Consider the following 144179-nt stretch of genomic DNA (forward strand, 5'->3'; position numbering starts at 1 on the left):
TAAAATATTTATAAATATTTTTCACCATCTATCAATATAACGTTTTGTTTACGGTAACTCATTATTTTTTAAATGTTTTACATTCTTAAACTGTACAAATAATAAATAGTCGGTTGAAGCTTTGTGGTTTTAATGCCTATGTTTTTAGATTAAACTTCAAATGGATTATTTCTAAAGTTTTTAGTTTTTTAATACTGTTTTAATTTAGATTACTTTACGTTTGATAAAGTTTTCTTAAACTTTTATCAAGTTTAGGCATTTTAACTAAATTAATCTGGTCGTAAATCTTTATAATCGCTTTCATTACCTATTACGAAATAAAACTTGATAAAAATAAGAAATTTGATATCGAAACAAAAGGTTTTTGTATTTGCTTCAAAAACTAAATGTTTAATGCAAATCGAGCTCTCTAAAAAGTACAAAGCGGTTTTTTAGATAAGATATACTAATAAATTAGATAATTTATCTTAAAACCTGATAACTTTTCAGTGAGCTTTCTTATATTTCTATGACTGCTAAAGTTCAAAATTTTTGTTTATCTTCAAACAATATAACTATAAAGTGTTTATTACATTAAACATACTTATCTAATCTACAACATGTAAAATAAATTTTAATACTTCAAATATACAAGTAAAAATTGTTTTTAATTTTAAGTTTCTACAGCACAACATTGAAGGCAGCTTTTAGTAGCTTTTTAGTTGTTTTAGAGAAGTTTTAAGAATTAGTATAGATTTTAAGTAAATAAACTCGATTTAAATTATTTAATTAATAAGCGATAACATTTTTAACATTTTAAGATTCATCTTTTTATTGGAAAAGTTTTGCTTAATGTAAAAATTCCAACGGTTGTTTAAGTTCAACCAAAAATTGCAACAAACTCAAAAACCACCTAAAATTTGCATTTTGTTTTGTTCACTTTATTTTACTGCAATTTGTTATGTATACTCAATTTAATTGCCGTCAAACAATTACTATCGCACGAAGTTGACCTATCGTGAGCTCGTTTTGTTCTCGGAAAACAGTCGTTACTGTGTGATCTTACGTGAGTCAAATGTTAAAAAGACAGTTTTAACTTTTAAAACTTAAAATCAAAATTTTAAAAGAATGAATTGACTTTGAATAGCTTTTTGCTGTTGCATGAACTAATTTCGAAGACAAAGCTCATTCGGGAAAATTATTCATTATGAAGCGCTACGTAGCCGTTTAAAATTTACGACAATTAATCATTATTTTATATAATTACTATAACAAAATAAGAAATAAAATAAGAAATTAAAAGAAGATACCTACAACACTAAAAAAATATCATATAAACAGGTATATAACGTAAATGTATAAACTTTGATATAAGACTTCAGTTTATGATTTAAGTCACAGCTTTTTATATAAATATAACTTTTATGCACTTTGATTGTTGAAAAACAAATAAAAAGATCTCAACTTCCAGAGGAGAAATAGTACATTTATTTTTTCAAACTTTATTGTGCAAACTAAGTTTCGGTCAACGACCTCGTCAGTGTCAAAGACAAAAGTAATTGAAAAGATAAAAGTCTTGAAAGAAAAAAAATATAAATGCATTACTTGAGTTTTTATCTAAAATATGAAGAAGTGAATTTCGACATAAAATAAATTTTGACTTTTATTTAAAAATAGTACTTTATGTTGGAGTATAACTCTTATTTTTGTTCGTTATAACTTTTATCAAGCTGAGTTTTTAATCTTGACTGCTACTAAAACTGTTCATTGAAAACTTGAACTATGTTTTATGGTTAAAGCAACATTGTTTAGTTTAACACCACTGCTCAAGTTTTGTTGACTCTTAATTTAGGGTTCAAAACGTTTAGTAAACTAGTTTTATGGTATTTTGATTTTTTAATAGGTCGCAGCTTATACGCTTGGTAAAATGTTTTATATTTTTCAAAACATCAAGTTTTACATTCTTGCTTTTTGTTTATAAATTTCCATTCTAACTCCCTATCGTAAATTTGGTTTTATCAAACATCATATCGCCTCGTGTTTATGAAAATGGTGCATAATCATGATAATTTTGATAATTTTGATTAAACAATCTACAAACCATGTTCTGCACTGGTTGCACAACATTTGCCCAGGCAGAAAAATTAAATTGTTGATTACAGAAAATGAGTAAAATTTAATTGGTTTGTGCCATGTTTTTAATTGTAAATATCGAAAATCACACTGTTTTGTAAATTTGTAACAATGGTGTGATTGCTACTGTATGGTATAAAAAAGTGTTGAAAAACTGCTTTCTCAGTTGCTTAATTTTGTTTACTGTAAGTAAGCTGTAACTGTTTGAAATTAAAAAATCGGTATCGAAAAAAAGTTATTATAAATGCAGTCATATAAATAACAACTATAGTTATGAAACTTTAAAGACCATAATGTTTGAAACCTTGTTTTACTATTTAAAGTACACCATTAAACACAAGTGCCAAAACCGAAAACCATAGATAATCTTTTTTATAAATGATTTAACTTCAAAGAATAAAAAAAAAGGTCTTTTATTTTTTGAAAAGTTTTATTGACAAAGAGGTGTTGTTTGAAAAAACAAAAAGTACATTTGTTCTCCTTTTACAGAGTAGAGACCTCTTTTTGTTTTACAACAATAAAATATATAAGAAAAACATTTCCTTAGTTTTATATGACAAACTAATAATTCAAAAAATAAGTACTTGTCAATTAAAATTAAATTATCATGTAATGTTTGTTGTTTGTTTGAATTGTTGAAATTTTATAAAAATAGCCTTAAAAACTAAAAAATTCTTTATCTAAAAAATTCAAAGTTTGTTATAATGTTATTAACAGTTATGTAAGTACGCAAAACATTATAAAAAAAAGTTTTAAAGTGGATAGTTTATATCTTACAAAAGTAAGTTAACAAACTTACAAAAAAACAGTATTATACACTTAAGTTAAATAGCCTTAATTTTTTTCGTCTTTTAATGTTTCATTGTTTGTATTTACAGAAATATCAAAACATAAACATCCTGTATATTTAAATTTGTTAAGTAAGCAGTTAAATAAAACAGCAAAAAAACAGCTGTTTGTCTATAAAGGTTATAAATATACATTTTCTGAAAAAATACTCCTTTTAAATAATAATAACAGCAAGTTGTTTTGCTTATATTAACTTTTAAACAAATTAAAAGTCAGTTTTATTTTGAAAAGCGTTATTTTTAACTCTTGTTTATTTTCGCATAAGCAATATTTAAAAGTTCAAAGTTGTAGCGACAAAAGCAAAATAAAACTTATAAGCTTGTCCTGTTTTAGGAGGAAAACAAATAGTTGAATTAATAAATATAAAAAAATTCAAACTAACTTAGATATTAAAAAAAAGTTCACTTATTGAATTTTGATATATCAAGTGTTCTTATTTTGTGTACGAAGCTTTACAAAAAAACTATTGATACTGGTATGTTAAACATAACATACATAATATGTTTTTCATACAATTCCAGTTAATACTTTCAAAAATGTTTTATTAAAGTATTAGGATTATGCAACTACTTCTAACAATTATGTACATAACATTTTTAACAAACAGGTTAATTTTTTATAATGTATATAAGATATTCTTATTAGCTTTGTGGCTCAATTATTTAGTGTTTTTACTTTCAAATGTAAAATTAACTCATATAACTTTTAGTTAGGTCAGTTAAATAATTACATATTCAAAACTTTGTAGTTATAGATATAACTTTTAAAAACTTATACATGAAAATTTTATGCATATCAAAACAGTCTGCTCTTTAAAAACTGCTATAATTGTTTAGTTTTTCAGTTTTTACATTTAAGGTGTATAAAAATGCTTGTAAAATAATTTATAATAGAATACTCTTTTTAAGTTTAACACGTTTTATGATTTTCGGTGTCGGCTAATACTCTGTTGTAATATTCTAATTTGTTTGTATTTGCGAACAATAAATATAGTTTTAAATCAGTTGTACATGAAATACGTCCAAATAAGCGTGATAACCTGTTTTACAAAGGCTTTCACTATCGATCTGAAGAAATATTGTTTATAATTTAAAATAAAAATGTCATTTTAAATAACTTTATAATAAAATTACTCAACAATGTGACTAAAAAAAGTAAAAAGTATTTAAGTTAAACGCTACAGCACCATAATAACAATTTTTAGTCTAGCTTTCTAGTTTGGATAAAAAACTTAAAAAAAAATCTATTATTTTTTTTTTAGTTTGACCGTGCATTGAACGGTTTTAAGGAGTTTTATCCGGGTTTTGTTTGACATAGTTGTTTTTTGTTTATAAATTTCCATTCTAGCTCGTAATCGTAATTTTTTTTTAATATAAGTCCATACAAACTCATTTCAACAAAAACGGCTTATAATCTTGATAATTCCGGCTAAAAAATCCAACAAACTTTTAATTATTCGCCCAGGCAGAAAAAAAGATTATTACAGAGAATTATGTAATAGTTAGTTTTCTTCTTTTTTGAAATCATATAATAAAAACTGTCTACAAAAACTTTGTATGTTAATAAATTGCTATCTTTCGATATAAAAAGATAAGAACAGTATGATTAAAGTAAAGTGTTATAAGAAATGTAAAATAACAAAAGTAGTAGTGAAAACTTATATTACTAATTTTTGTACATAAAACTTATCTCAGTACTTTAAAGATAACATTAAATGATTACGTCTAAAATTTAAAATACATAAATTTAATACATGATTTAGCTATGAGTACTTTTATAGAAATAACTTTTACATTTAAATATCACAAATTATTACAAACAACACAATGTTTCACACTTATATCAAGTTATAGAAACTCATCTGTTGTTAAAATAAATTATATTCGAATAGAATAGTTTATAGCTCAATTTGATGTAAATTAGTTTTTGTAGATTTGTTTATACCAAAAATATTTCGCTTAGTTTTAAATTACAAACAAACTCAATATTTTATTAAAAATTAAGAAACTGTAAAATTTCTATTTTTTTAAATTAAATTACGACTAATTATCATAAAAATTTTGTAATTTCGAAAATACAGATTTCTTTGTTTTTTAATAAAAAATTAAAACAACTTGATGATTAATCTCGAATTCAAAATTTTCGACCCGCGAAGTAAGTCAGCACAAACTTTTCATAACAATAAAAAAAAAGTTTTCACGTTAAAATTAAAACTAGGCTCTTAATTTAATAGTTAATCTTCACTGGTGCTTTTTTATTGCGTGTTTTATGGTACTTTCGGCTTATGATAGTATTTTTATACTGATTATTACAACTATTTTAGAATAGCTGCGGCCCTCGAAGGCTTTTTTCTATAAAGTGCGGCCCGCGAGCAGCTTTTTCCGAATAAATTAGCCCGCGACTTATAAAAGGCTACCGGTATCTTATTTAATACTTGGTTTCAATTAAAAAAAGCTTTTGTGTACTTCTAAAATTTTCCTAATATGGAAAACATTCACCCCTTTTTAGCTTGTTTGAGAATTTTATTTAAGGTAAGCCAAAAGATAATTATTTTTTCAAATGGTTTCAAAATGCATTTTAGAAGGCTTATCACAAAAACTTATTTTTATATAGAACAATATGTTCTGTTTATTTTATAAACAATCAAACATCAATAGTCAATGGAAAACTTTTTTAGTACATATACTTAACTTACTTTTTTTGCTAAATTGGAATTGCTGTATTGTTAAAGAAGGTTCGAATGAACTGGTTTTGCTTTTATACAAAATAATTAATTCAAAAATTTACAGTTTAATTCAAGTTTTAAAAGAATTTGCGTCATAAACAAGTAAATTAATTTATTCAAAAATAGTTTACATACTTACTTAAATGGTGTAAAATCGTCATTTTTTGTTTGTAAAAGTCGTTTTTTTTTCTTCGTGTTTTAAATGTAAATTTGGAATGGAACTTAGACGACTAATTTGAAAGTAAACAAGACTAAAGTAAGTAGTTTTCGGTTTAAATAGCTTCAAGTAAAAACGAACTTTTTTTTCTAAATATTAAAACTTTATTTTACAAAACAACGGTGCGAGAAAGCAGTATAAAAACTACCTTTCCAGTTTAACATCTTGAAACTTAATGTTTCATTGGAAAATCAAACAAAAGACAAACAATTAAAGTTTATTAACAATAATAGACTAGATACTTTACAACTTTCAGGTAATAGTTTATACTTAAAATTTGTTTTTTAATTAGTGTACTTTTTCGCTAAAAAGCAAGTTAATTTGCCTTTAGTGAGCATGGTTTCGGGCGCTTAAATGTCAAAAACTTCGTTTTAAACTTTAAAACTTTTTCTGTGACAAGAATAAGTTCTATTTATTAAATAAATTAAACAAATTTTTTTTTACAGATGATAGGAACAGAGCACCTGCAAGAGATTTCTCGTCAACTGCAAAGTGTTTGTTTCTAGTTAAAACTACATAAAAGTCTATAAAACTTTGTAAAATAAACTTTTTTATAAAATCTTTATAAAAGAGTAATAGTAATTAATAATCTTTTCAAAACGTTCTGCATTCAGGATAAAACATTGGCGAATTTTTAAATGCATTTGTTTAAATTGATTAAAGTTTGAGTAGATTATTGTTTTTTTAAGTTTCAATCATAACATTGTTTTAGTACTAAAAAATATTGTAATGTAACTTTTTCAGACTTAGTGATTAAAAGCGCTTAATTTTTTTATAAAACTAGTTCAATTTTCTCAACAGTCGAATATATTCGAAGAGGTTGATCCTGAAAAGCTAAAAGTTGTCGTCAGATACCCAAAAGTAATAACTTCGATAAATTTATTTCAATATATTTTATTTTTTTCATTCATTTTATTAAAATGAGCTCCGTTACAATTTTTATACTCATAATGATAGTTTTTTTACGCATTCTTAAACTAAGTTCAAAGTACCTTTTTTATACATAACCTTATAAATAAATATAAAGAAAACCTGAATTCAGTATACTTTACAAATTTAGAAATACACGTAAAAACAAGATCTAATGTATAAAACAGACAAAAAAGTAGACAAAGCTTTGGTTTTTGTTTTCTCGTTTTACCAAAACTTGTAAAATATTAATTAAAGTCATTTTTTCAGAATCACAACGGTTTGGGAGATCCGCACGACATTTTAAATGAGGACCAACAATGGGAAAGGAAAAACTACAAAGTCGTTCTCTCGCAGGTCAGTAATAAAAGTTTTTAAATTTGGTTTTTATAGGTCAGTTTGAATTTTTTTTGGTCTTTACAATTAAATTGCTGTCAAATGTTCTATAAAATCTTTGATAACTTGCGAATAGTTCTCATTTATAAAATAACAAGTATAATGCGAGCCTAACATGCTTATGAAAAGTTAGATTTTAAAAAAAATTATTTTGCTGTAATACTAAGTAATATATCTATTAACAAAAACAAAGCTAGCTAGTCTTTAAAGACCTTTTACTTCAACAGGCACATTTTTACGTAGCTTTTTTAGTACAAGTCGAATTATATTTTTGCAAAAAAACCTACTTAAGTTTTTAATATTGTATACAAGTTTATAATTTCTATATTATTGAGAAATTACTTATTTTTTAAGAACATTATTTTGATGGTTGAAAATTTATGCATATATTTAAGTTTAAATTCAATTAAATTAAACAAAACAATACATAAACTAAAGACTTGCAAAAATTAAAGTAGCATTCTTGTCAAAATTATTTTACAAAGATATACATATTTTTTGTTACTCTTACGTTTTTAAAACGTTTTATTTTTGCTTTTTGTCTTTCTGGTAGAATGTTTAACATTTTTAAACTAGAATTGTGTTTAGTCTTCTAGCAAAGAAATACATAAAAATATAGCTACCTACTATGAGTTCAACAGTAATTAATTACACTATACAAGGCAAGTAACAAAAATATCAAGTCTTCTCAACTTTAACTTCTTTGAAAATAGCTTTACTAAATTGCTAGCGTATACAAGACAAAGTTTATATTTTTAATTTAAAAAAATAGACAAAGCTTTGGTTATTGATATTTTTCAAGAGTAAATGTCTCTTTAACTTCTTTTTATCCGAAAACTAATTTCAGAGCAACCAGTTTTTTAACATTTTTTATCCGAATATTTTTTCAGATAAGCATTTTTTTTTAAAGCCATTTTTTAATTCGAATAATCATTTCAGAGAAATTTTTTTTCTAAACTTCATTTATCCAAATATTTTATTCCAGAGAAACTGCTCGCTGGAGGGCCGAAAGTCCTGCATTTCGATGAAGTCCCGGAGATCCGGATACTCGACGAGATCAAAGAAGTCCTGCCACTCCATGAGGTCCCGCTTCGATTCCAGCATTTCGATCGTTTCAAGGCAGAAGTGCTATAACGAGTTTGAGGAAGAATTGGTCGTTAGTTTGTTAAAATTTGTAAAACAAATTTGTAGCTTAAAAATAAGAAAATTTTAAGTTTAGCCTAGTTTTTCTGATTAACGTTTATTATTGAATATTAATAATAATTTAAAACTTTTAATATGAACTTTTATAGTTTTTTAAACATACTTTTCTTATATTTAATTTCAACTAATAGTACTTTCTAAATAAAATATTAACGATTTGTTTATAAACCTGTTATGAAAAATTTAGTTATTAGCTTTTGAGCTGTAAAACGTAAAGTTTTCATGAATCAACTACTTAAGGTATTAAAATTACTTTAGATATTAAGCCTCATGATTATATAAATGGAAAGATCTTTTATCCAATTTTTACTGCAAGTAACTTTTCAGGATATAGTTTCCAGAAGTTTCAATTCTTTGTTCGGCGGTGTTAGCAATTTTTTCTATTGTATTAAGGTTTGTTTGTTTTATGTGTGAAGTTTTGAGTAAATTATAATTAACTATGGACAAATAATAATTTTTGTAGGCTGAAAGCTGCTGCATTATTCATGACTTAAAGGTTAGCATTAAAAAAGATATTAGATCTTAAATGTAACTTACGTTATTAAGGTTTTTTGAATTGAAACTTATTTATAGACTCGTTAATTACACTTTAAATACTGTGGTCAATATAAACTTCCTATATACATAAGCTCTTGTTAACATGTAGGTGTTTAGTATAAAAAGAAATTACACATTTACTGCTATTATAAAGGCTATAAACCAGGGTTTCCCAAAGTGGGTCAAGTGACCCTCTTGGGGGCCATGACATATACTCAGGGGGCCATTAGCAGCAAAGGGGTAAGAAGGGGGGGGGGCATGAGCAGTGAAGGAGTCACAGGGGGCCATGAGGTCATAATCTGAAACTTACACTAGATATTCTTGAGTTGCAGATGAAGAGCAAAAACAATAAAAAATAAAAAAGGTCTTTGGTGTTTTTTATCGTAGTTTATGAGTAATCTTGTTGAGGGGGCCATGGCTTTTTTCTATTTCTTTAAAGAGGGGGCTATTTGCAAAAAAGTTTAGGAAACCCTGCTATACACTGTGTGTTGTATGCACTTATACTATTTTATTTTGTTAATATTATATTCAAACCAGATACTGAGCATTTGCGACGACAGAAGAGCACTGAGCAGCTTGACATCATATACTGTGTATATAAGCTGGTTTTTCCTGGTGAGTTTGTAAAACACTGACTATTAGATCAAAAACAACTCTTTATAATGTACAAAATAATAAATATGTTTATTGAACGACAAAAAAAGTCTTACAAATTTTTGCTTTTTAGACCTGTCTAAAAACCTTTAAGTTATCGAGCCATAGTTTAACTGGTTTATATTTAAATCAGAACGTGTATAAATACTGTGTACAGCAAACTTTGTTTCCAAATTAATTTTTTCAAAAACTAAACTAGTACAGTTTATTTTTTGTTTTTTGAAATTTTTTTTCTAGACTACGATAGAGGATTTCTGTGCATTCGTTATTCAAGCTGCAAAAGTAAGTTTTATTAACAATAATTTTTCAAAAAAAAAGCATTTACCAATATTTCAAACAATTACCTATACTAATTCAATGATATTGTAGAATATTTTAAAGATATAATATTTAAATTGTGAGACAAATTGGTTTGTTTTTTTATTTTTAGTTCAGTTAAAATGTTTGAGAACAAAATAGTAAATAAATACAGTTCTTTGAAGAAATCGCTAAAATGTACAGAAAGTATTATTAAGCAATGTAAAAGTAAAAATCTTAACAGTATTTATTGGGGAAACCTTTAGAAGTAGAAGTGAAAGAACCATCTCTGGACGGTTGCATACCATTAAACACACCGATTAGCACTTTGAAAAATTGGCAACAAACCATTTTGAAACATCAGGTTGGTAATAAAACGAACTAAAAGTAAATAAACAGCAAACAGTTTTTGTCAAAACATCGTCAAATGTTTAAGAAATGCTTATAACAAACTTAATAGCAATGAATCACTTATTTATCAAATCCAAAACTACATAGTAGCATATTAAAGAAGAAACAAGAACTGTGTGTTATAAAGTGCAAAACTAAAATTAAACGAAACTTTCAGGATTTTTTGATTGATAATAATTAATAACAAATAAAGCATATTACTTATAGATATATTTTTTAAACAACGTAATAACTTTTTATAACTTGGTTTTAATAATCAGTACAGTAAAATAACTATAAAAGTATATAAATCAAAATCAAAAGTATATGTATCATTTAAAGCTAATTTGATTTTTTTTTCTTTAACTAAACTAATTTCAATCTAAGCATTAAATTTTTTTTTTCCAATTGCGCAGGTCAAACTTCTCAAGAACCAGATAAACATCCAAGAAATAGTTTCGAGCAGGGGAATAACCCTTGATAGAAACCTGATGCAGGGACTGAAGGACCAGATGTTTGTCATCCGCCATCAGATGGCGCTGCAGGAGAGAGTTCAGTTGTTGCGTGGCAACTGTGGTAACAAGAAGGGGGAAAACCCCCACAACGAGACTGCCCTGTGACAGAGAAAAATTAATAAAAAACAAAAAATTATGATTTATTTTTTTATTTTACAACAACTAATTAGTGTGAATAAAATTAGAGTCATATAACTTGTATAGTTATAAAATAAAACAAAATACTTTTTAAGAAATATAGAAATGTTTAATAAAAAAGTTAGGTTAAAAATATAAAGTTTTTATACAGCTAAATTTAAACTTATAAAGTTTTACATAATCCTAAGTAAAATATCAAAAATGAAGCTTAAAAATTTGCAACGTACTCTTTATTTACTGTTCTGTACTTGTTGCCGTGTAGCTTTGCAAGTTTGGAAGCCCTAAAAATAATTGCATTAAGAAGAAGAACAACTGCTAGTTTTTATTATATACTTTAACAAAACTTAATCGAAAAACAACTGTAAAAAGAGCTTGGTTAGTAATTTCAGTGTAGTAACACGTACTACAACACAAAGCTTATATTAGTAAGCATATAGTTAATAATATATATGTTAAGGTAAATATACTGATTTGGATAAATTTTTACCTAAACGAGAAGTCGAGGGACTGCTCTAAACAAACAAAATACAAAGGTGTATACGAAAATGAGACTGAGCTTTCAAAGTATGTTTGCGGCCTAAAGCGCAAAAACATTGATTTTAAATAACTTGGGAGGTGATTAAAAGAGCACAGCCAATAGCAGTTGGTAATAACCCTGTTTGTAGGCTGTGCTTAAAAGAATCAACATCCGTTGTGTATGCGTTGAAAAAGGAAGGTTGTTTAAATAAGAGGAGTGATTCATATCGTTTTGTCAAAATATTAAAAAGCTCCTCTTAACTACAATAAATCTTAAAGTATTTTATGGTCACTTTATTGTGGTTTTTGTGAATTTTGGTTGTTTGTTTAGTTGGAAGATCAATTTTTTCACCGAAAATTTGTACTGTACAATATTCAATAGTTACGTCATATCTTTGTTTTGAATCTGATGCACTTTAGTTTAATGTAAATTATTTTTAAATTATGATTTATGTTTAACTTTTGTAAAAACGTATACTGCATAGTCAAACAACTTTTATTTTATAGCAAACTGTATTACCTTTTGTTTTCGACTCGTTTTTAGGTTTCTTCATTGCTACGTCGTAATCTATGGAGAAAGTCTTTTGAAAATTCGTGATTTTACGAAGACTTTTAGGAGAATCTTTAAATGTCACTGTTTGTTTAGGATTGACAGCAGACACTAAAAAAATTGAGTGAAATTATAAAACTTAGTTTTGCTATCCCAGTGAAGTTTCACTAAAAAAGAGGCAACATTTATAAATAAATTTCCAAAAAAACCTTTAGGCCATAACATGTTCTAAAATAGAAAAAGTAAATATCTGAAAACAGGTTTGAGTTAAAACATTATCTTATCCTTAAATTTTTTTTTCTTAAAGTGTGCAAAAGTCGCTATCAATAAAACCAAGACATACTAATCTAATTGAATCCAAGAGCTTTGAAAACTTTAATTGACTCCAACTAACCCGTGTTGTTTTTAACTTTAATCTTGTAGCAGGTGCAAGCCCCTCCGATCACAAACACCAACGCGATAACCGCCCCGATCAGCCCAAACACCACCTTCAGCACCTGCAACGACGCATGGTTGTTCCGCACCAATATGGCCTTTTTCTCTTCCGCCGCAACGGTCGAGCAGGGCCTCATAATTTCGGTTGTTACGAAACTTGAATGTGGTGTTTTTTGGCGGGTTATTTTTTGCAGCAGCACGTGTTTTGTTCGGTTCGGGTTGGACACAGTTGAATGAATTTTTATTGGTTGTTTGTTTTTTGTTGTTTGTTGATTGGTTGTTGCTCCGTTGGTGGTCGTTTCAGCTTTTGTGGTGGCACCTTGAAAATTTTACTGAAGTAACAATATTTACATCAAAGGCAAAGCACGTGAGGTAGTTCGACTCTTTTAAAATGTGAGACTGTGTTTAAAATTTTTCTGGTAACTTATTAAAAAAAATTTACTGGCGTTGTCCAGTTGTTACTTAAAAAGTTTTCGATTTTAAACACTAAACTTTAATTATTAAGGCATATATTTTTAGTATTATCATAGCTGCTTGGGAATATTTTGGTACATAAAAAAATATTTTGTGAGATAAAACACTCACCAACTAATAGAAAGCCTTTGCGTAAATAATTGATCACTAAATTTTTTTAGACCTAAAACAATCTACTATATCTATACCAAAACTGTTTAGGCTGTTTATGTTCGTTTTAATAAAAAGTTAACAAACCTGTCCCGCACCGCATAAGCTGGTCGTTTTCCCACTTGCCGTCCAGGCTGCAGTAAGTGGACGGGCCGATGAAGGGGACGGCGGAGGTCAGGTTGTGGTCGTCGGGGCAGGTGAAGTTGCCGAGCGACTCGTAAATTGAAAATAAACTGTCCACTAGGAGGGGCGGCCGAGTCGAGCACTCTGTAAAGCAAATTAATCTGATGCTTGCTGTTTTGAATGTTTTGTATATTTTGTTAAGGAAACCTGATATAAATGGCTTAGATATATTCGTTTCAAATATGAAAAGCTTAAGCTTTAATAGTATTAAAACTCTTTTAAAAGTTTTAGAATTAGTTAAAAAAAATTTAAGGAGCTTTTTGTAGAAGTTTCTATTCAATTTAACTAAATGAAACTGAAATAAAGCTAAATTTATCAAAGCAAACTAATAATTTTTTATTGAAAATTTCTGTATATTTGAAAAACATGCTTATATTTTATTTCTATTTAATTTATACTGAAACTTATTTTTTGTTCATGAAAACACACATAAACCTAGTTTAATTTCTTTTTGTTCTAAAGAAATATTTTTACAGGTTTTTATTTAGTTAAAGATAACATTAATATAGCTTATATTGTTTTCTTAACAAAAATTAAAGACCTATAAAGTCCGTTTGACCTGTCCTATTTTCATATGTTAATAAAACAACATGATTCTCTATTAAATTTTCATGCGGCAAACTATAAATAAATTTACGGTGTAAACTACAAAGCTTAATGTTTTTTACTGCTTTACGACTAAGATCTTATATAACTTTTTCACAGCGAGCTGTTTTATCGTTATTATTTGTATAAATTGTACAACATATTGCAATATAATAAACAGAAAACAGTTATTTGCACTAAAACTCATTTATTGAAAACCATTACATTGTAGACAAAGAATTGTTTTACAATAAATAACTTATTTTCTAAAACAACAATAACCTTTCACGGTGATATCGACGCTGGCGTCCACAATAACATCTGTCTCGTTCGAGGTTCTGACGTTGGCCAGGAACCTTATGACGCCACCGTCGTCATCCAATGAGAGCGGCTCGTTCAGGTGCAGGTACACTCGCGTTTCAGAACCCTCGAAAATGCACCCGTATCCGCCGTCGAAACGCGGCTGGTTCGCGCCTGTGTTGTCACGTCACAAACGATAAAGCTTTGAAAGTTTTGTTTTGAAAAGTCAGAGGTTTCAAAATATAGTTTAAATTAATAAATACTAGGAGTTTAGTTATAAATAATATAGTAAGATTGTCATAAAATAGAAGACTGTTTTTGGAAACTAATAAACCATAACAATAAAGTTTAAAAATTTAGTTTTAAAAGTAATAAGGTTAAAAATAAAGTTTGTTTTGATAAATAAAAAGAATTTAGCTAAAAAAATAGTAAGTTTATCGTCACATAGGAGATAACATTTTGAAAAGTTTGAAATGGTCAACAATTGGGTTATTTTTATATTCAAAGTACATTTCAAAGTTTTTAGAAGGATAAACTTACTTATGCTATAAAATTAAATTTAAAATTAACTTTCTTTTCCATTTAGCAAAAATAAAATTGCAAAACAGTTGTTCAAAATTATTGTATTAAACATTTTAAAACTTGACCACAAATATTCATACAGCAACATGGCCTGACCTACAATTTGCAGTTAGTTTTAAACTAAGTCTGTCCTACGGTTAGAACAGTATTTTTTTGCAAAAAATTATAGTGTTTATGTGTCGAAAAGTTATAAATTGATGAATGTTGGAAAAATTTAAATGTATTTTTTAGTAAAAAATCATAAAAATTATACAATCTAAATTTGTGGGAAGTGCTTTAAACAAATAAACAACTCTGGAACTAAATAAACATTCTACAAAACCAAAATTATTTAAACATTAATTTTACAAGCTTAACCTAAATCTACTACAGAAAAAAAAAACTTACCAATAAGCTCACACGTTTCGTTTTTGACCCTGAAATTTTCAACTATTCCGTCCAAGTTCCAGATGAAACGATCTACATTCGAACTGTAGACTATGACGTAATAGAAGTAGCCGCTGTAGCCCACCGTCCAGTCGTTGCCATGGTCACCAACCCACCTCGACAGCTTAATGTCCACGGTCGATGCTACAAAAAAATTGTGATAATACTTTTTAGCCTTCTTGTTTTTTGATTTTTTAAGTTTTTGTTTATTTTATGTTTTAAAAAACTTTAAGTTTTTAACTTTCCATGTTTTTGAATTTTCGTGTATACCATTGAAAAAGGCAAAACATAACATTTATTACTTAAAAAATTATGTTTTAAAGAGTTTTTCATTACTTTTTTGTTAGTTTATTTTGAATAGTCTGTAAAAAGTCAAGTAACTAAAAGTTCATGAATTTTAAAACGAGGTAAAACTAAAAAATTTCTGTGTTTGTTTAGTATGCGTTACTACCATAAAACACTTATCGCCATCAGGTTTAAAACCACATGAACAATAAGAAAATGAAAAGTTTAAGTTACAGGTATTTAAATAAACAAACTTAAAATAACTTAACAACAACGCTACATTTTAAAACTTTAAGTTTAGTAACGATTAGACGTAACTACCTTATTTAGATTTTGATAAAATGTAAAACAATAAAAAATGGTATAAAAACAACCTAAAAAATGATATAGTACTTAACTCACAATCAAACAACAATAAAAACACTAAAAGCATAAATTGTAGCTATAAAAATAAAACTTGTTGGCATTTTACCACAAAAACTTACCTTTTACAGTCATGGAGAGACTAAAAACAATTAAAACTGCAAAACCAATAAATATTTTTGTCATTTGCTATCAATAGATACCATCTTAAGGTAGCGCAAAGTTTAAAAAACCTAATTGTTTTTTGACTCTATTCGAATTTAGCCTTCGATTTGAGCTTCAAAGACTACTAATGATAAAATATCAACAAAGCATCTAACTTATAATCTACCAAACTCAAGCAAAAGCTCTCTTTCTTAAGAACCTCCTTACAAATGTAAACATAAGCAACTCTTAAGGCTATCTGGTGTCAATCTAAATTCCGAATAACAAGCAAATGACCTATTTATCTAAGCGCTCGTAAACGCCTTTTAAATTAAATGCTGGTCGATGAATAATTGATAAAATGATGCGAAGGCATGTGACGCCTCGCATCCGCAAATCTTTTGTTCTTTAATTTCCCGCTGAATTTGCGCGAATTCGCGCGAAGGCCAGTGACGTGTTTGTGCAGGGGATTCACCGAGAATGTTTTTGTTTTAGTTGATGTTATTGTGCTTGGTGTAGGTGAGTATATTCACGTAAAGTGTGAATAGTCTCAAGTTGACATTGCCGGTTAAGTTTGAGCAGTTTTAGCAAAAAAGAGAATTTTTTTTAACGCTTCGTAAAATTATTATCAAACCGTTAATAGAATAAAGTGTAACTTAAATACTCTATTTTTAAGAAATAATTTTACTATTAGATGAGTAATTGTTTTTATCAAACTTGAAAGTTGTATATATTTTTTAAATTTAATAGTTATAAAAATCAAAATAAATCAACTAAATTGATTGCCCTTTCGGATTTTGAAAAAATTAAAATCGTTATCAAAAGCTTTTTAAAATATTAATACAAGTTTGTAACTATTAATAATTTACTAATCAATAGTTTATAGATCGTAACTAAGTAGACTGAGCAATAATACATTTAACACAAATTTTCATACAGATCCTAACGAAACAAGTTTGTTGGAAAATATAATAACAAAAGTTTTCACAATACTTTTCTTTATTCAACTTATGTAACTTTACATAGTACTGCGTGCTTGTTGATTTACTATATTTCACAATGTATAGCAGTCGACTTTATAACATATATTTTGTAAATTATTAGTTATTAATTTATAATGATTATGGCTTAAACTTTAGTAAATACACACATTCATCTTCTTTTGCTTCTATTCTTTTCTTGCATTACTCAACTTTAAAAGAACTCCATATAGATGTGTTAGTTTGTTTAACACAGAGAAAAATCGCTAGTTGAATAAAGAAAACTGCTTTGCAAATTGTTGCTATTCTTATAAATTTTTGAGCATATAAAAAATATTTATTTCCATATATTTGTAACTACTGCAAAAGCTTGTAAAACACTAAATTTAAGAATTCAGAATCAAAAATTAATTAAAATCTTTTTTTTATGGAAAAACCCAACACTTTCATAAAAGTTATTTTTTATGTGAACAGTGTGAACTTTTATAAAAATTATGTATTTTAATATTTCATTTTACTTAAATAGATATTTTTGTTGACCAATTAAAAAAGAATACTTTATATTGTTTATGTTTTTGAATGGTTAACCTAAAAAATGTTAAATTATTACAAAAAAATATTTGAATTACTGAAATTAAACAAAAAGTCAAGTCATGGATTTAAAAGCTGTGAAAAAATAATTATTTGTTTGTTTTATTTTTACAAAGTTTTTAAAGTGTTTTAAAATTTATTGTTAGAAAAACATTTACTTAAAATAATCAAATTTGTTTACGCATCTAAATTACTTAAAGTCTTATCATATTTTAGCCTTGATGTTGGTCATAGTTCGGCCGCGGACTTCAGTTCACATTCGTTGTTTTTCTAAATAATAAGTCAATTTAATAAATTTCTAGAAAAAATAAAATAAATAGTGATTGTTTATCATGAGAAATGTTTTTTCATACGAACTAGAAAACTAACCAAATAACTACGAAGGTTTTATTTATTATTTTTTTAATCATTTTTTTATGTTTTTTGTAATCACTTAATTTGTAATCAAGTCAAACAACGTAGTATACCAGATTTTGCAATAGTTTAAATTTAACAAAAGTTTTTGAATTTATGCATTTTGTTTAAAAATACGTCTTAATTTTTAGTTTAAAAAGCTTTTTTTTTTTTAATCAAAAACACAAACAAAACGCTTTTAAATAAGAAAGTTTAATCTTCGCTTTGTAACCACTTATTTGTAGCTTTGAAAAGTTTAGATAATTAGTTTTGCTAACATAAATTTTAAGAACTTACATTTTACAATTTATATAAAATAAAAAAAACACTGTACCACCCTTTGAAATCATGATTATTAAATATGTATCGACTGACAATAAATAGTAATGAAGCATTAACTTACCAAATGTACTTGATATAGGTTTAATATTTTTATAGAATGCACTTAAAAATATAACTAATTTGTTATGGCATTTTAAACATAGTTTAAAATCTAATAATTGTACAAAGTTGTTTAAACAAGTTAAATGACAATTTTAGAAACTTACCAATAATTTATAAGTGTGTATATTTCGCTTCCTATACTAAATTACCTTAAGAATTCACAAAAAAAAGTTAATTGCGAAAAAAATATATATTAACAAGTTGCTATTTCGACAACTTTAACAAAAAAGTTAAAAAACATAAGCTGACTTAAAAAACACAAACAAGTAAATTTTGATAAATTTATATTAGATTTGTAACTTTAACTTGGACTAAAAATAGAGTTTAAAGGCTTCAAATAAACATTTAAGGTTTTTGTAACAGATCAGCTTAATAATTAATTGAGATTATGTTTTTGGCTACTGTTATGACAATCAAATTAAGCTTTTTGTTGGTTTAAGTCAAGTTTAAGTGGCATATCAATCAAAAGTTGCATTACAGTGTTAACTGTGAACAGTTAATAAATCATCAAGTTATTTTTTTAGTAAGCAAAAACAAAACAAACTGTATAGAAAATTAATACAGCTTTACGTTGATATCGACTTTATTTAAATAACGCGTTAAAAAAAACAATAAATATTTTAGCGAAGTAAAACAAACTTTTATTTTCGTCTTTGTGCTTGTATTTATACTTTAATAGTTTAACATTCTAATCTAGTACATACAACTTACCAACTTATGTGATTGAATGGCGACATTTTGATCGCAATTTTAACTGTGTATCGATTGGTTTGAAATTTAAGATTTAGTCTCTAAAGTCTTAAAGAACATTTTTATGTTTATTATAATTCATTTTCAATGTTTTTTTAAATTTTTAGTTAGTAATAAACATTGAGTCTTATTAAAAGATAAGATACTATACGATTTTTTTTAGTGTTTTTTGCTTGATTAGTATTAAAGTTCAAAATTAACTTTACAACATATTCTAAAAGTGTACCCAAGTTTTTAAGGCATAGTTTACTAGTTCTTTTAAATAATCAAAAATAAGAATTAAAAAAAGACTTAGTATTCAGTTTAAAACCTGTTGTAGAAAGTTTAGAACATTTAAATTTTAAATATCTTTACTAAAACATTTAAGTAAACAGTATACATGTGCGAAAGATTATTGACTAAAATCAATTTATTTTTTGTTATTTGATTTATTAAATTGCCCAAAAACTATTTTGTAAAAAAAGTGTTCCTAAATCTCATACAGACTAAAATAAAAATTAAAGTTCGGTTAGTAACTCTGATTTAATTACGCTTTCATTACCTATTAAAACAAACTGATTTAATATATAAAGTTTAATTTAAATAACTAAATTTTCATGTCGTTTAAAAACGTACAGTTAAACATATTCTTGTGGTGTTATACTTAAGCTAATAAAGTTGTTAGTTATATGAAATTACACCCTTGAAGAGTTGTTTTTAAAAATTATTTTAGAAAATAAAATAGAGCAATAAAAGATATTTTTTTACTTTTGATTTCCAACGTACCTTGCTTCTTTGTTTTTTTTTGTAACTTAGAGTTTCTAATTTCTCTTCAATTTTTTAAATTTGCAAAAATTTAAATTTTTAATCTAACTACTTACGTTCTACGTTAACTATTTACGGTATAAGCTTAAACTTTGTTTTTAAAAAGTGAGTGTAAAAAAAAAACAACGAAATTCAGTTTAGTTGTTTTATTTCACAAATTAAAACATATGTCCTTCAAAACGTTTAGCAATCTTTGATGGCAGCGAGGAATTCTTCCTTTGAAACTTTGCAGAACTCCATTGCTGAAATGATTAAATAAGTTAGACAACAATAACTAAGGGTTGTGTCATGTGTCTTACAACATTTAAAAAACATTAAAACGCTTGTTTTTTTAAAATCTAAAACCGAAATTTAAGGTTTCAGCTAAAAGCATGAAAAATTAATACTTAATATTTTATTTTGTAAGTTTTAACACAAAAAACTCTTTCTTAAATACTTTTAATTTCAACTTATTTGTAGTTAGTATCAGTAAAGACAAGTATAACATACATATAAAAAAGCAAAGTAGTTTTTATTTATTTTGAAACAACCTTCCTAATTCAAAATAAAAACTCAAAATTCTGTCTTAACAGCAGCAAATGTTGACAAACTTAAACTGCAAATAAGTTGTTTTATTTTATTATTTTAATAAAACTAACGCTTAGTTGGCTTTTTGAATGAGTGGTTAGCCTCGAAGGACTTCTTGATACCGTCGATCTCTGAAACAGTCAGTTGAAATTATAAAAAGTCTGATGCGTTTAAAAATAGTTATTTTAGTTGGTAAGAAACAGCGGTCTAAAGCTTTTTACTGATATATAAATTAGTTAGTTCTTTTCTAAAACTACACGTGTATGAACTAGACATATAATCAGTTTTAGCGTGTTAGTTCAACATAAGCTTTATTTCATTAAGGTGTTATTTTTTTACAATTTTTATACTTATTACCATAAGAAATTATATACTCAATTTTTTTCATACTAAGGACAAACGAAAATATTACAACCGGTTAAAAAACTTAAGAGTTATGCAAAAACTTTTGTGTCTAGTTTCAGCTACTCAGATTGGTAGCTTTCATGGTGTGTTCCTTTTTCAATGGTGAACAAAAATGTAATTTTACTGAACAAAAAAACTAAAAAAGGTATAATCAAATAATTTCCAAAATACGTTTGTTTTGCCAGTTTCTATTTGAAAAAATATTTCATAATAAGCCAAAATTTTTAAATGCTCAATTTATATGTTAAGACAAAAGATAAGAAAAAAAGCGTCTTTGAATAAGTGCTTGTATTTTTCTTGTCTACCGTGCCGAGATTTTCAGGTATTCGACTGTGCGTAGCTTTAAAAATGGGGAAAGTCAAATTATTTAGATTAATAAAAACAGATAAAACATGCAACGTTCTAAAAAGCTGAAGAGCTCTAAAAACGCCTTTTCCAGTTGAAAACAATTTAAGTACAAACTTAGTTTTAGTTTTAAGTTAATAATTTAAGTTAGTAAGTTTTAAAAACAAACAAAACGTACTGATTGGGTCGGCGGGGCAGTCATCACCGCCAAAAGTGATAACTTTCTTTGCTGGAAGGACCGCTGACATGGCGGCAGCAATGAGCATGAGGAAGACGAGTCCGAATTTCATATTGATAAGTCCGCGTTGAAATATTCTTGGATGCCGACCATCGGTCGGGTCGAGCTTATATAGTGCATGTTAAATTTGCTGAAACAACAAAAATGCATCAAAATAGCTGTAAAGCACTTAGCAGCGTAAGCTCTTGAATTGTTTTCCAACTTGTTGACAGTGGATTGTGCTAAAATAAAAGAGCTGAAGCTATGCTGCTGAATAAACTGACTATTAGAACAAACAGGGTTTACTATTTAAGTGGCTCTTTTTAACACGCAGTTTTGATTGACATCAATAGGTTTATTGCATAATTTGTTGTGATAAGTTATACGTGTGGTTGATGCGTGTACTGAATGTTATGAACTGATGTTACGTTGCTGTTGGTTACCGGGCAAACATGAACTAGAAACGAGTTGAGTTTGTTGTAATGAACTAGCTTCAATGAATGTAGGTTAGAAATCTAGCATGCGACTCAAGTTGTAACGAGTATTAAATGCAAGTTTGTAACTGTATATTTTTGTTTTTAAAACTGTTCGTTTCCTTACAAAAGCTATTTGTTTCATTGTCTATAAATGTAGATAATGTTTATAAATTGTTACAAATATAAAAGTTTAACTGTTTTTAACATCAAAATTTTTGTAGTAATCAGATCTTAAGCTGTTTTAATATGGTTATTTATTAATTGATATCTGTATTTGACTGTTTAGTCTTGAAACTTGAAGTTTATTTTACTACTTTTCAATTTTTTTTTATTACAGTATGTTGTAAATTGTTTAAAATTTATTATAATGAATGTTTCAAGTAAAGTTTGGCTTCAAATAGTGCCTTTTATATCAAAACTTTTTATTCTTTTTCAATAACATATTCCATTTCAATTTTTTATGAGTTAAATGCACAAATTCTCTGAAATATTTTGTTTAGATATTTTTTCAAGATGTACAGCAGCATGGCAAGCGCAAACACTTTAAGTTGTTTGTTTAAATTTGAATGTTTTGTTGAATTTTAATATAAGTTTGTAATTTATGTTATCTTCGTTTATAGCTTTTAATAAAAACTAAATAAAACTTACAATAGATGCAAGTTTTGTGGATTGATACTTTTTAAATAAATTTTCATGTTTCTGTCTTATGAAGAGTTTTCAAGCGGTTTTGTTTATAAATTACAAGCTAAACCATTTCGTTCCAAAGTGTGCTTTTAAGCACGCTAGTGTGCATTGAAGCTAGTTTACAATATATTATTGTAAGCCGTTGAAGTACTTTTATTCATGAATTAGTATATCATGTTTAATTTCAAAAGCTGTTTTAGTACATCTTAAGAAAATGCAAAACTCCATGGTAGCGATTACAGTGAAACTGTGTAAGTAGTACTGTAGAAGCGCACATGCTTTCTTAGTTTTGTTATTTACCACACAACTTATTGGTGGTAGAAGTCTTACATACACTGGAGATCATAATTTGTTACAGGTAAAGGATTTTAGTCAAAAGTTTTTAAGTATGGTGGATATAGTAAATTTATGTGTCCTGGACAAGACGTTATAAGATACCCAAGTGGTGACTCGATAATCGAAAGGTTTTTCGTGCATCAGGTTCTAGGATTAAATAATTGGAGTGCATTGTTATTGTTGACCAACAAACAAAATATACTACATCTCAGTCATCTTATTTGAAAAAAGATTAATAGTTTTCTGGAGGTATATTGATTTTTTTTTATTCCTACGCAGAACTATTTAAAAAACACAAGATTTTAGAAAATTAAACCACGTAAATATTTTTGCCATAAACAATTTCATTTTATAAGCTTAGGAAGTTCTAGAGATTTATTAGTTTTAATCACAATATTTAGTATTGAAAAAGTGGGTCATTAAACAAAAATACTTTCTCTATTCTTAGTTAGTTAACATTATATGTTTTAGTGTTTTAGAACTTGATGGAATTTTTATCTAAAAATACTTTTTATTTTTCTAAAATCTTATTTGAAAACTTGAACTTTAGATTATTGAAGTAGCAAACTACTTAAAATCAACTTATTATAAAACTAAACCATCATCTAGATTCTAGAACCTAGATTACTTAAAAAATAGTAATTTTCCTGAACATGATTTGATTAATTTACATTTTAAACCATAATAACAAGCTATTTCAAGACAGAAAGATAATTTTATTTTACCTATTATTGTTTTTCTAATTTAAACCAATTCATTATGCTTTTTGTTATTGTATTTAAACACAGAATAATACTTTTAATCTAAAAAATTTTCTTATTGTCAGTTGTTCATAATAATAACATTTATGCAAAACAAAAGAAAACCACAGCTAGGCGCTAAATACAACAAAACAAAACAATAAATTACAAATTAACTTAAGACAATGTAAAAAATAAAATAGACCTTATAATACTGAAATATACCTTTCTTTTTTACTTATAACAATGTCTGTATCATTTCAAACAAATGAAGTTGATTTCCATACACCTTAAAATTGCTAATATCAATTATTTTAAAGTCAATTCTTTTCATGTTCAATTTTAATTTTCTCATCTTTAACTCTATCAGTAATTTCAGTGGTAAACAAAATAACTTTCTCACTTTCAAGCAGCAAAAGTGACATTTCTCCTTCTCTGTCGTGAATTTGTCGTTTCAGCAGCTCAAATTTCTGTCTTTTCCTTTTAATTAAGTTTTCCTGAGTAATACTGGTAGCTTCTGATAATGTATTTTTTAATTGTAAACTAATTTTTATCACTGTAAAGTTTAAAAACTAAAAATGTCTTGTTAGACCAAAAGTTTGGTTTTTACTAAAGTTAAATTTTTAACATACTAATTTTGAACTTAATAAATATACTAATTTGTAAAACCAGATCATTATGTCATTGTAATACAAAAAAATCTTTTTATACTATTTAATATATACTAATTATCCAAATAACAAAAATTTTACAACAATCATTTCTTACTTGAACCTATTGACGAGATGAATTTTTCAACGTCCTTGAGTTCGCTTTTGTACTGTGAACTTTCTTTGGACAACAAAGAAACTTGATTATTAAGATCAGTAAGTTTATCAAACACGGATCTTGAACCTTCGCCGAAACAATTATCAAGAAACAATTTGACTTCTTCGGAACTACTTTTCAAAGACTTGATTTCTTCTGAATTGTCATCAACCGAATTAGTTTCCACAGACTGATCATAAAGTGAAATATATTCTTCTGAACTTTCGATTAACGAAATGATTTCTACAGATTTTTCGTCAGACATATTTCAACGTAAATTTACAAAAAAAATAAAAACTTTTCTTGAAATGGAAAACTTAGATGTTAATTAAAAAAAATATTTCAAATAATTGAGTATAAAAAATTTCAGTTTTTTTTTTTATAATTTATTGTCACTTACAATTTATATAACCATGTTTTTTTTAATACTATGACTTTTTTAATTATCGTTATCATTAATTTATGTACTACATATTTTACTTAGTTATAAGTTTTGTTGCTAAGTGTCCATGAGCACTAAGAATTAAGATATAAGTAACTATTTAATATAATGTAAAATTAAATTATGATGTAAGTGAAATTGTAGAATACATTTGTGTCATTAATTTCGAAATTTTTATAATTTTTTATTCTGTTAAAAAATACTTTTGTTTCTTATTGTTAATTCATAAAACACTCCATTTAAATTCATTAGAAGACTTGAAATGTTAAAGAACTTTTTTTATTTAATATTGAGATTAAGTTCATCATATCAACTAGTTAAGTGGTGTATAACGCTATGAAATTCTTTTTGATTGTAATCTTAACCGTGATAAGTTTATTGTCAATCAATGTATTAAAAATAAACTTATAAATAACACTTTCTAATCTGCATTTTATTGTAGGAAGAAACACAAGCATAATAAACGATTGTTTAATTTATAATGGGGATTATTTAACGTAAACTACGAATATACATTTTATATTTTACGTAAATTGTTAAGAAAAATTGGATTCAATTATTACAATTCACTATATAATAAACTTTTATTATTATTTTTGTTTCTACTTTAATTTAACTTACGCAAAGACCTTAACAAAATGTATACTACTGTTACACGGTTGAATTTTAGCTAATGCAAGAACTTTTTTCAAAATCAGTACTTTTTTAGTTGTATATACTAAAGAAGGTGTAGCAAAGCGTGCTATTAATCTTTAAATTTGTAAACATCTAAAAATCAAGAAAAGTTTAAAAGTAAAGTTTAGATTTGCAGATATTTCATAACAATTTGCGGCTGTTCAAGTTTATTTGATTTGGTATTTCTTATAAAAACTAGATAGTTTGAATTTTTATTCATTTTCTAGTTAAAATATGTTATGAATACTATGAAGTGAATTTTTATTCATAATTTAACCTGATATATTTTTTATAAAAAATTTTCAATTCCTATCGTATTAAATTCCAACATTTGCTATTTTTTAATTTAAGTAGATTAAACAAAGTCTATTGTTTGTTATAACTAAAAAAATGCGTTTTATGATAGGTTTATTACAAGTAAAAGTTTTCTAAAAAAGAATAAGCTAAAAACATTGAAGCTATCTTTCAGAAGTTTAAAACTTAATATAGTTTAATTTCAATAACCCTAAAACTAAATAAAAATACATCTTTGTAGTAATTACCTAACACAAGTTTAACTTTAAATTTTATCGATTCATAAACGTAATGTAACTAGAATATAAGAATAAACACGAAGTTAAATATGTAACCCAATTAAATAGTTTTACAAAAGTTTAAAATAATAATTTAGGCAATATACTGGTAAAATGTTAATAAGTGTGTTTTAACTAGCTTGGCCTTAACATTAATACTAAATGAGTAATTTCAACAAAAATTTGTTTTTTCAAAAATTTAAAGTAAAATTTCTTTCTAGTTAACAAGTTAAACTAAAATGTAGCTATCATATGCAGTTTATCGCAAAATTTATTTAGCTCGAAAGTTACGTGTATTTTTACTTAAGTCTTAGTACTTAAAAATATGCAGTACTCATCATGATATAGATTTAATAACCTTTAATTTTTAAGTTATTAGATAGCACATAGACTTGTAATTTTTTAACGAAAGTTTAATCATAACAAAATCATATACAACTTAAATTACTTTTGTGGTTTTAAAGCGATAGTTAAAAAAGGTTTTTATAGGTTTTAGAAAGATAAAAGCCTAAAAGTACATTAAGTCACAACTTTTTGGTAAAAGTTACAAACACATAAGTTTAACCTTTTTATAATTTATTTTTTATTTTTTTCGACGCTTTTATTGTATAGAAACATGTTGCTTGAAATAAGCATACTTTGCATGAACTGGTTTTGTAAAACTATTGGTGTATTTGATAACAGTATTGGTATAAACCAGCAAATAATTAGTAAATAAATAACTTTGTTTTTAAAGTTGTGTAAACTATTAAATAGTATAAAATTAGTTTTTTATTTTTAAAAATTGTTTGATAAATTTACATTCTAAATTTTTACAACTGTTTCAGAACAATTTAGAAAGTTTTATCTAACTTAAAATAGTAATACTTTTTAAATTAAAAAAACTATTTTTGTTAATTTATTTAAACCCATAAAAACAGTTTATAATAAATATTATACAAAACAAATTAAAAATTCAGTCATTAAGTATCACAATAAAAAAATCGACAACCAATTAACTGATGGCTATATAAAAAACTAAATAAATCTTATAACATTTAATACACAATCTATTAAAAATCTCAATACTTTTTGGCTAATAATAGTTATGTTTTAACTCATAAAACATGTACTAGCTGACTTCATATCAAAATCAATCAAGTAGCTTTTCGTATACCTTGAAATTGCAAATATCAATTTTTTTAAGTCCATTGTATTCGTGTTCAGTTTAATTTTTTTAATCTTTAAGTTTGTCAGTAAGTTCAGTGGAAGACATAATTGCTTTCTCAATTTCAAGCAGCGAAAGTGCCATTTCTCCTTCTCTGTCGGAAACATGTCTTTTCAGCAGCTCAAACTTCTGTCTTTTCCTTTCAATTAAAATTTTCTGAGTTGTTCTGAATTTTTCTTTTTTTTTAAAGATGTTTTGTTTTGTTAAATCTTAAAACTAAAAAAGAAATTTTCCAAGAGTTTGAGTTAGTATTTAGTTTTTCAGCTAGTTTTCAATTTTTTAAGTAAATTTATTTGAAAAATCAAAACTTTTCTTTAGACAACAAAGATACTTGATTGTTAAGATCAGTAAGTTTGTCAAATACGGAGCTTAAACTTTCGTCAAAACAATTACCAAGAAACAATACTATTTCTTCAGAATTTCCTGTAAAAGATTTGATTTTTTCTGAATTGTCATCAACCGAATTAGTATCCACAGAGTCATCTACAAGTAAAATATATAAAACAGTTTTTAAGTATGTTTATGTATAGCAAATTTCAGTTTACTTTTTTATAAACTATTGTTATTTACAATTTACATAATTATGTTACTTAATACCATATTTTAATTAATATTATTAATACCTGTACTATTTGCAGTACTTGGTTAATATTTTTGTTTCTTAATGTCTTTTAGAACTAAGAATTGAGGTATAAGTGATTATTTAATATCAGATGCAAAAAACAAAGATGTAAATGATGTTGTAGTTAATACCTAAATCTCTAATTTCGACATTTCTATAATTTTTTATTTTTTTAAATAGTGTTTTAATTTTTTCTTGTAAACTCACATTTTTTTATCTAAATTCAACAAAAGCTGTGAAATTTTAAAGATCTTTTGTTTTTCTTGAATATTAAGTTAAAATTTGTAATACCAAACAGTGACCTAGTGTGTAACGCTATGAAAATACTTCAAATTGTCCACTAAACCTTAATTTCATGTTAACAATAATAAATTCTTACTAATGTTTCAAAACCACACTACTATGCAACACTTATTAAACTGTATTTTATTGTTAGTTGAAACACAAGCATAACTAATTATCGTTTAACTTATAATGAGGATTCTGTCACACTAATTTCGAACTTTCATTTTAAACTTTACGCTAATTGTTGAAAAATAGGAATCCGTTATTACAGATCACGATCAATTAGACACTTTTTATTAAAAAAATTTCTACTTTAGTTTAATTTACGCAAAGACCTAAATAAAATGCATAATACTGTTACACGGTTGAATTTCAGTTATTGCAAGAACTTATTTCAAAATGTCTAAACTTCCATCTTTTTTTTATTTATGAAAAAAAGTTGTACTGTAAATTTATAAATATTGTAAAAAAAAAAGCAAACATTTTTGTTTAGAGTTTAATTTGTTAGTATACGAAAAATATCTTTAAATATTCAGTGTATGTTTTTAGTAGTTGTATATACTAAAGAAGGTGTAGCAAAGCGTGCTATTAACTTTTAAATTTGTAAACATTTAAAAATCATAGAAAAATTTAAAAAGTATAGATTAGATTTGTAGATACTTTAAAACAATTTGCGGCTGTTTTAGTTTATTTATGATTTAGTAATTCTTATAAAACTTATTTAGTAATTTTTTATCCAGTCCTTATTCAAAATATGTAATGTGGAGTATCAAGTATTTTCTACACATAACTTTAACTTAATATTTTTTACTTATAGATAAATTTAATTTGTCTTCTCGTTTAATCTCAACAGCTGTTATTTTTTATTTAAATAGACCTTGTAAAGTGCATTGTTTGTATTAACTAAATAAAAAACTACTATTTATAATAGCTTTATTAAAAAAACATGCATTTTATAATAGGTTTGTTTGTTAAAAGAAAAAAATATCCTAAAAGAGAGAGCAAAAAATACTTGAGCTATCTTTTAGAAACTTAAATTTTATATTATAGTAGTTCAATAACTCTAAATCTAAAATAAAAAATAATTTTGTATAACTTACTAAATAGTATTTTGACTTAAATGTTTTATAATGTAACTTATCTCTTTATTCTTTAACATTGTCTATCTAGAATATAAAATTAAACATGAAGCTAATTATAGTAACACATTTAAATTGTTTCACATAAAAAAGTAGGCAAAAACACTAGATAATAAAAATAATATTTTAAACTTGTTTGACTCAAACATTAAAATTATGAGAAACTTAAATAAAACATATTTTTACATTTATTTAGAATAATACTTCTCTCCAGTTAATAACTTGAATTAAAACGTAGCTGTAAAGCTGTTTATCGCGAAATTTATTTACCACAGAAGTTATAAATATTTTCTGAATTAAAATTATTCTGAAATTTATTTAAAGTAATAATTTTTCAAGTTGATAAATTTTATCAAAATGTATCTATAATATGCTGAGTATAGAGAAATTTATTTAGCTTAAAAATTAAGTATATTTTTATTAGCATTTTAATACTTAAAAACTTGAATAACTCCAAACTATATAGATTTAATAAATTTAGTTTTTTAATGTGCACATAGGACTTAAAATTGTGATTTATCAACTGAAGTTTAATCAAAACTTGATAAGAAATAACTAAATTTACCTCTATAGTTTTAAAGCGATATTTAAAAAAAGGTTTTTATAGGTTTTAGAAAGATAAAAGCCTAAAAAGTACATTAAAGTCACAACTTTTTTCTAAAAGTAACAAACACATAATTCTAACCTTTTTCTTATATATAAAAATAGCATGAAAACGTGGTTTTATAATTTTTAACTATATTAACATTAAAAAAATATCGTACAATAAAAAGCAAAATGTTTTTAAGCAATATTTAGAATTTCAAACAACTTTAATTATATTTAACTTTAAAGTAATTTTTGACAATTGAATCTAAAGTAAAAATAAAAGATAAAGTTTCTTTCATTAGTTCATATATGAAAATATATTCCAAGATAAATCAGCATCTAAAGACTAAAAACATAATATTTTGTAATAATCTATTCTAATAGTTTTAAAGCATTAGAATAAAAGCTTAAAACCTTTCAATTTAAATAAATTAAGAGTTTTATTTAGTAACTAAAATCAAACTTAAAGTTTATTTTTAATTTATTTAAAAACTTTAAAAACGAAAAAACGTTAAGAAAAAATGTCAGTTTATAATATTTTGTGATAAAAAAGCGAAAGAAAATGAAAAATCAGCAACATCAAATACAATAATACGGCTTATTTGCTTATTCTAATATAAAATTCCTTTTTTTGACAATTTTCGTAATTATTTCTAACAAGACATTTAACTATGTGAGACGAAAAGCATTTAATAGTTTTCAACATTAAAATAAAAAGAAATGCTTGCGATATGTGTACTAGTTTTATCAGTTGTTAACATTTAAAGCAGTCAAAATGAAATATTAGTTAAATTAAAAAAAACTATAATGACAACTTTTTTATACTGTTTCAAATACATAGCAGGGTTTCTTGGAGTGAGCTACATGACTACCTTAGGGGCCAATACAAAAATTTAGGGGGCCGTAAGCAGCAAAGGGACCAAAGGGGGTAGTGTGATTAGTAAAGGGGCCTCAGAGGGCTTTTAGGCCATAATTTGAAAGTTTCATTAGGTATCCAGAAGATGATGATGTAGATCAAAAAAAAAACTAGGCGTACTTAATGGTAGTTTACTAAAATTTCCTGTCGGAGTTTACTAAAACATCCTGCCATACTTTTTTTATTTCTTTAAAGGGGACCCAATGAATATAAAAGTTTAGGAAACCCTGATCTGGCGTTTAAGAATATAAACAGACAAACAAAAAACTACAAATGTGTACTAAAACATTTTGTTTTGTGGTTTTTTTTTAAACTATTGAAGTTATCTTTGGTTTCTGTTATTTATAAGTAAACAAAAGCATACAAGTTTATAAACAGTATATTAAAATCAAACGGGTATAAAATATAAGCTCATTTTATAAAATTAAAAATAAAAATAAAAACACTTTTATAGACAATGTTTAAAATTAATTAAGTTTTAAAAAACGTTTTAGTAAATAGAAGCTAATCAAAAAAAAATCTTTGCGGCGAATTAGTTATTTTTTACAAAAAGTTCTGACAGTATAGCACTAACAACAGTAAAACACTGTAACAGAATGTACATGAATAGTTTCAATTAATCAAACACGTTATGTTAAGCAGAACAAAGTGTAAAACTTTCTTAGGTGGTGAAGGAACAAACGTAAAGTAGTTAAAGGCAAGTTCTGTTTTTTGTTTTTGAAACATTCTTCTGTTTACTGCAGATTAAAAAAAGCTTTTTAACAAAACATAAGTGAATATTACCAGCTTTATTAACAATAGTTTATAAATAAACCAGATTAAAATTCAAAGGTAAGCTTATTAATTTCAAGAAAAGGCGAAGTAACCGTATATATGATTTTTTTTTAATTTGATTTGTTTTTAAGCGATTTTACTCTTTTAAATCAGAACTATTTTGAAATTAACCCATGAGTTATGTCCCACTGTCCCAAAATTATTCAGTTATAACAGTAGGAACAGGTCACAAAAAGCATGGAGTCACTTTTGCAACAGCGTCACTTTGGAACGAAGCATCACTTTTTCACTACCTTAAATGTTCTAAGAATTAAGAATACTTTATTTAAAACGTTTTTATACTTCAATAATTTAATAAACGGCTTGCTAATGTATTTTGAAACTTGACTTTTATAATTAAGCAAGTGAAGTTTCGTGCAAACACGTTTGTTTTTCAAAACGTGTCGCTCTCGTTCGTAGATTAGTGATGCTCCGCGCAAAAGCGACGCTTTAATATTTCTGACATTTACCCTTTCATAGCACATCTGCACATACTTTTTTATTAGTTCATAGAACACTGTATCTATTCTTGAATATAAAAATGGGTTAATAATACTGTTAATTGGCAAGAGGACAATAGAAGACAAGGGGTGTACAATATTAGGAATATTCCATCCAAAATAACTAGCGTAAGTAAATGCAATTATTGGTAGCCAACATACTATATCTGTAGCCACAATCAAAAACACTCTGATCCTAAATTTTCTTTCATTTTTTGATTTGTTCCTAGAACGATTTTTAACTTTTGATGATCTTATTTTTAAAAATATTAACAAATATCCTATTGATATTAAAATTATCAAAAGCAAGTTGAAACTCATTAAAATGAAAGAAAATATTCTAGCTAATAAAGACTTCGAATAAAAATCAGGCAGGCAAACTGATGATGAACTGTAAAAACCGAAAGTATTTTTTACAACAAAACTTGTGTTTGGGTACTCTCTTTTCATTTCATCTATATTTTTAAACCAAATTATAATATTTTTAGGTAAACTTTCGTTTTCTAACAGTGGAATACTTACATTAAGATTATTTTTCATTTCACTACTGACTGTCCTGTCTGCAAAACTCACTATTGTATCGATGCTTTTATTTTTTAGAAACATGTTGCTTGAAATAAGCGCGCTTTGCATGAACTGGTTTCGTAAAACTATTGGTGTAATTGATAAAAGTATAGGTATTAACCAGCAAATAAGTAGAAAATAAATAAGTTTGATTTTAAAATTGTGTAAATTGTTAAATGGTTCATAAATAGTATATAGTCGAAACCCAGTAATTATTGTCAGTAAATTTAAGGATGTTTGAGATGAAATTATAGTGAGAATTCCAATAACCTTACAAGGTAAACTCGAACGCCATCCTAGGTCATTTAAACAATATTTACCTGAAAATTTGCTTGAATAAAATGCTAACGTAGCCAAAACAAAGCCAAAAATTATATCGGAAAATGATAAATTGATTACAAATATAAGATTGTAAAAACTAACCAAACGCATTTTGTCAAGGTTTTTTATTTCTGTATAGCACTTTTTTAATGCAAGGGTATTCAGAATAAATATTGCCACAGTAGAAAACCATATATACTTTCTTAATGTTGGGTCTTTGATTATTTCTTCTGCTGAACTTATTGGATTATTGTTACATTCATCTGACCTATCAGAACAGTCTATTTGGTTATCATTAACTTTAAAGCTACTAACTGAAACGGGAAATCCTGTGATGCAGTTAAAGTGTGTCTTACTTGAACAGTACTTTTCGTCAGACTGATCTTTGCAATCGAAGTTGAAATCGCACACTTTTTCAATTTCAATGATTTCACCTTGGTTATAGTCGCACATAAAATACCAAGAGCACTTTAGCACGCTATTCTTGCACACTGTATAAAACTTATTGTTTAAATAAGAATTTTTTTTATACGTTTCATCAATACGTTGAAAAGGGTCGTAGTTATTAGAACTTCGAATACGTATATAGTTAAGTAAATTAGAATTGTTAAAGTAAATAAGATCCTTTTCCACATTAAAAACTTCTGTTAAAGTAATTTTATCAAATAATAAAAAGTTAAAGAATTTGATAACTTTACAAAACTGATCAACTCTACTTGTTTTCAAACTTAAACTTTTTTCTTCTTTAGCAGGGCATTCAAAATGTTCATTACAATGAGCAGCTGAGTATGTTTTCAAGCTGTATGGAGTTTTTATTACTTTTTGTAAAATATCCTTTCTGAATTTGTTTCCCCCAACAACAATACTTAAATAACTTCCACTTGAAGTATACTGTCCAAGTTGAGAAGTTTTTCTCTTAATGTTAACATCTGTTATGTCTCTGAAACATCTGACATATTTCAACGTCTGTAAAGGATGCGAAACAATTTCTACTCTGCATTGATCACGACCTACCTTAACTTCTATCATCCATTGATACCGGATAAAAAGATATGCGAAGAGATAATAAAGTGGGTCTCCAAATGGGTTTAGTTTAAACACAAACATCGTCTGAAAACAAAGTTTATAGTCTTTAGCTCACTTTAGTATTTTAAAACAATTTTAACTTGTTTACATAGTAAAACCATTTACAATATAGAAATGCTTCTAAAAGTACTAATGATAGAGTTCTTAGCTTATCTTAGTGTAAACTTAAGTTTTATTTAATATAACTAACTAGTTTTTCTATTCGAAGTTTAGTTTTTAGAAATATTTAAAGACTTTTTATTATACTTATGGCTAACGCAAACAAAGCTTTTAGTATCACGTTAGAGTTTTTAGTTAAATATTTTTTATTCAACAGTGTAAATAATTTTATAAAAACAATGTGTTTTGACTTACTGAATTTTTCGCTGAAAAACCAACTGGTAATGGCAAATAGTATGATGCATGTCTATAATGATAGCCCGAAAAATATTTAGGATAAATATTAATTTCAATACCTTTTATACCTTTTACTTCGATCCCTTAAAGTCAAAACTAAGTTAAAAATAGTTTGAAAATATATTGCTATTGCACAAAAAAGGAACATCATAAAAACAATGATTTAGACTATTTTAATTTAAGAGCTTTTCTATGTAATGATAACAATCTATTATCTATGTGAATTAATCTTAGCTTAACTAAAATATTCTGAAGTTTAAGTGATGTAAACTTTACTTGTATAACGTTTGAAACTGGCCGTATTTTGACTACTGTTTAAGTGTAGTTTGAATTGAAAATATCAATTGTTAAAAATTCATAAAAACAAAAACTAGATAAGTAGTAAGTTATTTTGTTTGTTGTTTATATCCCTAAAAATAAATTGAACTAACCAACAGTGTACGAAAGTAAAATGTAATCAACAATTTTTTCCTTTTCAACAGTTGTTATTATTTCAGCACCACAATGATCTGTGTTAGTACTTGTTATGCCTGTATCTGAAAATAAGTATATAATTAAAAAAATATTAAAATGATAATGAAGTTTCTGTTAAGGTTCTTTTACGAACTATTAGGTTTTGTTTACTACTAACTTTGTTAATTACTTACCAGGAAAATAAGATTGTCTTACATTTCTATTTTTTTGTATTAAACAGCCCGCGAAGTTTGTATAATTTCTCTTTGTGTATTCTGTAAATTTCTCATTGCAGAATATGACACGTTTTTTCACATTTTGACAAATTGTAAAGTTGTTTGCCAGAACAATTAATATACATGTTAATAGCAGCTTCATCTGTTAATTTAGATAAAAACTATTTTCAAAAAACAATTAAACTATTTATTACACAAGTAAAGAATTGTACATTAAGTTAGTAATACAATGTACACTATTGCAAAATTAAGTTGCAAACAAAAATACTACTTTAAGAAATTAGAAATACTTATAATATTTTCATTTGTCAGAATTTAATATACTCAATGAAAATTTCAAACATATACAAATGACTACTAAAAAGCAGTTTTGACGTTTGTAACTGTTGAAACTTATTTCTATTCTAATATCAAACAGAAAGTTGTGTTTTAAAGTTCACATAATTAAAGTTATTCAAAAATGGATTAGCTTTAATAAAACATTCATTTGTTTTTTTGTTGTTTTAAAATATACTTTCATTGATATGAATAAATTAAGCAATATAGCATAAAAAACTATGTAATTCAATAATAAATTTACAAAAAATAAAAGCAAATATATATATTTTTTTTTTAAACTTAGTTTATGCAGTTTTATTCTAAAAATTTGTTATAAGTACGAAATTATTTTTACTAAAAAACCAAAATACTTAATTTAGTTAAAGTATTTAAAAATAGTTTAAAATGAACGACACAACTCAATTAATTTTTTTAAATGTTTATCGTTATTCTTTTTACTAATATGAAAACAAAAATAAACTAAGTTAAACATTTATAATTGTTATAAAGTTAAATGTTTTTTTACTTTATTATTCAGATAGCTTCAACATATCAACATTTAAAATTTTATTCAAGTTGTTAAAAAATTAGGACAAACAACGAAGTTCTAAAAAAGTACAAATAAAAATAGGCTTACACTTCGACAAAATAAGAGAATTACAAAGAAGTTTAGTTAGCTACAATACTTGTTTTTTTTTTTTTTTTGTTTATGATAATTCTTAAACTTTAAACAAAAGTTTCAACTTTTTGCTTAACATTTACATTTGAATTTAAAACTCGACAACAAAGTAAAGTTTTAATTTTGATCTTTTTTCAAGATGTGGCTTGACATTATATATTTATATTTTTAATTTAAAAATTATTTAAAATTACTTAAAATAAAAGGTATAAACTTTGAAATTTTTTGAAGAGTGATTTCAAAGCTGTAACTTAGCATTACAAAAAAATGAATTATTTTCAAACTATTTCACCACTTTAAAAGTTCACTGAAGTTGTGAAAACTTATTTGAACAAAAAAAAAACTTTGTTCATACTATTTGATATAAAATTTAGTTACTATTTAATCATTTTAAACGTAATAAAAGTTGTTTTAGTTAATACAGCTATAGTAGTAATAAAACTGAATGAAAAACTTTAAAAACTATATTAAAAACGTTTTATATAAAACTTTAAGGATTTAAGAATTAAAATAAAAGCTAAAATAACTTCAAAAAATAAGGATTTTAATAACTTTAGCACTTAAAACAAACATAATTGTTTTTTAAATTGTAACAGTTTTTTAGAATATTGGTCACTTATATTATTAAATTATATTATGTACTAACACTGTAATATTTTATATGTTTTCAATAAACAATGTCATAAATTTTCGTTGTATAATTATTTTATTTGTCTAAAAAAAAATATATAATACTGATAAATCTTTCTGTTTCAGAAATTAGTTTTTTGTTCATAATTAGTTAACTACCCTTCATTTTAATGTTTTAATTATTTGATAAAAATTTTTTTTATTGTACCTTATCATCTTATTATTTTTCTTAGAGCATAACTTGGCTAACTTTTGTTTTATATATAAAAGTAGCATTCTATTTAGAAGTTATCTAATTTGGAGTTTTTAAATTGTTAACCAGCATCTAAATTCTAGAATTGTAGTTTAAAATTTGTAATTCAAAAATTTGTTTGATAAAATTACATTTTAAATTTTTAAAACAAGCTGTTTCGAAACAATTTAGTAAATTTTACTTAACTTTAAATGGTAACACTTTATAAAGTTCAAAAAGTTATTTTTTGTTGGTTTATTCAAATCCATAACAATAAAACTCAATCGTTAAATATCACAATAAAAACAATCTACAACCATTTATTTGTTGACTATACGAATAACAAAACAAGTGTTATAATGTTTAAATACTTAAACTATTTGAAATCTAAATAATTTTTTAATGATAATAGTTTATGTTTCAACTTATCAACTTATGACTATATGAAAAAAAAAACAAATTATATAATATTTAAGTACTTAAACTATTTAAAATCTAAATACTTATAAAATACAAAACATGTACTTGCTGTTTTCAATTGAAATCATTCAAGTTGTATTTTGTATACCTTACAATTGCTAATATTAAATTTTTTTAAGTCCATTCTTTTCGTATGCTGTTTCATTTTTTATATTTTTAACTTTACCTGTAAGTTCATTGGAAGACATAATAGCTTCCTCAATTTCAAACAGCAAACGTTCCATTTCTCCTTCGATGTCGGAAATATGTCGTTTCAGCAGCTCAAACTTTTGTCTTTTCCTTTTAATTAAATTTTTCTGAGTTGTTCGGATTTTTTATATTTCAAAAAATTTTTATTTTGTTAACTTTTAAAACTAAAAAAAAATCTCCCAAGTTTAAGTTAATGTTTAATTTTAACAGCTAGTTTTTAACTTTAGAAGTAAATCAGCTTGAAAAATTAGATCATTAACTTAATTAAAGAAATTTTAAGTGTAATTTATAAATTTACCTCACATATACATAATTACTAAGAAAATTGTTCAACAACAAGCATTTCTAACCTAAATATATTGAGGAGTTAAATGTTTCAACATTAAAGTTCGCTTTTGTACTGTGGATTTTCTTGTGGATGATTATTTTTTTGAATTTTTTTATTGGTACTTTTGTCAAATACGGAGCTTAAACCTTCGCCACATAACCAAACTGAACTAATCTTACACAGATTTATCAAGAAGCGAAATTACTTTATCAGAGCTTTCATCAACGAAATGATTTCTACGGATTTTTCTACAGACATATTTCAGTGTAAATTCACAGAAACAAAACAAACTTTCTTTCAAATATGCAAGAAGGATAATTGCATGTTGTAAGTAAATTACGTCATAATTAAATTGCACGATGATATTTTATGAGTAAATTGAATTTTAGTTAGGTTTAACATAAAAGGAGTAATTTAAAGTTAATCATATTTTTATTGTAGAATATTATAGTTTTAAGTATCTCGAATCTTCCCTTGGTTGTGTGTTGATCTTCGTGTTTTTTTTTGGCTTTATCAAAATCGTTATAAAAAAAAAATTGTTTTAAATATAAGGAATACTAATAAATTTGTAGATTTTTTTGTTAAATAAAATAATTTCTTTTATTTGAAACGATTTTGATAAAGACAAAAAAATCACGAAGAGCAACACACAACCAAGGGAAGATTTGAGATACTTAAAATTATAATATGAGTTCTAATTGCCAACTGAAGAAGAATTTAAAAGTACTTTAGGCAATATAACGAATACTAATAAATTTGTAGATTTTTTTGTTAGATAAATTTTTTTTTTTTTTAAACGATTTTTGTTGTAGAAAATAGTTCAACAATTAAATAACTAATATTACTTTATGTTCGTATCACACATATTTATCTTAATAATAAATTTCTTGTTGTTTATAAAATTAAATATTTTCATTGCTTTTTGAAGTAGGACATGCTTATACATGTGCTTCATTATTTAAAGTAATTGTTTTAATACTAGTACTTTTAACTAACTTGCTAAAACATAAAAAAAATAGTAATTATAGAAACTTTTCATAGTATGTATTATTCCTGAGTTCTTTAATTTATAACGAGTTAATAACTTAAGCTGAACTATAATAACTATTTTTTCAACTTACATCAAAAACAAGAGTAAACATACTTCATAGTACTTTTCCCTAAAGTCGATATGTAACTGTTTACGTTTGTTAAACACATATAACATGTATCTTAAAATATGTAAAAAGTGTGAATAAACAAAACATACTTACTAAATCTTACAAAAAAGGTCTAGTTAAATTCAAGTAAAATACCAATACGTTTAAGTTACAAAAAAAAATTCTACTCAACTAAATAAAGCTAAATTTGCTAAAGTTTAGCCTTAAAAGATTTTTAAATTGAGCTTATTTCTAGATTATTACCATACTGACATAAAACTAAAAGTCACAGAAATAGCACGTGAAATTTTAGTTAATAAATTTATTCTTTCAAAAAATATACATAAGACTCAAACTTTCAGAACAATATATAATTCATGATTATTTCATCAGTTGTATACTGAGCAACAAAAATAGATCTCAAAACTAGCATATATAGTGAAAATGTAATCAACGTAAAAGTAATAATAATAAAGCAAATGATAATTAACAATACATAAGTACTGCTAATTACAAAGCAACTAAAAAAATTAATACAATATAATAAAAACTTAAAAAATAATTTAAGAAAATGACGAAAAAGTATAATCAAAATCTTTATTTTTGCACAATTTAGGTCTGCTTAACAAAATACAAATAGCCTCAAGTTTAGTTGAATCAAAATTTGAAAACAATTTTTAGTAATTTTAAGTCTTTTCAAGTTATAATTACTTGCACAATCAAGGTTATTTACTAGTAGTTCTGCAATAGCAGATCTTTTTGTAGCATTTACGACTCTAATAAATACACTTTTCTTATTACTCATACAAAATTCATCGGTACTTTTTTAAATATGCTCCTTTATCCTTTTGCTAAATTGTCTTGAGGTCATTCCGACATAACTAGCTTAACAGATGCAGTTAAACTGGTAAACTACTATACTTTTTTTTTAAATTGTGCTATCGGATCTTTGACCCAAGGTCTAATCTTTGGTTTGGACACAAAAATAACGTTCGGCTTTGCCGAATGATAAGTCCCACTTAGTAGTTGACAGATATTTTTTTCTAAAATTCTTGAGTTCTTATTGACATAAGGCAGTACTAAAGGAATTAAGCATTTCTCCGGCCCTGCTGGCTTTATACTGTTTAAAACTTTAAGATGTAAGTTAATTATTTTATTAACAAGTTCTTGTGGATAGCCATTTTTATTTATATCAGTTTTATCTGTTTTATTTCATCAGCAAATAATTTTCTTGAACAGATTTTATGTGCTCGATGGCAAAGCGTTCTTATCAAATTTGTCTTTCTCTTCATACTACAAAATAAATGAAAGTTTAAATAGTTCCCAGTAAAAGTTTTCTTTCTATAAACAGATGTCAAAAATTGGTTCTTGTGTCGTTTAACTAAAACGTCAAGAAAAGTCAATTCATCGTTATTTTTATTTTCTGGTGTAAATGTTATTGATGAATGTGTTTTGTTCAACACACTTAAGAGTTCATCAATTTCTTCCTCATCTTTTCCTAACACAAAACAGTTGTCGACATATCTATAATAAGTCACCTTGTACTTAGAGATCACCTTTCTATAAAGCCCATGTATACATTTGTCAAAGTTGGCCCTAATGAAAAGCCCATGGCTATTCCATCATGTTGGGAATACATTTGTGAGTTAAACGTAAATTGCACACCACTTGTTGATAACTTTAAAAGTTTACGAAAATTGTTTTTACTTATACTAATTGTCTCAAGTCTGTACAAAGTGTCAACACATATACTTAATACTTTGTCTAGCGGTACATTTATGAATAAACTCTTGACACCAAAGGATGCCATAAATGTATTATTTGAATTTAAAATTGTTATTTGATCAGCAAAAGAAAATGAGGCTTTTAACATAGAAGAAGATAAATGTTTCTTCTATAAATGTGGTAAGTTTGATAATGTTAACAAAGTTGAGGATGAAATTGTAAAAATCCTTAAAAGTTTACTTTTTACAAAAAAAATTATGAAGACATTTATAGTTTAATCAAACACATTGACTCACAATTTTTTCCTGAACATAACGTTAAAATGTATCCAATAGGTTTATGATTCGATTACTAAAAGGTTTTTATCGTACACCAGTTCCTTGGATCAAAACTTTAGCGTTTTATTTTATCATTCAATAAGCAAACATTAAACCTTGATAAATTTTAAAAGAAATTTAGTATTTTGATAATTCAAAACCATTAGTAGCTTTTTGTAAAAGCTTTAAACAGAAATAAAGTATTTTGTAACGTAATTTAATCTTTAGTTAAGTTTTTTTTTGTATCAAAAACTGTTAGTATTATTATTATAAAATGAATTATTTAAATTACACACTTTTTTTCTGACGTCCGTTATAGCTTAAACTTTGTTTATGATATTTAATTAATCGGAATATTTTATTTGTAAATTATGCTTTTTTTTTCCATTATACATTAAGCTGCCACCGTATCAATATTTTTAGCAATTTTGTTAGCGAGTTAATGTATATATTTAAAATTAACAATCAATTGAACACCTTAACTATTTTAATTAGATGTTAAGAGACAGTATTTAATAGTTTATAATAATTTTAGTTGAGTTTTTAGACAAATTTTTTACCATTGGCTTTTATTTTTATAGATTACCTTTGCGATGAATTTATTTAGGAGTTAATTTATTAAGTTTTAATGGTTTAGTATTAGTTCATTAATGAACAGTTAATACTTTTTTAATTTTAAGTTAATATTTATCATTCAAAACAGTATAAAAAGTGTTCCAAAATATTTAAACTTATAGTACAATAAATGAAATTTTTAAAATATTATTTTATAGGTTGTTATTTTTAATAAAATTAAAACATATATTTTCTATACAAAACAATGTGCTTTGTTGTGCTAACAGCTAACTGGTTAACTTATTTTTATAAAATTGTCGCTATAGAACAAGCCTTAATTTTAAGTGAAAGCGAGTAAACGTTTTTTCAGTAGTAAATTTCTTAACTTCTTGAGTTCTTAAAACTCCGTTATGTGTTTAATAAATTACTTAAACATATGTTTAAAAAAGAGTTTGTCATAAAAAGTTTTATTTAAACAACTAACCTAAGTTTTTAATTTGTTCTGCTATCGATTTAAAGAACTATGCTAACAATTTTTTAGTAAAAACTGACTGAAAGTTTAAACTTTTTAATTTTAATTAAAGTCTGACATTTTTTGTCTGTGTTGTATTTAAATTGTATATATGTTTTTAACTTTAACGTTTTAATCCAGAATGTTAACAGTCTTATTTTGTGCCACTCGCTATATGGCGCTCTACTTACAAACTTTTTGTTTGGGTCGTTGGGGAAAAAGAACAGAAAATCAAAGAGAAAGAAAACAATTGATGTTTGAGGGCGAATTTGTACATGCTTCATAACTGGTGCAAAAATCTTCTAACTTTGTATTAAAATGGGTCAAATATGTAATTTTATATTAATTTACAGATGCAATTGTTAAAAGACTTTACAATTTCATATCGCATCATAAAAAAGTACGAGCATAAAGTTAATTTTATAGACAAATTTATAAATTTTTCAAAAAACATAAAACTTTAATGTCAATTATTTTCCTTATCTTAAAAGCTATCTAAAATTTTTTTTTTTATTTTAGAGAACGCACCTTTGTCTTTAATTTAAGAAAAAAAAAATTTGGTTTAGGGTTTGAATTATTTCATGGGGTCCCTCCAAAAATAAAGGGTTTTTTTTTCTTTTTTTCATTCAAATTGCATTACAACCAAAAATATTTTTTTTTTTTTAATATTTTTTTTTTTGATTTCCCTTAGTTTGCATGTTATTTAAACTCTTAAATAGTTATTTTATAAATAATGTTAATATCTTTTACGATTTGGCCCCAAAACAAAATGATGTATATTACACTATAATTTGCCTTGGCCGTTTCCAAGATAAAAAATTGATAAAAGGAAAAAAACAATTAATAAGAATGTGAATTACAACAAATTTAATTAAATTATTATAGTTTATTTAAATTTGTTTTAATTTACATTCTTATTAATCGTTTTTTTCCTTTTATCAATTTTTTATCTAGGAAACGGCCAAGGCAAATGATAGTGTAATATACATCATTTTGTTTTGGGGCCAAATCGTAAAAGATATTAATATTTTTTATAAAATAACTATTTAAGAGTTTAAATAACATTCAAACTAAGGGAAATCAAAAAAAAAATATTTAAAAAAAAAATTTATTTTTGGTTATAATGCAATTTGAATGAAAAAAAGAAAAAAAACCCTTTATTTTTGGAGGGACCCCATGAAATAATTCAAACCCTAAACCAAATTTTTTTTTTCTTAATTTAAAGACAAAGGTGCCTTCTCTAAAATAAAAAAAAAAATTTTTAGATAGCTTTTAAGATAAGGAAAATAATTGACATTAAAGTTTTATGTTTTTTGAAAAATTTATAAATTTGTCTATAAAATTAACTTTATGCTCGTTAAAAAAGTTCCATTAATCATAATATTATGTTGTGTTTAATTCAAAATAGTTGCATTGTTGGACTATTATGATAAATTAGCAGTGCTGGTTTGAAAAAAGGTACTGTTTGTCTATTGAACAACAGAAAAACACTTCAAAAGTTCGATCTAACCTTGTACAATTTTTTTTTTAATTATTGTGTTATACTGTTGATCATTTATTGTTTGTATTATTTATTGTGAGTTTACATTAAACTGAAGCATATAATTATGCTGCTTAAAATTAGTTTTTTTTTTTTTTTTTTTTTTTTATGGTAAAAAAACATCAGTCTCAAACTCTACCCCTTGCAACGATAAACGTTTTCTGGGGAAAAGTGAGTGTGTTACATCATATGTAATTTTACCTGCCCCATTAATATTTAACTTTAACTATCCAAAAATAAAATAAACAAAAAACTATCTTTTAAACAAATAAAAAGCCCTTGGTGACACGCCATTTGGAGAACACTCACAAGGCTAAAATCTCAACACTAAAAACCACAAAGTGTGGGAAAATCATGAAGCTCAAATCCCCAAGTAAGTGTTCACCGGCGCTACAACAAAAAAATCACACCAACAATCCAATCATGTGATCACCGCCACCAAAGTGAACTCACAATCAGCTGTTGAGCAAATGCATAAAACTAGTATTATAATGAATACATTAGCATTAAATAACTATCTTAAAGCTTGATAATTAACTAATTTACTGAAATGGTACTCAGAAAAAAAAATCTAAAAATTAAGCTAAATTAGAAAAAATAAATAAATAAAAATAAATAAATAAAAATTAAACAAAAACTATTAAGAAGAATGTAGTTTCTGAAACTTGTATTGGTGGAATTAATTTTAGTCTAATAAAAGTAAGAAAAAAAAAATTATATTTATGCAATAATAATTAATATATACAGCTAACAAATAAATATAACAAAAATATAATAAAAACTGGATAGTAGCAAAAAAAAAAAAAAAAAAAAACAATCACGCACAACCATACAATACCCATCAACAGACCAAAACCAGCCAATCATGATCAGAGTAGACACAATCAAAATTGACCATACATATAATAAGAGAAACAGATAAAAATAACAAACAAAAGCAATTAATCAAAATCTGCATGCAACACAAAATATTCAACCACAGCACTCTAAACCTACTCAGTATACTGGCTCAACAAGAATTTTTTGTAACTATATTTAAACTGATCTTTTTTTAGGTTTTTAAAAATTTCTGGAACACTAGACCACAACTTAGGGCCCAAATACTTGAAGGAGTTTAGGCCAAGTTGTGTTCTAGATCTTTCAATAACAAAATTATTATTTTTTGAATGTCTTGTATAGTGTGTATGAACCATACTTACTGGAGTAAAACAACTGTGGTCAACCTCAAATCCTCTCAAAGTATTCAGCATCAACTTACAAACTTGCAAATTAAACACCTCATTAAATTTCAGTATACCAGTTTTTAAAAACAATGAATTTGTAGGAGTCAGTGCAGGTACGCGACAAACATATCTTACAATTCTTTTTTGCATACAAACAATTGGTTTCAAATGACAACTAGCAGCACCACCCCAAACAGATATACAATACAGGATATGAGGATAAAACAAACTATAATACACCATTTTCAAAGTACTCGTGTCCAAATAATATCTTAATTTTGACATCATAAAACAACTTCTTGAAAGCTTAGACTTAAGGTACTTTAAATGTGCCTTCCAATTTAAATTATCGTCTAATACCACACCTAAGTATTTAATATTTTCACTCTGCTCAATCACAAAACCATTTACCTTAACACTGAATTCATTCTTTTTTGCAGTTCTATTAAACAGCAAAAACTTAGTCTTTGAATAATTAATAAACAATCTATTTTTACACAGCCATTCATCAATTTTCTTCAACTCCATATTTATAACAACATTAACATGGTCAATATCACAATGTTGATAACTCAGACAAGCATCGTCTGCAAACAATCTCAATTTAATATTTGTAGCTGAAAATATGTCATTTATATATACAAGAAACAACAATGGACCAAAACAAGAACCCTGAGGTATCCCAACATTCAAAATTTCACGCTCAGAAACAACATTAGTTTTATTTCACACAAGTGAATTACTATATGAGTATTTGTAATCTAAGAAAGCTATATTGTCAATTTTTACAAAGTAAACAGTGTTAAGCTAAATTATCAAAAGATCTTCTCCACACCATTCCATTGACCATTTTATTTTTTGTTTCATGCTTTAGTTTTTTTTAGGCTTATAATATTAGTTTTAATGTTGTTACAGAATAAATATTTCTGAAGTAATTATATACTTAAAATTCTTAATACTAATATTTACTGATTTAATTGATTGCAGATAAATTTTTACTTCATTTAGTAAGATATATTTAACATTTTTTTTAACCACTATAAATTGAATTAATTTTAATATGGTTTATAAATAAAACATTAAGTACATACAATATCTAATGTAATTAGAAATACAGTGTTATATTGAATTAGTAAGTGTTGAAAATCTAATTCAATATCATAATGGTCATCTCTGAAACAAGTTCAAATAATTAGTTGTGTTTTTTGACTTTTTCATACAAATTTAAATTAAAAAAAGTGGTTGTGCACTCAAATTAAAAACTATGACTTTTCTTGAGCATATTATTTTATGTATTTTTATTTACTTATATTCTTTTATCAACAAATTTTTAGTTTAATTTTGCTGTGTAGTCATTTTTGTAAAATGTTTTTAATATAAGCATATAGACTGCATTTTTTCATTGCAAACTATCTTGAAGATTTAAAAACTTAATAAACGTCTATCTACTTATTTTGATCAAAAATATTTCCAGAAACTTTCTATAGTTTTAAATAAATGATAAAACGATGTTTGTAAATATTGAAAACAGGTTTGCCTCACACTCAGGCTAGTTAGAATTTTCAGAAATCTTGTTTGATTTTGGTTAATTTTTACTTACTTAAGACTTTATTAATACTCAGGCTAACTCAGGATAGTTAAATTTGTTTTTAGGAAACTCAGGCTAGTATTTTGTTAGATATTGAGTGAGTTTGGGTATTGATAGTTTTAAGTATTTGGTATTTTGTAACCAGTTTAAGTTCTATATTTGTATTGTTTATGTTACATTTTTGATTTTAATTGTTAAATATTTTTTTGTGCGTTAGCTCTACTTAAGTGTATTAAAGATAGTTTTATAGTCATTTATAAACATTATGTATGAAAGGATATATACACAGTCCTCTAATATATTTAAAAATAAATTATGAATATATGTTATATAAACAAAGTGCAGTGGTTCTCAAAATCTTAAAAACCTGTGTAGCTAGCTTATCACTTATAACTTTTTAATGCATAGTAGTAGATAATCAAATTTAAGCTTTTTCTCCACTTGAAATTGCTTTAAGGGCATAGGGGGGTAAACACCCTTTTTTGGTTTTTGAAAGGCGAAAAAGACTATTTCACTAAAAATCTATATTCTCTACGTTTTTTGAGATAACTACCTCAAATTTTCAGGAAATGTTCCTTGATATATTTAGAAAATTCTGTTGGAAAGAATTAAAAAAAAAATAAATAAAAAATAAACAAAAAAAACAGTTTATTTTATTGCTTTTGTTATAATTTTTTTAAATTTTTAAATATTTTTAAATTCTGTTTTGACAGAATTTTTAAAATATTGCAAGGAAAATTTCATGAAAATTTGAGGTAGTTATCTCAAAAAACATAGGAGAAGATAGATTTTTAGTGAAATAGTCTATTTTTGCCGTTTAAGTTTGCGCCTTCCATAAGGATCCTGTTGTTGCCTCCAACTTTGACAGGCTATATCTCAAAAATTATTTTGAAGTTTTTAAGTCTGTAAAAATAATTTTGTAGCTTGGTAAAAACTATATAAAATAAGATCAAAAAAAGGTGTTAACCCTCATATGCCCTTAATAAAATCTTATTTTTAAACATAATCAAACTTATAACAATAAAGAATAGGTAGAATAATATAACTTGACTGATTAAGTATATTAAAGAAAAATTTTCTACTTAAAGTTTTTCCTTTGCTCACTAACATAAATTGCATGCAGACTGGTGTAAAGGACACAAACAAGCATTTTTTTGAGGTTTTAAGATAAACTCAGGCTAGTTTATAGTCACACTTTCTAGTTTTTTTGGCAACCATGCAAAAAATAAAATTTTTAGAAAGAATAAAAACAAACAAAGGTGGTTTTAAAATAAAAGTTACAGCTTTTTATAAAATAATTCTTTCAGTTGAATTAGTAGTTGTTATATTTGTTCAAATATTGTTAATAAAATAAATGTAAAAATATGAAGAATATTAATTATTGACCTAAGAAGAATATAAGTTTTTAGAGTAATAATTATAGGCTTTTTTAATTTTTATAAGGATCTTATTAAGTTCACTAACTTTAGTTTCCTATATCTTAAAGTTGTTTAAAAACTTTTAAGTGGGAAAACTTACAAGATAGCTAAGTTTAAACTATACAAGTCAATATCTAATTGTAAAAAACAAGGTTGAGCTTCTATGATGTTGAAAATTTAGCTGTTAAATGCTTAAGATTTTAAACATGGTGTTGTTAAGGTTTAAAAAGTATTGATAAAAGTGAAATTTATTTTACTACTTGATTTAAGTTACAAGGTTTCTTTTTTTTGTATATAGATTCAAAGCTGACTGCAATTTAATAATAAAAGCAACTAATGCTTACTAGTTTTTTGTTAAAGTTTCATTTATATTTTTGAAATACAAATTTAACTTTATAAAGACTTGCTTTGAATTATTTACTTGTTTTTATATGTTTATTAAGCATTTTCTAGTTTTTTTTTGTTTTTTGTTGAAAGGTTTTTAACAAATTTTCAGTTACTAAGTGGTCAATTTCGCAGTGCAAGTATTGTGTTCATTATACATACATTTACAAATTAAATTTACAATTCTTTATGATAATATTTATCTGTTTTGTATTAAAGTATACTAATATTAAAATTATGAGTTTAACAGCAAACCTACTAGGGTTCTACGTTTGAACAAATTTAAAGAGATGTGTGTAAGGTTTTTTTTTAAACAGTTTAATATAGTACCAAATTTCATTAAAATGGCTTATCAGTAATAAAATTTTGAAATTTAATTTTATTTATAAATGTAAAGATGAACAAATAGTTTATTAACTTTTTTTATAAACATTTTTTAACTAATTACAGTAGTTTTAACTCTTAATGCTGAACTTTTGAATAATTAGAAATAAGATACTTTCTAAAGTATTCAAGAAGGTTTTTGAATATTTTCCAGTGATATTGAAATACTATAATTGAAAGTTGCTCCTGCACTAAGTTAAACAATGTTTGTAGCAAATACTTTTCATGGTGTTATTTATAGATACCATACTGTATAAAATGTTTACAACTAACTTTAGAAACAAACTTTATTTTATAAAATAAAACATTGATTCTATGATAAAGAAAGTACAAAATATCAATATAAAAAGTAAGTGGGAGACGATAATAAACTGTTGCTGAGCCAATGGTTCTTGATTAATATTCATAGTTTAGGTCAAAGTCTTGCACACACCTAAAGTCTTCTTTAAAGTAAATACATCAGAAATTTTATTTATGGTAAGTATTACACGTTAAGGGGTCCGAATTTTTTACTAAATATACTATTTGCTATTCTATGAAACCTTAAAGTATAAGCAAGAAATCATTTTTAAAGAATATAAAAATTTCATTTAACTTTAGAGTCATCTTTATAAAAAGTTTCCAATATAAATTTGAAACCAGTTTTTGTGTCAGTTTCTTAAAGTCTTAAAAAATCATTAAAAGCCTCTTTATCTTCTTTTTTGATTTTTGCTAGAAACCTTATCTTTTTAGGAAATGTTCCTTCAATACATATTTAAATAAATCTGTAAGAACAAGTTTCTAAAAAGTTAAAAATAAAAGTTTTATGTTTAAAAAAAATGTTTTTAGTGTACTTTATAAATAAATAAGTTTGTTTTTAAAGTAAATAAAAAAATCATTCTGATACTTTTTTGAATTTTATAAGGATCAGACTGAAAAAGTTTAAAAACTATCGCTCAAAAATTGTAGTAGACATATTTTGTGTTAAATGAACTGTTCTTGTCTTTTTTGTAGGGGGAACTGCTCAAAATTGCACAAAGACAATTTTGCACAAAGGGTTAATTTTGCACAAGTTACAATTTTTGATCAAAACATTGTAATTAAAATTGATAAAATTTGTCTTTGTGCAATTTTTTCTTTGTGCAATATTGTCCGCTTGTGCAAAATTGACATCTACCCGCCATAAGGAGCCTATGAAACTTATAAAGTTTGATTGATTATGTTATAAAAGTTACATTAATTGAAAAGTTTTTGAAAAGGAATTGGTAGCATAGTTTCTATTAAAAAATATAAGACTTAGATGCAAAAAAAAAAACCCTGTGACCTTGAATTAAATTTAAAAGTTTACCAGAAAATAAGAAATTAGTAGTAAAAATAATCTGAACAGAATAAGTTATTTAAAGAAAATAATTTCCCTTGATTTTGTTTTTGGAGGTTTACTGGTATCCCTGCTAATAGGTAATATGAGATCAAAAACTTTTACTTTGTAGTAGCTGTTAGTTTTTAATTTTAATTGTTTTTTAAATTCACTTATTTTGAAAAGAAATAACAGTTTTAAATATATTTTTCATAAGTCCATAGCTCTGTACATGCATTTTATGAACAGAACATCTTAAACGGAATATATTTTTGTGATATACAGTTTTTATATAGTATAGTTATATAGTTTGTTGATTATAAGATTTTTTTAAATTGAAATTAATATTATTTAACTAGTAAATTAGTACTCTAGTTGATAGTTTAATACTTATTTTACTTTGTTATGTAATTATTAAAATATGTTTTAGTTGTTTAATACTATAAAAGTTAGAACACATGGTAAATGTGTTTCTAATTTCAAGTAAGTATTCTAAAATATAGTTTTTATTTATATTTTACTTAACTAGGCAAATACAACTATAACTTAGCTAACTTATTTATAGGGTTGTTTAAAAATATAAAAGAAAAAATACTGATTGAATAGAAATTTAATATTTGTTTAGTCAAGTATCTGATAATATTGTTTGATATACTGGATGCATTAATAGCTTTTACATAAAATAATTGCTTGACTTACTTAACATTTACAAGTTGTTTAAAACTGTGAAAATGTGAAAATGTAAAATTGTGAAAAAATAAGAATTACATTTAATGTCCTCACTAGTGCCAAAACCAAACAATACTTTTACACAGCTTTAACTTTTAAACTAAACGCCAGCAAAAATGTCAAAGAGAGTTTTTCAGAAGACCATTGAGCATTTGGCGAACAAGTACACCAACTATGACGACCAAATGGACTGTGTTATCAGCACCAAACACGGAAAAGTTGTGGGCAGGGGCAGGCATAAGTGGCTCAACAAAGTCATACAGGTGCGTTTTTGTAGTTAGAAAAAAAGTGCTGCAGCATATTGTTCTAACTTTCAATGTTATGTAATAAGTGCAGGTTTCTATTTTCTATTCTTAATTCAAATATTTTCAATGGCTAAAAAAATATATATTTCACTTATGAAAGTTTTATACCTTAATACTATTATATAAATATTTAAATTTTTGTTAAATTTAGATATGCTATTTTAAAAAGCTAGCTATAAAAGTTATTTATTTTCATTGTAAAAGTTCGAGTACCTAAATATGTTTTTCAATGTACAGCTTGACAAAGACGTTTTGGAGGAAATAGACTGCACGTTGGACGAGATACAGTCAGTGACGGGGTCAGACTCCCACCAGAAAGAAGCTTACGACTCCGCTTGCCTTGACCTCTCCCAACATCTATTTTCAGAAGATGAATTCGAAGAAGGAGGCTCTGTGAGGCAGATTTTAGAGCCCAAGACAAGTTTGAAGAAAAGAAGCCGCCCAAAAAAGCAAGTGTTTGAAACCAAAAATTTGAAAACTGCTCCAAGAAAAAGAGGTTGTCCAAGAAAGCCAATGTTTGAAAACAAAACTGCTCCAAGACTGCTTTTTCCGGATAGTAAAGGTCGTACCATAAAGAAAAGCAAAGTTGTTTCGCAGGACCTTTTCAATGATAAAAAGAATTTTAAGCAAGGAGAGTCAGACAATGAAGAGGATTTTGACTCTTTGCTTAATGAAGTGTTAGACAGTTCTTACTTGGAATATCTTAGTGACTAAACAATTTGTCAGGATTGCGTGAACAAAATTTGTATTTTCTCAAGTAGGGGCGTTTGAGTTTTAAAGTGTGTTGGCAGTTTTAAAAAAATGTTAATAATGTAGTTAATGGTTGAATTTTTCAGATCTTTAAAAATAAAATGTTAAGTTTGGAATGATTTTGTAGTTTTTATTCATTTATATTTTAATTTTTATGAAGTTTTCTTTGCTTATTTTAATTCTATGGTTAGGTAATACATTAGGATATATTTCTGAGAAAAGAAAAACAAAAAATATCTTTGAAATATTAGTGTATACATTTTTTATTAACTTTAACAATGTGCTTATATAAAGTTGCTTTTTTTTTTTGCTTTTGTACAAGATAGTTTTTACTGTGAAAATTAAGCAAAAACATTTCGTTAATGATTTATAAGGTTAACTGCATCATGATAAATAATATTTTTACTTTATAATAGTTTTTGAAACAATTCCAGTTTTTTAAATGAAATTTATAATAAACCTAAAGTATGCTGTTATTTGTATTTAATGTTTTGTACATTTACTTGGACTTGTTGAATTTTAGTTAAAACTGAAATCTATTCTAACTCTTATTGTAAGTTTTTTTGAAAATTATATTGTTAGTTTAATGTACATAAGTTTGGTTCACATAAAAACAGGGTGCTAATAGTTAAAACTAGACGGATCGAAAAGGTTAAATTGGTACTGAAAGGAAGAAAAATGACTGAAATGGACCAGGAAACTGCCCTGATTATAGTTCAGTATGAGGTTGGTGTTTTAAAGTGGTGTATTTTTAACTGTAACCAACACTTGTAATTTGGCAGAATAAAGTATGGTAATAAAAAGGTATGAAATATAAAAGTTGTAAAGTTAAAAATTTAAACATCAGGATTTATATCCACAAGTTGAAACAAAAATTTGTTATTTTAGATAACATGATATATTAAAATCATATCATTTGTATAAATTAAGCACGTTTGAAATTTTTATATATTTTAGTTGAATGATATATGCTATAATATAACAAAAAAATATTTAAGAATCAATTACCTTTTTACCTTTTTATAAAATTTAGAATCATGAAAAAAATTATAATAGTTTTAAGTATTTTTTAGTTAGAATACATTCATCAAAATAATTATTTTCATCAGTAATCTACTTAGTAAATTAAAAAAAAGCTTGAAACCTTTATTAAGTCTAAAGAACGAAGTTAAATGTTTAATTTTGCGTAAAACAGTTCTCACATTAAAACAATTGTAATTTAGAACATGAAGGACAAGCTGGAAGGAGGGGACAAAATAATAAAGTTTTTATCAGACAAGGGCCAGCAGTTGAAGTGGAATAATGTGGACAAAATTATCGACTCACTGGCCAAAAAGTGGGTCGCCTCCAGCAACTTCAAGGTAAATATTAGTTTTTGTGTTTTTTCCAAAACTTGGTTTGTTTGCGATAATGTATGATTAGCATCTGGCAATCCCAAGGTTTTCTTATCGTTTTTTTACATTTGTCACATTTGTTACATAGCTTTTTACATAGCTGTTATAACGATCAAATATTCTTTGGATATCTTCAGAGGTTTTTTAAAATTAAGAGTCTATATTTTTTTCCTTGCATTCCTTTAGTTTCAATTTTCTTTGTTATTTATTAAGGCGATTATTTTTTTATTCAAATAAATTTATTAAAAAAAAGGTTAAAGACCGGAAACTAAAGTAGTTTAAGTCTTACATTTTTTACCATGGAAATTTTAACAAACAGGTCGCGCTGAAAGGATTGGATATATTAAACCTGCTTTTGGGATGCATTCAAAAAGAATTTAGTCATTATTATCATTTGAGTAAGTTAAAATGTCTTTACTATTACTTGATTGAGTTATAATGTCATTACTACCACTTGAGTGAGTTAAAATGTCATTAGCAATATTTTAAATTATGAACAATTGTTGAGCGAATGTAGTTTGTAGGTTTCTATATGGTAATATTTTACAGAAAAAAGCACATTATCTTTTATTAAAAATGATTAAGAATAAAAAAATGTAATGTTGCGAATGCAATACATTTACTAACACATATTACAAGCCTTTTGTTTCATATGATGTTTATTGTGCATGTTAGCTAAGTTTTTTCACACATGTAAAAATTATAAACATTAAAATGTGTTTAGAATAAAAAAAATATATATTTTAGAGTAACAATTTTTAACAAAGTTATCAAAAAAAGTAGTTTTTACAAGGTGGTTAAATGTTTGAGTTTATAAATATTGTTTAAGAATCTTTATAACTTAAGTGACTGTACTATAGGTTTCAAATAACCTTTTTGAGTAAACTTAGTAGTTTAGTTGAAACTTGTTAAAAAAAAATTTATTGTTTAAAATAAACCATTTTATTTGTTAAATAATTTAGCTTAAAAATTGTTTGAACTGAAATGTAATTGTATAAAACAAAACTAATTATTTAGTTACTGTAACAGTCGATCACAGCATTAAACATATCTATTTATTTTTATATTAAACGTTTTTCGTTATTGTGTTAATTAAACCACTAATTTCTATTTTACTTGAATAGAATACTTGTAGAAAGTAAAAGTTATAAATGCAATTAAAAGGAAAAATAATTAAACTTTTATTTATAAAATTAAGCTTACACTTTTGAAAACTAACTATGATTTTATTGAATTAGTTGTTTCATGAAACATTACTTAATATTTTGTTTGAATAAAATTATTATCTTTTAAATGTTAAACCTTTTTAATTGAATTTTATTAACTAAGTTAAAATTTTTGATGCAATTTATGATATTCCTGGTTTAATTTTTTTAACGAAAATCTTGTTTGTAAATATTATTTATGAATATTTTTTAAAAATAATTTACAAGTCATTTGTTTGTAAAAATGTGATTTAGTCGTTTTTGATTTGTTGTTGCTGGTGTTTTAAATTAATAAAACAAATTATTTGTAACAGATCCTTTTCTATTCTATTTTTGGATGTATCTGTTAAAAAACGTTTAGTTATATAAGGCATAAATTGTTAAGAAAAATAGTTTTTTAAAACAGTTAAGTAATTTAAAAGTTTTTTGGAGCTACAAAATTTTCTTTTATTACAAGTTGAATCAACAATAAATTTGTGCAAGTACTATATAATTATAACTTGAATATTTTTATTTTAAATATTTTGCTCGAATTTAGTTTTTTATTTATTTTATAACATTAACACACTTTTTAGCAATACTTTTTAAATTTAAATTTAATAGTTTATTTAACTTTTTAGCCTCTCTTTGGTGAAACTTTAGTTAATAAATTTTGTTTGTAACACTTTTAAGATGCTTTTGTTCCAGATTTTTAATACCAAAAAATTCACATATATTTTTATTATTTTGTCTGTTATGTATTTAATTTTGATTATGTTTAAAGTTGATTAAGGTTAACATTTTTTTTGTTAAATTCTAAACATACTTTTTAATGATACCTTTTTAAATGTTTTAAGTATAATGATAATAAATGATCTGTTTAGCTGTTTATTTAACTTAGCCTTATAAATAAATATAGAAATATAATATTTAAGGATATTTAATTTTCATATTAAGTTTTGTTGTGAAATTTAAATAAGCAATAGATTAGAAATCATAAACGTTGGTTATATGTTATTAGTTAGAAAAACAAGTAATGAAACAGAAAAAAAGTTTACAATTAGTGAATAAGCTACTACATTCAACTCTCACAATACTAAACAGTAGCAATTAAACAATTAAAAAAATATTTTTTATATAAAATTTTTATTCTTAATATTTAAAATTTAGTTTTCTAAATATTTTTAAATATTTCAAGGAACATTTCCTGAAAGTTTGAAAAAGTTATCTCAAAAAACGTAGGAGGAGATATATTTATAGTGAAATGGTCTTTTTCGCCTTTTTAGTTAGCGCCTCCCATAAGAAACTTATTGTAGTCTCCGTCTTTGACTGGCTATATCTCAAAAATTATTTTGATATTTAAAATTTTTTATTAGAAACTTGTAGATTAGTTAATACTCAACGAAATAAGATCAAATTGTGATATGCCCTTAACTTTATCTTTTATATATTTAGTTATTTACATACTAGTTTTTTTTGGGTGCAGAACCAGTCAAGTTCTAGAAATTCAAATTCCGACAATTCAAATTTTGATATTTCAGAAATATTTTTAATTGTTTTTCTTAATAAATATTAAAAAACATTTAACACCATAATCTTATTACTGAGACCTACTTGAGCTTTTTTTCAAATATACATTCTTTTATGAGATGTGTTTCTTTGAACATTGTTTTTTTTTTTAATTGTCTTAAAACCACTTTTATCAGGACCGCAGCACAAAAAGTGGTTAAAAGTTCGTTTCTTGCTGCCAATGAACGCGCTTCTTTTCCCTGATACTTTCGGATTCTTCAAAAAAGAAGCGCTCGCATTGGCAAAACAACAAAAAACAATGTTTAACTACAATAATGTACATACAATATTTTACAGTCCAGTTGCAACTGGTGGACAGACTCGGCGACCAGAAGGAACAGGTCAGGGACGCGTCCATAACGCTGCTGGCGAATATAATGGAGGCCAGCTCCACCCCGCAGGTAATTCTGTTTGTTTGAACTATGCAACAACTTGCATTGTCAGCTATATTTCTCAAGCATTTTTTTTTGTAAATTTGAATTCATAAAAGAAAATTTTCTCAAGGTAATACTTACAAAGTGAGTTATCCTATCACAGCTTTCAAACATGTGTAACTAAAATGTTAATCAAAACTTTTGTATAGTTTACCTTAAAATGATTCTTGAACTCTTACTATATTATTGTTCAGTCATAAATATAGTCATTCAAGTTTATTTTAAGTAAATCTATATTCAGACTTTATCCATGAAGTTTAACCAGAAATATACTGTTAGGGTGCACGACTATTCAAATTCGGACAATTCAAATTCCGACAATTCAAATTCTTAAAAAAAATTGAAAGGGCCACAACTAAAAAAGTATTGTATATTTGTCAAATATAAAAAATACATATGTAAGTCCTATTAATATCTTCAAGCAATTTTTTTCTTTTTGCAAAACATTGAATACTTTTTGGTATATGGTTTAAATAAAGTAAAAAACAAAGTTATTTTTAGTAGTTTTAAAATATCTTAAAAAGTATTTAAGATTTTGCAAAAAATAAAAAGTGGCTTGTAGATATTAATAAGGTCTACATAAGCATTTTTCATTTTTCTCAAATTTCAATTATTTTTTGAGATATAGTCTTCTAATTATTTTTTTAAGAATTTGAGTTGTCGGAATTTGAATTGTCCGAATTTGAATTGTCATGTAACCATACTGTTATAAAATTTATATAAATCATTTTTAGTACTATAATTTTCTTTAGTAATGCACTTAGGCAAGCTTGTCTTAACTAAAGCTTTACTTTATGGTTGATGGTTTGTTTAAAATATAACTTCATGCAAAGTTTCGTTCAAAATTTAAAAATTAGTTGTAAATTCGTACTAACTTGTTTATATCACATGTGTTTATACACAAACAAAATACTCAAGTTTGTGCAAGTTTTTATTATTCATTTACAACAATACATAAGTAACTTGATCTTACTTGAAATTATATATAGAACAAAATTTCACAAAAAAGCATTTTTAAGAAAAGTTATTTACACTAGAATAAAAGTATTATTGAAGTAATTTTTGTACCAACAATACATAATACCGTATAATTTTAAGATGTGACTATATAAAAAAATATAACCAAATTATGTTCGAGCATTAATGAAGCGATAACTGAAGCTTATAAATGCATGAGTAAATGTAAACAGCGGGATTAGCAGCTAATGCGAATAGCGTTGTGGCCAAATTGCATGTGTGTAAAATTTCAAGTGCTTTTACAGCGCCATTGTGTATTCGCATGCTATCTTTGTGTATTTTCACATTTTTGAATGTGACATTTTGTACTTCGATGTGCTTTGGATTTAAATAGTTCTTTAGATATTTTCTTAAACGTTAGGTTATTTTCCTGTTTGTAGTTTTTAATTTGCTTCGAACATAAAAAAACTTGATGCAATTTTTATAAAGTTCTGGCTTCAATAATTTTTAGTTATACGCTTTTGTTTTGCCGTTTGATAACTTTGTTATGATTAAAAGCACATTTGTTTTTGTAAAATTTAAATACAATGTTTTTGATAACTTCTATTGTGTCATTTGATTACTCATTTTGTTCAAATAACTTTAGTAGTCACAACACTAGCCACAAACGCTTAAAAATTTAGAATAAAACTGAATAAAATGAACTAAAATCAAACTTAAAGCTTTGCCAATTTAAATAACATGCGATTAAGTACATATGGTTTAAACTAGTATTAACTTGGTTTTTTTTTTTGGTTTTCAAAAATTAAAAAACTAGTAAAACTACGTATAGGGATTTTTTAAGTTTATTTAGTTATCTAATAAATATATCACGAAAAATCAATTATACATAAAAATTAAGTGAGAATTATATATTAGTAAACGTAAATAAAAACTTGAATTTTATTCTATTCTCTAAACAATAGTATTACTTTTAATCCTTTTAATATGAACGTAGTATTGCAAGAAATGTTGATTCATAAAATTAGTTATAACGAATGTAAAACTAATAGAAAAAGTATTAATACATTTCTGGTAGTTTATTAACATAAATGTAATCAACAAAAAAAACCTATAATTTTAATTTAAACAAGTAAAAGAGTAAAGTAAATTGAACAACTCAAAATAATTCAAGTAATAAAAATATTTAAGTATGTTAAAGTTGCTGCAGTTGAAAATATAAGCAACTTGTAAAATATTTATTCAAACAAGCTTCTAACGACTGGTGCCAAAAATGTAGTAAAACATGACTGTATACATAGTAGTATGTGTACATCACAACATTTGATATAATTGGAGATTAGCGTTGAAATAAATTACAAATTAAGTGTTTACATAGTGTAATTAACTTTAATTAAAAACTATCATTTATGCAGAAATACTATTAGCTCATTGTGTAGAATAATGATTTAAATATTAAACTTGTTCACTAGGTATTAAACATTATTCAAATAAGCATATCTTAACACGTGTCTAGGAATCAACTTTTGAAACACAATTATTGTTTTACAATTTCCAAACACACAAGTGTATTGAATAAAACTACCATTCAAATTACTTGGTTAAACAAAAAACACAACTGCAACAAAAGCATTCCTCTGTGACAAAAACTTTTCTGTTTGGACTGCGGTTGTTTTCTGTAGTATTTGTTTTCCTCACAAGTTTCAGTTGACTTTGAGAGATAAGAAATAACTTGCTGTGCAGCTCGTTTTGCTGGTTTGATGAAAGAATTTTTGATAAGTTTGTTATTAATTACATTGATAATTGCAGTTCTTTTTGTGAATATTTATTGCAATTTTTTTTACGAGATAAACAACTTAGAAATACTCACTTAATAACTTGAACTTAGTATTCAAATTAAAAATTACTTAAGATGTTTTAGTAATTTTTCAAACGAGTTTGTTGTTGTTGTTGTTAATACCTTTGCTTGTCTTTCTTTGTTGTAAAGCTCTTATTGTCTGCTTCTTTCATCGACGTTACATAATGCTAACAAATCATTAAAGCAAGTTAGCTATTGACTTTTGTGTTATTGTCTAAAGTAGTAGCATTTGGTTTAGTTTGTACAAAGATTAAAAAAGACACTACCAAATTTAATATTAAGAAATCATTAGCTTTTTTCAAAAAACCTTAAATCAAATGATTAAATTTATAAACAGTATAACTATTGTGCCTGAAACTTGTTAAAACACTTTAATATAAAGTTGAAGTTGTTTGGAGAAATGATTTTTGTTATAGTTGCTAAAAATAATATGATCAAATTTTAAAATGTTAATTTTCTTAGTTCCACAAAATTTAATGCCCGTTGTGTGATTGTTTTCTTAGAATGTCTCATTAATTGCTATATTTGTTTATACTTAGCTGTTTTGTGAAGGTGTTACTATATTACGCATACTTTTTATTATATGTTTTTTTTGTTGTAGCTGTTTGATAATTTTGTAGTAATGATGTTTAAGCTTTTTATTAAGATTAATAGATATGTATTTATTATGATACATAATATATTTTTCATAAAAAGAGGAAACTAAACTAAGTTTAATTTTTTGATGGTGAAATCTTCAATTTTTTTTTCGGTTTTTAACTTATTTATTAGAGTTGAAATTTTATTAATATATAAAAATCTTATCCATTTTTAAAATAACACCAGTACATCCAAAACAGTTTAAATAAAATATATTGAAAGAAAACTTTAATTACAAATAAAGGATATTTCTCGTAGTGTTTAAAAAACTAAAAAGCATGTTTTTATTTACACTAAAACTAATTAAAAATGTTAAAAGAACAAAAATAACTTCTCAAGCTGTTTATTTCTGTTTTTAAACATTTACACACAAGTCTAATTGTCATACAACCTCAAATCAAATTAGCTGTATCATGGTTGATAAATTAGGTGATTCAGAATTAAAATCAATAATCTTGGTTTGATTCAATTGATTTTCTTCAAGAAAGATTTCTTACAACTCAGTGTGATTTTTTATTATGTAATATGTACTATACAAAACCTTTGTTTATAAATTTTTGTGATAAAAGTTTAACAGTTTCAAGAACATTTTAAAGTTCACGTAAAATATTTAATTAATGTTGTTTCATTTTCTGTATAGGACTTTATTCATTTTCCATGTGCTTTTTATAAATAATGTTTTAATTAACCACATTTAGCTAATCATAAATGAAAAAATTAGCAAAGAATTCTCTTACTCATATTTATAACTTTGTTTATTTTTGCTCAATTTTTTTTGTTGCGTATTTTATGCATAAAATCGTTTACATTTAACCTATGCCACAGTAGAATATAAAATTTAGGTCTTAAGATACTTTTAATTAAATAGGCTTTTAAAACAAGAAACCTCAAAACATTTAATAAAAAACTTAAGTTTTTCTTGTTGTTATAAGTAAATATAAATAGTTTTCTAAAACGATTACAACAGAGATTATAATGTGAACTACATATATACTACAAAGAATTCAAAATAGTAAGAGTTAGCTTTTAAAATAGTTAAATTAGACATTTCAATATTGTAGAAAAAAAGACATGAACAAAAAAGTTTAAAATAAACTGTTACAAAATTTCTGTATAATACTATAATAATTACCTTGATTTTTTTTGTGGAAATATAAAAACTTGTAATATTTGTAAGTTATAATATACAATATAACTTAATACTAATTAACAAACCAACAGGGGATCTCAACAACAGTTACAAAGTGAAAAGCTGTCTAGAAGCTCACAATAAAAAAAACTTTAAATTGTTTTAGATAAAAATGTCATCGATCAATTAATTAGGCTAAAATAATTAAAAGATAATAATAAATACCACAAAATACAAGAGATAACCGTAAATAAATATACTAAAATAAAAACTGATGGACTGGATTTTTTTAGGAATTTCTACAGCTGTAATACCATTGATCAGTTTGTTTTTACTAAAATGACCACGGAATTGAAAAATGACATCATATTTTCGCAGGAGATCTTGAACAAGCTGTCGAGTAACAACAAATATTAAAAAATAAAACTAACTGATAACAGATAGGCGTATATGTTGTATTATTCGGTGAAATGATATTGATCAGTATATTACACCATCATATTTTCGCAGGAGGTCTTGGACCTCTTTTTAAAATATTCTCCACAAGTATAACATCATGACTATTATGTTTTACTCAATTGGCAGCGGAAAAATCTCTGAAATATTTTCGCAGGAGATCTTGGACCAGCTGTCGAGCAACAACAGCGGGGGAATATTCGCGCACCGGGTGTGGAAGGTGCGGGAGTCTTCGTGCAGGATACTCATCGTTGTCATGCGCAGGTTCGGCAGCAAGAGCCTGCTGATGAGCAAGCTGCTGCCGCTCGTCTGCAAACTCGTGTCCGATCAGCACACCCAAGTTGGTTTAAAAGTTTTTCGAAACTAGTTTTAGTTGGGTTGTTATTAGAAAACATACCCAAGTTGGTTTTTTGTGAATAGAAATATAATGTTCCTACCCGATATTTTAAGTTAGTTAATTTTAACGCTCATGTTAGTTGAAAGACTTTTGAAAATAAATTAACATACTTGTGTTTGATCAGCACACTAAGTTATTTTCAAGATTTTTTATAATAAACTAGTTTTTATAAGTCATAATTTTAAGTATAATGTTCCTACTTGAGTTTGTAAGGTTGTTAATTTTTGATACTGCTTATATTAGTTTTTTGTTTTCAAAATTTTAACAGTTTTTATTAGTTGTGTGTTTAAACGCTTTTATAAATCTGTTGTTTGTTTTGTTGACCTTATAAAAAATTGCTACTTGAGGTTATTTTGACCACAGCAAAATAGTTCTACAAATATGATTTAATGTTTGTTAGAACCAAATATTTAGATTTAAAAATGTTATGTTATGTATTAAATATGTAGTAATTTAATTTAGTTTTTTTATTTTTAAAAAAAATTTATTTCATTTAATGAAAATGTTTTAAAACTTTAGTAAAAAATAAAATTAAAGCTTTAGTACCGTTTTGTTTTTTACATAATATAAGTACTGTTATCAAACATTGTTTTTATGTTCCTTTTTATGTAAATTATTGGTAGTATTTGATATATAAATGTTTTCTAATAAGTACAGTTAAGATTTAAAGTTAACGTTTTCAATTATAAAATGTTCTAAAAGCAGTATCAAAAACATCTTAAACTTAGATTGTTACAACTCAACAAGTACAGTTAAACGGTTTTGACCGTACTCAGGGTTGCCACTTCACTTGGAAAAACCTGGAATTTGACAATTTAGGCAAAAAAAACTTGGAAAAACCTGGAATTTTTAAGAATTTTAACATGTCCAGTAGTCAAAAATTTGACTCAAAAAATTTATCATAAAGATAAAAAAAATTTATCATCACCAAAATTTTTTTATTAAAAAACACATTTTAAGTGGCTTTACAAGTATCTTTTCAATCTTTTTATACTATTTAACACAGTTTTTTACCTTAAATTTAACCTAAAACTAAAAATAGACCCAAAAATGTGTACTTTTAAAAACCTGGAAAAAAATTGAAAAACCTGAAAAAAATTTTGAAAAAACGAGTGGCAACCCTGCGTACTACAGTGAAAATACGAATTGAGTTGAACAAATTACGTAAGAATGCAATTTGTTTTGTAATGTGTTTTTAGCAAGAAATATTGAGTAGTTTAGTTTAGTAATTTTTTTTTTGGTTTTATTTAATGTCATAAATGTTTTATGTTAAATCGTTTTATTTAACAACATGCTTAGAGAATTTAGTGTTGAAATAATTTTTAGTAACTAATTTTGATACAAACTGTTTGCTAGTGCATTTGTGTGTGTTTAGCTTCAAAAATCACGGCAAAGCTTATTTCGGTATTTATTTGATTAAAGATAAGTTTTATTTATAAAGTTTATTCGTAACTTCTTTGTTTGTTCTGTGAATTTTGTTAGTTTTTATGATTTTTTTATGCTTATCAATCACAAACAAGTAACAAAAAGACAAATGTCGCAAACAAAAGATAAAATCATTGATTTTTTGATAGATTTTCAAGAAGCTGCCACAAAATACTGTTTTTAAATGTCACACGTTTCTACAAGTTTTTATCTTGAGTATATTTTAGTTGAGAAATGAAGGTAATTTTTGCAAACAACACATATATGAAATATGTGTATGTTTCTCTAAATAAGTTGTGTGTAATTTTAATACATTTTTAAGGAATATACTTCTAAGTAAAGTGCTTTCCTTTCTAAACTGTATTTTAAAAATTTTACTATGTGATTTTGCTGTATTGAATTCAAATATACAAACAATAAAGTGTACTACTGTCTTATGTAATAAAATGAATATTTTATTTTTAAATTTCAAATATTTGTTTGTAAAGATAAAAACAGTTTATAAGATGCTGTATTTAAATAATACAGCATTAACAATTATAAGAGAGTGCTCTGTTACTAAACTTGTTTTTATGTGCCTATTCATAAATGTTTGAATAGTTTTGAGCAGAAGACTTTTGCTAAATGTGTTTTTGCAAAGCATAATATTATACACAATTTTTCTCATACTTTTGTGTTATTTGTTTATAATTAATATAAAAAAAGAGTATAATTGACTCTCAAATTAGCTTAAATTTTAAACTTTAGTTTTTTTCTCATTTGTAGAAAGTAAGTTGTTTATTTAGTAGAGGGGGTACTTGATTTTCGAGGGGTTATTGAATGCATAATTGACTTTAAAATAAATTCAATACACTTAAAAAAGTTTAAATTGTAAATAATGTTTGTATGACCGATATTTTGTTACTGTTTTTAGTTTATGTTTCGTTAAAACCATTTACAGTTCTCATTTGCAGTTGAATTATGTAAAAAAAGTTGATTAAGAACCCATGTATAATCACTCTGGCCTTTGAATTTTACTCGTTTCAGTATTTGATAAATTAAAACTTAATCTAACTTTAAAACTGGTTTTGTTTTGATTGGAAGCTATCAAAGTATCAACATTCTGTTGAGTTTAGTGTTAGATTAAAATAACTTTATGAATTAGCTTAAAAATTCACAGAACAAAAATATTTTTTGAGTGTAAATAACTCATTAGGAATCTATAAAAAATGAGAAAATAATAATTGAAGTCCAAAAATAATAATTTTTAGATTTAAGGCGTCTTCATTTATGGGGCTCGGAATTAATATCAACAATCTATTTAGATTCGTAAATTTGTGCTTACTAGCAATGTATCATTATGACGTCACATGTATAGTTATTATGACGTCACATCTAATGTTATTGTGACGTAACAGGTTCGCAGCATAGCAGAGTACTTGTTGGGCGAAATGTACCGGATGAAGGGAGAAAAGGTCAGGAATGACGTCAACAACCAGAATATTCCCCACCAGAAGTTTGTTTGATTAATTAAATTTAATTACTTTAATTTGATTTAGTTTGTTTATTTTAGTTACTATTAAATTAATATAGATATAATTTGATTAATTTAATTACTTTAATTTGATTATTTTAATTCATTTATTTCAGCTTATTTATTTGTGTTTACAGCTGTTTAAGTTCCTAACATAATCTAATTCCTGGCATCTTTTTTCAGATGTTAGATTCATTAAATATACTTTAAAAAAGCTTTAAGTTTTTGCAAATGTAAAAATTTATAACATTTCCCATTTGAAGTTTTTTCTTATTTAATTAGATTTTTTTAATTGAACTCTAGGCGTGTATTTTCAGATGTTTTAGAATATTATTAGGAAAAGTTTTAATGCAGTTCTAACTTATGAAGTTAAAGTTCTGTAGGTGTGTTTAATAGTTACTTTAATTTTATGAATTATTTATTTTTGTTCCTAGGAATATTACAATTTTAAATAAAAGTTTTAATGATAACAGTTTTTTGTTTTAGATTGAAATCTCTAAATGAAAAATTCGACAAAATAGAAATTAACACGGAAGAAAGTTTAGGAGAGGATTTTATTGAAAGCAAGCAGGTATTTTCTGGTAAGTTTTTTTTTGTGCTTGAACTTTAACTATAAAAATAATTGACTCTAAAAACAAGTTTTAAATGTTTTTGTATTTGACGAAAATTGGGTGGTTCGAATAAAATTGAAAGCGGTATGGAAGTTAGTATCGATTTATAAACTAAATTAAAAATTAGTCGCTCCTGTTTAACAGTTTGTGACAAATTTAATTAGTTAAAAGTTTACTGTTGAATTCTTTTAAGAAAGCTGCACAAATTATTTTTTAAAACTTGTAGTTTAATCACCATAGGATTAACAAAACAGCTTAAATAACAAAAATTGAGATCAAATTTTAACTGGTCTAAACTTTATTTTTATGATTTGTCTATACATATTTATATTTGTAGGGTTGCCACTCGGTCAGGAAAAGTCAGGAAATCACTATTTAAATTTAAAAAAATTGACAAAAGTCAGGAAAATTCAGGAAAAAATGGGGGGTTTTGAAAAAAAGTCAGGAAAAGTCAGGAAATTTGATAAAATTTAAAAAAAAGTCAGATTTTGTCAGTTTAAACTTACAAAATTCCTTGTTTTCCAAAGCCTTCAAATGGTAAAAATTAATTAAAAGTCCTTTAAAGTCAGAAAAAATTTCTAAAATTTTCCTAGAAACTTACAAAAATGTTTAATTTTATTTCCAATGCCTTCATCTATTATAAATTAGTAAAATATCCTTTACAAAACTGCAAACATTTTCTATTAACATATTGAACAAGTACCCTACTTGAAAAAGCAGATTTTGTAAGCTTTTTAGTATTGATGATCTGTAGCAAGGATACTTCCATAGTGAAACTGTGATATATACACGAAAGTTTATCTAGCATAATTTTAGAATCAAAGTGTTTTTGTTTAAGTAAATAATTGAATTCTTTATAACTAAGCAGTTAGTTTAGTATTTTATGTAACTAGTTAATGTGTATACTTTACCTCTTTATAATTTTTTCAAAGTTTTTTAAATTTAAAAAATAAGTTATAAGAAAGGTATATGCAAAGATTAAGTTTACTTATTACTTGTATTTTTTGTAGAGTAACTTAAGTTTTTAAAGTAAATAAGAGTATATTTATTTATTATAAATTTTATACTAAATGATAAGATTAAATATTTTATAAATGAAAGTAAAAATAAATGTGTACCAAAAGAAAAGAAATGAAGCCCACAAGTTGTGGCTTGATTTAGAGAAAAGATTCTCTTTAACAAGTGTAGGGGCAGCAGATGAGAGCGATTTAAATAAAATGAGGCAATTGATTTTAACTGCCAAGAAAATGAAGCGGAATGCAGTTCAGATGAAGAAAACCATATCTTCATTAGATGAAGAGGTTGAAGTGCTAATAAAACAACGGAGAAAATAATTTTTAGTACATACATTTAAAAAACAGTATTTGATTAAGTTCTTTATTATTTCAATGTTTTAACTGTAAATGTTCGTTATTGTTTTAAGGTTTTAGTTGTGAAAGTTCCTTATTTATTTAAGGTTTTAATTGTAAAATTTCCTTATATATCGTTTCGTTTATTTAGATACATTTATGCTAGGAAATTCTAAAAAAATTGTGTCCCTTATTGTTTTAAGGTTTCAACTGAAAAGTTTGTTATTGTTTTAAGGTTTTAGTTGTGAAAGTTCGTTATTAATTCAAGGTTTCAATTGTAAAAGTTCCTTATATGTCGTTTGTTTATCTAGATACATTTTTGCTAGGAAATGCTAAAAAATGGTGTCTTTTTTTAGAAAAGCTGTGTTTATAAGGTAATAATACAAGTATTTTGCTGTTAGAGCTGTTTATTGCAAACATCAATCATACTCAGAGGGTTTAATAAATGTACTGGAAGTTTGATGATAAAATTCAGCAAAAAACTGTTGTTTTTAACCTGTATTATAATAAGATTGAAAGCTTTATATAGTTTTAAGTGTTAGATTATGTATTATTTAGAATAATTTAAATTTAAGAGTTTGATTTAGAAATATCAGCAAAAAAAAGGAAAAGTTTAGTAAAACGTCAGTAAAAAGTCAGGAAATTTTTCTCAGCTTGATCAGTGGCAACCATGTATTTGTCTATATAAACAAACATATTTGTTGCAACAAAATTTTCTAGTCAAGTGTTTGGTAAAGTAAATTTAATTACACCTTCCAAGTCGCATATTTAATACTTGATTACAAATATGTAATTATGACATCACAGAAATGAACAAGCATGGAGACAGTTCCTCTGTGTCGTCATACGGCAGAAAAATGAGAAACAACTCGAATAACAGTTAGTTAATATTATAAAAGTTTTTTTAATTAAAAATTAGTTTTGATATTAACTATCTGAAAAAGATGTAATGTAACAAGAAATTTTTTTATAAGTTTTGGTTTTATTTAAAACTAATCAATTTTGAAATTATGATTCTGAAAAAGATGTAACTATAAATTGTATGATTTTATGTAAAATTAAACAAAATCATTTTCTCGTCAATTACTTTAACAGATTAAGTTGTTGTTTGTTTGTGAAATAAAGATTATAGTTAATGGTTTTAATAACATTAAAAACTTATGTAATTAAACAAAATTTATTAAAGACTTTTTGAAACTTAATTAGTTATGTGAAAAAAAATATTGTAAGTAACTGTAACTTTTTTAGTTTATATTTTTTTCAAGTAAACACATGACAAACATAACAATTTACCTGTTTTTTATTTAAGTTGTCTAATGTGCAAGTTTAACTAAAATATTTTTTCATTAAAAATGAATTTTCAGGACTTAGTATTTCAAAAAGCGCTTATTCATCCAGGCGACGATCAGGTATTAAAAAAAAGCGTAGAAAAAAAAGTGTTTATTAAAACTGTTAGATAATTAGAATATGAATTAATATTTTTTAGAAACAATGAGACTGTTGCTGGAAATTGCAAAAAGTCTTATTTTTTAAAATGTTGAAACACACATATTGTTTGTTTATTAGTTGATCTTTATATATTTCCGCAAGTAGTTTTTAATTAGTTTTTATTTTAAGTTTAGCTTTCATATTTGAAATTTTTATTACTTCATCAAGCCCAAAAAGTATAAACTAACTAAATATTTTGAAGTTTATAATGACAATAGACCTAAACTTACTAGAGAACTACTCATATTTTTTGATTACTTCTAATATACATAATTTCATTTATTATATTGCAATCAGTTTTATTATACTAACATAACATTTTTAGTTTGAATTAGCAATTAACAAAATGCGCACTTTAAAGTAGTCAAGCTAATATCTTTTATTAAGATAAGCCTACGTCAATTTTTAAAATATTTTTTTTTATAACTTTTTATTGATTTATTATACTTCTCGCCTGATAGTAAAATCTCGCCTGATAAAAAGTTGATATAAAAGAAGTATCGGTTGATTTTATTTATTTCAGTATTTCACAGCCATAACAAGCATTAATTATTAAGGGGTTCTACCACCAACGAAAAACGTGTTAACAACATATTTTGATTTTCAACTGCTCGCTTAGAATACTAACTTGGATTCATTTTTTATAGAGTAACAAGTCTTTCTTAATGCTATTTTTGCAATTTGTTAAACTTTAGGAGAAAACTAGTATTTAAAGCGCCTTCTTTTATAGATATTTAACTAAAAACCAAAAAATTTCAAAATAAGCTGATATTTTTGTAAAAGACATACTTTTGCAAACACTGAGTTATTTTCAAGCAATGTAGTGTAAGCTAACTTATGTATTTGTATCAAATTTGTTGAAACAAACTCCTACTTTTAGCACAGAACAGTTTTTTTCTCAAGTTTTTGCTAAATTTGAAATTCGTCTATCAACAAGTGTTTACTAATCAGTGTTTCTATAAATTTACAGCTTACTTTGTATTTTTTACAAAAGTAGCTTGGAATATGTAGTCTAATTTTTAGTTGTTTTCCCTATAAGTATTAATTATCACTGAAGTAAAAACTGTTTATTTGTATTTTTATTGCCAAGCCTGTTGTAGGTATTTCAACTTCGATTCTTATCTTTCAATATCTTATTTTTAACTTTTATCATGTAAAGTTTCAAAAATTAAAGTTTCAACATTAGCTGTGTATGATTCTTGAAAATAATTTTCATAAATTTTCTTTTAAAAAATACTTTGTTAAACTAGTTCTAGTATGAGCAATCAAGTGCCTAATTTAATTTTCTCCACTTGTGCTATTTGAAGTGATAATTGATAAATATGTTACTAAAAGTTTTTGTTAGATTTAGAAACGGACTTTTTCTGTCTAGTTGTTTTAGAAATTAAATTTTTCGTAAATAAGTGTCAAAAAATTCACCAAGATCTATAAACAATCGCATAAAACATTAGAAATTATCAAAGCGTATTACAGAATTTTTTTTCTATTTATATTTCTATATAACGGACCTTATCAAAACACTGTGACATAACAATTTTTTAACAAAGAACTTTTCATGTAACTTATTTTGAATATGATGAACTTACTTTTTTGTTCTCATGTGTCAGAAAAAACAGTTAAAATATGTTTTGCATTACTTTGCTTGTTGTTGAAATTGATTTGTGTTCATTTTAGGTGACTCTTAAGTTTAATATCAATTAATTTGCTTGGTTTAAGAAAAGTTTTCTTTTGTATCAAAACTTCTTTTGTTACGCAACATAGTTTTTAAACATCTAAATTTTAATCAACATTTAAAATATAATCTAATGTTTTAAATAGTTTTTCTGGTTGTTAATAAGATTATTTTGCAGTTCGAATTCACACACTTGTTGATAACTTTAAAAAATTGTTTCCAAACTTGTCATTGTTTACTTCAACTTAACCCCTTTGTATCAAAAGGCTCTTCTCAAGCAATATAGTATACAAGAAATATTTAATTTTTTTATCTTTTCAAGCTTTATGCCGATAGATGCACTTATTTTTTCCAGATTTTCAAATTCTGAAAAAAAGCATCTATCGGCCCAGGGTCTTATTTTTAAAATGTGTATACAACAAATAACTTTCAATGTAGCTTTGAATATAACAGTCTAAAACTTGTTTTTTTTTCATTTATTAGCGTGCTTGACAGGCATTATAGTTTACAAATATGCATTTTTGTTAATGGAGTTACTCTCGAATTCACTTATAACTAGTGATGTACCGGACCCACAATTTCGGGTCCGGCCGGACCCGGATCCGGACTTTTTTTTCAAATTAGAATCCGGCCGGAACCGGATCCGGACTTTTTTTTCAAATTAGAATCCGGCCGGAACCGGATCCGGACTTTTTTTTCAAATAAGAGTCCGGCCGGAACCGGATCCGGACTTTTTTTCCAAATTAGAATCCGGCCGGATCCGGATATCAGACAAAAATGGCAATATCCGGCCGGACCCGGACCCGGATAGCGAGTCCCTTACATCACTAGAATAAACTAGCCTGAGTCCGAATGAGGTTTTTAAAAACTGAAAAAAAAAGAACTTTAATCTAATAATAAGTAGAACAGCTAGCCACAAGGTTTACAAATTTAGGTGTTATTTACAATTAAAAAACTGAAATCAAGTTCTTGAACAAAATACACTAGAAAATTACAAAGTATTTAAAACTTGATCAGCTCTAACTCATTCAAAATCTTAAAGAAAACTAGCCTGAGTTTTTATAAAAAACTAAACTAGCCTGAGGCAGTTCAAGATATTCTAAAATTCCCAAAAATTTTCAAACTAGCAGGGTTGCCATTGTTTAAGTCAATAAAACTAGCTAGAGTGAGTATAAACAAGCCTGAGTCAGAATAAGGTTTTTGAAAACTTAAAAAATTACTTTAATCTAATAATCAGTAGAACAGCTAGCAAAGGTTGACAATTTGGTAGTAAAGTTGTGGACTGATTGTGGTACACTAAACTTATTAGTACTACCCATCATAGTTAAATCCTACCTTATTTAATTAATATCTAACAAATACTAAATTATAACTGAGACTACTTTCTATAATCAGACACGACAGTTTTGAGTGATGAATCTTTTATATAAAACACAACAAGAAATACTAGCACATACAAAATTATTGATTACTTTGGTAACACTTTAAGAACTGGAAGCTATTTAAATTTATATCAAAAGAGTTAAAACAAAAGACTAAAAATTAAATTAAACTATTAGTAAACAAAAAACTGTAAAATTTTTAATAAACAATTAAACTATAAACCTTGATTAAATATTTAAACAATTAAACACCTGTTGAAATATTCACTTTTAAAACAAAACACTACTTACAATAAGCATTCACAAAAACGTTCAAGATATCTTGTTGCATCAAGCTACACACCAAACTAACTAACTGCTTACATATAAACTGCCTGTCATGTTCTGATGTTTTGTTGCATCAGTATTTAGTTTGAAATATTTCGTCATATGATTCTCATTGGCTCGTACATTCAACCGTATTAACTCTAAATATTCTCTGAGCTCAACTTTAAACAATAAATAATGCAAGTATTCATTCCAAAGTTTTCAATTTTACAACATATGTAAAGAGTTGCATTTCATGAAATGTTTATTTCATAGTTTAAATGTAAACAAATGTAAATTAGTCACGTGTACAAAATGAGCCAATCACGGTAGGTGTTTAATTTTAACTGACGAAAATGACTCTTATTAATTTACACAGGGTTTGTTTTTGAAAAATACTTTTCAGTATGCTTTGTTTTACTAACTAGATCCGGGTCCGGCCGGATCTCTGTTAGGATCCGGCCGGACCCGGATCCGGACTTTTTTTTTCAAATTAGAATCCGGCCGGAACCGGACCCGGACTTTTTTTTCAAATTACAATCCGGCCGGAACCGGACCCGGACTTTTTTTTCAAATTAGAGTCCGGCCGGATCCGGATATCAGACAAAAATGGCAATATCCGGCCGGACCCGGATAGTGAGTCCGGTACATCACTACTTATAACTTCATATACTTGTTGATAACACTCAAAAGCGTTTCTATAATTATCATTAAGTTTTCCCTTTTGCATCAAAACACGCTTGACAAGCAAGATAGTGTACAAACATAAATTTTTGATACTCGCTAAACAGCCGGAGCCAGCCTGCACGGATCAACCCAGTCTTTGAAGCAAGTGTCGAGCAAGCCCCCTCAGCAAATCAAGAAGCCGACGGCGAGGCCGCAGGCTCCAACCAACAGGAAAGTCAACAGCGCCAGGAGCAACAACAACATCGGTTTGTCGTTGTTTTTTCGTGATTTAATTTTAGTAGTAATAATAATATTAGTTAAAAATGTCTGAAATTAACTCAGAACAAGATAATTTTGTTAACTTTATTTTTAGACAACCTAATAAAGTAAACTCGTATCAGACTCGATCAATAACCATCCGAACAGGCGGACTGGACATGGAGTCGTTCACGTCAGAGTTCACCACCGGCCTGCCCACCATGCGCATATACGGCGGCAAGGACCTGGTTGAAAGCATGCACAAGGTGGCGGATATTGTCAACGACGAGAAGAAGGACTGGAACACCAGGGCGAACGCCGTGAGTTGTTGGGAATATTTATTTAGATTTAAAAGTTTTTGTTATGCAATGTTTATTGGAACACCAGGGCCGACGCTGTGAGTTGATGTTGAAAAAGTTAAATGATGTGTGTTTGGTGTTAAACTTTTTTTTGTATGGATATAAAGCGTTGTATTACTACAATTCGGAGTACCAGGTCCAATGCCGTGCATTGTAATTAAAAATGTTTTAAAGAGTACTTGTTTAGCAGTATTGGTTTTATTTGTATAACTTTATGTATTAATTTTTTAGTTAAGTAAATTTTAAAAACGGTATAACATAGTTTACATGTATAATTTAAAATTCAACATTTTTCAATAAATTTTAACACTTGATTATGACGTCACAGTTCAAACAAATTCGCGCCATCGTGCACCAGTGCTACGACGATCACCACGAAACGTTCAAGGAGGAACTGAAAAACATCGAGACGGCGCTGCACAAGAACGCAAAAGATCTGAGGTCGCAGGTTGTGAGGGAAGCGTGCGTCACAATAGGGTCAGTTGTTTGTTACGTCACTGTTGTTACTATTATTACGTCATTTTTATATTTTTGAAGTCTTCTGACGACAGAAGCACTTACCTTGCCAGATTTTCAAATCTGGATAGACAAGTGCGGCTACCGGCACGGGGTCTATTTTATCAATGTATAATATTAAATTTGTAACGCTTTGTCACTATCCGGTTCGTTGAGTTTTTATTATAAAATGTTCGAGACAGTAAAGAAGCGACGCGTGATGACGTCATAGGGGGTGAGAGAAAATTTAAACTCGAATGTTTTAATTTTGAAGTATGCAGTTGTGTTGAAACTGCAGTTAGAAACTAAAATGAAACATGTATGTAAATGTAGTATATCTGTACCAGTTATTGTTGCTCCGCACCCTTATGTATTAACGCGTCATTACTAATGTAGGTAGCCTTCTGCCTTTCTGTAGATAAATTTAATTTCCCCGATTAAAAATATAGAAAAATAAGTGCGTTTAACGACCAACGGGTTTATTATATTGATATGATACAATAAAAAATTTGATATTTTCATTGATGTGTTAATATATGTATATTATAGATTAACGTTTAGAAGTCTTCTGTTTACAGGTAAGCTTACTTTTCCTAATTTTCAAAATATAGAAAACTAATGTGTTTCCAACCAGGATTTATTTTTCGAACTTGTAACAAACAAAAAATGTCTCAGATACTTGTCGCAAACGATGAAGAACCAGTTTGAGAAGTATGTGAGGCTGATACTGCCCACTCTGTTCAGTCAGATTCCCATCAGCATCAAAATTATCAGCACTTCCGCCATACTTGCCATCAGAACCATACTCAATGTTAGTTTGAATAAATAATTACAGGGTTGCCACTTTACCTGGAATCCTGGAAAGATCTGGAATTTGACAATTTAGGCACAAATAACCTGGAAAAACCTGGAATTTTTTAGAATTTTAACATGTTCAGTAGTAAAATTTCAGTTTGACTCAAAAAATTTATCATATAGATAAAAAATTTTTGTCATCACCAAAATTTTTTTAAGTAGCTTTACAGTACGTTTTCAATCTTTTTATACCATTTAACACAGTTTCTTACCTTAAATTTAACTTTAAACTAAGAATAGATCCAAAAATTTGTACTTTTAAAAACCTGGAAGAAATTTGAAAAACCTGGAGAAATTTTTGAAAAAACGAGTGGTAACCCTGTAATTAGAACCATACTGAATGTCAGTTTGTTATTTTGTGAAAATAATGTGCTATTTAAATGTTAGTTTGAATAGATAATTAGAATTATATTGATTGTTAGTTTCAATAAACAATTAGAACTATACTGAATATTAGTTTCAATAGATAATTAGAATTATATTGAACCTTTGAATAATTAGAATTATATTGAATATTAGTTTGAGTATTTTAAATAATCAGAACTATACTAAATGTTAGTTAAAGTGTTAAAATAATTATACTTTACTGTTTAAATAATTAATGTTAGTCTGAATAAGTTATAAGAATTATATTGATTGTTAGTTTTAATAAATAATTAGAACCATACTTAGTGTTAGTTAGAATGTTAAAATTAGTCAGTTTTGTATTTAATGTTAGTTTGAGTATTTTTATTATCAGAACCATACTGGAGGTTATTTTTTTAAATGTTTTATATAAATAATAAGATCTAAACTTGTTTATCACAAACTTTATAGTTAATGATAGTTGTACTTGCTATTATTTAAAAAAATAATTTATAACTATAACTAATAATTGAAAAATTTATAATTAATGAAGCTTTGATATTTTAAATTGTATAGACGTATGTCAACTTAACTAAAAGCTTATTTTGTTTTCTACTTGGATAAAAACTAGATTTTAATTTTTAGTGCTATGGCACTAAGACTCATGTGTGCGCTAGCCGTTAATTTTGCATTAAAGTTTAATTTGTCAAAAATATTATGTATAAATTTTTAAGTTTTAAATTACTGTGAGTTGTTTGTTTTGTTATACACTTTAAAGTTTTTATTTTTGTGAAGAAAAATTATCTTGAGTTCTATTTTTATAAAAAATAGTAAAATACTTATATAACACTGATATAAAAATAATAGTTTAAAGCCGCTTATTTGAAGTTATGATAAAAAATTTGAATGATTAAATTGTTTATAAAATAATTAAAAATTGACGTGAATAAACTTTATACCTTGACTGGTTTTTAATTAGTTTTTTATTTCTATATATTAATTGGAGAATGGGTATTGTGTACAAGGTTTAATTAATTACTACTTGCTTTAATTTAATAACCTTACAATTGATATTTATTGTTTGTATTTCTATAAAATTTTTTGTTTTTTTTTTCTTTAAATAAAAGCATCAACATTTTTTCAGTTTTAAATGAAACTTAAAAATTAATTTTAAATTCAAAACGAAACATAAGCTAATTGAGAATACTTTTTTACATTTTTATTTTTTGTCAAGAATTGTGTTTGCTCGAAGCTTTTTAAAGTTAAAATAACATCGGTTTGAAATGCAACTGTGTTATTTGAACGTGTTTGAATGTGCAAACTTTATCTGTAGCTCCCCCAAGCGTACATAAAATTCAACAACAAAGTACGCTAATTTTTTAAAAGTTACTAAACAGTAAAAAAACTACATAGTAGATTCAAAATCATATTTTAAAGAATTTAGACTACTTTGGAAATTAAAATGAAAGTATTTTTATTTAGAGTTTGTATCTTTTAAAAGGTGTCTTAACCTTGTTTTTAATTTTGAGTCTAAATAACAACATTTTTATAAAGAAGGTTATAAATTAAAATGCTATGTTGTTACTATCAATTTACAAAAAAACTTCATGTAGTACTAACAATGTTTAAATTTTTTTTAAACCTCTTTTTTTTTACTTCGAAACAAAACCATAGAGACAAATTATAAAAAATTATAAAATGTATTACAAGCTCATTAAGTTTAAAGATTTTGTTAAAATACTGCTTAGAAAATCTTTTGTTTGTATAAATAAAATAAAATTTTTCAGTATTCTGGTTAGTATTTTATGTAAGTTTGGAAATACAATTGATAGAATTGAAATATAAAGCAAAATAAATAACTTGAGTATGTATGAGCTGTTTTTTTTTGTCGCTGGTTTTATGTATACTTTTATAGTCTTTAGATATAACTATATTTTAGAGTTTAAAACAAATCGTGTGCACACTGCGTCTTATGATATTTTTTATGAACAAATATTAAAAAATAAAAAAAAGTTTTAACTAATACGTAGCTGTTTGAAATAATGACAAATAAAACGTTTTTTTTTATTGATTTTTCATTTTTAGTTCTTTCAATGGTTAAATATTAGTTTTGACAAATATTATATTATTTAAAGGTTAAAAGTACGTCGTTACAACTTGTGGTGATAACTTTAAACTTTTTATTAACTTATTGGTTCCCAGAACACACAGTATTTTATTTCCATTTATTTGTTTTATTTATTTAGTTATCTTTGTGCTTTTTGCTAATGAACGCACTTATTTTAAAAACTATTTAAAGTATGACAAACAAATGCCCATATTGGAGGAAGTTAGATAGTTGAAAAAGTATACGTAGTCAAAAACATTATTTAAACTATAATTTAATTTAATAAAACTTTTTTACATTATGCACAGCAATTAGTTCTAATCTCGTTTGCTTAGCTGAAATTTACTGTCTACGGTTTTTAAAATTAGTTAAAAGAAATTGTCCGTTAGGTGGAGGTAAAGAACTGAAGACAGAAAGCTGTCAACAACTCTCTGAATTCCAATTCTTTGCTTAATTGTTTTATTTTAATGACATTAAAGTTTTCTGCCAATAGACGCTTTTACCTTCCCAGGTTTCAAAAGTATGGGAAGGTAAGTGCGCTTATTGGCCCACGGTCGTTTTTTTTGCAGATTTTTGAACTTTTTTCAAGAACTTTTATAAATACTTAAAAAATTTATCCTGCTTCACCCACAGAACACCCAGCACCACCGCATAGTGCCGATAGTTTTGGAGAACACAACTTCAAAGTCGGTGCCCGTTCGCAGGTACACCTTCGCGTTCCTGCACCAGATGCTGCAGTGGCCCGCCGCAATGCTGGAAAGGAACATGCAGCACTTGAAGCAGGCCGTGCTGAAGGGCATCGAGGACGCGGATTCCGTGACCAGGGACGAAGCTCGGAGGTTCGTTAGCATGTGATTTTAAATTAGTTGTCTGTGTGTAATTTACAGTATATATTAGTATTGTTTTGTCAGTACTTTTAACCATCACTGCGGAATTCACTAAAATAATTCTTTATTAGCTCAAATAACTGATTGTTTATATAACCAGAGCTATTTTTAAAATGTTTTTTGTATATATGTCACTGCTTGCTTTGTTACAATCAGTACAACCTAGGGTGTTTGTGTAAGCATTTTAATTAAGTTAGTAATTTTATTTTATATTTCATTCACATTAATAAATTTTTTGTTCAAATTTTGTGGAATTTATCAGTGTTTAGCTTTGCTTGCTAACTGAAGTATTTTTCCTTAAAGTTTTAAAAATTTAGAAAATTAAAAACATTTATTAATGAACATAAGTCCCTAAACTTATTATGTTGAAGTTACAGTGGTTAGTATTTACAGTCTATTCAAAATAAAATAAATGAAATATTATATTCCGTTATTTCCAGCTGCTGGTACACACTGAACTTGAGTTTTCCCCGTGAAGCCGACGAAATATACAACAAATTAGACGCCAGCAAACAGAAAGTTCTCAGAAGTTCGTGTCTATTTTGTTATCAATTTTATTATTTAATAATACCACAAAAAACATTATATTGATTCTTGTTAATTGTCTCAAATGTACACTCTTTTTTTGCAGATTTTTAAATTTGGGAAAATAAGTACACTCATTGGCAGAGGCTTTAAATAACAAACTGTCCAATGAATATTGTATTAATTTTGAAAAATTTGCTGCAACAAGCGTGTTTGAAAACTTTGGATTTAGCTATTACTGTGTGATTTATAAGTCAGAATTTTAAATATTAGAACATTTTCATTCAATTTAGTGAAAATAATTTTACTAGCATCAACTTGTTTTGTAACAGAATGGTAAATTTTCAAACTTATTCTAAACATTTTTCTATAAGTTGAAAACTGCTTGTGTACGGTTGAATATTTTTAGTATCTGTTTATATATTTTATATTTATTGTCTTGTCACAATATCTGTTTAACATGACTTCAAAATATTTGTTTAATATGACGTCACAATTAACACAGACACGTCACTGAAGCCGTCTTCTTCGAACGACAGCATCAGATCGACTTCTACCACAGGCTCAAACTCGTTAGTTTATATAATTGATTAGTTTGTTCTATATGGAGATATAAACTAATTCCAGTTTTGATATATCAGTTTTTGATAGATATAAAAAAAAACTATGTTCTACTATTTTCGTTAATTCAAAACATATGAAGTAATTGTTAGCTTTCAAATAAATATAAACAATAGTTGAAAAATAGCAGTTGTAAACATTTAAAACGATATAACTTATGTTCGTTGGTTAGAAAAATGATTAAAACACTAGCTCTAATTTGTCAGTTAAAAAATGTTTAAATCAACTTTCTTAGTTTTAGTTAAAACATAAAGATATTAGTTAGCAAAAAAAAAATTAGGTTTCAGTTTATTAAAAAGTTGTAGATAAAATAATAATGTAATCATTTAAAAAAAAAAAGTAAAAAATACTCGTTTTTTGTTAGTGTTTTTTAATTTTAAAAATAAAGTATCTAGAAATTCACAGAAGTATTTAGTTTAAATACATAAAACTGCTTATATTAATTTAAAGTTTCTTAATTTTTTAAGTATTTTCTTTTTCTTAAACATTTAAAACCGCTACAAGCCGTATACGTGCCAGAGTTTTCCAAGTTTAAAACTTGTTATTATCAAAGTTTGAAACTCGTTACATACATATTTCAGAGCCATCCTATCAATATATATTGGTAGTGTATAGCTTATCACAAAAACTAATTAATATTTAACAGCAAAAGAAGCATGCTACCTCCAACGAGAGTCCCAGCCGCAAACAGAACTAATTCTGCTTCAAACACAGGAGGTTAGAGTGTTTTATATATTTTAAATTAAATACAGTAGTTAAATAATTTAAATTAAATAGTTGAGCCCTTCCATATTTTTTTTTTCAATACTTTTTCACTGCTACAAATACTCGAGGTCACTAAAATAACTAAAATAAGTACTTTAATTTTAAATAGTACAACAGTATTCAGCTTTGAATTACTTTTTGTTTTGAAATAAATGCGCCATAAGCCAAAAGGCCTTAAACTTCAACCAATATAAAAACTTTTATAAACATATATATATTTATTCTTTCAAAAATATATTTTACAAACTAAGCTTCGGTCAAAGACCTCGTCAGTGCTTAAATAAATCTAAAAAAATATATGTGACAGTCATGGAAAATAGCATTTAAACAATTAAATCAAAATAAAACCAAATTATTACTGAAAATTTTTACTTAAGAAACTAAACAAATCAAATTTTAATATTAAGACTGAGTTTTAGTCGAAGTTTAAATTTTTAGCTAAGTTTTGTAATCAATATAACAACAATAATCAAAGCTGTATGTAGCTTTCTTTTTTCTTCTAGTTAACTTACAGAGTAAACATTGCTTAAGCAAAAGTGTAATTAAAGAAGTGAGCTTAAAATTTAATTGAATTTAGTGTAGCTTATTTTAATTGTGACGTAATTATTAAATTTGAACAATCTTGTGCTTTTAATCGCTATTAAAATTTAAAATCTCGCTCAAACGCTTTATATGAAAGCTTATAGTTAAAATAATTTTTTACCTAAATACAAAACAAGTTAAATTATGATACTAAGTTTGAATTTTTTGCAAAGTTTAAATTCTAGTTAAATATAAAAATCAAAGAACAACACAAATAATAATAGTAAAAAAAAAATTGTGTACAGCTTTCTATTATCTTCTAGTTAATTTTCAAAGTAAACATTGCTTAAATGAAAATAAGGGTAATAGTAATAAGTGGGCTTAAGTTAAAATGCATTTTAATCAAGCTAAATTTTATTGTGACTTGAATAACATAAATTTAAGTAATTTTGTACTTGTAATAGTTACGAAAATTTGAAAATTTTGCTTGAATAGTTTAGAAAAAAAAAAAAAAAAATTTTAAGAAAATTATAGTTACAAAAATTAAAAAGCATGCACAAAACCTGTATTACGAGTAATTTAAGTTTTGAAGTGGAGTTTTCGGAAGTGCGGGCAGGAATAAAAGAGTTCGTACCGTTTGTTTAGATTATCCCTTCTGTCTGCTTTAGCGATTTATTTTCTTCGGTCAGTGGGCGTGCTTCTTTTCCGAGATTTAAAAATATGAGATAATAAGTGCGTTCATTGAAGACTTCGTTGTCTTGTAATGAACAACTTGAATAATTAAACATATATTGTTTACAGCGCGCAGACAGATGAAACAGCCGACAAACTACCAACTGACGCGAACGAGGAGCGAAATTCACTCCCCCTCGGTAACAAACAGCAGAAACAAGATGCAACACGTTAAATCTAGCGGTTACGGAACCGTGGGTCGGTTTTTGTTGCGTCATTTTTGAGGACAATGAATTTTTTATATACTTTTTTCGGCCCTGCAGTTGTTTTGAACAATTCGTTGGTTTTAAAAACTGTTTTTGTAACTGTATTTTCTAACATCACGTTATGAACTTGAATCTTAGTCGTAAGTCTAGCGGTTACAAAACTAAGGTCGGTTTTCAACTTCGATGAGTTGTTTGCATACTTTTTTCGGCACCGAAGAAGTTTTGAACAACTTTCTAATTTTAAAATAACTCTTTTAAATTTGTTTTCGTCACTAATTATTCTAATTTTACAATTTTTTCCCGTTTAACCAATGAAACTGCTTCATTCAGGCCGAACAGCCAGAGTCCAACCAGTCAAATCGCACAACCAGCTCCAAGTAAAAAGGACGACGCCGGCTCCGGCTAGGAGAAGCAGGACCATGGAAATATCCAACAACTATATCACTAATAAAACGCGTTAGTTTTTATAAAAGTTTCGAAATATCTAATAACTACACAAGTTTGTTTAACAATAAAATTAATTGCAACTTTTTTGGGTTACAATTTATCAATTGTAAGAAAAAATTTGCGGTTCATTTCAAGTAATTATTAAAATTTTCAATGTTAGTAGCTTTAAATTAACAAAAAGACAATAATTCTACTTAAATTTAAATAATTAGTATCTTTTGATAACAAGCAGACTATCATCCAATATTATAGAATTTGTAATGACAAATTTCTTTATAAAATTTGAAAGTTTTTGAATTTTATATAAATCATAAAAAAAATCATATTATTATTTTTACGTCTTTCATTAAAAAATATTCTAAATCTAAAAGTTGTTCTAAAATTGACAACACGTTCCGCAGCATCATCGAGCAGACCGGCGTCGCCCACCTCCTCCGTCAAAAGCGCGCGAAGAATTCCCAAGAAAAATCCCCCGCACCACCAGAAACTTCCGAGCACCCCGTTGACGGCCGGCAGGACGCTGAGGACGCCCCACAAGTTCGCCACGCCCACCTCGAGCGCCCGCACCCCCAGGAACCACAACGGTATGTGACGTCACAACTGTTACATTTATTATTGTTTTAATTTATTAGTAAATTTGAATTTTTTCATTGTGCCCTGTCAATATATTTAGCGAGCTAATTTCATTGTTTTAAATTTTTTACAGTTAGATGCTGTCTTCTTTTTTTTTTTGCAAAAGTTTAATTGTGAACTTTAATGACAGATGTAAAAAAGGCGTTTTAATTAAATCAAAGTGCTTAAAAGTTACGTATAGAGAAAAAAAAACTACAACACGCATAGTTTTTTGTTAACAGTACATGTATTTATATTAATATGTAGTTTATAATAAATACTTATCAAGGAATTTGAATTGTACTCATTTTCTTGCATCCCCGCTATTTAAATTTTGTTGGTATGTTAGTTTAAGAATATAACGTGGCAACAAAGTAAACTTTTATTTATATATGTCACAAAATTAAATCTGATAAAAAAGTGCGTACATTGGCAATTATATTTAAAATAATTAAATAATAAAATATTGGGTTGAGCCTTAGAAAGATTTATTTTGTACATAAATGGTAAAAAAATAGATTTAAAAAACCATCTGCCAATGGAAGCACTTATATTTAAAAATATTTCAAAATTATCTATCTGCTTCCATTGGAGTTAAATGGGAGCAAATCATATACAATTATGATTGTAAGTAGTTATATTTAGCCTAAAAAAAACACTTCTGCATATGGACTCACTTATAAAAGTCCTTTAAAAAAAAGTGAGTCCATCGTAGGAAAATTAAACTCCAGTACAAACCACACTACAGCTATATAAAGTAGACAGTTGTTATTTTACCTGTTACATTGTACAAACCCGTGGTAAATAGACTCGCTGTCCCGCATACCGGTGTCCACCAGCAAGCGGACGTCCAGGGTGAGCAGCAGGAGCACCACCCCCAACATGAGCAGGAGCGGCAGCAGGAACAACTCGCCCGCCCGCAGCTTAAGTAAGACAAAAAAATTTGAGCTCGTTTCATTGGCTGATTAAAGTGAATGAGCTTGTTTCATTGGTCGGTTGTTGTTAACGAGCTGGTTTCACTGGCTGGTGTTTATGTGCTTGATTTTTAATTGTTCATCGTTTCAATAAGAGTTTTCAATGTTGTTTTTCAGTTATAATCAAGTTTTTTGATATCCATAAAAATTTTTTTTCAATTTTATTAAATTTTTTAAGTTTTAAATCCTTAATATGCAGCACGTATTTATAACATGTGTGTTTTTATAAGCTTTTTATGTAAGTGGACTTGTTACTTGAATAAATGTTTTTAAAAGTTTTACACTAAAACTTAAGTGTTGCCTGCATTATTAAAAAATAATGTCTAATATAACTCTAGATTGTTTTATTAACATGCTATAATAACTAACAACAAAAATAATGCCTTTATGCTAAAACATTGAAACTAAAAAATTAAGGTAGTTTTGCTGTTATTTTTAAGTATATGTTAATAAATAGTTCTTCTATTTTTTTGAATGTTCAAACTTAGCTTGAAGATAAGTTTTACCTTCAACTTTAATTTTATTCTCAATATGAGACAATTATATTTTATGTGTTAAGTTTGAAATAGATTTTAAGTCTTTTTTATAAGTTGCTGCTAATAAAACTTTAAACAATTTTCTAACAGCTGTAAGTCATTCAAGTTAAAACTTATTTAACGATTTAGATATAATTTAAAATATTTTGTAATATTTTGTACAGAAATCTAAGACAAAATTCATTCAAAAACATCTTTATTAAAGCAACAAACAAGTAAAATCGATTTCGGCTAACGCTTTTCAATTACTTTAGTTAGCAACTAATTTTAAGATTAAATTTTGAGTATATAAATAGTTAGAGGTTACATCAGAAAAATCAGAAAAATCAATTAACACTAATTAGCATAATTGAGTAAAATTAATTAGACATTCACAATTCATAAATGCATATATAAAACAGTTTATCAGTAATTTAACTAAGATAAGCAACATTAAAAATAAAATAAAAATAAGCGACAAAATTCAAATAAAATCTATAACAACTTATAAAGATTAGACTTATAAACATATTGTTGCTTACACAATTTAGGTTTATATGTTTTTATAAATAGAGATTCTAAAACACTAAGGTGATAATCGTTACGAGCTTTACTTAAAATTGAAAAGTTACTATCATTATAGTTCTTTGCGCAATCTGAATTGTTTAATAAGTGTTCAGCTATCGCTGATGATCTATTAGATGGTTTTTTTAAACCAGTGTCCATCCATCTTTAATATTTAATAAAACGTTCATGTCATTTGAATTAACATTTGTTTTCAAAAAATTTTGAATGTATGGTGTGCTCTTAATCTATCATTCATTAATATTTTTTGTCAATGTATTTCTTTACTTTGCATACAAATACTTGGCTGTTTAAATATTTGTGCAATCCCTTAAAAACATTTCAGTTTTAAATTTGCATTTTAGCGTTATTTTCTTATAAGACATTTTTTCAGTAATATTTATAAGTTTTACTTTTTATACCAGTTATAACTTTTAGAATCCAAATTTTTCACTTGCATTTTTTGCGTTGTTCGTTATAGATTTTGTATACTTTATACTTGGTTTTTTATTTCAGATAAGTATGCAGTTAAGTATATGAAATTTTCAAAAGAAAAATTTCACTCTTTTTAGAAATACAAGCGTTTCTTTTAAATTTTTACATTTTTTTTTGAGAAACAGGTTGTAACATGTATAAAACTAACTTTACGTTTTTTAAAATGACAAAAATGTGTATATTTGGTGCATGATTTGTTAGTAAAAAGTAATTATGATATTTTACGATGATTAATGTATGTGAATAAGAACTTTTAAATACTTTTAAAAACATTTTTGTTGTTGCATACATAATATGTTTTTAGATTTGATGTTGAACAGTTTTAACTATTTAATTAAACAAGCTTGTTCTTTTCAAATGGCCTTTTTAGTGTTTATGAATTTTACATGTGTGTTTACAACTTGCTGTTTGTATTTTTGTTAAGCTTTTAAAAAAATAATAATTGCTACTAGTAATTATTAACATTGCTGACAAACTAATACTTTAAAAAAAGTTTTAACTAAGAAATTTGAGAATGAAAGAAAAAAATCTTTATTAACTTTATTATTTTTAAACGTTCCTGAAACATAACTGTTTTTTATAAAACACAAACATTTTTAAACATACTTATTGTTGTGTATTTTAATAATGCATTTTCAATGTGTTAATTTTGCATCGTATTTTTCTTTGTACTCCTCATTTTTAGTAATTAATTTTTCATCAGTGTTAATTTAGAAAGCAAAAAACTTAAACTTGATAAATTGAAATTTATTTCAATATATTTTTTAGTACATTAATTAACAATTTTATTCTTATAAAATTTTAATAATTTATGTTCCAAAAAATATGTTTTTATTACAGTTGGAAGCAGAACACTGCCAAAAGGTCGTCAAGGGGAACAAGTTCTGAATAACGCGCTACAAGTTAGTTTGTTACGTCATAATGCGATTTTATTGTGAAAAAAAAAAATTAAAAAAGCTTTAAATACTTGTTTTGAAGTATGAAAAACAACATTTTGTAACATCATTTTGTAATAGTATTAAATACAACTTAAAAAAAAAAAGAAAAAGTTTAAAAGAAACATTTTTGGGAAATTAAACTTGTTTGTCGTGTTACCGCAATAGAAACAGTTTGCTTGTTATAACTTGTACATTTGTCACTAACCAAATTGCGTAGCAACGGAAGAGGAGGCCGCTCAACAATCACCATAGCAACCGGGGTGACGAGTATTCCGATGACGATTTCTCAGACACGTCATCGATTTGTTCCGACATGAGCTTCTCTTCGTTAGTTGATTAAATTTGCAATAAAGATTATTCAGCTACAAATTTCAAGTATATAAACTTATTTTTTAATTATTAAAAAAAGCTTGGGATACAAGTTCATTAAATATAAGAATAGTTTCTGTTGGTTAAGAGTTAGTTAACTTTTGTTCGGTGAATTATAGTTTAAAAAAATTAATAAATCTTTTCCACGTGTACAACAAAAGTTGAAAGTATTTTAAATCAGTTCCGACACGCAAGTATAAATTATTTGGACTTTCAAAATTTTAAATCTTAATAACAATACAATGTTTCACTCGCTTGAACCTAATCAAACGAGATTATCAGTTGAATAAAATCTTATTCAAATAGAATAAAGTTCAAATAGAATTATTTATACTTGAATAATTTTTCAATTTTTTTTGTTTTTATGTAAAGAAATAATTAAAACGATAAAAAAGAAATTATAAAAAAATCCTATTAATAGAATAAAAACTAGTACTGAACCAAAATTGAAATTTCACAAGTCAGCATGCGAAGCCCACAATGACGTCATGTGTAAATATTCAGCTAATTTTTCTTGTTTATAAAACAAGTAATGTTTAATTCAAACAAGTGCTACACGATTAGGTTGCTTGTTACTAACGCATCGTACTTAATTTGCAGTCACTGACAGTGATGATATTTAAATTAAACTTTAAAGTTTCAATTCAATGTAGATGAAAAAAACCTCTGTTTAATGTGTTTTTATTATTTTGTAGGTCTGTTTACTTTCTTAGGCAGATTTATTGTACTATGTAATATTCTTACAAGTATATTCTGTTGAAAACTTACGAACGCACATAATAGAAATTACATTTTAAAAGTTTTATTTTACATTTAATCATTCTAAACCTGAAAGTTCATATTTTCCTTAAAAATTACTTATGCTTTGAACGTTACTTTTCTTTAGCTAGTTTGTTTGGATTTCTATAAAATTAAAAAGGAGTTCTTTCAGTATACAGAAAGATCAATATCTTTATATATGTTAAAAACACTTGTTTATTTTTTTGTCGAAGCTAATTCTGATGAATGATAAAATATAAATTGTTAAATATTTAATTACAAACTAATTCATTAAAAATTTGGCTGTTTAAAGTTCAAGTCATAGCTATTTTATTCAGATGGTTTTTTTACATTTTAAAATATGCCTAACAATGAATTTATACAGAGGACACTTTAAGATGAAATTTAATGTAATTAAATTTAATTTTCCGTGTGCAAACTATCGTATAATAAAAATCGAAACAACTTTTTCCGGTACTTTTAGCTGTTCATGTTGTTTTTTATTAAAAATCACTTATAGTTGTCATTAAATTGAAATTATCAAAACACCTTCTTTTTTAATTAACAAATATTAATTTATTGTAAAACATTTGCAATTACTTTTTAAAACTTAAAAATTTATTTGTTACGTCACAGTCGATCGCGTCGCCGCCAGCCCCAGGTGATGACGTCACTTCAGCCTGATGACGTCACGAAAGTTCTGACGAACTGCGAGTCGTCGCACTGGGTGAGCCGGAAGGAAGGATTGTCGTCACTTCATCAACTCATTATCAGCCAGCACCAGTTCACGTTAGTGTGACGTCATAATTGAATACAATGGTTTTGCGTGACGTCATAACGTTTAATAAGTGTTTTGCGTGACGTCATAACGTTTAATCAGTGTTTTGCGTGAAGTAATATAATGTCTAAAACAGAATTTAATGATATCCAGTCAATTGCTTGTGTTGATTTACTAATAAATCAAACTTTATTTAACGTTGTTCATATCAAACTATTTAAATGTAGGAAATATACTAAGAGTGTGGGGAGGCATCCAACATTTTTTTACAAAAATTAACATTGGCACTTCTTTAAAAACTTACAGTACACCCTATAAGATACTTTTTGTAGATCAAAAAAGAAACAATTAACTTTTGAAATATAACAAGTTTTGTAAAAAAATTAGATACAACCGTATGGAATCAAAAATTTTCAGTGCCGGTTTTCTCGGAATTAAAAGAAATCACTAAAAATCTGTCTCTTCCTTCATTTTTCAAGCTATTGACCTCAAATTTTCAGGAAATGTTCCTTGCGTTAAAAGAAAAAATCATATCGTAACGATTAAAATAAAATTTATAAATAAAAAAATTATGATTAAAATAAGAAAAAAAATCATTATTATTATTAAGAAAAAATATATTTTTACTCAAAATTAAACAAAAATCCTACAGTAGGATTGTTTGTTACAAAGTTAAGATTGAACTGAGAAAATTTAAGTAAGATTGCTTTTAACGGTTGGAGAAGATATATTTTTAATGAAAAGTCTTTTTTTGCCCTTTTTACTTCGCCTTTCATAAAGAAGCCATTGAACTCTCAGAATTTGACTCCTCATATCTCAAAAACTAGTTTTCAATATAAGAAACGGTAAAAAGTATCTGTTAGGTAAGTTGAAGATCTTTAATTTAAGAACAACATGTAAAAAACTGCCATATTCCCCTATGCCCTTAAGTTGTTAAATTATATTAGAAAAAAATTTATATATCTAAAGTTTTTCTTCTACAAATATTTTCACCAAAAGGTGTATGTAAAAGTACAAGTCTTTTGGTTGAATCAGTTTACATGATAAAACTTGTCAAATTTAAAAGCATTTAATATTTAAATATATTCAATTTATTATTAACTTATACATTTTACTAATTTTATTTCAGTAAAATGTAATTTTTGTTTTTATTATTTTCAATTACTTTGAGCAGGCCTCTTCAACTCAAGAAAACATTGGAAATTTTCAATAAAATGTTTGCTGACCCCCATGGAAAAGTTCGTTTGATTTTTTAAATTTATTATTTAGTTTAATTTTGGCAGTACTTAAAATATTAAGTGTAAAAGTTGAAGTCTATCTGCTATTAGAGTTGAATGCAATTTAACAAAATGATCAATTAGTTGATTATACTAATTAAAATATAGTCGTTTGAATTATTAATTCGAAAATTTAACTAAAATGTTTGTAACATTAAGATCAGTCAGTTCTTGTTAAATGAATTGAAACTTCAAACTTTTTCTTTGTAAAAAACATTTTTGTTAAAAGAAGTTTGATTGAACTACATATTAACAAACAAAGCTTTTAATAAAAAAATAATTGTGTAAGTTACAATTTTGAAAAAAGTTAAGGTAAGTTTTTGTATACTGATAAAACATCGTGTAAAATATATTTGTTGATAATTAGTTATTATTCAAACTTTTTCTTACAGAAAACAAAACGGGTAAATTAACTGTTGTTTGTTGTAGTTATCAGTATTTGGTGTTGATTTTGTACTGTAAAAGCTCGTAATAGTTTGACTTGGTAGATTAAATGTTTCTGAGCTAATTGCAATTTTTTGATAAAAAAAGGTCCGTTGTTTTATATTAAAAAAGTCAATTCAATCTCATATAAATTACATTAGTTTTCAAAGTTACTATCGGAGCATCTTGTGAAAGTAGTGTTGCGTTGACATAAATACTATGTATTTACTACTAAGATGATATTTTGCAATAATTAAAAAACTTTAACTTCTTTTTTATTAGATTTAAATAGTTTTAAAAACTAAAAATACTTTCGTTTCCTCTTTGACTATTCGAATTCCTTTAATTAAAATTCTTAAATGTGAATTATTGATAATTATATTTTTTAGTAAATACTTTTCTGCAAAGTTTTATTAATTAAAACTACAAAAAAAATCATTTTATTCAGATATCCTTTTTAAGATATGGCTTAAAGAGTTTTAATACTTACTTAAATATGGCTATTTTTAGTAATTGTAAATTCTTTTTCAAATTAATTATCTTATAGGTTACAACTTACATGATCATTCTTTATTTTTTCTTTTTATTTTAGGACGTGGCTGAAATAAGTTATAAAAATTCGAGTTTGATCTGTCGTGTAACCGGCTGTATATAGCTTCTCAATTAATTATTTCTAAATGCGCTTCAATGCACATTTGTGACGTCATACACTTGAAAGTCACCCGCGAAATTTTTTACTGAATTAAATTCGTGTAACGTTTGAGTTATTGAGTTTGTTTAAACTTTTGTACTAAAGTGGTAATTTGTTAAAGTTTTAACGATACAAGTTTTTAAAATGCTACATAAGTTATTAAACAATTGACTTTATTTTAAAGAAAACTTAAAATTAATTGATACGATCCTGCTATATGTTTTTAATAAACATATATGTGTGTTGTTGTGCGTATTGTAAACGTTGTTGTTGTTGTATATGTCGTATTGAAGTAGATCTTGTAAGAATTAGTTTATAGTATGTAATTATATCAGGTATCGGCAAAAGAGCCCCCGCTATGTGCTTTAAAACTGAAAACATATTTTTTTTTAATATTGGAAAAAAAAGTAGCAGTAAAAACTTGCAAATGTGGCTCTTAAACTAATAATTAGTAATTACTTGTGATTTATTATACCTTATGTTATCACTTTTAAATTTGAAATAGTACTTTTTATTGTTAAATACAATTATTTTTTATAACGGCGGCCCACGGAAGAATTGTATTGGAAATAAATACTAGGAAAATCAGCACACGAACTTTGATAACTGATGACTCCTGATTCATACGATATTGTTTGTCTAACTATGCTAATTAGCTTAGTTACAGTATTGAATATATTTTATTTTCATACACTTTGTAAATGTTATCTAGCTTTTAAATCTTATATCCTTTTATTGTAGCTGAAATAGTTATCCTAACAACAAGTCTTTTTTTTTAACTGATTTTGTGATTTAGAGTATTTTTGACACATTTATTTTTAGCTCTTTTTTTAGAATTTCAAAAACAATCAAAAACACTTAATTGACATTTTTTAACATTTAAAAAAATATTTTCATCATTGCGTCAGACTTAATCTATCATTATTTAAACCTTAATTTTTTAAAGCGAACTGTAAAAACATTTACAATGGTTTGATTAAATGAAAAAGAAAACATTTTATATCAGGATTTTCTTTCTTTTTGGAAATATTTAAAAATCTTACTCGATAACTTAAACTTAACTGCTCTAGCAGTTTTTTATTACTTTTTAATAGTTTTTGTATCTGTTATTGTGTAATTAATTAGTTTTTAAATACGTGTTCATTTATGTAAAGTATCCTCAGTATATTTGTTGTTAAATAAGATGTTCTAAATATATTTATTATCAGGTACTCTCAATTTATTTATTATCAAATATTCTCACTATGTTTATTTTAATATATCTTAATATACATACTACCAGGTGTTCTCAATGTTTTTGGAGATGCTACCAGAGTTCATAGCGAATTACAGCAACCACCTGTTCGACTGGCTGTACATACTGATGACTCAGCTGTTGAAAAAATTAGGCGCCGACTTGTTGGGCAGTGTGCAGGCCAAAGTGCTCAACGCTCTCAAAGTCACCAGGTTGATAAATTCGTGTAAATTTAGTACACAAAGTAAAGCTTTACAACTCTTACAGCTGTTTCAGCGTGTAATACATAAGTTAAGTTTTTAATTTACTTTCAATAAAGTTACAATCATTAGTACAAAATTATCTTCTAACTTAGGGGTTACGTAGTACTATTAGTTTATTGAGTGACAAAAAACGCTCAAATTATTTGGTCATAGGATCTGGTGCGCGAAGAACCTTACGGTTATCGAATCGTACACCACGGATACCTTTTAAGGTCTTGTCTAGGACAAGTAGTATATCAAAGACATGTTTAACAAAATTCTAATCACTAAATAAATTCTGTTCATACATTAATTCACTTTATTTTTAATGTAAGGTATAATTTGAAACTTTTTCAATGACCTTAAATGATTTTAAAATATACATTAAAAAATTGTGCTTATGCTAAACTTTCACAGTGCCTTATAAATTAAATTTATCAAGTTCAGTGATTTGTCTGTCATAGCTGTCATATAATATATAAAGCTTATTAAACTTTGTGTGTTTTACAACATATATATTTCAAACAGGGAAAGTTTCGATCCCAGCCTGCAGTTCACAATACTTTCCAGATACATGAACGACAGCGCGCAAAAACCAGGACTCAAAGTTGGTTTTGTTCAAGTCTAAATATATCGTAAAATGCTATAAGTTTACAAAAACCAGGACTCAAAGTTGGTTTTGTTCATGTTTAATACATCGTAAAATGCCATAAATTGATATAAACCAGGGCTTAAAGTTTGTTTTGAACCTTTTCAATTTTTTTAATTTTTATTCACTAGTCATACATGATTGAATTTTAAGGTGAAATTGCAACTGCTGCACTACTTGTTGGAGTTGTGCAAACTGATGCGAAGCGACGATCTGATGAACAACAGCGAAACGAGAATGATGATTCCGCGAATCATCACGTGGACCACCGAACCCAAGAGTGGCGATGTTAGAAGGGTGAATTTTTAAATACATACACTTAATCAACCTTGTGCCAAGAGACACACTTATTTAAACAGGAGGCTTATATTATGATAAAACACCTAAATGTTAGAATCAACTATTTTCTCAAAAACTTATTAGAAGGGTCAGTATTATAATTTTTATTGAATAACAATAAGTTATACAAACCCTGTACCGATCGACGGGCTAGAATAAGTGCGTCTATTATCAAAAGTCTTCAATTTTGGTCTTAACCCTAAGAATGGTGATTTCATATTTATTAGTAATTGAGTGTTTTAATGTAGAGGTTTTTGTTTTATAGTTTTTGTTTGCGAATTTTGTATGTTAAAGAATAACTTACCAAAATTAAAAGCATTTATAAGCATGTGCTATTCAAGCACAAATATTAAACATATTTATTAAGTTTAGAGTTTTAACAAAATCTCAACATTTGTATATAAGTAGTTCGGGAACGGGTCAAAATTTCACGAGTTTACTAAATTGCACGAAGACAATTTTGCACAAGAGTAAAAAACATATATATATATAAAACTAAAAGATAAATTAATATAAAAAAAAAAAGAAAAAAAAAGTTACCGACCGAGGTTAAAGGTTAGGGGTAACAGTGATAGTAACAAATAAAATAACAATAATAAAAAATAATAACAAGTCACTGACTTAGGGTAAGGGTTAGGGGTAATAATTATAGTATATATAAAAAAACTAAATTAAAAAAAAAACAACTTCTGCAAAAATGTCTCCGTGCAAATTTGTCTGCTCGTGCAAATTTGACAGCTACCCAAGTAGTTTATGTAATTAATAGATATCATAGCAAAGTAGAAGTTGAAATTTTTTCAACTATTTGAATTTAATTTATACTATAAGTTATTAATGAATTTATTCTTTCAAGAATTTATTTTACAAACTAATTCATTATTTCTCCTCCAGTAGTTGAGATCTCTTTATTTGTTTTCTTAAAACCAAAACATATAATAAAGGTTATTTATGTCGAAAATTATTGTATTTTACCATATTTATCAACAATTAATAAAATATATTTTAGTCAACGGTTTATTATTTCCTACAATTTTCTATGCATTTTAAATAGTATATTTCCATTTTTTACATGTATATTTAAATAGTTCACATATATATCTATTACCATCAAATGTTTAAGTCAATATCTTCAACTAATTATTGTTTTAAATTAATTTTCACACATATACTATTAAAAGATAGCAGAGTTGGTGTTCATAGCATTGTTTGAATCATTTTTTGTTTACTTATTATGTTTTAAATCTTTAATTAAATTACTTCTCATAAATACTTATTGCTAACAGATAGCAGAGTTGGTGTTCATAGCGTTGTTCGAACTGAACACAGTCACGATAAGGGACGTGATTCAAAACGTTTCTAAAACGTTCAGGGAGGGGGCCATGAAGATACTGCACAATCACATGGTTTGACATGTTGTTGTACTATTATAATTTTGTACATTTTTGAGAATTACACTCTTACATTATAACTTAACGGTTTTGAAACACTATGATTTAAGACCTCTGTCATTTAACGCACTTATCTTCCCAAAATTTTAGTAAGGTAAGTGCATCTAGCTATCAGTTTCTTTATTTTGACAGGAATAAAAACAAATGTTGATTATTTTCGCAGGAATCAATAAGAAGATACAAGGAGGAATCTGTTAATTTGAGCGGAGATTTCGACAGCTGGCTGCACAATAGTTCGGTTAACGAAAACAAAAACAACAACGATTTCATTAACACCAGTCTCAAGTAATTTGAATTAGTATTTTACTTCATTTGTTTTTATCGTGTGAATAAATTGGTTTCAATAGATCTTTTCTAACAATGTAAGTTATTATAAATTTGATTTTTTTCAGTGAACATCCTTTAAATAGATTAACCAATCACAGAATCTTGTTTTTTTTTTTTTATTAATAGGGTGGTTATAGATATATTTAGTAAAGTTACTTATTGTTTTTAAACATCACTGGAATATTTGAAACAATCACTGCTAGATAATCTTAGTCATAAATCGTGTATGTCAATTATGCTACTAAAACGATAAAGTACTATTGGAACTACTACAGTTGTAAAACGTTTAAAATTATAAGCACTTGTAGTTCAATTATGAATTTTGATAAAAATTTTTGAATATTTTGAATTTTTCAAGCCACACGACGAAGATGAGATATTCTCCCAACTGCGACTCCTCGCTGCTGACACCTCGTGACGACAACCTGACCATTATGACGTCGCACAACGTGGACGTGACGTCACAACTGCGTGAGGGAATACAGCAGATGACCGACGACATTCACAAGCTCAAAATGGTGAGACTTTTTTAATACTTACGTTAAAAATTAAATAAAAATAAAAAGTTTGCATTTACAACAACCACTGAGTAATATTCGTATAAAAACATAAAAAATTAAAATTTGTAATCTAATTAATGATCAAAAATTCCGCAATTACAAACTGCAACCTGCCTAACAACAGAGTCCCCGGTCACCTGGCAACAACGCTACGACAACGGCGACCCCGGACGGTGGAAATTTTGGTGAATCCCCGCGGCTGCTGCTGAACGACACCACTTGCGGTAGCAGGAAAACCCCTTACAACGCGGGAAAGTACCACGGGGTTTCCCATTGCAACATGTTCTCCCCGCCCAACTTTTCCATGGGCGGTTTGAACGACTCGACCCTAGTTGCCAGTCAGCAGGGTGGCGACGATTCCGAGATCTGGTTGGGGGAAAAACCTATGGAAACCACCGTGAGAGAAACTGGTTTGTTGAAATTTGTTTTTTTTTTAAACACAAGTAAAATTAAAACAACGCTTATAAAGTTATACTGTTTCTTTATTTTCGTAATACTTAATAAGTGATGTTTTCATTTTATTTATGTTTAGTTTTACTGTAAATCACCTATCATGAAAGTAAACTTAAGTGATTTTGATTGTTACTAATTGCTTATTTCATTTATTAATCTCTTGATTACTTTATGATTAGTTGGTTACTATATAAGTTTGTAAAATCTTATCTCTTGTTAGCTTTGTACTCTACTGTATGAGAATTGCTCGAAATATATCTAGTTTTGTTGAAATTGTGTGTCTTGTATATCTTATTTTGTTTTTATATCGAATATATCAGAGTTTTAAAGCATCCTCTGAAAAGTACACAAAACAAAAAAAATACCGAAATTCACAGACAACACGACCAACCTGGTCGAGGATCTCGCCAAGTTGTTATCCAATCAGAGCAGCGAGCTGGAAGTTTCGTCCAATCACGACGAGCTCGTCGACAAGTTGAGGGTCATGCGGAGAAACACGATGAATTTCGAGCGGTTCGGAAAAAGTTTCAACGTTCACCACAGGAGCGTCATGTACGGACTGCTCGAAATTATCAGGACTAACACTGTTGGTTGTTTGTTTTTGCATTAAGAGTTTTTTTAAATTTTTTATAATTTTTGTTTTAATTTAGAGTTTGTTTCTTTTTGAGTTTTAATTTTTTTTCCAGAACTATGTGAATATAATTAAGTTTGTTCGATTAATATCTTTTTTGTTTTAAATTTTTATTTGTTTATAATCTAAGACGTACTTTATAGTTTAATTATTTCATGTTTAAGTATAGATTGTGCTAGTTTAAAATTATATTTTTACAATTAAATTATATTAAATTTTTTAACGAGTTTTTCTAAAATTTATCATAGTTTATATTTAAGTTGAACTGATCTCTATGATTATATTATAAACGAGAATCGGTGTTGTATTTAAATTTTGTTGTGTTTACAAGTATCGAATAATTTTGTATAAAAAGTTGTTTTTGAGTTCAATGTATCATTAACAAGTTCAATAAGTCATTAACTTAACATTTTAAGTTTTAATTTTTTAATTTCAAAAAATTTTTCTAAAACAGTTTTTTTTTGTGAGTTCCATCAAAAAGCCACGTATATCAATCTATTAACTCGTTTATCAAATTTAAACTATAAAACCATAATTACAACTGTTCAAGCCAAAACTGTTGTTAAACTATGTGTCCTCTATTTAAACATATTAATTTCCAAATTTAAAAATTGTTTAACAAATTTTTTTTTGCCAATTTTAACAATAAACATTTATTCAGACAAACACACCAATGTTACTGGACGTGTTGTCAATATTGAAAATGCTGCTTGAAAATCTGGATTACAACGAAATAATCAGCAATTACGTTGAAATTGTCACCAACCATCTGGTTAACTGCAACAATCAGCACAGAGAAGTTTGTTTAAATATATTTAAAAAATGATAATTGATAAGGTTATTATGACAATTTTATAAAGATTAAGGCAATTGATAAATAGTTAAAAAGGGCTAATTAACTAAGAAATATAACTAACTGTTTACGTAGTAGTTTATTTGCCAACATTTGATGAATGCTTTTGTATATACTTAAATCTTTTAATATGTTTTGTAAAATTTTTTAATCAACTTTTTTAGTTATGAAACTCCTCATTGCTAACAAGTTATAAATTAATTTGTCATATAGAAAGGTTTTTAATTTTATATTATGCTACTTATAATTTGTAAGTTTAGCTTATAGCCTGAAGTTATTAAATGATCTTTTTAAGAACAAAAAGTCAAAGTTGTGTGCTTTTAGATTAAACTTAATTTTATACAATCTGATAAAATTCAACCGATAATTTTAAACCCCCTAAAATTGACAAATAAATTGCTGAATTTTTCCTTGTCTTAAAGTATGACATTATTTTCCTTTAACTGTTTTACAAAACACCCTAAATGTAAAAGATTTAAAATAAACCTTAATTTACATAAAAAAAAAACTAAACTAAAGTATTAATTTTCACAGGCGTTGCAAGAAATAGACGCTTGTTTCTCCGTGCTCTCCAAAAAAGTCCCTCGATCGCAACTCCTCCGAATACTCACCGCCAACCTCCAATCCTCGTCCGATCAAAACGAAGATCACGTGCTGAAGAGAATTGACGCGCTTCTAAGGAGTTGCAAGTTTGGGGAAGTACCAAACTCGATAATAGACGACATGGTTCCCGCCATTTTGCAGGTTTGTTTTTTAAGGATATTGGTGAGAAATATTGGTGGTTATATAAACATTTTTCTTAATTGTTTGATTTCAGTGATTGAATGAACATGCTTAATTGTTTTAACTTTGATTTTTTTAATAGTTATTTTTTCACATTGTTAAACTAAAGTTTCCAAAAGTTTGGTTTTAAACTTTCTCTATATATATTTTTTTGTTTTACACGTTCAAAACTTACTTGCTACATTAGAAGTTGTTTTTCTTTTGAAACATAATAGTCTATTCTACAAAAGTAAATCACAGTTTGCAATGGCTTTAGCTGTATTCAATTGTCATCAATTAAAAATAAAACTTTAAAAAACTTCTATTTGAGTTGACAGATACTTTTTTTGCAATACATTTTACGCTAAGCTCTTTAACACAAAACGAAATAGTTCTGAAAATTAAATATTTTGTCTCAGTGCTACTACAGCGAAAAGTCGAACACGAGGAAGATATCCTGCTTCTGTCTCGTCTCCATCCACAAAATAGTCGACCCGGAAATCCTCGCCCCCAAGCTGCAAAATCTACCGCAGGGAAAAGTTAGTTTGTTTCGTTTATATTTGTTTTGCCGAAAAACATTGTCGTTAGCATGTTTTATTTGCAAAACTCGTGTATATTCTCAATATATTTTGTGTTTTTTGAAAACTTAATATTTATTTAAAAACTACCAATAGAAATTAAAGTTTAAAAGCTACATTTATTTAAACAGAGAAAATTAATTGAGCTGTACATCAAGAAACAAAACGGCTAAAAACGAGTTTAAGAAATACTCCAAAAAATAAAACAATATAGAAAGTTGGAAGTTGGCGGGAAAATATTTCATTCTGTCCACTCAAGCGTTAAATTTCCCGCCAAATTGTATCAATGAATTTCGTTGGATTATTTTTTTATCATTTAAAATGTACACTTTCATTATACATAGAATTTTGTCAGCTTTGAAAGTCATTTAAATAGCTTTCATATAACTACTTAACAATTTTAATTTTATAATATATATATTTTATGAGTTTGTTAAGCATCCAAATGGCTTTTTATGTTTTTGTTACTTTACATTCTTTCCTTTTAAATTTCAAGTAAAAATTATGTTCTTTTAAATTTACAAAATGCTTGGTGAATTTTTGCATGTTAGCTTTAGACGTGCTTATTAAATACATAGTACACTTCTTACCTTGTAAACTAGATTGCATTTTATATAAACCAGAAATTACTTGATACACTTTTTAATATACAAGGTTGCTCTATATAAATATTGTTTCTATCTAAGTTATACAAAGTTACAAAGAAAACTTTTTTGTTTGATATAGCAATGCTGTTTTTGGAAATAAGTTATTTTTTGTAGGTTTCGGTGTATTTACTGACTGTGCTATACATAAAACTTTTGTTTGAATTAAATTGTTTTTTTAGCTGACAATTTTTTTGGTCTGAACTATTTTATATTAATTTTGTTTCTAATAAACTCGTATGTTCTAAACAGAACTTTATTAAATAAAAACTCATACAGATAGTAAAACTTAATTAATTATGGTTTAATTATTATTTAATTTAATTGATAAAACTTTTTTTATGTACCTGTTGTTATAAATGAGTTGCTTTATAGTAAAAAGTTTAATTCAAAAGTAATAACTGATTTAACTAAAGATTGCTACTAGCAATATAAGATTAGTAACACCTTGAAAATACCTATTCTTTAATTAAATTGTATTTTGACAACTTAATATAGTTAAGTTGAATGTAGCATAGTTTTATGCGCATTTGAAAATATATTTAGCACAAAATTTTAATTAGTATTGCTAAAATTTAATGTTTAGAGTTTTAATTAAAATAGTAAGAAACATACATCGTTCAATAAGTTGGAAATAGTTCACAGTGGGCTGAAAACGGGGATCAAGCGGTCATTGACATAAAACTGTCACAATTTATTATATATACAATAACACTTAGTGTTACAATAAGAATAATGTTTGTTTTTATTTAAAAATAGTTAAAATTTTAATTTCTAATGAAACTTTAAAGAAAGAAACTTAAAAAAATAGAAAATAATAATTGGCTTCCTCAAGAGAATTACATTTACTCCCAGTTTAGTTTAAATATGAATGAATTTTCAATATCAAGCCGGGTGAAACTATACTCTAAATACAGTTTATTTTTAATTTAAGGCTGATCTTTGTATATCAAAGTTTGTATTATTAATAACGTTTCATTTGTACTAGTTTATCAAAAGAAAGAAACCGTAAACATTTTGAACAATAAAAAAATTTATTCGTTGCAAAACAGTGCAAAAAACAAAATAATTTAGCCTGTGATTCAAAAAAAAGTACTTTAAATTTACTAGAAAATATAAGTCAAACAGTAAGTTCTTAAAACTTCTTTGAAATTAATTTTTTAAAATAAATAAAACACTCTATTCAGTAGCACAAAGCATATGTAACAACGTTTCCCATTCTGAACTACATGATGAAATTTTTTCATTTAGCTGCAAACGACTTTGCGCAGTTTGTCCAACTTCTTTACAATAAGTGCAATTCAGTCTGTCTAAAGTGTTGTTAATATCGTAGTCACTCTTGTCCCATAATCGATTTAAACAATCTGTTAAATTTTCATACTGAGAAGTTTGACTTAAAAAGTTCATTCTGTACTGTCTTAGAAACTTGTTGTTAGCTTCCAATCCACTTTCGGTGTAATTTAGCAAACCTCTACCGTTGTTTTGCTCAATTAGTTCAGCACTATGTAATAGAACAGTATGCGCAGTTGGTGTAAAGCGAATCCATTTAACCGACATGACCAGCATCATTGTTTTTTGATAGAAAATTGAGTATTTCTCTACAAGAATCTTTATGTTAAAATTTATAAGGTATAAAATAATGGAAACATACAAAATAATTTGTCAATGTTTTCTTTTAAACTAATATCAGAAATATGCTTCGTCAGCACAGTCCTATTTAAAGTTTTAATGTTCAAGCGTCTTCTATTTTAATAAGTCTAAACAAATACATGCACGCGACATCAAATAAATGCAAACAAAAATTTAAAAATACACACATCAAAACAACATGTTTTGAAATTCAAACATAAACAAATAAAACAAATGATGTTCTCAATCTTAACCATATTAAAATTTATTTAACAGTCTTTATTTCATACTCATGTCAATTTTAACTTATTTAGATTTTTTTTTTCTTTAACCACTAGATTTAGGTATCAGTCAAACACTTTTTTTTTTTGAAAAAAATTATACTTTACAGTTTTTATTTAGAATATATTTAGATAGACACATTTAAAACTTGTTTTATAGTCCTAGCTTACTGTAATAAAATGAAGCTGACTTCAATCATGATATTTTTTGCATTTGCATTTACTGCAATGGTAATAGCAGATAACTGTGAAATTGATGGTGAAATATTATAAGTTGTTTCTTTAATTTAAAGTGTGTTATCTATAAATTTTATATGCAAATTTATCTTTTAAGTGTACGAAGTATATCAGAAAGTTGAAACGCATCTTTGTTTTATTCTACGCTGTTTTTCGTAAGTTTTTTGAAATAACAAAAGTAACTTTGTTATCAGATTCGTGTCTCTACCACATGTTTATTCTGACTCCGTTCAAAGCGAGTTTTATGGCGTCAAGGGAATATTGTTTGGAACTCGGAGGCGACTTGGTCACTGGTACTATGGGGACTTCCGGAAGCAAATACCACGAGTTTGTAGTTAAATTTTGTAATATTGTTTATTTTGAACAGCCAAAGAGAAGAATAGAATATTTAAATACGATTTCTAAAGGCGATTCCTGGATGGCAGCAAGTACGATCCCAGCAACGAGCAACAGCCCGCGTGGGATTGGAGTGTTTTAGCGAACAGGGATATTTACAATTGCGCTTACGTGTACGCTCCGAGAAGTGTTTACATGACCGATCAAGCTTGCGATTACCCGCTCTACGGACTGTGCGAGATCATCACGCAGTCCTGCTGAGTTCGCAAAACGTTGCCAATAAAAACTTGATGTTTGAATTGTTTTTGTTTATAAATACGTAGAGTTGAATCAAGTTGTTGACTGTAAAAAGTAAAACAGCAAGCATTGATATAAATTAACTAAACTCCACAAAATATTTAATTACTTTAAGTGCTGTTATTATATTGAGCTTTAAGTTAAAAAACTATAAGCTTTAGTGTAAACTGAAATAAAAAACTATGATCTTTTTTTTTTCTTAAACTTTAGTTAGTTTTGAAATCAACTATTAAAACATACTTAATGTTTCAAATATAAACAGTTAAATGTGTTAAAAATTTAATAAAAACAAAACTTTTATTGCAACTATTTGCCTCAAAAATTTAAAATATACAAAAGTTTTAGATAACTTTAGTTAATTTCTACTAAGTACACTACTCTGAGTTTGAGTTTAGAAAACCATAACGTTATATTTTTAGAACTTGACAACAAAAATGTTTATATATTAATCGACAATTAAATAACCAAAAACTAACTCTAAATTTGAGAATAAGTTGTTACAATAACTGTTACAGAGAATAAGACATCAACTATTGGACAGTTTAAAGTATAATTTTCACTAATTTTTAGTATATTGTATCAATTTATTTTGTAGATACTATAACATTTTAGACATAATATCAAAATTGTTTTTTTTTAAAGTTTGTTTAATGAGATTGATACTTTTAATGTATAATACTAATACTAATTAATATAAGTCTAATACTCTTTAAATGCTTATTTGTTTTTAGTAGCAAACTAAAGTGATCTTAAATTTTAGTAAGTAAATGTTCTAGTTTTGTTGCTATTAAATTTAACTTTACCGAATAAATTTTAATAAAAATTTATACATTTTAACAACGTTATACAATTTTGATTACTCCCATTACTTCATGTTTTATTTTTATCTTTAAAAATCAGATATAAAGGTTTGATCACATCAATTTTATCATCAGACCACAGGTCTTTGGTAGACTGAGAACCGGGTTTTATTAACTTAGCTCTGTAGACTTTCGCCGATATTTTCTTTGATTAAAAGCATACGGGTACAAAACTGATCATATTAAGTTGTCAAGAAAATTTTTAAATGATAGGAACTTTATAAGAACTATTATAACTCTTATAAATATATTAGCAATCTGTAGTTTGAAATAACTTGTTAATAACAATACATATTTACAGAAAATCATCAATTAAATCTATAATTAGTTAACACAGTTTTTATATTCTGCATGAGTCTTGACAAAAAAGTTCTTATTAGTTTAGAACATACAAATTTAATAGAAACAAAATTACTTTAAAACAATTCAGACAAAAAAACTGTTTGTTATACAAAGCCTTGTCAATAAACATTTTAAAAAGTTTATGTATTTTCTTTAATTTTATTATTATTTTATTTTCACAGCTTAACAACTGTTTTAATAATTATTTAGCATTTATAATTTAAAATAATTAATATATTTCTCAAAAAATAAGTATTTTTTTAAATGTTAAATAGAAAACTTGTGAAAAAATAATATTTATAAATTTTTAAGTACTCAAAATTTTTGTTATCTTTAAACAAACGTTTATATCTGTTTATAAAAGCTTATAAATTTTTTATAACACCAATCTTTTAAAATCCTAATTTGATAAATTTTTACTACAGTGATGTACTTACAAAATATAGAATATTAAAATGTATCAAAAGTTCAAAACTATATTAAACAATTAAAAAAACTTTAATCTTGAAAGCATTTTCGATTAACATCTACAAAATTTTGTAAAATTTTCTAACAAACATAAGTCTTCAAAAAGCTGAAAGTTAAAAAAAACTATTGTTACAGAAAAAAAAAATCTCTGAAGAACTGTGTTGCTAAATAAACGAAGAAAACGTATTAAGTTTGAAATAATTAAGTATGTTAATTTTTTTCATTATAACTAGTTATACATAAGTACAGTAACCTGCCAACTAGGTACGAATATCCTAGGTACGAACTGCCGGTATGGTACGTACTTTTTAGCCAAAAAACGCTGTGTTTAAAATTCAATTTTTAAACCTTTGAAATCTAAAATAATTGTTTTTAAAGTAGTAATTCAAAATAAGTATATTTCAAAATTGATAATTCTGCCTTAAATTTAAATAAATTGAAACTAAAGGAACCAGAAAATAAGTTGTGAACTCTTAAACTGTAATTAAAATCCAAAACACATTAAAAACAAACATATAATAGTTTATTTATTTAACGAAAGTAAAGAACAGTGCAATTTTAATTCTTTATACCCAAAGGTTAATTAATTTGAATAAAAAGTATCAAAAAAGTCAAGCAAACTTTAAACAAACACAAGTAGTGAACAGTGCAATGACATTTACTCACACTATGATTCCAACATAAACGTTAAAAAATTATAAAAAGAATAAAATGCTAAACAATAAGTAAGTAGGAGTACAACTGAATAATTTCAAACTAGCTTTTTCTAAATAAACACTATTATTAAAAGCTTGATCAAAGTTTTTATATACCTTTACTTATTTCAAGTTAGTTAATAATTATATCTGCTGTGTAAATGTTTAACGTAAAAGGAAATATAACACAGGTTAAAAATATTTGTTGGTTGAGTATAAATGTACATACATAAATAAATAATCACATCTAAATGTATATATTAAAAGAATATTCAAGACTTATGTCATACTATCGACAAATATGTTTTGTTATAACCGTCAAAGATTTTGTTTTGGGTATTTTGCTTTAGTAGTAAATTTTAAGTTTTGGTGATTTTAACATGTTTGTGTTAGGCTTAATGTAGGTAATTGAAAACTAAAGTTTCCTAGGTACGCTCTGGGTACACATTTCTGCGCTGTGTTAAAAGTGCTTACCTAGTTGGCAGATTACTGTAATCAACTATAAAGTTTTTAAGTATGATACTCAAAACTGTTCTTCTTATACTGTGCCTTGAAAAGTACATTAAATAACAAAATAAAAATATAAGGAAACTTTAAACTATTTCTGAAAATTTCATGTTAAAACTTCTATTGTTTTTGTTGATTTTTGTGCATAAAATTTAAAAAAAAAAACTAAACAAATACACGCACGCGACATCAAATAATCGCAAACAAACATTTAAAAATATACACATCAAAACGACATGTGTTAAAATTCAAATATAAACATATAAAACAAATGATGTTCTCAATCTTAACCATATTATAAAGTTTTCTACAGTTTTTGTTTTTATACTTATGATTATTTCGTATATGTAAAAGTTTTGTTTGTCTTTTTAACTCTAAACTTAGTTTTTATTTCAAAGATTGTCTGTTTTTGGAACAGCTTTAAGTATTTTTAAAGTTAGACACTTAATAATTTTTTTATAGTTACAGCTTATTGTATAAAATGAAGCTAACTTCAACTGTGATATTTTTATCATTTGCATTTACTGCAACAGTAGCGCAAGATAACAAAGGTATGATTCTTTTTTAAAACATTCAAATTGTAATCTTTATTTTAACTTATAAATCAGCTTTTTAAAAAGCATTAAAGTTTGCTTATGGAAAAACTAAAACAATCTGTTTTATCACAGCTTTAGTATTATGTATTTTCAAATATAAACAAACAAACGTAATACCAGATAGCTGCTCGTTTTCTACGTTTGTGCTGACTCCATACAGGGCTTCTTTCATGAAATCCCGGGAGATGTGCTTGGATATCGGAGGAGACTTGGTAACGACATCAATGGGACCCGCTGGTATCAACTACCACAGGTTGATTATTTAAAATGGCTTTAAAATAATCGAGCCTAAGTTAGTAGCCGCGAGGCTAAAAGATATTTTTTCATGCCAAGTCTCTACCTTTCAGTTTAAGTAAAACTCTAAAATTGATTTTGTAAATAAACTGAAAAATAGTAACTACTTGTACTAAAATAACAGAGTTGTTGATTTTAATTTTACAGTCAACTGAGAAGCCTCGTGTCAAATGGAGATAAAGCAGGATACGCTAATTTGTGGGTGGGTTTAAACGATGCCGGCAGAAACAACGTGTGGCGATTCTTCGATGGCAGCAAATACGACGGTTTCGACCAATCACAGCAAGCTGCGTGGTATTGGGGAGGAAATCACGATAACGCTGAAGATCAAAATTGCGCTTACGTTTATGTTTCGGGCGGTGAAGTTTTCATGGCAGATTTGCCTTGCGACTTTGAGGAGTACGGATTGTGCGAAATCGTAACACAGTGCTGAGTTGGCAAAACTTGTTGTCAATAAACTTGATTTATAACAAATTGTAATGTTGTTCATTTAGTTTTACTTTTGTACGTATGCCTATCTTAGTTAAATCATTTATTGATATATAATTATGTAATTACTAACTGTTAATCTATCTCTAATTAATTTTGCTTAACTCTATTAATTCAGTATTTTATAATTAAACCTATAAATTTTTACTTATTCAACATTTGTTTTAAAATTAGTTGCGAACAAAAGTAGTTGATGAGTGCAGCTGAAATTTATTTTACTTGTAAGGTTAATAAAAATATTTTTGAATGGATCTTGTCTTAAATATTTGTTTATTATCTGTAGTACTAAAAACTTGTTTATCAGTATTTCTTCAAATAATATTGTTCATGGAATTATACTATAACTACACAGTGGGCTGGCAAGTGGCCATTGACTATTTTCGCGACTAAACAGTTAAAGCAAGATTTTTATTTAATTGTTTAGAGCGGGGTTTCGTCTTTTAAAAACTGGGTTTGTTTCTGTTCTACTTAAAGTATACTAAAAGTTATGTAAGCTTAAATGTAGCCAAAGTTTGCTTTTTTTAAGTTTAAAAAAGCCTCGAAAAATCCTTAAAATTTTGTCAAAGTTAAGGTCTACATATACTGTTAAAAAACACCTTAAAAGCTTTAATACAAATACTTTTTTTAATTTTTTCATTTCATTGGTTTAGTGTCAATTGAAAAAAGTCAAAGTTTTTTGAATATTTAAGTGTAAAAGTATATTATTTCTCATTATTAAATCTTCTATTCTCGCCGAAAATTCATTAATGATTTCTGGCAATTTAGGGTATTCTTTAGGGTTAATTTTCTCAATTTGCCACCTTAGAACCAACATAATTTTTTTTTTAATAATTTTGTAGAAATTACAAGGAATCTATATACAAATTTACATTTGTGGAATATAACTTTTTTTTAGGCTTTTACAAGCGATATTTCTGTTAAAAAAATTTATATAAAATCCTATCCCTGGTTTTTCACTATGTCAAAAAAGACCATTTTTTATGTTCTAGAAGGTTCTTAATGTGTATAGATTCACTTACTTTTGTTTACAGATCATTTAAGATCCAAGAATGATGAGAACAGTTAGTATTGGTTAAAACATGGTAGCTTAGCATATGTTTTAGTTATTGAAATATTTTTTTTTTACTATTTTAGCAAACTTAAGGTTTTGTAGTACTGTTATTGAAGTTATTATAGTAGTTTTTGTGAAAGTAGTGGTTTTATTTATGATACAAGATAGCCAGAGTATTGCATCTGATTAAAAGTAATATATTTTTTGTAGATTTATCACTATAACTTATTTAAACCTAGCAGTAATATGGATAGTTTAACTAACATCTTAGACAGGGAGTAACTAAGAAACCAATTACAAATGAAGAGCACTTGACTTTACATCCGCTTCACAGTTACTTCAGATTTTTCGGATGGATCTATAAAATATGTTATCATGCTGTGGCTGGACATTTTAATTGGTCAGAATCGAAGTTTGAAGGAATATCTAAAAGTCAAGGTGTAAATAATTTAATTGAGTCAAAAAGAAAAATTCAGAAATGTGTAGAAGAAGAAATTAATGTTGCTCTTGAAAAACCGGATCCCACAGGTCATGGTGGAAATTCTACAACAGGTAACTTAGTCAAAACTTTGCTAAACACCAATATTTCTCACTAAAGGATTCAATAAGTCGCTTGTATCTAAGTTGTATTGTCTATAAATTTACGTGTCCAGGTGATCTGAACAACCAGTACATTGATGAGACAGAAAGACAACTTTTCGTAAGAATTAAAGAACATGTGGCTCCAACCAATAGTGCGGTATTTAAACATATTAAAAATTGTGTATTTTATACTAATTGTAAAAACATTTATAATTGTTTCGAAGTTATTAAAACGTGCACTTCGTATAATGAACTATTATCTTCAGAAGCTCTGTTAAAAAACTCAAGCCAAATTTGAATAATCAGCTTGGTCCTGATAAAGGATCAAGAGTAACTATTAATATATTTAAATAATCCATTTTTTCTTAATTGTTTATAAAAATCCATTTTTGTTAATTACTTGTCGTTTTAATTAGTTGTGTTTTTTACAAATGATATAATTTCACTCTATTTATTTTGTGTTTGTTTAACTGGGGAGTGTTTAGCATTTTGATAAGGGAATTTGGACATTCCGAAAACGCTTAAGTTTTTAATAAAGTTTATAATGAAATAATTTGTTTGTCTTGTAGTAAAGTGGCACTTAATTACATTAAAAGGTCTAAATATATCTGAAACATAAAACAGTAACAACTTACGTAAATTCAACATAAGTGTGTTGATTTACCAAATTATTTACTACTTCATTATATTTAGATAAACACATAACTTTCATATATTTTATTTAACTCGCGCTTTTAGAACAGTTAGTTGTTTTAAACATTTCATTCAAACATTTTGAAGAATGTTTTTAGACTTATTTCTAATTGAGATAAGGAACTTAATGCATAATATTAATGTATAATTAATGTATATAACTTAATGTTGTTCTATAAAGATCGCAATTTTGGTTGTTTATTTATTTTTTTGTTTACCTTATGATATTTTATAATTTAAAGTTATATAAATTTATTTTAAAGTTCTTATCTTGTGAAGTTTAATTAGTAATCTTGTTAAAATATTTATTCAATATGCTTTAGTGATTACTGATTTGGTTTTAATTAAAATTTCTACTTATATACAACAGAAACAACTCAAGTATCAAGTTTATTAGCAACGTTTTGCAAACTCAGCAGGATCGCATGATGATCTCACACAATCCGTAATAATTACTTTCGCAAGAATTAACTGTCATATAAACTTCATTATGACCAGTACTATACATTTCAGCGCAGTTTATACTTTCATTATTTAAGCTTAGATCCATTCCCACGCGGGATGTTGCTCGTTGCTGGGATCGTACTTGCTGCCATCCAGGAATCGCCACACAACTTCCTTGCATGTATCGCTGAGTCCGACCCACAAATCACCGTAACCTGCCTTGACCACGTTCCGCACAACGTATTTCTACTGGCTGTAAAGTTTCAAATAAGTATACTATTTTTTTGTTTTTCGACAACAGCTAAATACAAACTTTTAAATTGGTTCATATTTTAATTTACAGCTCGCTAAACTTTATTAACTATAATGGATCTGCAAAAATGTACATATGAATTTTCTTTGAAAACTTGAACTAAAATATTTAAAATAATTAAACTATAAACTCACGGCAGTTGATTCTGGAAGTCTCCATAGTGTCAGTGACTAAATTGCCGCCAAGGTCCAAACAATATTCCCTTGAAGCCACTTTGATATGAAGAAACTTTGCCACGAAGGGTCACTTTTGCTCAAAGACTCTTTTGCACTGGTTAAAAAAATTTAAACTTATGTTATTTTTCAATAATTTTACATTAAAACATTTTATTTCTACTATCGTTGTTACGCCTAACCCTTATCCTCGGTCGGTTTTTATCTTTGTTCTTTTACTAAATTATTTTTATCTGTTTAATCATTTATTGTTTTTTTTTATTGATAGTTTTCTATTATTAATACTTTTTTTATTTTTATTACTACCACTTTTACCCTTAAACCTTACCCTCGGTAGATAATTTATTTTTTGTTTATATATGTATACTTATTTTATTAACAATTTTTGTTTTTACTATCACTATTACCCCAAGCCCTTACCCACGATCGGTAACTTATTCTTCTTTTTATATTATTTATTTTCCTTTTACTCTCGTGCAAACATGTTTTTTCGTGCAAAAGTGTCTTCGTGCACATTCGACCCGTTCCCATTCTTTATACATGTAATCATTAAATAATAATATTTCAGCTGTCTAAAACGGTTTACTATCATTTCTAACTCGCTATCATTTCTAACCTGATCATTTCTAACCCGATCACTTCTAACCCGATCACTTCTAACCCGATCATTTCTAACCCGATCACTTCTAACCCGATCACTTCTAACCCGATCACTTCTAACCCGATCACTTGTAACCCGATCATTTCTAACCCGATCACTTCTGACCCGATCACTTGTAACCCGATCACTTGTAACCCGATCACTTCTAACCCGATCATTTCTAACCCGATCACTTCAAACCCGATCATTTCTAACCCGACCATTTCTAACCTGATCACTTCTAACCCGATCACTTCTAACCTGATCACTTCTAACCTGATCATTTCTAACCCGATCACTTCTAACCCGATCATTTCTAACCCGATCACTTCTAACCCGATCATTTCTAACAAGATCATTTCTAACCCAATCACTTCTAACCCAATTAAACCCGATCATTTCTAACCCGATCATTTCTAACCTGATCATTTCTAACCCGATTGTTTCTAACCCGATCATATCTAACCCGAAATTTATTTAGCCGATCTGTATTAATATATTAATTTATTTTTTTTTAGATAAGGATTTGTTTTAAAAACAAATTAATCTTAACAAAATTGTTTTTTTATGAAGTTTAGTTTATTTTGTTTAAAATAAAACCTAATATTCAGATAGCTTTTCTTAAAAATTAATTGTTGATACTAGTTTGTTTATTTATTGTTTTGACAATAAGATTTAAAATTGGATTATTAATTAAGTGTAGTTAATTAGTTTTAAAAAGCATTAGGAAAAGTATAAGTCTTTTGTATTCTAAGGATTAAATATTAAGATTTGATAGTCGTCAATGTAAGAAATATAATGAGTATCGCAGCGGTTAAAGTCTATTCTGTACTTTCTTTTGAAATGATTCTATATGGTTAATATATATTTTTTAGTGTAGAAACCAGATTACCAATTTGCCTCTAAATTCAGGTAGAATTTATATGAAATACAACTTTTTAGAAATATTAATATCAGCGTTTATGAAAATTTAAATAATACAGTTAAAAAAATTTAGTAATTGTAATTATAACGGTGGTTTCGTTTAAAGTTAATATCATTGAATTCTAAGTTCTTTAAACGAAAGTGTATACTGTTTAATACAAAACCAAAGTAGAGGTAGAAGGTTTTTTAAATATTCAGAACTTGTCATTTACTCGAACTTTGATTTAAATTTAATTTTCAAATCAACTGTTAAATTGTATATAAAGATTAACTGTAATTAAGTTATAATTAATTATAATAAACTTAACTATGAAAGTTTAGTGTCGAAAACTTATTATTACGCATTTTTCTTTCTCTTTTGAAATAAAATTTATGTAGGGCAAAATAAATTTACATTTTTCATAAAGATTAAAAGTTTTCAAAATTTAAAATTGTAAAAACACGATTATTCTCACGATTAATAGTAGATATTTCTAAAATAATTTTCTTGATATCTATTGAAAATTGTTGTTTTACAGGTTTTCAAAAATACAAAAACTTTAGATTATTTAGCGATCATTGATATGAAATGTAAGTATAAATATTAGAGTTAACTATATAACTTAAAAACCTATAACAAAATAATAAAACCGTTTGTATTTTGAAACTATTATATAGGTTTAAATTTTTAATAAAGAAAAAACTCATCATATTTATAGAAATTTAGAGGTGAAAAAAACACCGAGAATAAAGTCAATAGACTGCAAGCTGGCTTTACAGTAATGAATAAAAAATAAATATGTTTTGCGTCATAATCGTCTGGAAAAAATTTGATTAAAAGAAACAAAGAACTTAATGGAGTTTTTATAAAATTCTGCTCCTAATTAAACTTAATTTAACTATAATTAATTTATTATTCTGTTTCAAAATGTTTTATTTTTAATACTTATTTTGTTTATACTTTCGTTATATCAACTGCTTATAATAAAGTAATTTTAAAGAAATGTTTGTTAAATAAAGAACTAATTTAAGTCGCAATTAAAACATAAGCGAGATTTAATTACCCTCGAACTTGTTATACAAATAAACTTGTCTTTTTAACTATTAGTGTTAAACAATTTTTTTTTGCTCTAAAACAAAGTAGGAATTTATTAATGATGTGAAATCTAGATGGTCAATCGACATAACAACTTTTGCGGTTTAGTTATATGACATAACTGTTTTAATAGCTAGTTTCTATTAAAAACCAGGCTTTTCCACTTAATATAACAAAAGTTTTTAATTTCTCCTAATGTTTGTTTGAATTACATTATCTTAATAGGCCTATGCAAGTTGCATAACATTTTGAATAAGTTAATAAGATTAAACTTAAAACTATCCTACTATAAAAGGTTAATACATTAGTAAGCAATAATAAAACATTTACGTCAGACTTTTAATGTAGTTTTTAAACCGTAATACAAAAGTGTTTGTATCTGAATATTACAATTGTAAGAGTTTACTTTTTAAAATCTGCTAATGTTAAAACTAATGTAGTCACGTTAATTACAATAAGATCCAATTAAAATATAATTATCACTGCTTATTTTAAATTCCTACAAAGAAGAGTTCAAAATACTTTAAAGTAAACAATTTAGTAAATTGTATATGATTAGCGAAAAACGTCTCTTAAAGTGTATTGAAAAAACAAATAAAATAATAGAAAAAAACTAAAATTATGTGTAGGTAAAAAAAAATAAAAATGAGGTAAAAAAATATGTTAAGATTATGTTAAGTTAATACTAAAATTAAAGTTTATACTAAATTTACGTAACACATTAAAATCATTATGTTTTAAAGTAACTAAAAGTTTAATTTCTTTTTATTATTTTAATAACTTCATTAAGACTAGTTTGTTTTTGCATGAAATCCAGATAATAAATTAAAACCTAACATAAGTAAAATGGGTTAGTAACGATCGGGTTAGAAATGATCGGGTTAGAAGTGATTGGGTTAGAAATGATCTTGTTAGAAATGATCGGGTTAGAAGTGATCGGGTTAGAAATGATCGGGTTAGAAATGATCGGATTAGAAGTGATCGGGTTAGAAGTGATTGGGTTAGAAGTGATCAGGTTAGAAGTGATCGGGTTAGAAATGATCAGGTTAGAAGTGATCGGGTTAGAAGTGATCGGGTTTGAAGTGATCGGGTTTGAAGTGATCGGGTTAGAAGTGATCAGGGTAGAAGTGATCGGGTTAGAAGTGATCGGGTTAGAAGTGATCGGGTTAGAAATGATCGGGTTAGAAGTGATCGGGTTAGATGTGATCGGGTTAGAAGTGATCGGGTTAGAAGTGATCGGGTTAGAAATGATCGGGTTAGAAGTGATTGGGTTAGAAGTGATTGGGTTAGAAGTGATCGGGTTAGAAATGATAGCGGGTTAGAAATGATCGGCTCCCGTCTTTAACAAAGCTGAGATGTTTTTTGTCATTATCCAAGAAGCACTAGTCTGCACCACACGACCGTTAATAACAGTTTACATTACATTCTGCAGCCCTGTTTTTTTTTTGGTATTAGGACTCTTTAGGAATATAGAGTCACGATGAACAGTAGTATCACACAATCTAACTATAACTAATTTGACTTAAGATAAAAAACTATTTCCAGACGTTAAAATTTACTTTATATTTTCTACTGTATAGAAAAAGGATACAATGAATACAGTGAAGACAATACTGCAGTACCATAAAAACACTGTGCATAATTACAATGCAAAGTCTTTACTGTGAGTAAAGTAGTATAACTTAGTGTAGTGTTAAATAAAAAGGTTAGATTCTAGTTTCATATAGAATACAAACTATTTTATAATCTTATTGTTTTAAATATATTTTTTTGTTAGTCATAACGATAATCAAAAAATTTTTTTTTTATAGTTCACTTTTATAAAATCAAAACAGTACCACTTTGTTTTCAACGCAATATTTAAATTTGTTCATTTAAAATATTTCACCTAAAAATTTTTCTTTTGGTTTATGTATTAAAGTATTCTTGTCCTGGACAAGACATTAAAATGTGTCCAAGTGGTGTGCGACTCGATGACCGATTGGTTCTTCGTGCACCAGGTCCTAGGACCAAACTTTTAGAGCTCTTTTTTAGTCGTTAAATAAACTAATAATACATTGGAAATTAAAACATGTGTTAGGTACCGTATGTTTAAGGTTGAACTATGCAGTAAACTAATCATACTTACTCAAAAATTGTAACTAGGTAGCGTAAAAATATAAAAGTTGGAAATGTATGAGATTGTGACAACAATAAAGACGAAGATGTTGGAAACGTTAAAACTTTAAGTGATAGTAATTCTATTAAGTTTGTTAGAAAGTCTTAAGAAAACTAATTCAACTAACAGCTTGACACTGTTTAAGATAAAAGATAGTAGTTTTATTTAAACTTACATTATTGTCATAACCTAAAACACAAATTAAGACTATTAGAATTGAACAAAACTTTGGATTTTATTATTTAGCGTAGACTGCCTTGTTTTTACCTAGTTTAAATGAAATCTTTTTATCGTTAGTGCAGTTGAAACCAGTAGGAGTTGGTGACCCAACATCCAAAGGTTCATTTACCCTAGCACGTTTTATGCTTGGGGCTTAATTAAAGTGAGACTTTACTATTGGAATTTGACATATTTACTAATTTAGTCTAGACTTAGTATTACTAGATATAAATAACCAGGCACAACAATTGAGTGGGTTTCTTTATTAAACAAACTTCAATGAACACAAAACCAATTGTAAAAATCACAAAAACTATTAAATGTGTAATTTGTGCACTAAAATACTGTATAATAACCACTATAAAAAACTCAATAATATTTTAAGAAAAACTTATTATTAAATGCAAAACCAAGTGTTGAAAAATGTAAGAACTATAAAGTATTGTCACTTATGTGAAAAATGCTTTATTTATAAACTATAAAAAATGCATTAAGTAAACCACTTGTTGAAAATCAAAAGAGCTATAAAAATGTACAGTAAGAGAATTACTAAACTTACTTTAAATAACAATCTTTAAATCTAACAAACACAATTATAATTGTATATACTAAAATTTTATAAACAACTTAATACCAAATTCAAGTGTCTTTCTTGCAAACAGTCTCTGCAGCTCCTGGCGGTTCAACACACTACCCAGTCTGGACTATCAGCTTGTGACTAAAAATACTAATGAAAAATTTCGTCAGTCAGTTTCATAAAAGAGAAATGCGCTCTCATTCTCTTTACGTCATAAAAGAAAAGTGCGCTCTCATTCTCTTTCTTACTTTTTGTTACATCAGACTTTGCCCGGGAAAGAATTTTAAGCGCTTTTAATTAATAACTGCAATAACTCCTAATTTTCTCTTAGAAACAAAACGGTTTTCAAGTGAAACTTGGAATATCGTTACATAGTCTTACTAACAAATCAAAATAATTTTTTAAACTTTTTTGCTTTATTTAGCTGTATAAATCATTAGTTTCCAAAGATAATGAGAGTTGAAATACTTGCTTCTAACACTTGAACAAATATGTCAAACGATGCACTTCTTAACTTTAATTATTCAACTGAAGTGAATTATTTGATATAAGTTTGAAGAATGACGATGCAATTTGACTGTGTACTTGCCGATTTTTTAATAATAATTTATACATAAAACCATGTCTGTATACTCAAATAATTTTTACTAACTGGTAAATAGCTTTATGTATCTAAATTATTAAACCCATTGACTTTGTAAAGGATAAAAAAAAGAGTGTTAAGTTTTTATTAAAAAATAGTTTATTTAAAATACTAAGTTGATTAATTATTTATAACATGTATATACAACATTAAATCAAGTTTAAATACTTTATCTTACTCTTAATTTTTGCTACCATATAAAATTCAACATAACAATAACTTCTTGAACTAAGAAAGAATACATTAATAATAACTGGGATTTGTTTGTTTTGACATATTAACAACAAACGGCTATATTAAGTTATTTAAGAAGTTTTTTGATAGTAACATTGAACTATTGCAGAAAACTATTGTACAAAAAAATACTTTTTTTTGATGTTTCTTATTAAAATCCTTATTTCTTCAAAATGTTCAGCTATTTTAAAAAGAGATAAATTGCATGAAGTTATTAAAATTGTACTAACTAACCTATATTATATTATCAAATACTAATTTAAATTCATTTAGAATATGATTTTTCGGGTAGTATAAAGAAATTTATATGTAGTTTAACTTTTCTATAGATGGTATAGTTGAAGAAATTATTTAAAGTAAAAAGTTTTTTTAGACTTATTTTATTTTAAGTAGTTTATAAACATACAAATGTTTAGATTTACTAAGCACTAGTTGAGTAATATTTCAAAAATATACAAATTATCAAAAAAATGATAATTTGTAACAAATAACAAAATGAGTCAATAAGAATAATGATAAAATAAAATAAAATATCACTATAATATTGTTGTTAACAATAAAGAAATAATTTTAACAATTCAATAAGTCTCGCAAACTAATAATGTTTATTTGAAAAAAAATATTATAAAACGATTGTAGGTATTTAAAATATATATGCGAAAACCCAAAGACCGAATAAATTTAAAAACAGCTAACAAGGAAGTTTGATTGTGGAATTAAGAAAGGATTCAATATTTTTTACCAGCTAAAATGTAGTTTTACTTTTATTCGAACATTTTAAAATGCTATAAACATTTGTTTAACACACAATACAATTATAACAAAAAACAAATTAAATACGTATAACAATAATTAAAAACTAAACATATTTTACGTTTATTGGTCACCTTTTTTTGAAGCACAATGTTCTGTAAATACATCAGAGTAATTTTTATACTGTCTAGAAACCTGAGGTGTAAAAAAGCTACATTTAAAAACTAAATTAAATTTAGTTTACAATAGTTAAAAATTTAATTTTTCGAATAGTGCCACTGATACCTTTGTATCTGCAAATAAAATGTGTTATCGTAAATAAAACTAAATATTAAGAAAACCTAATAATAATGATTTTTGACGTAAGCTTAGTTTAAAAAGGCACTATTTTTAGTAATAACGAAAGTATCTAGTAAAAAAACAATAGTTACACTTTTGGGTTTAATGTTATTAACAGTAAAGTTTATTTTGTTTTATTAACACTTCAATTATTATAGTTTTCTTTGTGAATGCATAAAAGTTTTAAAATTAAAAAATGTTGCACAATTTTTCAAAGTAAGTTAAACAGACTTTGACTTTTGAAATTTGTTTGTTTGGAAATGTTTGTTGAACGTTAAACCTGCAAATGTTTATTTAAATAAATGCTAAAGAAGGTAAAATTTTTGATGAGAGTTACTAATAATATTTATATTTAAGAAAATATAAAAGCTTTTAATTGGTTTTACTTGATCCTTGAGTTTTACAAACAACAGCAAATTATTTGAAGAATAGAAGTAGAAAATTACTTCGAGCAGCTAAAGAAAAGCCAATTTTAAAAAATAAACTTGAAACTTTTATTTGCAAATAAACAAATGAAGAAAATATATACAAAAATGGTGAAAAACCAAGTAATATTTATTTAAATTAATTTGAACTTACATGTACATAGTAAAACCATCATTCTTATAACTTTCTTATGGGTTAATAGCAAAATAAATTTTTAACTTAAAGAATAGACAAAATGTATTAAAAACTTTCAATGCAATCAATACTGTAGAAGTTATTTTAAGTGTTTTATTGGTAATAAATAATCATCAATAAAAATTGTACTAAAAGCTACTTTATATTTCTTTATTATAAACTTTGACTTTTTATTTTAAAAGTTCAACATTATTTATATCATTCAATTAAAAAACTTTCTAATACTTAAATACAAACGAATTATGAAAATGTATGTATTTCAAATAAGTAAAGATTTAAATTGTTATCAAAGTATTAGCTAATTCTTTATTACTATCGTTTATTTAGTATGTAGATTAAGTTTTTTTAAATTCAAAGTAAAATAATGAATTATTATTAGTAATTAATAAAAAACTTTACTTTAAAAACAATACAAAGATTTTTTGTTTTAATCAGTAACTTTGTATTAGTACTTATAAACGAAGTAATAACAAATAAAAAACTAACTCTATAACTTATGTTTTGCAAAAGTTGAAGAAATGTTTTACATCGTAGCTTCGATATCATGACTGTAAATAAAAAAAGCAGTAAAAAAACATTTAGCAAACTTGTAAAGTAAAAATGCTTTAAACTTTGTAAAATTTACTTTTTTAGGAATAGTTAGTAACATTTGTTTTATTTTAGTAACAAGCAGTTACAATTTAATACAAAAAATGTTTACTTAAACTAATAAAGTAAGTGTAGAACAGTATTTTATAAAATGCACTTACATTTTTTAAACTGTATGTTAAGTGTTTTTATATTAATCCTATACTATAACTAAAACGTTATCCTTTTAGTGTAAAACACTTTTTCTATAAAAAATTATTAGCACTTCATTAGTTCACGCTAATAAGTTTTCTTTTTTGATAAATAAACAAGCTACAACATGCTACACATCTTACAAAAATATCAATTTACTAATAAACTTGCAAAGTAATTTAAAAATTAAGAAAAAACTTATTATTTTTTTGATAACAATAAAATTTTGCTGCTCAATGAAATCTGTTTGAGTATCCAAAAGGGATATTTTTTTTTTTACAAAAAAATTATAACAAATTTTAGGCTATCAACTATATTTTTATATCTTAACACTTGTAGGTTTGTATTTTTTTACCTAATTTAAAAATAGTACAATAAATTATCATTTAAAGCAAACACAAATAATTTATTATAACTCCGAACAACACAGCAAAAAAAAAACTATTAAATGGCTTACACAATTGTAATTTTTAAGTACAAATTAACAATTATAAAAAGCATATTTACACCAGTACAGAAAATAGTTATTGATTTAAACTGTATTGCTAGTTTAAACTAAAAAATAAATTTAGTATCAAACCATCCTGTAATCAAATAAACTAAAACTAAAATTTTTCTAATAATTTCCACGTAGTAACAATACATATAAACGTTCTGTTTATTTTTGGGCGTAAAAGTTTATTGAGATTAAATACTTACGTCTTGAATAATATTCTCAATACTATCGATTTACATTCACACAAACAAGGTTTTAAAATGGATTAAATGAAGAAACAGTACAACTTTAAAATGTAGCCGTGTTAGGTAAATTACTCTTAAACGGTTGTATTTACACAATTACCATGTAATAGTTTAACGTACCTAATAAAACTTTACTACATAACAATTTAAACAATTCTTAGTGGATAATACCGTATTTGAAGTAGAGACGGATAAAAATAAACAAGATACTGATTTTAGTATACTTTTTAAAAGCTTCATTTCAAATATATACAAATATTTATACATGTAATTTAAATAATCTTCTATTCAATAGAAGTGGTAAAATAAAACTATGTTATATCCAAAGTACTAATATAAAATTTGCTTCTATTCTAAAGAAGTATTTTTGTTGACTAGAACATTACTAATAAAACTTACCTTTAGAATAAGTTACATGGTTATTGAATATAAAAATTATGCTGCAAAAAGTGATAGTTATATATAAAAAAGGGTTTTCATTTTTGTGCTCACATCCTTAAATTATTAGAATTAACAACAAAAATTTAAAGTATTTACATCAGACTATAAAGTTCAAAGAAGTACTAAAAAAATTTATTAATTTTCCATATAAATAGCTAATACCATAGTTTTTCACTCTTATAAATATCTGGTTATCAATAAAAAAACACGTGTTTTAGTTATTTTAATTATCTATTTATATGTTTTCCTACTAATATAATGAGTTTAATAGAATAAATTTACTTAAATGTCCAAAATTATTGGTAAAAAATACCAATTACATAGGTACAGAAACACAATTTTTATAAAAACTTATTACTATTGTTACAAAAAGTTTTAGTTGAATAAATAAAAATATCGATTACTAACTTTAAAAATATTGAAGTTGTGTCATACTTCCAACTTTCTTGAAGTAGCCGCTAATAGATCCATTTTTACTAAAACAAAATATTGCATTTTTTTTAAATATTACATATACTAATAAACTTCGTTATTTTTATCAAAATAGTTGTTATACAACAAATTAATGAAAGTTAAATAACTTGTTCAAAGTCTTATCAGCACACAGAAAAATATTAGCTTGAAAAGCTTAATTTAAAATAAGTTTTAAAGTATTTAAGTTTTAAAACTCATGACAACTTTTAACTAATTGAACTTTTGTATATATATATATATATATATGTTTTTGATGTGTAAGAAACATCATATGATACGTACTTCTAAAGTGTATAACTTTAATATAAGTTTATTTTGCATTTAAACTTTTAATAATTTAATGATAAGCATATAAATCAACAAACCGGTTTGACTTTAAAACACTATATATTTAAAAAAAAAGGTGAAATACTTTTAATACTTAAGACCAATAAAAGTTCATTAATTAAGTGAAAATATTAAAAACAATACAAAATTTATAATACTTTCGTTAACAGCTAACTTATTAGTAAATATATTGAAATTTTATCCAAAACTTGTAGTTATTGTACATAATTAGAACTATTTAAAGCATTTAATTAAATTTTATATGTTTTTTTTTCTTTCCAATTTTTTAAAAAATACTACAACCTTTAAAGGATTAAATTCATTTAATATTCATCACTCTTTTTTTTTAATTTGTACAAAATAATAAAGGTTTAGTTTACTAATTTATAATTGAAAGATAAAAATTAGAATTATTTTTTTATTATTTTCTTTTTGAAATTTAAAATAAATTTAAACTACTAGCATTAAACTTTAGTGACATAACTTTAGAGCAGAAAAATAAAAAAATTAAGTTTAGAATTTCTTCACTACAAGCAATACATTTTGAAAATAATATTTTATCTACAGTTTCAGATTGTATACTTTGGATCAAAAATAATACTTTAGAAAGAAGCAAATTAAAAAACAAATAAAGTGCAAAATGCATAAAAAGTTTTGATAAAAGTTTATTTACCCATGATACTTAGTTTGAAGTTTGGTACTAATCAAACAAAAAAAAAAACTATAAATGAGTAAACGTAAATTTATAGCACAATAACACAACTACTAATGGTTTAGAGTTATGAAAATAATAAAACTAAGTTAAGTTAAAAAAAACTATTACATTTATTTGTAATAAACACTATAAAGGAGAATTTTAAAAAAAATCTTTTATTAATCATAGGGTTTTATAAATATATAAATTTTGGAGTGCGCAACTTTTTATTGTAACCAATATAAAGTAAACATGTTATTAGTTTTTAAAACAAGTGTTTTATTTTTATTTAAAACATTCAAGTATGTATTACAAAAATATATACTGCGTTAACTATAAAAACTTTCATTTTTTCTATCAATAACATTCAGTGTTTGAATAAAACAAGTTGTGGTCAAGAAAAAAAAATATATATCAAGTTAAATTACGTTAAAATTGCAAACCAAGCTTCTTAGTAAAGTACAACTTACTATACACATTATTTTAGTATAAAATTTACTACAATGTAGATAAAGAATTATGATTAAAATATATGGTTACCACTTTTTTTAAATAACCAAATTTAAATTTTAAAGGCTAGTTTGAAATATTTACACTAATAATATTTGTTTTTGAGTGATAATTTTTAAAATCAACAAAATGTCTTTTATTACAATGTTAGTTTACACATTTTAAACTTAACTAACTTGTGTAGGCTGTAAGTTTATTTTAAATGTAAAACATATGGAGCAAAAAAATATAATTAGCATATGAAATTCATTTTTGTATAGATCTTTAATTTACAAACGAACAAACGAAAATACTAAAAAAAAATTTGTTTGAAAATTCCCAACAGTTTGAATTGTGCACAATTTTATTAAGATAGTTTAAATTGTATACTGTTTAGCTTATAAAAACACAGGTAACGTAGTTCGACATTAATAATTTTTATTAACTTTAACCGGGAGTTTGAGTAAATTTGACAAAAAAAACCTTGAATTTTAAACAAATTTACATGCTAAGTTGTAGAACTTCGATAATTTTTTTTTCAAAGTTCTTAGTAATAACAGTTGAAACTCATGATAAATCATATTAATGAGTGTATAAATGACGTTGTAATGTAATAACGTTTTTAAACTGTAAAATATTTCTAAATTATTCAAGTGTTTTTAATTACTAGAACTTTCTTATAAAACAATTAAACTATGTTATTCAAACATAAATAATTAAAGTTTAACACTAAAATTTGGTAAAAATTTTTAAGTTTATAAACTTTACAAGTTAAAATATGCTTTATGTACATAACAAATAGTAAAATGTAAAAGTTATATAAATAAATAAGACAGTCACATAATATAATAAGAACTAGACCTAGAAGCTTTGAACATGATAACAAATCTAACATCACTCAATTAAATTGTATTAAAAAAACGGTTATCTGAATCTAAAAAAAAACTATTAAGCCTAAGAGATAACACTTTACATTACACTAAAATGTATCATAGAAGACATGCAAGTAAAATACATGCATGTTAGAAAACGTATTAAAACAAATATTAATTTATCTAACAACAACTTACTTGAAATCTGTTTAAAGTTTTCCTTTCATTGTGATTGACGTTCGAGAACTGTAAAAATAAAAAGTTAATTATTTTCATGCTTAATATATTTTCTATGAGTTGGTATTAGTTAAATTTTTTTTGTTTTTAAGTACATACAGTATATATCTTATAAAAACTTTGAGTAAAAGCAATTATAATATCTGGCCAAAAATACTTATAACATTTTTTTTTAATTAAAAACTATAGTAAACCACTAAAATAATAATAAAAGTGTTATTTTATAGGGAGTAAGCTTACATTTTAACAATAAACTAATATTTATCAAATTTATCACAGCATTTTAAACATGATATACTTTTAAAAGCACAAAAAAAACCTGTGGTTTTAACTTAAAAAAGAGTTTCCAAAAGAATGTCGTTTTAAAAGCATAATTTATCACTAAGAGCTTTAAGATAGTTTTGCCTTTAAATATTTATGCCATGTTTTAAAGGGATTTTCTGAGCCTAATCTATTTCTTTTAGTTATGGTATTTAAGTGTTTAAAGTCATTCAAAACTGTTTTTATAAAAAAAATAAGCATTGTTACAAAAAATTAATGCAAGAAATAGTAACAAATACATAAAAACTATAATTATTTATTTATGAAGTTAAGTAAGAAAAAAACCGGAAAGATTTTTTAACTAGATCTTTAAACTTTATTCAACTAAAATAAAAATATTTAAAAATCAAGTTTATAATTTCTCTTTTAAGTAGAAAAAATTAAGTTTTATTAAAAACAACTATAATAGCTGCTAATTTCTATCATTAATTACTAAATTAATAAAAGGAATAATTAGCAACTCTTACTTTGATTAGCCTTAACAGTTATTTTGATAAATGTTTGGACTAAAATACGCTGTACACCCTATAACACTAAAGGAAAAAAGTTATTTCAAATCAATGATTAGTCTAACATACTGATATTTTTTACTTTTATTTTATAACAATTTATTATACTTAAACTGATCATAAAACTTGTTTTTCACAAGTATATGAAAGCTTTAAGTATTAAAAAACCTTAGTTATTCAATAGAAATGTATTATTATTATTTAGAAGATATTTATAAAACTATTCATTTTTAAATTAAGAATATTTTTTATATATAACTTACCAAAGTATAATCATTAAAATTTTTCTCGAAGAAGTTCTAAACTTGAGAAAAAAAAGTATTTATTAATTATTTAAAAAAAAAAAAATTACAGCTGTGAATTTAAAATATTGAAACTTTTATAACTTAAGGTACGTATTAAACTTTAAACTAACTTAAACCAACTGTAAAATACTTAGTACAACAATTAAATACTAAATAAAAACTTAATCTTTTGTTCGATTTTATTTTTAACTATTTTTAGATACAACAAATTATAAGAGTTGGCAAAGTAATTTATTGTATGTTACTGTAAGTGGCTATAAAAATCTATAAAAAAAAACTTGCAACAAACTACAGGTGTACTTGAAACTTAAACTAATAACATATTATAAACAGATTTTAAAAACGGTTATAAAAATGTCCGAAAATTTAAATGTTGGTAAAAAATTAAAAGATTGATCACCATCAAATTATTAGTTACTTCAGTTTAGGTGCTTAATTAGAAATTTTTATAGTATTTAAGTCAAAAGTTAAAGTTAAAACAGTTAAAGTTAAAGTAAGTTAAGTCAAAAAGTTAAAACAGTAAAAGACAAATAAAAAAAAAAAAAATACAACAATTATTCTATCACTTAAACATCATAAAAGTTGTTGAAAATGTATATAGATGTATACTTAAGCAGTAACTTTCAAAAGCATGGACTTAAAAGCAAAAAACTTTTAAGATCAATAAAATTATAGCAAGTGCATGGATATCATAATGGGTAAGCTTAAAAATACAATTAATACTAAAATGTTTTTGATAAATCAGTTATCATAAATTTACGCGAAAATATTTTAAGGAGTTAAACAATTTTAAAACAAAAAATAAAGTCGTAAAAAATAGTAAAGTGAATATACTTCCTATGTAAATATTAAAAGTTGACATAATTTACTCAGTTTCTTAGTATATAATAACTTTTGTCATCTTTAAACAACAAAAGTCAGTTCAACTGTAACATTCAAAAATGATACAAAGAAGTTATTTGAATGGTAAATTTCTTTAATGTATTAAAAAATTTTTTAAAGATATTCTAAACAAGTGATCCTTCTTGCATAAACCAGTTCTTTATAACAACCAGATGAATTTCAAAAGAAATTAGAAAACATAAAAAAAAAACGAAATAAAGCTATACATAAATCAAAAAAAAAAAAAAAACATGTTATCATTAAAAACAATTTGTGAAATTTTTGTAATCTGTTTAGTACTATTTCAATTCATGTTACAAAATTCAAAATACAACAAAAAGAAACTTTGGTTTAGGTGTAATCCCAAAACAGTTAAAATCATCCTAAAAGCCCGTGAAAGTTTCTTCTTTGCAACAAAGCGACCGGTTTCACCTTTGTGACGTCATGCTTCACCAGTGACGTCACAATCACAGCAGGAGGTGGCTGACCAGGGTGTAGACGGCGGACAGGACGAACAAAACTCCCCCGGCTATCGTGACGTTTTTCACGGAGATCTTGGTGGCGATGATCTTGCCTCCCAGCACCGCCAGCCCCGTGCATATGCAGTGGCCTGTGGGAATCATGTATTGTTAAAGTATTATTAATTCATATGTCATGTTCTTTATTATACTAATTTATTCTTTCTTTATTTAATTGCTTTGCAGTGCACATTCATAATATTGATATCAGTGAATAACAGTTTTTAATACTAAAAAAAATTGCTCGTTTTAAGTTAAAATTATGTGCTCGAGTTATTTAAGCTCATACGCCCACAGTGGCAACTATAATATTAACTATGACTAATAAAAGATGAAACATTTTTTATTTATAGTTAAACAGGCTGCATTCTAAACGCGTGATTTATTAAAAACTTTATTGCTTTCTTAAAACAGTCACATGCTATAGCATCTGTTCAATTGCTTTTAAATTGTTCTTGATTATATTTATTAATACATGTTGTTTATTAACAATACATGAAACATAGAATCCAAAAAAGACTTTATAAGCACTTATATTATTATAGTACATTACAAGAACTAAAAGATTGCTTATCTTTTTGTCTGAATTAGCAATAAGTCTTAACCTAAGTTAGAAAGTTACTATTACCTTAGTTATTTATGTAAAAAATAAAACTAGAAATTCGATTTGCCTCTCCCCATTTGCCCTTTAGTTATCCCAATAAAATTTTATACTAAAACACATTTTATAGCAGCATAAAACACCAGTTTTACCCTTTTTTAGTGAGTAGTTCTAAGACAAAGTTTTTTTGAAGCAATTAAAATTAAAAATTTATCAATAATTCTTGCTATCAATCTAAATAAAAACAAAAAAAAGTTATACATAAATCAAGTTTAAAAAAATATATATTATCATAAAAAAACATTTTTGAAATTTTTGTCATTTGTTTAGTACTGTTTCAACTTTTGTTACAAAATTCTAAATAGAAGCCCATAGTTGTTACAACAAACAAAAACAATAAACGACGTACCAGCAACGGATCCAACGAGCACACCGTAAGCGTTGTCGGTGGTGGACTGGACCACGGTGGTTATCTGGCTCCTGTCGCCCCACTCCGCCAAGAAGGTCAGCGTGAACGATGACAGCAGGACCGGCGGGAAGCAACTGAACAACCTGTTGTTTGGTTGAAATGTTGAGAAGGTTTGTGAATTTAATAAGCACGATGGTGGTATAAAACTTGATAGGATGCAACTAGGTCAATGATGACACTAACTTGTTGTAACTTTAAAGACAATGAATAAAAAAACTTTTAAAATAAGTTTAAAGGTTAATAAAAACAAAAAAAAATTTGGTCTTAAGATTTTACAAAAATCAATATATATTTATTAGTAAATGTCAATAAAGATTGTAATAACTGTTATTAAATAAAATAATTTGGTTACCTTTTCAAAAGTCTTAATAAAACAAATAATCTAAAACTAAAAAAGTCACAGGGTTAGGCCAAAAAACAAATAGTCAATTAACAACTGTTTTTAATGAATTCATAATAAAAAAAAATACAATACACAAAATTTTCAATCAACTGTAATTTGTAATTAAGCTATTTTACCAAACAACAAATAGTTAATAAAATATACTTTTATTAAAAGACAGTAAAGTATTTTACCAAAAAACAAACGGGCAAGAAAAAATATTTGTAATAAAATGTTTATATTGTAATAAGTTGTTAGTTCTGCTTGATAATTTTTTGTAATAAATTGTTTATATACTATCTACCTCTGCTTGAAAGTGAGCTGTTTCGAAGTGAGCCCGCTCTCCTCATCCTTGCTTCCCATTTTCGCAGGAGAGTTCTCCATTTCCTCCTCTCTCTCCTCCAGCTCCTCCTCCGTCTCCTTCAGCTCCTCCAGCGACTCGTTGGGATCCATCTTGATCCCGTCGTATATCATCTTCAGACCGCAGCCTGCGAAGAAAGTATAAATCGGTTAATAAGTCAGGTTTTTATGATGGGAAGTGGTGATATCTAATCTTGAAAAATGAAGGTTTGAACAAGTTTTATATCGCCATTAGACTGCAGTATGTGAAAACAATTTAAACTGAATGCCTGTAGAGTCAGGATTCCTCACTAAGTCGTAACAATTGATTTGATGGCAATTGTAGTGGAATTAAATAAAATTGTTTTCATGTTGTTAAGCACAAATGTTTGAGGGCATAGAGGGGACCACCTTGATTTTTACAAATTGATCTTATTTTACAGAGTTTTATCTGAGCTATCATACATTTTTAGCTGCTGTAATGAACTGCTGCTAATTCCTTGCATTAATCATTGTTGAACGCTGAATATTAAGAGAATATTCAGAGCTTGCTGCAGTTATGAGAAATAAGGCTTTATATCAATGATGCAATATTACAGTTAAAATCAATGATGCAACATTTCATCAAAACATAACAGTTACATTTTGATGTGAGCAGTTTGTTTGTGTGCAGCTGGGAGCAATAACTGAAGTTTGAGCTACTACAAGACTAATTGAATATTTTAGTTTATAATTGTAAGCGTTGTTTAGATATAAGTTAAAGTTAAATTGTATATTAACTGTTTTAAATCATTTGAGTTGAACTTGAAAGTTTAATAGTTACTAAAAATTTTTGTAGTTTTATTGCTAACTAGAAGTTTTATATAATTTTTAGTTTATTGTTTGAAGTGCTTTGAAATAGACACAAATATTACCAGTTCTTGAAGTGTTTTATAACTTACTCACTTAAACTTGGTTTATTGTTAAATTGCACTTTTACTAAGTGATTAAAAAAGTTTTAAAAGTAATTTTTGTTTTTTAATATTTTGCTTGTATTTCTTTGTGGTTCTTATGTATAATAGATACATCACCAAAACTTTCTTGTCTGATTATACAAAGTAGTCTAGAATAGCTGTAAGTATTGATAGATAAAATCCACTGATAAGCTATAAGTTAGCACAACATTATTTTACATTAATTATGTCCAACCTAAGTAATATAAATGAGAAGTTGCCTACAACGGGTCCTAAGCATAAGCGTGCTAGAAAGTCATCCTTCCTGCAGCCTGCAGGAAAAGTATAAGCAAAAAGGTCAGGTTGACAGTCTACCCACAGAAAGTCAACCAGACCCAACTGAGGCTTTGGATGTTGGCCCACCGCTTGAAAGTAACACCGCTTGAAAAAATTCAAACTAATTTTTGAGATACAAGCGATCAAAGTTGGTGACCTCAATAGGTTCCTAACAGACCTTACAAACTAAAACACAAAAAAAGACCATTTCACTAAAAATCTATCTCCTCCTTCATTTTTTAAGCAATATTATTCAAAATTTCAAAGAAAGTCTATTTTCTAATTTTATTGAGAACTAATGCAGGATTTTTTTTATTTTAAATAATAAAATTTCTTTTAAAAAAACATCTACTTTTTTTTTTAATCTTTAATTTTTTTTTAATATATTTTTACAATTCCATCATTCAAAGTCTTTTAAACTATAAAAAGAACGTTTCCTGAAAGTTTGAGGTCTCTAGCTCAAAAAATGAAGGAGAAGATAGATTTTTAGTGATTTTTTAAACTTTCAAGAAAAGTAACCACAAAAAATTTGCGGTCCATACGCTTGTATTGGAAACTTTTTATAAAAATTACAATATCTCAAAAGTTAAACAATATTTCAATATTCTATAAAAACTGACTTGTAGTTTGTATATTAAGCTTTCATGTAAGATCCAACGTTGTTTTTAGTAAAAAAAAAATGTTGGACCCCCCTGTGCCCTTAATTGAAGAGAGTTTTAAGAGTAAACAACTTTTTTTTGGAATTCAAAAACTTATTTCAACTTAATTAAAGCAAAATAGTAAATAATATATAAGTGGGGTTTTTTAATCAAATTTTAGGTGTACTAAATCCTAGGCTAAACATTGTGAAATTTGCTAGAAAGCTTACCATTAGAGTACTCAGAATGATTTCAAAGTCAATAATTATTTCTAACATAACAAAGTATCAAGCTGAATTAAGTATTGACAGAAAATAACTACTTTGGTCATCAATATATCACTAACAAAAAACATTATTTAAGTCTAAAATGCCAGGTATATAGCTCATCTGATTCTGCAGCTTTGTTTTAAGTTCAATTTCCTTTAAAAGGGTAAATATTATTTAAAACCCTCAAACGTATGTTAAATAAAACTTTAACATTAAACTTTATATCAAAAGCATCAAAAAGGAAACTAAAAGCCAACTTGCTCAAAACACACCTCTGTAACATGCTATGAATAACAACAGCTGTGGTTAGTTTGTTAGCATAAATGTAAGTGATTAAGTACTTTATATATGCATATCTAATTTATAAAAAACATAAAAGATAAAGAAACCATTGCTGTACAAATTAAAGTTAACAATCAAGAACTGAACTTTCATATAAATGCTTAATTTTGCTATTCAAGGCCATGGTGTAGCAAAAACTTTATTTTATAACAACTAATTTTAAGTTCATACTTTGAAAATAGTAACAAAAACTACCAACCTAAAAACATGACGACCGAGCAGTACAAGACCAGTTCTTTGGGAAGAAAGAAGGCCGCTGAGCCCATTGCAACGGACAGGGCGGTCATCAGCGCCAGGGCTCCGATGGCTCCCGCAAACACTGTGGTCCTGGCATGCTTCATGGCGAAAATGGCAGCTATGAAGAAGGTCTTGTCACCCAGCTCGGACACCAGTATGAAGCAGAAGGCCTTGACCAGCGCCTCGAAGAAATTGGCCGGCTTCTGGGTCTCAGTGGTGGCTGAAGGTGCCAGAAGATCCTCATCGGGTAGTACAACTTCTTTGTAGTCTGGCGGTTTTACGACCCCACCCAGTGGTACGGAGAATGCATCTTGGAGGAGAAAGGACAGGCAGAGTGCGCAGGCCAGTTTGGTTGTATGCGATCTTAAATTACTCATTGTCTGCATTGGAAAGGTGTATATGTTTAAATTAAATAATAATAAAAACTAATAAACTGAATTACTCTATGTAAATTTTTGATTAACTCAGAAAAGGTTAAACAATTAACATTTCATTGCAGAATAAACCTAATCTAAGAGTAAAGAATAAACTTTATAAAAAAATGTTAAACAAGCATTGTGATATTAAACAGAAATTTAATACATGATTCATTCAAAAGCATTTTTATTGGGCGAACAAGTAAAATATATTTCAGCTACTTTTGTTAGCAACAAATTTTAAAAATAAATTTTGACAAAGTAAATATTCAATTAATACAATTAAGCAAAATTAATTAGAGATAGATTAACAGTTTATAATTACATAGTTAATAATAAATTAATTAGTAATTTAACTAAGATAAGCAATACAAAAATAAAGTAAAATTTAGCATTAAAACTACATAAGTTGTAGTCTAATATCAGTGTCTCAAATTAATCCATAAAAATCTTCATTAAGAACTTTTTTTTTTCAATTTTGTACCTTACAATAAAAAAGTTGCTTTTTCTGAGCAGAATTGATTATAATTTTATTATGCTTAAAATTTTTCTGATAATAAGTTAAAGTATTAAAGAATTTGTGATTCATTTTAAAATATAAAAGCTTTAATAAATTTTAACTATTGAAATTATTTTAAAAAATTTGTTTGTTTTACTTTTATTTTTCTACGTTTGCTTACCTTAGTTAAATTACTAATTAATCTATTTATAATTATGTAATTATAAACTGTAAGTCTATCTTTATTTAATTTTGCAAAATTATGTAACTATATTGATTGAATATTTTCTGATAAAACCTATAAATGTTTACTTTCTCAAAATTTATTTTTAAAAGTTGTTGCTAACAAGAGTAGCTGATAAGTGTTAGCTGAAATATATTATATTTGTTTGCTTAATAAAAATGTTTCTGAATGAACCATGCCTCAAACGTCCGCTTAATATATAGTACTAAAAAGTTATATTGTGATATTAATGTATACCAAACTGTACTTATTTTTAATTAAGCAATTTAAAAAAGCTTTAGTTCTTTTATTCTACTTCAAAAATATTTAGATGTTTAAAAGTAAAATTATTTCAAAAAGCAGCTGACAAAAAATAAACATGAATTTTTTTTAAATTTCTTAAGGCCTATAATAACATAAAATATAATTACATCAAATAATTTTTTCTATCCACTGCTTATGTATATTTTTTTATTACACCTAAAATTGCTTTGAAAATTTTTCAGATTTTGAATGAGAATTAGAACAAAAAGGACAGTTACAAATGTTTATTACTTTTATGCACATTGTTTAAGTATAAATATTTACTGAGTGACTTAATTTTACAATCAACATAATTTAAAATTTTTAGATAAAAGATAACTTTACTATTTAAAGAATTTAATACTTTTTTCTAACTATATATGACATTTAAAACTTATGTAATTAAGAAACAGTAAAAAGTCTGAATCAATGTGATCATATGAAATAAATTCTGGGATAAATTAAAGTAAAGTACAATTCTGATAATTGATAAAATTCTTGATATTTTGTTAGATAAACACAAAGGTATTGTTGAGTTCATTACAAATTCTTTTTAAAATTGATTTACTTAAAAAATTTAAAAGATATTTCATACTCTAACATTTCTTCTTTTTATAGTAAGATCAAAAAGTTACCAATTATGCAGCAATAACAACAAAAATGATTATTATTTAGTATCAAAACCATATAAGTTGTAGTCTAATACCAGTATCTTAAATTAATACATAAAAATTTTCATTAACAATAATTTAGTTTAATGTTATACCTTAGTGTAGAACAAATGCTTTTTCTGAACAGAATTGATTATCATTTTAATACAGGATTAATATTTTTCTGATTATAAGTTTAAGTACTTGAAATCTTGTGATTAATTTTAAAACTATAAGTTTTAGTAAGTTTAAAACCTTAGTAACTTCCTGTAACATGGACCTAGTGTAAAAAACAAATTAACTAAGCAGCTTTATTGAAATTACAAAAAACTATATTTGGTAATTATTTCACTCATAACTAAACAAAAATGAACAGTTTAAATATCTTTCTTAAGATCCTGTATTTCATATTCAATTCAATTAGCTTTTCAAAGTTTATGAATAAATCACTTTTAAATTTGCATACTAATTTTAACAGAAAAACTTTTAAACTAGTTGGCAGAGTTTTGTGGCACATATGTTTTTGAAAAACTACATTATCTAAGAATCAAATATGTTTTTTGTTCACTTATATAATGGTATCATTTTTTACAAGTTTATCTATTTGTGTAAATTCGTACTTTGTCTTTAAAATATTTTTTTACAGGTATGCCTAAAAACATTGAGATATTGAGGCACATTTTGATTTTCTTGAATACTTTAAATCAGCAAAAATCTATGCACTTTTTGAGTTTTTGAACTAGAGATCTCAAATTTTTAGGAAACATTTCTTAACTAGTTTAAAAATTTATTGTGTTAGAATTTCAAAAAATATTCATAAAGTATAAGTTTTATATAAATATAACAAAAATGATTTCTTTTTTGTTTTTTCTAAAAGTGAAAAAAAAGGTAGAATAAATTAAATAGTATAAACAGACTTAATGTAAAAATTAAAGAATAATTAATATGATCTTTGTTTTCACCTTTATTTGGAACCATCTGACTCACCAATGATAATTCCCTAATTATAAAAACTTACTTTGAGTTTTGGTAAAATATCTGAAAGCTAAGACAAAACTTAACAAAATCAATTTGTGAAAAAAAAGTGTACCTTTACCTTACCATCTTAACAATTCATAAAAATATTTCAATACTTTTCAAATGCTCTGTATGTGATTTTAAACATGATTATGAAACACAAATCAAACTTTTCAATTCTTCTATCAAAAGTTTATACCCAAACTGTTAATTAACTAAAAAAGTTATAATTATTTTTCATGACATATAATAGAGCTATAAGGAACAAATCTTAATAAATAATTTTTGGAACATTAATAATTTTTTGAAACTTACAAAAAATAATGAAAGTTTTAAATAAGCATTTTTTAAAACCAAAGTCTAATGAAAACTAAATAAAAAAAACAATGAATACATGTCGATATTTTCAAAAATAAAAATACTTTTACTTTTTCATTCAGTAATTTTAACTAATGATTTATCAACTAAATATTTTTCTAAAGCTAGTAATTTAAGAACATAGCACATTTAGATACATAAACTAAATGTTAGCTATTTAGTGAGATAATTTGCTAATAATCTTAAAAACTAATAGTTTTTCAATCATATATACAGTCTGCATGTTAATTTAACTGATAGTAACTGTTTAATAAAGAAACAATGATTTTTATATTTTTAGATCAAGTTTCGTTTCATTTGTTAACCAACTTAAGCTTTTTCTTAAGTAAATAGGCATTTCTGTAACAGGTTTACCAGATTTATCATCAATGAAAACATGAACAGCTGTACCGATTGCTAAAGGACATTGCTGATAATTCTTTGAAATGAAGTCAATTTTGTCCCCCTGGCCTAAAATACCTCTAGAAATAAAATCAATAGTATTTTCATTTGTTTCTATTGTTTTAACTTTTTCCTCAAGAGCACTCTTGTAAAGACCAAACTTGTATTGAACGCTTGAACTGCCTATTTTATCTACCATGAGAGCACCAACAAATGATTCAGGATACTTGACAGGTGTGTAATAATCAAAACTGGTGTGAACCATAAATCTTGAGCATTTAAAGTTACAGTGCAGGTTGAGATAATTGTTTATGACCAAGTCCATGTACTCATAGTACACTGCATTGTTTATATGTCCCTGGTGGTCGTTGTCGTTCCACCTTGACTGAATTGGTAGAAAGTATTTGAACTCATTTAAATTGGTTTTATTACTGGTTCCCATTGCAAAACATCTAACAGCAGAAACTGAATTTTTCCTCAAATAAAACATTACAAGTTTGTTGACTTACAAATTTGTTTATAAAACAATGTTTCACTCAATTAATAAGAATAATGAGATTCTTGGCTATAATAAATATCTAAAAATCAAAAAAAAAATTAATAGAGACATTAAAGTTTACCTGAAGTTTAGAAACTATATTTAATCTCAAAACAAAAACTAATAACAACTGTAAAAACAGTTTAAGGTTACTATAAACAATTCTATTAAAGAAACTAACAAATAAATAATGAAAGCTTGTAAAAGGCTTAACGGTACTATGAATAAACTATTAAAGAAGTTTGTTAAAAAATAAAATTTAAGTTAAACAAAGCACTTTTTTAAACACTAAAAAAAAATTCATTTACTGAAAAAAATGTAACTTTTGTTTTCAAATAAGCATTAACTTAAATTTACAAAACTGCATTTAAATTGTGGCAAGTTCTGATAAACACTAATAAAAAGTATAAATTAAAATTAAATAGTACTATAAAAAAGTGTTTACTTAACACATTTATTAGTCAATATATGAGATACAAGAAAAAATTATCACTTCAGGGTTGCCACTCATTTTTTTCAAATTTTTTTCCAGGTTTTCCAAATTTATTCCAGGTTTTTAAAAGTACACACTTTTGGGTCTATTTTTAGTTTTAGGTTAATTTCTGTTTTTGAAACTGTGTTAAATAGTAAAAAATATTGAAAAATTACTGTAAAGTTACTTTACATGTGTTTTTTAATAAAAAAAATTTTGATGATGACAAAAAATCTTAATTATATGATAGATTTTTTGTGTCAAATCAAAATTTTACAAGTGAAAATGTTAAAATTAACCAGATTTTTCCAGGTTTTTTCAAAATTTCTCAAATTCAAGGTTTTTCCAGGTTATTTTAGCCTGAATTGTCAAACTCCAGGTTTTTCCAGGTTTCCAGGTAAAGTGGCAACCCTGTCACTAACAAACCTGGTAATTACCTGGCATTTTGTCTCACCAATATCAAAAGGAAACTAATTAGTTAGCCTTATATTAAAGTTAATATTTATAATCATATTTAAAGGCATAGGGGAGTAAACACTTTTTCACAATTTTATCTTATTTTATATAGTTTTTATTAAGTTACAGGATGCTTTTTACAGATTTAAAAAACTCACATTAGTTTTTAAGATATAGCCGGTCAAAGTCAGAGGCAACAATAGGTTCCTTATGGGAGGCGCAAACTAAATCGGCAAAAAAAGACTATTTCACTAAAAATCTATCTTCTCCTAGATAACTACCTCAAACTTTCAGGAAATATTACTTGGAATATTTAGAAAATTCTGTTGCAAGGAATTTTAAAAAAATTAAACTTTATATAACAAACAAACAAGAAAAACAGTTTTTTTTTTGTTAAAATTTTTATTTTCTAATTATTTAAAATTTTGTTCTGACATAATTTTCTAAACATTCTAAAGAACAATTCCTGAAAAGTTGAGGTAGTTATATAAAAAAATGTGGGAGGAGTTAGATTTTTAGTGATTTCTAGTTATTTGCTGTTTTAGTTTGTACATCCCATAAGGAACCTATTGTTGCCTCCAACTTTGACCGGCTATATCTTTAAAGTTATTTTGAGTTTTTAAAATCGGTAAAAAGCATCTTGTAACTTAGTAAAAACTTATTAAAACAAAATCAAATCGTTAAAAAGTGTTTCATTTATTAACATTTTTCTTTCTACAACTCAAAATTGAGTGAACAATCATAAAATTTTGTATATTTATGAATATATAATTATATATTAAACTGTTAACAAAATAATTGTTAAAGGGTATTATAGTTATGCTAATACAAGTACTATGGTTATGTTAAAAGTGTGGTTAAAAAAGACTTGAATATAAATATATGGCTAACTATATAATTTCAGCTCAATATTGTGAGACTTAATGCTAGGTAGTTACTTAACACTTATTAGGTACTAAATCAAATTGGGATTCAGAATTTAAATAAAATAAACATAAATTTAGTGTGGCCTGATAGTGTACAGGTCCTAATGATGACTTTGAAAACTATCTGAGTTAAACTTTCAAGGTCAAAACCCATTGCTAACACAAAAAACAATACTAGCATGAAGTTTTCGTGATATTCGATATTAAAAAAATTAGATATTCTATAAAACCTAACACAAAACATTCAATTCTAAATAAAAAACAAGTCGATACTTATACTTTTCTGACAACATTGAAACTTAGTACTTAAGTTCTTAAAGGTATTATTTAAAAGGCATTTTTTTTTTTAATTTTTGCTATTTGGCCGTTTTTTATCAGCAGTGACATTTTTAATACAGTGATTTTTCATTGTACGTTAAAATGTTTATACATAGCTTCATACACTAAATTTAAAACAAGTCGACACTTATACTTGTCTGACAACATTGAAACTTTGTATTTAAGTTCTTAAAGGTATTATTTAAAAGGCACTTATTTTTTTAATTTTTGCTATTTGGCCGTTTTTTATCAGTAGTGACGTTTTTAATACAGTGATTTTTCATTGTACGTTAAATTGTTTATACACAGCTTCATACATTAAACTTAAAACAAGTCGATACTTATACTTGTCTGACAACTTTGAAACTTTGTATTTAAGTTCTTAAAGGTATTATTTAAAAGGCACTTTTTTTTAATTTTTGCTATTTGGCCGTTTTTTATGAGCAGTGACATTTTTAATACAGTGATTTTTCATTGTACGTTAAATTGTTTATACACAGCTTCATACATTAAACTTAAAACAAGTCGATACTTATACTTGTCTGACAACTTTGAAACTTTGTATTTAAGTTCTTAAAGGTATTATTTAAAAGGCAATTTTTTTTAATTTTTTCTATTTGGCCGTTTTTTATCAGCAGTGACATTTTTAATACAGTGATTTTTCATTGTACGTTAAATTAATTATACACAGCTTCATACATTAAATTTAAAACAAGTCGACACTTATACTTGTCTGACAACATTGAAACTTTGTATTTAAGTTCTTAAAGGTATTATTTAAAAGGCACTTTTTTTTTTAATTTTTGCTATTTGGCCGTTTTTTATCAGTAGTGACGTTTTTAATACAGTGATTTTTCATTGTACGTTAAATTGTTTATACACAGCTTCATACATTAAACTTAAAACAAGTCGATACTTATACTTGTCTGACAACTTTGAAACTTTGTATTTAAGTTCTTAAAGGTATTATTTAAAAGGCACTTTTTTTTAATTTTTGCTATTTGGCCGTTTTTTATCAGCAGTGACATTTTTAATACAGTGATTTTTCATTGTACGTTAAATTGTTTATACACAGCTTCATACATTAAACTTAAAACAAGTCGATACTTATACTTGTCTGACAACTTTGAAACTTTGTATTTAAGTTCTTAAAGGTATTATTTAAAAGGCAATTTTTTTTAATTTTTGCTATTTGGCCGTTTTTTATCAGCAGTGACGTTTTTAATACAGTGATTTTTCATTGTACATTAAATTGTTTATACACAGCTTCATACATTAAACTTAAAACAAGTCGATACTTATACTTGTCTGACAACTTTGAAACTTTGTATTTAAGTTCTTAAAGGTATTATTTAAAAGGCACTATTTTTTTATTTTTGCTATTTGGCCGTTTTTTTATCAGCAGTGACATTTTTAATACAGTGATTTTTCATTGTACGTTAAAATGTTTATACATAGCTTCATACATTAAATTTAAAACAAGTCGATACTTATACTTTTCTGACAACATTGAAACTTTGTATTTAAGTTCTTAAAGGTATTATTTAAAAGGCACTTTTTTTTTAATTTTTGCTATTTGGCCGTTTTTTATCAGCAGTGACATTTTTAATACAGTGATTTTTCATTGTACGTTAAATTGTTTATACACAGCTTCATACATTAAATTTAAAACAAGTCGACACTTATACTTGTCTGACAACATTGAAACTTTGTATTTAAGTTCTTAAAGGTATTATTTAATTTCTTAATTTTTGTTATTTGACTGATACTTATGATCGGTTTAGCAAACTTATTTGATCATGTTTGTAATAAAATTTAGCTATCTTTTAAAATTTTGCAAAGTAGTTATAAAATTTTAAAAGAAAATACAAGAGATGTTTATGTTTGTATTTATGTTTGAAACTTTGAGAAAGGTTGCCTCACACTCAGACTAATGAAAAAGTCTTTCTTGTTTAAAAAATTTAAAAACTGATTCAATTCTGGACACCCAAAGTAAGTTTAATAAGTTGGTCAATTTAATTTTCGTTTGAACAATATTTTATCTAAGCTTTACCAGGAACGAAATGCTTCAAGAGATAAAAGTACGACTAAAAAGAAAAAAAAAGATGATCTTATTCTTATTACATCAGAAGAGAAAAAAAGATGGGACAAAAAACCAAATGTAAGTTAAGTTTGTACTACGTAGACTAAAAAGGTAATATTTACATAAATTTCTAACAGTGGGAACCGAATAGAGCTCAGCAACCTGAAGAACTGGTAAGTTTTTGTTGTGTATAAATTAGATTTTTGATTTTAAATATAATTGTTAAGTACTTTAAAAATCGTAAAAGGTTAAGTACATTTGGAGAAATAGATTAGAAAGTTTAGCACAAACTGTTACAACGACAATAAGAGAGTGTACAGGAGATGAAATGGGATTAACAACAGATGATATCTTATCGTTGTCTAAATGTTTAGATGCAAATGTAAGTTGTTAACATTTCACAGTTTATTTAACTAAAATATTTTCATTTTATATTTAAAAACAGATAATTCGTGGTTATATGTTGTTACTTTTGAATACAACGAAAGTAAAAAGTATAAAATATATCTGCCACAACCGTCTTACGATGATTCAAAATGAAATACAAGTAGGAATAGAAATTCTCGAAAAAGTAAGCTTTATTTTTTGTAAAGTTATTATAATATTTTGTAACCTTTATAAACAATTGCAGGTCATAACGTCCGAGTCAATTGTAAGTTTTATTCATGAAGAACAACGAAACCATTGGAAGGGAGTTGTTAGTATTTATTATGCGAATAGTTAAAAACTTATGTAATGCAAAAATTACTTTTCAATAAAATTTTTTAAGTCTAACATATAGTTTAGTTAAAACTAAATAAAATTTACAGTTTATTTTCGACAAGAAAGTTTATGTTTTTGATGCCCTTCTTAGCCAGTCAGGAGAAGAAAAGGAAGGAGAAAAACTTATAGATAACATCAAGTTAGTACATTGTTAGCAATAGCTATAGAATGTTGTTTTTAATTTTTACGTATTTAAGTAACCTTAAATGGTTATTTATATAGTTAATTCAAAAAAAAACTTTTTTTTTATTAAAATAGGCAACAAGTTAAGAACGACGCAGAGTTATTGGATGTGGTCAGTGAGTTAAAAGCTGTTGGAATAAGTCACAACAGACAAGAAGACTGTTCAAGTTGTGGACTACATGTACTCGAGGTAAAAATGAAGTTTCTAATTAGTCTAAAACAAACTAGAGGAAACCAATGTTACTTGATAATGAATTGTTCATTTAATTTATATATACAGGCTGCAGAAGAAATACTCTCAAGTTTTCCATTATTTCCATCAGAAATAAAGCTGACAACTGGTGTTGAAGAAAATTATTACAAAAGATTAGAAGTAGCAACGAGATTAATAAGGGAAGGAGGTAAATTATTTGTTACTAAACTTTATTCTGTTTTTTAGTATCATATGATTTCAAAATTAACTAGAACTTTATTTACAGTAATCAATACGAATGGTTGTAATATTTGCAAAAAATACCACCCACCAGCAACAACAGTTGGCAGGCTAAAAAAAAAAGAAAAAATTAATTGGGTAAGCAAATTTTTGCTATTATATACGTTTATATATGATACAAACTACTTACCAGTTTAGACTATTATCTTCTTAATTATATAATAATCGAGTTTTTATAATTTTAGTTAGAATGTGGAAATTGTGGCCAGTGGTACTATGTATGCTGCTTGGGATATTCTTTAAAAACGTACAATATTGTAAAAAAACAAAAGTTCATCTGCGATTTGTGTAGTTATTCAGTTTTGTTAGAAAGTTGTGAAGAGTTTTAAGCTTTGTTGTAAAAAATCATCATATTTTTTCACTATTTATTGTTTTAATTTCTATGAAAAGTTTTTATGAACAACTTTTTTTTTTTTTGATTTTTTTATTCAGTTTAAAGATGTGTACAACCAAAGTTGCTATAAACATAATTTTAATTACTTTATATGCTTTTCTTTTGTTTAACGATAAAATTTTTGAATTAGGTAAAACTTTTTATTTTTCCAATAAACACTAGTTTTGCCGAACATATCGTGAATTACAAAAATTCATTTTTATTAACCAAATGTTTTCAAATTTCATTATTAATTTTTTTTTTTTTAATTTAGCAATAAAATAGTAAAATACTTGTATCTTTTGTATGGTAAAATATAAAAACTTTGTTAAAGTTTAACAACAATGTTTTTTAAACCTAGTTTACTTATATTTAGTCTAAATTTTGATATATGTTATCAGTGAAGTCACGGGGTGCAGTATGCAGTGCAAAGCAACATAAACTGCTTTAAAAAGTTAAATCGCTTAATTAGGCCTTCTAATTTTCTTAAGAATAAATATTATAGTAGATGTAATTTAAGTAGTTTCATTAAATTATTACATCTAAACGGCAAAAAATTAGCTAGAAACGTGTCGAACTTAGTATATTAAAATAAAAAGTTTTAATCCAACGAAGAAAGTTTTAGTTAAAAAATATTGTATTAGAAATATCACTGCTCATAAATATCAGTCAAATAACAAAAACTAAGAAATTAAATAATACCTTTAAAAACTTAAATACAAAGTTTCAATGTTGTCAGAAAAGTATAAGTATCGACTTGTTTTAAATTTTAATGTATGAAGCTGTGTATAAACATTTTAACGTCAATGAAAAATCAGTGTATTAAAAATGTCACTGCTGATAAAAAACGGCCAAAAAGCAAAAATTAAAAAAAAGTGCCTTTTAAATAATACCTTTAAGAACTTAAATACAAAGTTTCAAAGTTGTCAGACAAGTATAAGTATCGACTTGTTTTAAGTTTAATGTATGAAGCTGTGTATAAACAATTTAATGTACAATGAAAAATCACTGTATTAAAAACGTCACTGCTGATAAAAAACGGCCAAATAGCAAAAATTAAAAAAAATTGCCTTTTAAATAAAACCTTTAAGAACTTAAATACAAAGTTTCAATGTTGTCAGACAAGTATAAGTATCGACTTGTTTTAAGTTTAATGTATGAAGCTGTGTATAAACAATTTAACGTACAATGAAAAATCACTGTATTAAAAATGTCACTGCTGATAAAAAACGGCCAAATAGCAAAAATTAAAAAAAAATGCCTTTTAAATAATACCTTTAAGAACTTAAATAACAAGTTTCAAAGTTGTCAGAAAAGTATAAGTATCGACTTGTTTTAAATTTAATGTATGAAGCTGTGTATAAACAATTCAACGTACAATGAAAAATCACTGTATTAAAAATGTCACTGCTGATAAAAAACGGCCAAATAGCAAAAATTAAAAAAAAGTGCCTTTTAAATAATACCTTTTAGAACTTAAATACAAAGTTTCAATGTTGTCAGAAAAGTATAAGTATCGACTTGTTTTAAATTTAATGTATGAAGCTGTGTATAAACAATTTAACGTACAATGAAAAATCACTGTATTAAAAATGTCACTGCTGATAAAAAACGGCCAAATAGCAAAAATTAAAAAAAAACCCTTTTAAATAATACCTTTAAGAACTTAAATAACAAGTTTCAAAGTTGTCAGAAAAGTATAAGTATCGACTTGTTTTAAATTTAATGTATGAAGCTGTGTATAAACATTTTAACGTACAATGAAAAATCACTGTATTAAAAATGTCACTGCTGATAAAAAACGGCCAAATAGCAAAAATTAAAAATAAGTGCCTTTTAAATAATACCTTTAAAAACTTAAATACAAAGTTTCAATGTTGTCAGACAAGTATAAGTATCGACTTGTTTTTTATTTAGAATTGAATGTTTTGTGTTAGGTTTTATAGAATATCTAACTGTTTTAATATCGAATATCACGAAAACTTCATGCTAGTAAAAATAATCATTATATCAGTTTATAAGTGCTAATAAAAACATTTGGTTCGAACATTAAATCTGTTTTGTTTGAGGCTATAAAAGAAACTTGATTGAAAAATACCAAATAAATTCACTAAATAAAGTCAGAAATATTTTAAAGAAAGTCTTAACTAAATTGTCTTTAATGTTAAACCTGACTTTGTGTTTATAAAATACAACATTAACTTGATTTATGAAAAGGAGATACAATTTAAAAGGTGATAACTTTCTCTTTCGATGCAAGTTGAGAAATTTGATCATTAGTCTTAAAATAAACTAAAATAGTAGAAATAAAACACTTGCAAAGTTTTAAGTAGCAATAGTGGATATTCAACTATACAAAACGTAAACATTGTACCATGTATGGGGTGGCTTGGCGTTTAGCCAACAGATCCTTCGCTCCACTGAGCACAAAAGATAGCTTTTTTCAAGAGAACGTTCAACGTTTAAAAAAAGCTTACTGTTATCTAATATGAAAGTTCATTATCGTAAATAGTTAAATAGCGATGAAACCAATGCGAGTTGGAAAAAAATAAATAAATATCAGTTTTAAACAGTCATATTTTGAAGTGTTTTTTAATGTATTCTTACACTATAATTTATCTAACTTTCGCTATTTGTACAAATTAGTTATGTTGTTTTTAAGTTTAAAATATCTAATTAAATATTATTTTATTTAAAAATTACGTGTAAAAATCAACCTTACCTATTCAAAATTATTTTATATATAAATAAAGATAAAATAATTGTTGTTAATTAATACTTAAAACAGTGACTTAAAATTTTAAAATAAAAACTTTTATAGTTTTTGTACATTTAATGTAAAATAAAATTACACGATTTTAAAATATTTCTAATAAAAGCATTAATTAAAGTATTATCTTTTTTAAGTTAATTTAGTTACGCAAAGGATATTTATATCAAATATTAGTTTATTAATTGTTTCTATTTTAAATATAAACTAATAAAAAGTAGCAGTTACTTATTTAAAGTATAATAATATATTGTATATTGAAAAAAACTTAGACTTTAACATATAAAAATGATTGAAACTGGTAAACGAATATACTTTTTCTTTAAAAACAAAAAAGAAACTGTTGAAACTTAATAAAACAAATTTATAGATTAAAAGGTTGGAATTTAATCAATTTAAAATAGTTAATAACATTAATAAATTTATGTTTAAAATAAAAACAAAAAATATTTTTAAATGTAATAACTAGAACTCATTTTTAGTAGTTAAAAGTAATAATTTTAAAAGTTTCAATTAAGTTGTTTCGATAATTAGTCTTTCACTTAAAATAAACCTAAAAACCGTTTATACGTCCTTAGTAGAACCCTTTTGTACATATTTAACATTAGTAAATGGTCATGGCATGGATTTATAGGCAATTTAAGAAGAGAATATGAGAATAAATATACTTTTAAGGTTTAATAGACACGAAAACAAAGTTATAGCATCCAAAATTCTAAAATATTGTTTTAGTACATAATTTAAACCGACGGTTTTAATCTAAAGATAACAGTTAAAAAAAAAAATATATATACTTTTTAGTAACAATAAAACATAAAAACGCTTATAAAACCTCTTATGTAGAGGTTTTTAGCACAAAAATTACAAAAAATTATAATACTTTAGTTTAAACAGGTATATTATATAAACTTACAATAAATAAACTTTATAACAGAAAAAAAAAAACACAATTAAAGCGTCTTTAAAGTTATTTTAAACAAAGTTTTATGAAAATAAATTAAATACTTTACTTAAAAAAGGAAATAACTTTTCATAAAAATATCTACTTACAATCCTTATTGACAACATTATTACAATTAAGATAGTTAAATAATCTGTTCAGCAGTTAAACTTAGTAACGGTTTGTATAGGTAATATAGTTTACTATGACTATAAACAATTTAAAATGGTTTGGTAAGCAGTTATAAAAAAGATAATCTCACAAAGTACAAACTTTTTGGAAAAAATAAACTAAACAACTTTTAAAACGTCCTAAGTAGAGGTTTTTATCACATAAGTTAAAAAACTAGTTTAAAAATGTAAGTTTAGCATGTTTAATAAAAAAATTTACAACAAATAAGGCTTAAACAACCACAAAAGAACATTTAAAACGACTTTAATTATTTTAGAAATATATAAGTTTGTATCTTATGTTTGTTTTATTAATTCATTTTTATTTATTATTTTTTTTTATATTAGCTAATGCTAAATAGACATAAAGTTAATCGCTTTAGCATATATATCTTTAACTAACATTTAAGAATATAATTGCAGTGCAGAAATTTGTGAAAAATTTCTAAAATTATAAAATTTATAAAAGCTAAATATGAGCTATTAAGCAAGACCCGATAGCCGAG

General features: G+C 26.0%; 4 protein-coding genes and 1 long non-coding RNA gene across 7 annotated transcripts; 2 read left to right on the forward strand and 3 right to left on the reverse strand.

Moving 5' to 3' along the window:
* Positions 1-20028: 20028 nt before the first annotated feature.
* On the reverse strand, positions 20029-21548 carry LOC145834800 (uncharacterized). Its single transcript, XR_014369792.1, has 3 exons — positions 21393-21548; positions 20536-20595; positions 20029-20139 (listed from the first exon to the last, which is right to left on the reverse strand). It is a non-coding gene; the product is annotated as an uncharacterized LOC145834800 (long non-coding RNA).
* Positions 21549-51087: 29539 nt separating this feature from the next.
* On the forward strand, positions 51088-52519 carry LOC145834918 (uncharacterized). Its single transcript, XM_082942448.1, has 2 exons — positions 51088-51257; positions 51537-52519. The coding sequence occupies exons 1-2, from the start codon at positions 51111-51113 to the stop codon at positions 52011-52013; spliced, it is 624 nt and encodes a 207-aa protein (XP_082798574.1). The 5' UTR covers positions 51088-51110; the 3' UTR covers positions 52014-52519.
* A 151-nt stretch (positions 52520-52670) lies between these two features.
* On the forward strand, positions 52671-98989 carry LOC145833709 (CLIP-associating protein 1-B-like). Of its 3 annotated transcripts, XM_082940858.1 has the most exons (37): positions 52671-52775; positions 53273-53410; positions 53763-53841; positions 56494-56597; positions 61827-62009; positions 64889-64986; positions 65491-65585; positions 67772-67843; positions 68329-68373; positions 72604-72744; positions 72905-73056; positions 73424-73572; positions 74266-74401; positions 77531-77736; positions 78225-78313; positions 78815-78881; positions 79577-79647; positions 81019-81147; positions 81486-81611; positions 82004-82186; positions 83023-83142; positions 85603-85664; positions 85918-86027; positions 87465-87617; positions 88781-88844; positions 91280-91443; positions 92002-92080; positions 92276-92419; positions 93745-93864; positions 94073-94194; positions 94595-94754; positions 94921-95206; positions 95627-95835; positions 96542-96679; positions 97268-97477; positions 97915-98034; positions 98205-98989. In XM_082940858.1, the coding sequence occupies exons 1-37, from the start codon at positions 52728-52730 to the stop codon at positions 98244-98246; spliced, it is 4614 nt and encodes a 1537-aa protein (XP_082796984.1). In that variant the 5' UTR covers positions 52671-52727; the 3' UTR covers positions 98247-98989. The 3 variants fall into 3 exon arrangements, with proteins under 3 accessions (XP_082796984.1, XP_082796986.1, XP_082796985.1); XM_082940860.1 differs by lacking the exon at positions 83023-83142; XM_082940859.1 differs by lacking the exon at positions 68329-68373.
* Positions 98990-123706: 24717 nt separating this feature from the next.
* On the reverse strand, positions 123707-129699 carry LOC145833958 (GDT1-like protein sll0615). Its single transcript, XM_082941242.1, has 4 exons — positions 129285-129699; positions 126534-126717; positions 125788-125930; positions 123707-124869 (listed from the first exon to the last, which is right to left on the reverse strand). The coding sequence occupies exons 1-4, from the start codon at positions 129697-129699 to the stop codon at positions 124727-124729; spliced, it is 885 nt and encodes a 294-aa protein (XP_082797368.1). The 3' UTR covers positions 123707-124726.
* A 3267-nt stretch (positions 129700-132966) lies between these two features.
* LOC145834448 (uncharacterized) lies at positions 132967-133759 on the reverse strand. Its single transcript, XM_082941882.1, has one exon. It carries the CDS (start codon positions 133677-133679, stop codon positions 133077-133079), a length of 603 nt encoding a protein of 200 aa, XP_082798008.1. The 5' UTR covers positions 133680-133759; the 3' UTR covers positions 132967-133076.
* Positions 133760-144179: the final 10420 nt, after the last annotated feature.

Source organism: Thalia democratica, chromosome 4 (genome assembly GCF_965202585.1).
Source record: "Thalia democratica chromosome 4, ktThaDemo2.hap1.1, whole genome shotgun sequence".
NCBI classification, from domain to species: Eukaryota; Metazoa; Chordata; class Thaliacea; order Salpida; family Salpidae; genus Thalia; species Thalia democratica.

Coding starts and splice junctions, on each gene's coding strand:
- LOC145834918 (XM_082942448.1), top strand. CDS start 51,111: ATGTCAAAGAGAGTTTTTCAGAAGACCATTGAGCATTTGGCGAACAAG. Junction 51,258..51,536: donor GGCTCAACAAAGTCATACAG/GTGCGTTTTTGT, acceptor TTCAATGTACAG/CTTGACAAAGACGTTTTGGA.
- LOC145833709 (XM_082940858.1), top strand. CDS start 52,728: ATGACTGAAATGGACCAGGAAACTGCCCTGATTATAGTTCAGTATGAG. Junction 52,776..53,272: donor TGATTATAGTTCAGTATGAG/GTTGGTGTTTTA, acceptor ATTGTAATTTAG/AACATGAAGGACAAGCTGGA. Junction 78,314..78,814: donor CAAACAGAAAGTTCTCAGAA/GTTCGTGTCTAT, acceptor CAATTAACACAG/ACACGTCACTGAAGCCGTCT.
- LOC145833958 (XM_082941242.1), bottom strand. CDS start 129,699: ATGAGTAATTTAAGATCGCATACAACCAAACTGGCCTGCGCACTCTGC. Junction 126,718..129,284: donor CTCGGTCGTCATGTTTTTAG/GTTGGTAGTTTT, acceptor CTTTCTTCGCAG/GCTGCGGTCTGAAGATGATA. Junction 124,870..125,787: donor GCTCGTTGGATCCGTTGCTG/GTACGTCGTTTA, acceptor TGATTCCCACAG/GCCACTGCATATGCACGGGG.
- LOC145834448 (XM_082941882.1), bottom strand. CDS start 133,679: ATGTTTTATTTGAGGAAAAATTCAGTTTCTGCTGTTAGATGTTTTGCA.